This window comes from Hippopotamus amphibius, chromosome 1 (assembly GCF_030028045.1).
Source record: "Hippopotamus amphibius kiboko isolate mHipAmp2 chromosome 1, mHipAmp2.hap2, whole genome shotgun sequence".
In the NCBI taxonomy this organism is placed as follows: Eukaryota; Metazoa; Chordata; class Mammalia; order Artiodactyla; family Hippopotamidae; genus Hippopotamus; species Hippopotamus amphibius.
The window spans coordinates 219,902,370-220,046,548 of record NC_080186.1 but is presented as its reverse complement, the minus strand read 5'-3'; the positions used below and the strand labels follow the sequence as shown (position 1 = coordinate 220,046,548).

General features: G+C 43.3%; 1 protein-coding gene and 1 non-coding gene across 3 annotated transcripts; one reads left to right on the top strand and one right to left on the bottom strand.

The window, feature by feature from the left end:
• Window positions 1-46,752: 46,752 nt before the first annotated feature.
• Window positions 46,753-111,319, bottom strand: ZNF366 (zinc finger protein 366). 2 transcript variants are annotated; one of them, XM_057741320.1, is made up of 5 exons: window positions 111,246-111,319; window positions 66,713-68,058; window positions 63,337-63,528; window positions 53,770-53,944; window positions 46,753-50,729 (listed from the first exon to the last, which is right to left on the bottom strand). In XM_057741320.1, the coding sequence occupies exons 2-5, from the start codon at window positions 68,042-68,044 to the stop codon at window positions 50,206-50,208; spliced, it is 2,223 nt and encodes a 740-aa protein (XP_057597303.1). In that variant the 5' UTR covers window positions 68,045-68,058; window positions 111,246-111,319; the 3' UTR covers window positions 46,753-50,205. The 2 variants fall into 2 exon arrangements, with proteins under 2 accessions (XP_057597303.1, XP_057597313.1); XM_057741330.1 differs by lacking the exon at window positions 111,246-111,319 and adding an exon at window positions 87,848-87,905.
• Window positions 89,695-89,798, top strand: LOC130843535 (small nucleolar RNA U13). The gene has a single exon (XR_009051031.1). It is a non-coding gene; the product is annotated as a small nucleolar RNA U13 (small nucleolar RNA).
• Window positions 111,320-144,179: the final 32,860 nt, after the last annotated feature.

Below are 144,179 nucleotides of genomic sequence, written 5' to 3'. Positions count from 1 at the left end.
AGAAATGCAAATCAAAACTACAATGAGGTATCACCTCACGTTGGTGAGAATGGGCATCATCAGAAAATCTACAAACAGTAAATGCTGGAGAGGGTGTGGAAAAAAGGGAACGCTCTTGCACTGTTGGTGGGAATGTAAATTCATACAGCCACTGTGGAGAACAGTATGGAGGTTCCTTGCAAAACTAAAAATAGAGTTACTATATGACCCAGCAATCCCACTACTAGGCATATACCCAGAGAACACCATACTTCAAAAAGACACATGCACTGCAATGTTCATTGCAGCACTATTTACAATAGCCAGGACATGGAAGCAACCTAAATGCCCATCAACAGATGAATGGATAAAAAAGATGTTGTACATATATACAATGGAATATTACTCAGCTGTAAAAAGCAATGAAACTGGGACATTTGTAGAGACATGGATGGACCTAGAGACTGTCACACAGAGTGAAGTGAGTCAGAAAGAGAAAAACAAATATCGTATATTAACACATATATGCGGAATATAGAAAAATGGTACAAATTAACCGATTTGCAAGGCAGAAATAGAGACCCAGATGTAGAGAACAAACATATGGACACCAAGTGGGGAAAGCAGGGAGGGTTGGAGGGGAATGAATTGGGAGATTGGGATTGCCATATATACATTACTAATAAGAAAAAAAATATCAAATGGTACACTCTAAATATATGCAGTTTATTGTATGTTAACTGTATCTCAATAAAAGTTCTTTAAAAAAATACGTTTCTTGTTGAAAATGAGGCAAAATTTAACCTCTGGTTATTTCAACACTTCTACTTGTGTGAACACATGCAAGAGGTCATACTGACCATGCATATGAATAGAAGGAGGCATTGACACAGAGAGTTTGAAAAGAGGGTTAAAATATTTTCCTTATTATTTTTGAGTACAGACGCGCCAAAGATCCTGGAACTGCCATTGTTTCAAATAAATAACGAAGTCATTGTTAAAAGGTTTGATTTGGGAGAGCCGAGTCATGCCTCTGTATCTTGTCTTATCAAACTGCTCCCTATTCCTCACCCCATCATTAAAATTGGCCATAGCCTCCTTCACACTGATGGAGGTGAACCTTAGCAACACCGTCTCAAAGCTGGCTGTCTTCTATATTCTACTTCCTGGTGTTGCAGTAAAAGCTTTACTTATATATTTTAACTGGAAAAGAGTTAACAGATTTAGAATAATGTTGACAAATTGTTTAATAAAATACAGTTGATGATGTTAACAAGAACTGAAGGCAATTTTTCTAGTGATGACTCACATTGATGATATGGTAGGAGTTTGTAACCTGCGCTCTATTACAGAAAAAAAATTCAGTGGCACTGGTTAAAGATGGAAAGACAGACTTTCTTCAGGACCATCATGATAGGTGTAGGAATCACTACATCGGAGTGTGACAGTGGGGAAGGGAGACTGGGCTCATCTCTGAATACAGCCTGGGCAGGTGGGAATGCATAGCCAAAGAGCAGAGTGGGGGCCAGTGCATGGAAGATTACTAAGGGGGAACATCAGAGGTAAGGGATTTGGGGCTAAATCAAATCCTAAACCTAATAGGATTCTTTTTTTTTTAATTAATTAATTAATTAATTAATTATTTTTTGGGGGGTACACCAAGTTCAATCATCCGTTTTATACACATATCCCCGTATTCCCTCCCCCCCCCTCGAGTCCCCCCAATAGGATTCTTACTGAAGACAGGTTAGGGTGATCAGATATCACCTGAGAGACGGTGGAGGATGAAGAACCTGATTAGATGTTGAGGGTGATCAGATTTTAAGCGTGGAAAGTTCTAGGTAAACTGACTTGGCAGGGTTCTTTTTAAGCTGGATTTTACAGGGATGTGCATGGACGGGCCTAGGAGAAGGTTCAGGAGTCTGACTAAAGCTTGGTCAAGTAAAGAATCTTTGTCAGCAACCCAGACCTCCACAGGCTTTGGTGAGCCCCTGGACATGCAGAATGCAAGCTCACAAGGAGTTTTCCACCTACTGGGGGAGGAAGACAATAAACAAGTAAATATAGAGGATTATAGGTATTAAAAGAAACAAATAGGAAGTTTAGGAGGATTAGGAGAGGCCCTTTGGCAAGTCAGTCAGGGGCCGCGCCTTGAGCCGTGCAAAGCGCTGAGGCCTGGGGAGCCTGGTGAGGTCTCAGAGGGGTGGGAAAGCCGGCACTGCTGGAGTGCAGCGAGGACAACGCCCAGTGCCAAGGGGGCCCAGGGCGTGCAAAGGAGGGTCTGTTTTATTGCATGTACAGGGTAAGCCAGTGAGGGGTTTGAAACCAGGTTGAGATTGGGCCTGACTTGCATTTTAAAACAATTATTCTGCATTGTATGGAGAGAAGTGGTGGTCGTGGGACCAGAGGGAAGCAGGGACCCCAGTTAGGACGCAGTACAGCAGGCAGTGAAGGCTGACGCAGGCTCCTCTGAGGCTGGGGGCAGCTGGGCCTCAAGAAGAAAGATGGTGTCAATCTGAAGATGCATAAGTAAAGATATCTCATAGTTAAATAAAGGCTTTTTAAAATAGTGTTTTAATGTCAACATTGTCCTCGAGAAATGCACTGTTATGGAACAAATAATCCCCAATTTCCACATAAATGCATAGGACTGACATGTACTTTTCATTGAATCTTCACACCCTGCAGAAGAATCCTATACCAGCCATGAAGCATAGGAGCATGGAGACGGTGACTGATTCTCCTGCCAAACAAAGTGCTGTTCTCCGTGATTAGCAGAGGCTGAGTCATGCAGGCAACAAGCCTGTTTATGTACCGCTGTCTTAAAATAGGCTGGATGGCAGAGTGAGGGAAGAAGGAGGAAATCACGCTCCTAAGTTTTTCTTACTAATTTCCTCCTTGGGGCATCGGGTGCAGGCAAGGATCTATTATCAAAGATGTATCAGGTTATCCTGGGAGGATGTAGTGAACGAAGATTGTGTGCACATGTGTGTAACTCACTGCTCTAATTGCCCATGCATCACTATAACTGGCTATAAACAAAACAAGTTCATAGAAACTCCATTAGTGAAAAGGTTCAGAGAGAAATGACCTCATTTGGTGACATAAGTAAAAACTCCACCAAAGTATACTTCATGAGACATCTAAATTTCTTGGCAGGAAATATAACAGATTTGAAATAAATAACTTGGTAAAATCACTACACAGAAGCTACAGTCTACGAGGCAGAAATTGGGCCTGTTCTCTGGGTAAGAATTTACCTTACAAACCAGTATTCTATGATTTGAACCCAGTAAGGGAAAGGAAAACTCACTACCTCTGCTTCACCTCAGCCTTGAGGCCCATTTCCTGTCTCGAGGCAATCTGTGGCTGACTAGCGGGGTTGAGATGTTTGAGGTGAGGAAAAATTAGGAGACTTGGAGGGGCACTGCTACTTGAGGGCAGAACAAAAAACTGGGGTCAGCTCAGCTCTTAGTCTCCAAAGGCCAAAGCAGTCAAATAATTCATTCAATTTTTTTTTAAAAGAATGAACGACATTTTCATATAGAGTGAAGTAAGTCAGAAAGAGAAAAATATTGTATACTAAGGCATATATGCGGAATATAGAAAAATGGTACAGATCAACCAGTTTGCAAGGCAGAAATAGAGACACAGATGTAGAGAATAAACATATGGACACCAAAGGGGGAAAGAGAGGGGTGGGGGTGGGTGGGGGGTTAGGGTGGGATGAATTGGGAGACTGGGATTGCCATATATACATTACTAATGAGAAGAAAAATATCAAATGTACACTCTAAATATATGTAGTTTATTGTGTGTCAATTATATCTCAATAAATTTCTTAAAACAAAAAGAACGAACGACATTTTGTAAATGGGGATGAAAGGAAAATGCTATTATAAGATCATTTATTTTATAAGATTTTAAACATATCAATAAGCTCCAATCCAGGATATGGAAGATGCTCCCTCTCCCAAATTATTCAAAATTGGTTTAATTGTTGGAGAAATATTGGTAAAAATTTCAAACAATTCAGAAGCATAGAAGGAAAATATTCCCATCCTCACATCCTACAACTTTCTCCTTCCCCCAAAGCAATCGCTGTTACATGTGGTCTATATCCTTTCAGATTTTTTTCTAACCATATATAAACTTATATGTAATACACAACATTATACTAACACATAGCACAGAACACAGATTTTTTAAAAAACAGGGATTCTACTAGATATGTTCTTCTACAAATTGCTTTCTTTACTCTCTAGACACTGTAGATAGTCACCTCATATTAAAAAGTAAATGCATCATTATTTTACCAGAATCCTACTGGTGAACATTTAGAAAGTGAATTTCAAAGTTTTCTTCATGTGATGACAGGATTCTTTCAATGTAAGGGTAGAATATGCCTATGCTGTAGTAGGATTTTTACCCAAATGGTTTAAATCTAGTATGGATATGAACGGAGAACTATTTGAATTTACAGAAAACGGAGGCCCTGCGACATTGAGGAACTCGTCCAAGGTTGTAGGGCCCTGAGCCGTCTGCCTGCTTCTCAGCAGGGGTCTTCCCTTTCGAGCCAGTGAATGTCACTGTCCCCTAGGGACTGGAAGGGTGCTGAGAGGGGGAAGAAGCTGTTAGTGGAGAATATAATGCAAGGAAAGGAGGCAGGAAAGTGACACAACAGGCAAGGGAAGAAGGAAGAACAAAGGGAGTTGGTGACCTTGCTGCGGGCCCCTGAAGAGAAGAGGGAGGCCACAGGAGGGACTGAAAGACTGTGGAGATCCTCAGATTGTGAGAGATCCTGGAGTCATTTTTTTCAAAGGATATTTTGATGCCAAAATAAAAATTAGGGGAGAAGCCAGAAACTATTCACGTAGGAAGGACATTGTGAAACTTTGATTAATTTCTGGCAGATGACTCAAAGAGCATTGTCATGACTCAGATTGGAATAAAAAGCATGATGCAAGCTTTAGGAAGGGAGTGATTTTTCATGTAGTTATTTTGGGGGTTAAGCATGCCAATGGTGAAGGTTACAGAGATGATGTGTGTTGCTTCCAGGCAAAATTTCAAAGGAGATCCAACTTCGTCTGGGTCCCCATTTCCCCATTCTCAGCTATCTTCCACCATGTAGGCTGTCCCCCACTCTCTAACGCCCCAAGTTGCAGTGGGAGCTCCAGAATTTCTGCAGCAGAGGAACTTAGGGGCAGCAATTTGAGTAGAAGGAGGAGCTAGAGGCCTAATCTTGAAGTTGTAACTATAGAGCAAGCAAACCATTTTTTACTTAGGGTATGTTATACAGCAAGACAAATAAACTGCAAAGTTTCTAAAAGATGCTTTTATGCACACTCTTCATAATATTAGGAGAAAGTTAATTATTCACCACAAACTATGTTACTCTTATTTTCTATGGGGTGGCTTGGGAGAACGGAGGAAGGGAACCCCTCCCCAGGCCACACACGCATTGCTTTGTACTGCTGGCCACGTCCTGTGTTCTTTCTGCTTTCTTCTCATCAACACTTGCTCTGAGAATAGGTTAGGATGAGCTCATGTAAGGCCCTTCTGGATCACAGGTTCAACTCTCACAACGACTGGGCTATCTGTATTTTGTCAGGGAACAAAACCCAAGCCAAAGAATCAGTCTCTTTGGGGTACAACGTTAGTTGGTGGAGTGAGGATTCTGGAAGAGAAATTGCTCTTCTCAGGCTCCTGAAGTTTGTCTACCTCTCTGCTTCTGAGGCCGGGCCAAATGAGAGTCAGGGGATTTAGTTGATGCTTTTAGGTTGGGGAAAAATTACAAGGTCATTGGTCAAATAAAGGAAACACTGTATAGATCCTTGAGTACGTAAAGACATACAAATGAAGGTATTATTTTCATTGTGAATGATGCGCTATTTTAAACTCATTGAGCACTTTTCATGTGATCAAGCACAATAAGAAACTCTGGAGGATGGCTCCCCAAGGACGGAACATGAGGACCGTCCTCAGGAACTTCATAGGAGAATGCTAAAATGAAAGTGTCAGCCTGGTTGTTGAAGTGCCAGTGAATTTTGTTCCCTACTGCCTTTCCTAAGGGGAGGTACATCAGTCAGGGATCATTTGCAGGAAACAGAAACCACTCTAGATATTTTAATCGGAATGAAGTTTATTTCAAGGAATTTGGTGCTTAGAAAATTTTAGAAGGGCTGGGGGAGTAGATTTCAGGCCAGGCCTACAGAAATGACTGTCAGAAGAGAACCACTGAATGGGCCCCCGGGGGAGCTGCTACTTTGGCCACCATCCAGAGGTGAGGAGTCAAGAGGCCAACAGGAAGACACTAGAACCACTGATATCAAGATCCTACCACCAGAGCTGTGATCCAGAGAGGAGGAAATCTCCGCCATCAGTGATGCAACTACTTCCTAATGTCCATGAAGATAATGGTTGGACACTGGATCATGGATGCCGAAAAGTTCTGTCTCCATCTCCATGGCCTTGCATGCAGTGAGAAGATCCTTTGCCCCATCCCCCTGCTCCATTCTGTCTTCCAAATCTTGTTCAAGTGCCATCCATTGACAGAACCTAATTTGCCTCCAGAATGCTAACTGCAAGGGAATCTGAAAATGATTGTTTTCAGTTGTGCAGTACAAGAAAGCACACAAGACAGGAGTTTGGAATTGATGCTAAGGGCCAGTTCACTATGGGTTATAGGAGGGAGGACTGGGGGTAGGTGTTAGGGGGTGGTTCCCCCTTCCTGCAGGTCAAGAGAGAAGGGCTTCAGGGACACTACTCAGAAAGTGAGAAATGTGTCTTCTGCAATTCAGGAGGGAGGAGGAGGAAGCATTCTCACCCCTTCCTGGGGAATCTAAAAATGAGAGACACCCTGACCGCAGGAGCAAAGGTGATTTTAGTGCTGCACTGTATCTGGCCTATTCTCCCAGAGTTTGGGATTCAAAAGGAAGAAAGTAAAAGGAAGCATGAGGGTTTCCAATGGACATAATGGCCCACGCTTGAGAGGGAGCTGGTGTGGAACTGACTCATGTCTGTGCAAGTGGGTCGTCTGAAGGGGAGAAGAGGCTTCAGCAGGAAGAGGCTGGAAGTCAGCCCTGGAATTCTTAGGGGCTGAGAAAAGAGCTGTAAGCATGAAGCAGGAGAGTGGAGCAACCATATCAAGAAGGCCTCCCAAGAATTGAAAAATATTCTTCCTAAGAGAAGGAGTCATGTTTACACTCTACCAGGCCTGGGGAGTGTGCTGAGGCTCACACCAGCTTCAGAGAAGCACAAAAAGTTCTGCTTCCTTAAATCTCCTCGCTCCCCATATTCATAGGTCAGAAACTAGGTACAAGAAGGGAAGAAGGAGGAAAGGCAAGGTGATGAAAGTGAGTTCTACAGACTGAATTGTGCACCTCCCCAATTAATATACTGAAGCCTGAACCCCAAGTGTAGCTGAATTTGAGATAAGGTCTTTAAGGACGTAATTAAAGTTAAGTGAGGTCATAAGGGTGGAGCCCTGATCCAATAGGATTAGTGCCCTTATAAGAAGAGACATCAGAAAGATCTCTTGCTCCACCTGTGAGGACACAGTGAGAAGGTGATTGTCTGCAGGTCAGGGAACTGAATCGACCAGCACCTTGATCTTGGACTTTCCAGCCTCCAGACTATGAGACATATTTCTGTTTTTCAAACCACCAAGTCTGTGGTATTTTTGTTGTGGTAGCCTGAGCAGACTAACACAGTGAGAAGCCAACCAAACCTATTCTCTGTCTCATTATAACTCACAAGCTGAAGGGAAGGATGCACCAATTTGCTAATACAAGTCCTCGAGTCTTCTGGGTGACTTGACAGTTCATGGCAAATGCACAGATTGGTGTTCTGGTTTGCATACATCAGTCCCTATGGGCTTGGTTAATGTGAGTCTGCCCCTGAGGGAGAAGTCCATTCTCTGTGCCTGCCAAACATCAATCAAACAAGCCATGGATTGATAAGATTTCTAATTTTAAGACTGATACCTGATTGGGGTGGGATGAATTGGGAGATTGGGATTACCATATGTACATTACTAATAAGAAAAAAATATCAAATTGTACACTTTAAATATATGTAGTTTATTGTATGTCAAAAATATTTTATAATAACCTATAAGGGAAAAGAATATGAAAAAGAATAGAAATATATTACACATGTGTAAAAAAAGCCAAAAAACTGATACCTAAGTCCTAGTAAATTATCAAGGGAAATGTGTCTCTTGGCAACTAGCTGTTGGCAGCAGAACTATACTTCTGGAGACATGCATTATCAGATGCCTTTCCATTTCCAAAAGTACGAATGGCCTATATAAACATAGGCAGAATTCAAGTTTATGAGCCCTTGAAGGAATCCATCCAGATCACAGCATTTAAGTTGGAGCTGTTTAATGAATCACAACCTAATTTCCTCCACTGTTCATGGCTATTTTGTTGTTGCTGAAACTGTTTACAAGCAAAGAATCATACAACCTCTTACTTTAACATGTTAAAGCATATTTAATATATGATGGTATATGATGCCTCTGGCCTGCAGCACAGAGCCTAGTTATAATCTATGTGGAAGTAACAATTGTATAAATAGTCTGATAAGGAAATGTAATTTCATTCCAGGGACTGGAAGCCAAAGCAAGGAGATTATCTGTTAGCCATCTCCAGTCTGCTTTCTTCAGCCACTCTGGCCCTTTTCCCAAGCAGGATAAGTCTCATTACTGAGATAGCACAGCTTTAAAGCAGGACACTCGCATGATGTTTGAATGAAACGAGGACACATGGCGAACATTCTTGACCTTCTACCAGCACGAAACCAGAATAGATTAATGATCTCTTTGCAGGAAGAAGCCTAATCTGATAGGTAACAGACAACTCAGATTCTGATGAAAAATTTGACCCTGATAAAGGCAAAATATGTTGCCTCTTTTCACCACAAACAAGTCTTTAAAGTTTTTAATTTACTGAACAAAGTGAAACCATTCTTTGAGATCTAAAATCAGCATTTCAAATGTCTGTTTATTCAGTGTTGGATTTTGAAGATGTTGACTAACGTTGTCAAAATTTGGTAACCCAGTAAAGGAACTCAACTAAGTCTGTTTGTACTTTATGTTGCTCAGTGGCCAATCAAGGGCAAATGGCACCAAGGGACAATGTAATGTGTTTGGACCCTCTCTTCTATGTGATGTTAGAATTTTCCCAGAAATGAAAAATGCAAAGCAAAGTAGAGTGGGTTAATTGGTTCAAAAGTCAACAAAGCTAAAGATAAAAAACATAGCAAAGTTGAAATAAAAAATAATTCTCTAACTTACATACCACATAATTTACCCATTATAAGTGTTTAATTATTTATAACCAATTGGCAGTTGTATAACTATCATCACAACCAGTTTTAGAACTTTTCCACTGTTCCAGACAGTGTCTTATGCCCATTCGCAGTAAATCTCTACTCTACCCTCAGCTTCAGAGACTAATCTAATTTCTGTCTCTATAGATTTTATATAAATGGAATATAATACCTACTTTTGTGTACAGCTGGCTTCTTTCTGTTGGCATAAGGTTTGGCTTTTATAAACAATACTGTGATGAACATTCTGTGCAAGTCTTTGTGTAGATATTTGATTTTATTTCTCTTGGGTAGATACTTCAGAGTGGAATTGCTAAGTTGTATAGTAAGTTTATGTTTAACTTTTTAAGAAGCTACAAAACTATTTTCCAAAGTGGTTCTACCATTTTACATCCTCATCAGCAAAGCATGAAGATTTCTATTCCACACCTTCTGTAATACTTGTTATTGTCTGTCATGATTTTAGCCATTCTAATCAGTGTGCAAATACTTTGCATTTCCCTGATGAGTAATGACATGAACATCTTTTCATATGTTTATTAAAATCTCTATTTAAGGGGCTTCCCTGGTAGCACAGTGGTTAAGAATCTGCCTGCCAATGCAGGGGACATGGGTTCAATCCCTGCCCCAGAAAGATCCCACATGCCACATAGCAACTAAGCCAGTGTGCCACAACTACTGAGCCTGTGCTCTAGAGCCCATGAGCCACAACTACTGAGCCCACGTGCCACAACTACGGAAGCCTGCACGCCTAGAGCCCGTGCTCCACAACAAGAGAAGCCACTGCAGTGAGAAGCCCGTGCACTGCAACGAATAGCCCCACTCACCACAACTAGAGAAAGCCCGTGCACAGCAACAAAGACCCAATGCAGCCAATAAATGAAAATAAATTAATTTAAAAAATCTCTAAATCTTTTGCCCATTTTTTAATTGGGTTATCTTTTTATTATTGCGTTGTGTAGGTTCTTATAAATTTTGGACACAAATCATGGATCTTTTATTAGATACATGATTTGCAAATATTTTCTCCCAGTCGAGAGACTTGTTTTGGTTTTCTTAGTGGGGTCTTTTGAAGCACAAAAGGTTTAATTTTAATCAAGTCCAATTTATCAATATTTTTATCTTTTGGATGTTTTGGTGTGACAACCTTTTTTGTGGGGGCTGTTGTACCATAAACTGGTCCATGGGAACATATATTCTCCTCTGTCCCCTTTGCTATATCCCTAAAGCTGCCCAAAAGTATTCAGTTGAAGCAAAACAGAGATAGGAAAAAGTTTTCAGACAGGCACAATCTCTAACAGATTATTTTGAGAGAGGAGGAAACTGAGCTTGCAATGAATAAAGGTAGAAGATAACCTAAAACACGGTCTGAAAGTTACTATTAGAGAAAGGTTGCCGTACACCCAACATTAAATTAATGTGAACAAGAGGATGGAAGAGCAGGAAAGAGGAAATGGTCAAAAATTAACGCTATTGATTCTTTCCAGGGATTATAAAAGGAAAAGCAGAGACCTCGGGGTGGAGGTGGGGGCGCCCGGACTCTAGGAGAGCCATGGGAGGGACTGGTAATGTTTTCCTCTCTGTGATTCTCTTATCTCTCTTCCCACAACATGGATTGTGCAGGTGAGGATGGCATGAAAGAGAGGAGGAACACAGAGCACTCAGTCAGCAATGTGTACGGAAAATAGAGATGAGGGAGACTCGGAGTCAAAACACTCAAGCTCGTATCCCGGCTCTGTCCCCAGTTAGCTACATTGCCTCAGCCAGGACTCTTGATCTTCAAGTCTTTGTCTCTTCCCCTTTAAATGGAAAATTGTCATTCCACTTCCCAGGGAGTTGTGAGGGTCAGGTATATGCTGTTGGGTGGAGGGTGCTTGTGACGGGTCGCGCTGCACAGCAGGAACCCAGTCAACTCTACCACAAGGATCCAGAAAAGTTCTGGAGCAAATTACGTCTAGGTGTGGCGAGAGCGCACCAGCACCATGTCCCAGAAGCTAGACGCTGAAGCAACCATTCATAGAAAAAGTCCACATCCCCACTGGAAACCCTCCCGGACACCAAGCGAAGGCATCCCAAAGTCACCTGGTTCGGGGAGTGAACTATAGGAAAGGCTCTCTGGGAGAAAGAAAGCCCATCGTTTTTTGTTTTTATCTTAAGTTATTAGAGGTGTAGGAGATATTAGACCCTAACTGAAAGGTAAATGATAAAGGAGAACAAATGGGAGAGGGAGACAGGAAATCTTTGAAATCTAAACACTGTCATTAAAAAAGGAAAAATCAGGACGGATTTTTCTCACCAGTCAGATGAAGCGGTTGGCACAGATAACCTCAGAGACTATCAGTTGCTTATGATTCCACCACGAGGGAAAGCTTTTCATAGACGTAAGACTGTTCTTGCCAGAGGACAGTTTCCAGAAGAGATTTTAAGATAGCTGGTAAAATAGACAGTTGCTCAAAAACTTCCCTTAAGAAGGAAGGTATTTTGGATTGAAGTGAGAGGCAAAAATAAAGAATTCCTACCTTAAGATACATGCCAGTACTTAAAAACTGATGTGTGGAAAACACTGAGGACATATTTAATTCCGTAGATAGAATCTTCTTTATATGGGAATTGAGAAAAAGTCGCTATTTTGGAACGTGATGCTGAGAGTGGTAGCTTTCAGATTGCACTGTTAGACATGGTAAGTACATTTGGAAAGGCCTGGAGATTTGCAAATAGATTATGAGAATCAAAAAGGCAACTGAGAGACAGATTATTTAAAGTGCCTGGAACTACACCGGGGCTCGAAGAAATACTGTGACGCACATATGTCACAATTAAATAGGTTGTCATTGAAAGGAGATTCCAGCAATTTCCCCCTAGTTCTCTAGATCTGCAGCTCTGGTTGTCAGCACCCTGAAGCTTAGACCTGCCAGGCAGGTTTATCTGTGGCCTACAGCTGTGACTAAGTTTTAAAATATGTTCTTCAATACCTGGATATGATGTTCTATAAAGATGTAACTACTAAAATAACTTAGTCATCACACCTGTGCTGAATCTTTCCCATTCTTCTCTCTGTATCTTTTCTCCACCTGTCACTGCTCTGCTCTGGACCCTGAAAGGCTGCCCTGTTTGGTTTGCGTCAGCAGAGCCCTTTGCCCTCTAAATTCCTGCTGGGACCTGGCAAATACCTTACCTAGTGCTAGGTGTTAGGAAAGAAACCTGATTAAATTTCTCAATAATAGAGGTTTCGTTTGGTGTGTGAGTGTGTGTGTGTATGTGTGTTTAATTACATAGCAACATGTGCTGATTTTGAAAAATTTGGGTATATAAAACTGTATAGAGGAAAAATTAAGAGACACCTTTCTTTTTTGGATCAGAAGTTGATAATGGGACAAAAGACTAACTTACATAGTTTTATTTCATAATCATCTGAACTCTCCCTGTGGTCAGCCTTCAGAGTGTGATGCTCACAGAACTTGGTCACGTGCTCACAGCCAACACACAAGTGCACGCAGACTTTGAAGGACATTCTCTCCCTGAGGGTCGCAGTTTCTCCCTGTCTCTGTTCCCCTCGTCTTTTCAGTGAATAACTATTTGGTCATGACAATTTTGATGGCCATGATCTTAGAGAAGCTTAAAAAGGTTTAGGTAGGAAATCTTTCCCTTTCTGAACAATGCAAAGGTATTTTTGAATTAAAAAAATAATTTTTGTAACAAAATAGTACATTATTATCATAAAAACTTTAAGCAAGAGTAGTTAAAATCAAATGTAAAGGTGCCCTGTTCCCCTCCCAATCTTTACCCCCAAACTGCCCCAATTTTACACTTGGGGGTAACCAGTGCTTAAGCGTATTTTTTAAAAAAACTGAATAGAATGGTTCTCATCAAAAATAATAAATGCTGGACAGAGTGTGGAGAAAAGGGAACCCTCCTACACTGTTGGTGGGAATGTAAATTGGTGCAGCCAGTATGGAGAACAGTATGCCGGTTCCTTAAAAACTAAAAATAGATCTACCATATGATTCAGCAATCCCATTCCTGGGCATATATCTGGAAAAGACAAGAACTCTAATTCAAAAAGATTATGCACCCCAATGTTCACAGAAGCACTACTTACAATAGCAGACATGGAAGCAATCTAAGTGCCTATCAACAGACGATTGGCTTAAGAAGAGGTCATATATATATATATTTTATATATTATATATCATATCTATATAAAATGAAGTATTAGCCATAAAAATGAATGAAATATTTGCAGGCATATTTCCATGTCATTTACAGCAACATGGATAGACTTAGAGATTATCATACTAAATGAAGTAAGTCAAACAGAATGAAATGTGATATCACTTATATGTGGACTCTATCTAATAACACAAACGAATCTATATACAAGGCAGAAACAGACTCACAGACATAGAAAACAAACTGATAGTTACCAAAGGGGAAAGGGAGAGGGGGAGGGATAAACTAGGGGTGTGGGATTAACAGATACACACCACTATATATAAAGTAGATAAGCAACAAAGATTTACTGTATAGCACAGGGAATTATACTCAATAACCTGTAACAGCCTATAATGGAAAACAATCTGAAAAAATATATACACGACTGAATCACTTTGCTGTACACCTGAAACTAATACAACATTGCAAATCTCACACTTCAATTAAAAAAAGAACTGAATAAACAAAACAATTTTCATCAGATACTTTTAAGGTATGAAAAAAGATTTTGGAGAAAGAGAATCAACCCATATTTTGCCCATCTTAACTGGGCGGAAAAGGATGACACCAAAACAGATTCAAGGTGAGAAAGAGGCTTACAAAGCAGGCAGCAAAGAGGTAAGAGACAGGTAAAAACAAAAACAAATACAAAACAAAACAAAAAAAAAACAAAAATTTTCTGAGAGACAAGTGTACCCCTAGAGAGGAATTCAATTTTTGGGGGGGACATTAAGAAGAGATTCAATTTTAGCAAGTTTTAAGAATTGAAACTTCCAGAGAGAAGTAGAAATAGAGTGTGGTTCACACACCATGAGAAATGGCACACTCAGGAGGTTGCGGAGGGCTTCAGCGGGAAGGTGCCAGGGTCCCACAGGGATGCCAGTGAAACAAGGGAGAGAGCTGGCCATACTTGATTGCTGGATGCTTAATTTTGAGCCTTCAGGCACAACCCGTTTGGCGTAGAAGCAAGGGAATGGTGGGATGGACTGAAAACAGCTGGTAATAACAACATATTAAGGAGACAATAGAAAACTTGATGTGGGAAGAGGAACACTAATGACCCCAATGGTACATTGCTATTTTTTAACAGTTTAAGATGATGTTTATAATTAGAGTGTGGTTAAGAAAATAAAGACCAAGGATGTTTACCAAGTAGGGCACAGGTGAAAATCTTTCTGGTTTTGTTGATGGCTACAACTGTTTGCGGGGCCTATTACTGATTTGTAACCAGACTTCTTGGAATTTCTTTTTTTCTTTCAAAAATAGCCACTGTATTTTTGGAGATCATGTGTTGGGATTAGAGCCCTGAAGCCATTTTGCAACGAGAAAACATTTGAAAGTAAGATCCTGCACAGCTTTCATGGGACCAATTATGGGCCTGAGCCCATTTAGGAAAAAGAGAAAAATCCTCCTTAAGGGGAAGTGAGAAGAAAAATGAGGAACAAAACTGTAAGAAAGAGGTAGGCTAGAAATGTTTACGTTCAGTAACTTTGTGTTATCGGTTTCTGAGTGTGGTGTGAAAAAAATTAATAGACGATGATTGAGTAGGAAGTGGTAAAGTGGAGAGAAAAGAATGAATCCTCCAAAATAAGGTTAAGCTATTTTTGTTATTATTGTTGTTAGGCAGTTATTAGTTGCTGGACTTTTGGGGTTTTTTTTTTTTTTTTTACGTATAGGAATTATGAAATTACAAGAGTTGGTATAGGAAGACATAACACTTGTTTTGTTATTTATCTTTTTTAAACTTCCTTTGTAGCACTTTTCCTACTAGAGTATGTTGATCGTTGAAAACTGGCTTTAAAAAGTCAGCAAGCAATATCTCCCTTAATTATCCCATTGATGGAAGCCCAGCTGTGGAGCCTAAGATTTAGAAGAGGACTTTCGAGCAAGCATTTCTTCAAGTGGGCAGGCTGAAGCCCGTAAGTAGCAGAAAGTTTTTAATAGAAAGTGGTGTAAATAAAGTAGCAAAACTAGCTGTTTCCACCTCCAGTCCTCCTCTGTTTTACATATGCTTATTAGCTGCTTGCTAAAACCAAAAACCAAAAACCAAAAAACAAAACAAAAAACCCCAAAACACCTACTTGCATTTCGGTCGGTTGACTATCAAGAACCCCTGTCATGGTTAGAATTCCTTTGATTATAAGAAGTGGTGTTATTATATGCTAATGTGGGAAAAAGACATATGCCAACGCCCCTGGGAATCTGACCACCAGGCCATGGGGAAGGGGAGAATCAAGGCAGCTTTGAGCCTCGGCTACATTCTCTCCTCTCCTCTCCTGCTCACCCTTTCTTTTCCCTCCCCCTTTCCTTTCCCTTTCCCCGTCCCCCTTCTCTCCTCTCCTTTTCTTGGCAATTTTCTTCTTTCCTCTCTCTACTCAGTTGGTCCAAATGGCTTCTTCTGGTTACCTTCTCTCCCTCAGCCATTTGCACGTGCTGCATCTTCACCCTCACTGTTCACCGCCTCTTCTTAGCCTGGCTACATTCTGTCTGCACCTGGGGCAGGATGCAGCCTTCTCAGGTGCAGCCTTTTCCAAGGAGCTGTGCTCGGTTCCCCCAAGGCTGCGATCAATGTCCCACCTCTGAGCTTCCAGGTTCACTGGTGCTAATCATTCTACCTTACATCTTTCTACTCTGTACTATAACTGCCTGACCACTGGTGCCTTTCTCTCACTGCATTGAGCTCCCTGAAGGCAGGGACTGTCCCTTGCTCCCCTGGAGCTTTATGTAGAGCGTGGCAATACCTGTGAATGGCATGGTCTGGAGAGATTAGGTGCCCTCTGACCAGGAGCTCAATGAACACTTATCGAATGGGTGGCCGAGTGAACAAATGGATTTGTCGCTCACACTTCTGAATTGCACGTAAATGGTCTGTATTGTCACAGGATCTTTGTCTTCCTCACCACAGCATGCATCAGATTTACTTGGGACTGGAGTTGAAGTCCAGAATTTTATAGTGCAAATCAGTACACGTCTAGCACTAAGTGAAATTGTACCGAAACTGAACATAAAGGACCCTGACTCAAGACTTGGACTCCCTGACTGAAAATTCCAGCTGACAAAGAAGCAGCATACCTGCAGGAAGATGGTTCAAGATGAGTGGCTTTGTCCATATCCGTGAGACAAGGCCCACTTTGGATGTCAAAGGACTGAGCTGTTGGTTCTCCTCTTGAAAATTTCCATTCCCAACTGGAGAAATTCATGGTGTGTAAAGAAAATAATGGCTTGCTGTGCTCTAGAGCCCACAGGTCATAGCTATTGAGCCCATGTGCCACAGCTACTGAAGCCTGTGCGCCTAGAGCCTGTGCATGCCCCACAACAACAGAAGCCACCTCAATGAGAAGCCAGCGCACCATATCAAAGAGTAGCCCCCACTTGCCGCAACTAGAGAAAGCCTGCCCAGCAACAAAGACCCAATGCAGCAAATAAATAAATAAAATTAATTTAAAAATTTTAAAAAATTATAAAAAAAAGAGAAAAGAATGACTTGTGATTTATATTTTTGTGATCTTAAGAATATTTCCAGGAGGTCCCTTATGTGTTCATCCTCTCACCAGGTTCATAAACTTTTGTTTTGGGTCTTTAGCTAGATTGCAGAAATTGGTTTTAATGTTTCTGATTTGATTTCATCATAGTCTGTGAACACTGCAAATTGGCTGTGTCTATGATGTAAAAATAGTCTATTTTATAGTTACTGGTTCCTCCAAGAGTCCATTACTACCCACTTCAATCTGGGCTCAGGCTCACCTGTAAAAAGAGGGTAAAAAAAGTGAGTTGAACCCTAAAGTATTTCAAGGTCCAGTATAGGTAACCCTATTCAAGCTCTTTTCCATAAGCACTGGCTCTAACTGCTGAGTCACAGGTATCATATTCCCATTGGGGCTTATTGTGAATTCTTGGGACATCAACATCACGAAAAAAACATGTTCTGTTTCTAATTGGAGGCAGAAGGAGATAAAATACATTTCTTTAGTGAGAAAATGGGATTTTCCTCCCAAAGCTCATGGGGAAATTTTTGGCTTACATGATTTTCCTGCCACAGCTATGGAGGTAGTATAAGAAATCAATTTCTAGTTGTCAAACTCTGTACCAACCCAGCGATTAATTTCTCTTTTGACTAGGTTCAATGCCTTTGCCTGTAGTTATGTTTTTCTCTCAAGCACCCTTTACTCAAAATATATAAGTAACAGAAAAAAACTCCATGATAGCCTGAGGGGTATTCCTTACACGCGCGCACAAGAGGAGTTTCCAAAAAGCAAATGAGGTTCTGGGATGGGAAGTTCAGAGAGAAAATCAAGTTAATTTTTTTTCTTTTGGTGGGGGTGGGCAAGGAATAGTGACTTTATTCTGCAGATCTAGCAGGCGGTGGACTAGAGTCCTGAAGAACAATTTTGCCTGGGGTTGGATACTAGTTTCTTTTATAGAACAAAGACGGGGAGGTAAGGGGGTCAAGTAAAAAAGACAAGTTGTTGCAGAAAATCAAGTCAATCTTGATTAAAAATGGCACTTAAAACAGTGAGACTCTAACATCGATAACTGCATGGAATTTCACTTTTGCTATAAGAAGCCATGTGGCTTCTTATTATATATATACTACTAAATATTTTGTTTCTTTAAGTTCAGCTCTGACTTTTGATTCCTGGCACATTCTGAATTAGGCAGAAGCCGAAAGGAGGTAGCTTATAAGGAAATTATTTCCTTTTACAATATAAATAACCCAACTGGTCGTGTATTGGCTCATGGCCATACCCACTTGTAAAGGTCCGAGCCAAGATTTGCTCTTTCCTGGATTAAGATTTTTCCAGAACCATATTTAGGAGCAACTGTTTCTTTCCCTTATTAAGCCTTGAGCTATAGAAGGAAGAATGGAAAAGGAGGAAGCTTGTCTGTCAACAGGGTCACTAAGGCACTTGGTCAGCCACTCAGAGTTGAAAGGCCACAGGACACCTGGATCAGGCACTTCCTGCCTTACCTTGATGGTACAGGAGCCACACACTTGGACAATATTGAATGCGAACTGACCAACCTGCCTTTCACATTCCCCTGCAAATCACATATCAGGCATCAGGTGGTGCAAAAAAATAGCTTTGCTAGGCAAAAAATATCCGCCCCACTTTCCACTCTCTGATGCCTAAAATACCACCAGTAAATATCTTTGAATTGAAGAACTGAGTTCACAAGCCAGAGGTCTGGGATTGTGTCACTGTGTTACTGTGGCAAGGCACTTAACCTGTTTGAACCTCAGTTTCTCAGCTACAAAATCTGATAATGCCACCTTTCAGGTTGTTGTGAGGATTAAATGGGCTATTAAATGGGAAATTAGTTACTTTCAAACTTCAGTGCATATGAAAATGATCGTGGGTGTTTGTTAAAAATGTAGATTCTTAGACTTCCCTCAGAAGATAATGTGTATTAACTATTTTTTTAAACTAATTTTGTAAATATAAAGAGTTGTACAAATATAAGTAATCTCTCATCATCTTGGGCACTCCTGGAAGGCTTAACACTTCGCGTAGTAATCAGCCTGTTACACATTAGGAAAAGGAATGGGGTTGAAACTGACATTTATTGAATATCTAATATGGTCTAGGCCTATTAAATACTTTATATTATTTAATTGTATGAGGTGGGTATTAGTATTCCCACTTTGCAGATGAGGATATTGAGGCTGAGAGAAGTAGAGTCTTGTTCAGCATCAAACAACAGGGTCTGTGAACCTGCTTTACTTGCCTCCAAAGCCCAAACTCTTCCCCCTATACTAGTATTACATCACGGATAGGTATGGATCCTTTCTAAGTAACCATAAGCAGAGACCAGGCCTGTAGAAGAGGAAAGATATAAATATGAGGTCCTCCAAGTGTGGTTTCCAGGTCAGCAGCTTTAGCATCCTCCTGGGAACTTGTTAGAGATGTAAACTCCTGGGCCCTAGCCCAGGCTTCTGGATCAGAAACTCCGGAAGGGGGCCCCAGAAATCTGGGTTTTAACAGGCCCTTAGGAGATTCTGATGCACGCTCATATCTGACAACCTCTGTGGTAGACCCAAGGCACTAAGTGTGAGTGTGTGTCTGTGTGTGTCCATGTCATGGGGAAGACCCTGGGAGGGTGGCGAGGAAGGGTGGCCTAAGGTAGGAAGAGCCCTGAGAAGGGGGAAGGTAACTGAAACAGAGATGGGCCATCTTGCAACACTCCTCTTCACTCCCCAGCTTGCTCTGTTTGTCTCATTCTCTCTATGGGGCCCCAGGTAGGATGAGGTTGTATACCCCACAGCCCATGCCTAGGAATGAAGTGGTGTCAGGAGAGTATTCAGTAAATCAAAGGATCCGCTAAAATGTGATCTAATCATTCATTCACTTTATCTAAGTGACTAGAGATGGTGGGCAAGTTCAACAAGAAAATCTTCAACCAAGTACCAGAATTATCTCATAATGAATGGAAACAGAAAATGTGCATTTAAAACTGTTCCTCTTTTCTTTTTGCTTTTACCTCACCTCCCTTAACCCCCTACCCTGAAAACACTGTCTGGCCATCACTGGAACTATCTTGCTCCCTTTCAAATTAAATAAAGAAAAATTCCCCTCAAAAATTTTGTTGAAATTTAAAAAAAAGAGTGAATGGAAATTGATAACTACATGGCAGGAGGTTTAAAAGAGAATTAGAAAGTAAATATCCTTAAGAATGGAATGACTAAAATGCCATTTTTGAACTGCGTTAGGTCATGAGCGTGAATTAACCATAGGCAGGTAAGAGACTTTAGAAAATTACTAAGTGTGGCAGAAATGGATTCTTTAGATTAATTGCTTAACATTTTTAAAATGTGGTTTTTGAACAAGCAAGTATACTCACATGCTTCAAAATGTAAAAGATTCAAAAGGGCCCACAATGGAAAAGTCTCCCCTATCCCTATCCTTCAACCACCCAGCTCCTCTCACATTAGGCCACCAAGCTCATCATTTTATCAGAAATCTTTCTAGAGATACTTTACATATTTCCATATTTTTTCCTGAATTTCGAGATAATACACGGTCTTCTGCATTTGACTTTTAAAAGCCTAATAATATATCTTTCAAACCATTAGAAATATGATATTTTATATAAAAATAGGAGCCAGAATGATCAGTGTGCCTTCCAAAAGAGTATTCCCAGAATAAAAGAGTATTTCAATATAACTTGCTCTTCTGTGAAATAGGGCCGCATTCATAAACTTCCCTCTGTCCAACTTTGTTGTCTATCAGTGGCTTCCTGCTGTCAAAGAGAGACAGGGGAGGGGAGCCGATGTTTCCATTGAATACGCTTGGGCTGGGCGGCCTCATAAAAGGGGCTACGCTACCATGTGCCTTTGCACAGGGGGTTGGGGTATCAGGTACCTTTGCAGGTCCAGAAACACCCCTTTATTTCACCAGGAATTGTTCCAGCTCTGTAGGACTCTCAGAGAAAATTTGTAAGTGCACATTTTAAACAAGAGTCAAGTGGACTCCTGTTGGTGGATAAGTCCCTTCGCTTTTCTAGGTAAGTGTACATAGGAAACCAAATCACTACCTAGAGGGTACTTGGTAAAAACAGAGCTTGAGGCATTAGGCGGTGGTATTACTGGCTTTTGTCATCGAGCTACTCATAACTTCTGGTAGACAAACTCTCACTGTTATAACTATACTTTTGTTGTGAGTTATTACTTATGCTTGTCACGTGCCAAGCACTTCACTCCTGTTACCACACTCAATTCTCACACAGTGCTGTGAGGTCTCATCCGTGTATGTTACAGATGAAGAAACTGAGGCTACGAATGGTTAAACAGCTTGCCCAAGGTCACACAAAACTCCTAACTGGTCCTCTCCACTCTCTCTTTGTGATCTTTGGGCAAATCCTCCAATTAACAGATTCACTCTTCTCACAAGCTAAAGAAACTTGGGGTCACAGTTCTCTTCTTACATCCCAGTCCTAATGACACCCCCTGCTTTTCCAGCACCTGTTCACGCACGTATCCAGCATCGTTGGCTCCTCGGCTGCTAGATATGCAGGTGAGAAAGGGCTCCCACCTGGTGCCCTCGTCTAGGGGTGAAAGAGACTTATGAACTAATATTTACAATGCAGGGTGTTTTTACAGAGACAGTGTATCAAACTTTACCGGCGGGTACAGGAAATAATTATAATGGCTAACATTTATTGAGTGGCAGGAACTGCTCTAATTTATTTTATACTTATTTAATCATCTCAACAGTCCCCTGAGGGAGGGACTAGTATTACGCCATCTTATTGACGAGAAAACAGTCACAGAGAGGTTATGTAACTGGCCCCAATGGCACACAGTTATAATGTAAGCTAAGCATTTCCATCATGTGTTTTTTTCGTTCAAGTCAGAGGACAACATAGCCGAGTCTTGTGGCACCTTGCCATGACACTTAAGAGCTAACTGTGTTGTTACAGCTAATGTTTGATGATGTGGTAGCTAGAGTAGTGTCTGTGGAGAAAGAATCAAATATGAAGGTACCCAAAGAAACTGCTTTGATTTTTAACCATGTGGTCAGATCACCCTTGAGGGAGAGACTGGGGAGAGGAGACTCAATGCGGTATAGACATGTCATTTCAAAACTTATCGTGCATTCCATCCAGGGTGTGGTGTTCTTGTGCCTGGATTAACTTTTCACTCCCTGCACTGGCCACCCAGCCTTTCCACTGGGAAAAGCCCTATTTTGCAGTTGGCCAAAGACTGTACCTCGCAATCAGCCAGTTTGCTCTCCAGCGCGTGAGGTCCCAAGAGAAACTAGTGTGAGTGACTCAGCATGACCCATAACTGCCACTAGAAAAATAACCCAAACCAAGACTCACGGGCTCTGATTTCCTGGTGCCCAAAGAGCAGTATCATCTCACCGATCCTGGAGGAATCCCCTCCAGAGAGGGGATTTCACAGTTGCACCTAAATGTGCAAGAAGAACAAGAGAGCACATTGTACATGGGTGGGACCTGTGGGGAAGGAGGACTCGGGGCATTTCAGAAATGGGTTGGTCTGGAGTGGAGTGTGGACTGGGAAGCGAAGACAGAAAGGGTCTGTCCTCGGAGAAGTTTTGCAATCTATTCTCAGAGAGGGACCGAAGGTAGGAGCTGGGGAGGGGAGTCAGGAGAGCAGCAGCCTCTTTGGGCAGTTGCCACACTCTCACTTCCTCCTCTCAGACTGGCCCCTAATCCCAGCTGCTGTGGAGGGCCCCCAGCTGCTGCATCTGGACTCCTTGACCCTGTTCTTTCTTGACCGTTTAGGACCGGTCCAGAGGACACCTGAACTCAATGGAGTCAATCAGATGTGTCTCTGAGGAATTTGAAAGTTTGAACTGAGGAGCACAGATATCAGATTCCATGCGGCTGAGTGAGGGTAGTGGCCTGGAATTGTTGCTAACGTCTGTGACAGATCTGCCGTGGGTCCAGCCCACCCTCAAGCTGATTGTTCAGCTCCTGCTGGGATTTCCTGACTGATTGATTTGTTGATTGATTGATTTACTTATGTGTAAGTTAGCTAGGGTTGATTTCTGTGGGTTGGGATCAGAAGAGCCTTACCTAAGATGGTCAGAAAGCTGGCAAACACGTCCTCAGGCGTCAATGCTATCTGCCCAATTGTGACTGAAGGAAACCCATTTCTTCTAAGTAAGAGTGACAGGTTAATTAGCTGCAAATTAAGGCTCCAATGAAGTCTGAGACTACTGGAGAGTGGAAACCAAGAAAAGTGCACCACCCGCCTCTCTCAAATCATTTAAATTGTATCTCAGGGAACAAGATTAAGGTCCAACTGTGTTGACTCCAGCTAGGAGTGGCTGAGAAGGCTACCACTTGATGACAGCTAAGATTTCTAGAACATACTACTGGCTGCTAAGCCAGATTTGTTACATCTGAATAGCTACAGAAGATCTAGGACTCAGGAATGTGCATTTAAAACAAGCTCTCCTATTGTTTACTGTTGTATTTTAGATAGATTATATACCAGTTATTTTGGGTAATTCCAATTTTTAAAAAACATTTACTAATCATTGCCTTACTATCTTGGATTTTTGGGACTACGTAAACAAATGACCGCAAACTAGGTGGCATGAAATGACAGAAATGTATTCTCTCAGCATTCGGAAGGTTAGAAGTCCGAAATCCACGTATTGGCAGGTCCGTTCTCCCACTGAAGACTCTAGGGAAGAATTCTTCTTCTCTCCTCTAGCTGCTGGTGGTGGCCAGCAGTCCTGGACATCCTTCGCGTGCAGCTGCATCGCTCCAACCTCTGCCTCTGTTGTCACATGACCTTCTCCCTTGTGTGTCTGTATTCCTATTTCCCTCTTCTTAAAGAGACACCATTCAATGACACCCACTGTCATTGAGTATGAATATTCTTAACTTGATCACATCTGTAAAGACCATATTTCCAAATATGGTCACATTTGTAGGTACTGGGAGTTGGGACTTGAACGTATCTTCTCGGGGGATGCAGTTTAACCCACAACACTTCCTGTTGTATATTTATGTTGTTTCTAATTTTTTTCCAAATGATAATGCTACAGTGAACTTCTTTTGTATAAATCTTTGATGTCACCTTCTCTGATGATTTCTCTATGATAGATTACTAGAAGTGAGTGACGGGTCAAATGGAGTATCAATTAAAGTCCAATCGGGAAAACAAAAAACACTCAAGTTTTTCTAACATTGGGAAATTCATGCAAAAAAATTGATTACACAGGTTCTAGAAGTAGCCATGGAGCCATCAGGGGACGTGAGGTTACCCAGAGTTTAGGAGTGAAGCCACTCACCCTCTGTGAGCTTCTGATGGCATCTAGAACCAGGACAGGACTGTTGCGCAGGAGCTGGATCCCCAGCAGTGGCTTTTAGAGGTGCCACCCGAGGTGGAAAGAGAGGGGGGACCTCTCTACCCCCAGCTCCTCACTAGTGTGTCCACGACCAGGTGACCAGGGAGCCTGAAGCACGCAGTCCACAGGGATCAGCCCCCTGCAATTTGGAGAAGCCCAGGGGCAGGCGAGGAAGTAAGCTGAGGGCAAACTGATCAAGACTGGAACAGAGGTGTGGAATTTTAAGGGTTTGATACATGGCTAAATGCTTTCCAGGAAGTGGCTACCAATGTATATTCTCATAATAATAAATGAGGGCCTGTCTCCTAAAGCTTTTGCTAGTGTTGAGTATTTACATTTAATAAATAATATTTCTTCCTAGTTTCAAAGGCAATACATACTTGTAAGACATTTGTAAAGTAGACAAGCAAACAGAAAAATATAAAAATCCCCTCTAACCCTATCACTCAGTGACAACCACTGTTAACAAGTGCCTCGTACACACCAGTGAGAGCTCAATAACTATTCTAGAAGCTAGGTGGCACTGTGCATTAATTGCCCTATTACATGCAAAGTGAGCGTTGCCGCTCACGTGAATCCATTCTTGAAGATTTTTCTGAACGTTTGCATTCCTGAGTTGCTGAGGTTACATCACTGTTAAAATATGCAGTATGATGCAACCCAAAAAATCCAGCATGGAACCCCGCAGAGTCTGCCTTCTGATCCTCGGCTTAGTAATTCATCTTGCTGGATGCAAACATCCAGACCTTTCCTTCTCAGCTTCCTATCCCCAAGTCCAGCCCAGTGTGAGGCTCGTAGTAGGTATCCTATATATAAACATATGTGTGTGTGTTTAATGATGAGAGAACGAGTACACCAGTACTTTCTTTAAAATTAACCACATCGGCACAATCAGCCTTATACAAATTCAAAAGTAAGATAGGGAATAATTTTCTCACAGAATAACATATGACAATCACTGCCTCTGGGCCACGTTCTCAGAAATGGAGACATCTCCCAGGCTATGCAATACGCCGTAGATGCTAGAGTTTACTCTTCCTTGGCCGAGGCAGCTTCCCTAGGTCTAACCAGATTTCAAATCAAGCAATCTATGAACACATCCAGGATTCAGACCAAAGACAATGCAGCCTTAAGTAAACAAAAGCCTATAGGACCTGCAGAAAGAGAGGAAGCAGTTTGCTCACATTCCCTTACGGACAGTTGAGGTAGAGATAGCAGTTTTTCCCTGGCCTCCAGCCCTCGGCTCATAACATCAGAGGCTTAGGCAAATCAAAGGCAGAGACTGCCTTTCAGTTCTCATCACTGGACTCCGCTTTGTATTTTACTTCCCTACATTACTAAAGTGATGACAGAAAGGCCCCAAGGGTCCCACGGGCCACATAAAAGATAGGCATTTTGCAAATTTGTTGAGTCCTGGAAATAATCTCAACAGTTTCCCAAAAGAGACGGGCATAGTCCACCATGATGCTTGGTGTCACAGTAGACGAGCTTGTGAGTTAGGAAGGAAGGTGGGAGAGGGGTGCCATCTCATGTGTTAGGTCTAAGCCAGGTGTTTCAGGGGGACCATGGGGACACGGCTGGGCAAAGGGAACTCGCATCTAGGCACGGGGGGTTGCAGAAGTGTGGTTGCCCCAAAATAGGAGTAGGGGAGCGAGAGCCATTTGTGCCTCAGAGACCCTTGGCTCTTCTTGTCTGGGGTTGCCATGGGATGGAGTTCATTTTCCTGAAGTGGTCTAGGGCTAGCTGCTCCTCAAAAGTATTTTTTCCTTTTTTCCATTTTTAAGCCAAACTGTTCAATGGGAAGCCTTAGCAATCAATGCCTACGTTAAGAGGCCTCAACACAGACTGAAAGTTCTGGGACACATGCTAGCGGGCTTCCTCTGCTCCGTGCTCCCCTTCATGCCAGCATCACTGCAGCAGACTGACTCCCAGGGGAAGGGGCTCTAGCTCCTTTTCCTTGCTCTGCCTCACTCGAACATTGCCTCATTCCACCACCCCAAAGATTTTTAAGAACTGAGAAAATGTAAGAAGAGTTCCTTTTTATAAAATGAAGTCTTAAACTAGGCAATGCATTCCTTCCCCAAATATTTATTGAGCATGTACCCTATCTAAAACAAATTTGGACCCCAATATCCCATTTGGGAGAGTCACTATCAGCCCAATGTTGGGAAAACAGCTGTCGTTTTCCATATTTTTCCCTTTCCTTTGGCTTACACCCGGACACTGGCTCTTTACAGGTGTGTCTCCAACGTTGTGTGTGATTGTATGTGTGTGTGTGTGAGTGTGTGTGCGCATAGGGGACAGGACAGGCATCTGGCTATCAGTTCTCACCCGTCATCCTCGGCAGCACTGCACCCTTGCTGCTCACGGCTGCTCCTCGCGGGCCCCTGTTTCAGCAGATCTCTGCCTTCCTTAGACATCTCAGTATAAAGGCCCAGCTCTGCTCTGAAAGCCAGCAGAGTCATTTGGCATCTGGCCTCTGTAGGCATCACGCAGATCCTGCTGGTCAGACCCTGCCCATGAGGAAACTGAGCCCTACCTCTCTTCTAGTATCCTGGAAACAAACAACCCCAATAAGAAACATTCTTCTCTTTTATCTTCAAAACACAAAAGGCTTTCTCCATGCAAGGCAATTCCTAGGTCTTTGAGAGTCAGGCCCCTTGGGGGTTTTCTGGTTGTTTTCCTTCGGGGGTGTGTGTGTGTGTGTGTGTGTGTGTAGCATCACATATGAAACACGTAAAACCACTGTTCACTCCTTCTGGAAGGTTAGAATAAAGGGCTAACTGCCTAGCCTTTTTTAGTGGGGAGAAGGGGGTAAAATTTCCTTTGCTTCTTTCCAAATGTCTAGAGTAAGGAAGAAAAAAACAAAAGGAAAAGGCAACAATGAATATTACAAGACTCATCCTGTCATGTATTAATTCATTCCAGACTCAAAATTAGGTCACATCTGGATTCCAAAGCTGAAATAAATGTGAGCCCAAAGAAAACAGTGGAGCGGCGGGGATGGCGGAGGGGAACATTTCTGTCAAGAGAAACAGCATTCGCAAGGGGAGGAGGCAGGGCCTACCCAGCCTAAACGCTCAAAAACCTAGACTCCTAGATTCTGAAAAGTGGAAGGGATCATGGAGACACAACTTCCTGCCCCATTTAGAAATCAATTTCATGATATTCTTTGCAAGTGATGGCCTCGTCTCAGACACAGAGTAGGAAAGGGATTTCTTCTTTTGGAGGAGGTTTATTTCAACACCAAGTTCTTCCTTGTCTAAAATCAAAACATTCAAAATTTCACCCCTTAGCTTTCCTTTTGCTTTTTAGGAGTAATGTGGAAGCAGGCAGCACAGCTTGAATGTTAAAAGTCAGTTATCACACTAACCCACCAGGCTCCCTGAGCCCCCCAGTTTCCATAGCTGGAACTGCTTCCTCTTCACTGCAGGCCAGTCAGCGACCCAGAAAGAAGCAGCCTGGAATTTCAGCCTCTGTGCTTCCCATCAGTCAGTAAGATGGTTCATTCTACTTCACCAATATACCCTAGTAAAGATCTAATGACTTAATAAGAGCAATGTCTGCAATGTTTAAATATGCCAGAGTCACCAGTCTAAGTTCTTTGAGTGTGTGTTTGTACATGTGAGAGATTTAATCCTTACAACTACCCTATGAAGTAGGTAGTATTTTTACCCCCATTTTATCGGTGAGGGAATTGAGATCACACAGCTAGTTACTAGCAGAGCTGGGATTTAAACTCAGGCATTCTGGATCTAGAGTTCCTGGGCTTAATCACTAAACCAGTGGTTCTCAAGTTTGAACACACATTAGGATCACAGAGGGCCTGTTCAAACAGAGATTGCTGGGTGTTTCTAATTCAGTAGGCCTGGGGTGGGTGTGAGAATTTGCATTTCTAATTAGTGCCTGGGTGATGCTGATACCGCTAGCCTGAGAACCACATTTTGAGAACCACTAGTTGGCGCTATCTGACGTTTTCTTTTAATCTCCATTTTGATGCCTGCCTGGTACCCCAGGTCCTCAGGAACTGGACAGCTCCAAGTACAAGAATACAGCTGGGTCTCCTCCCTCTGCTGTCAGATGCCCCTGATACTACTTCCTTTCCTGGACCTCTGCCTGTTGTCATCTGCAAGATGTTCCTGTTTTCCATCCACCTTCCTGGGCTTTCAGATGCTAGAAACTTCCCCAATCATAGCCACTCTGTGGTAGGCTTATCTGGTCTGTGGATTCTACTCTGTCCTGTCCCACTACTGACTGAGCTGTGGCTGACAACTGTCACATAACCTTTAACTCTTCTCTGACCTCGAACGATTAACCTCGGTTCTGTGTTCTCAAGTGGCATGGTCTTCAGACCTCTTACTGTTCAGATGACCCTCCTCTGACCTTCCTCTAAGCCATCAATGCCCATCTTTGGCATGTGGAGCTCAGAATAGTGCCCCTATGGAACCTGACCAGAATTCACTGGAACTACCCCTTCCTTTCTCCCAGATGTTTATACTCTATTATACTGCCTGTGATTGCATTCATCAACCCTTTTGGCACATACAGACTTTGAGCCTAAGACTTCCAAATATTTTTCAAATAAACTGTTCTCAGACCCATCTTTCCCCCATTTTATGCTTATGTAATTTTTTCCCACCTTAACACAAAGCTTTACAGTTATTCTTGTTAACTTTCATCTGATTTGTTTTTATATTGTTCCAGACAATGAAATTTTTTCTTTCTGAAATCTCTGTTATTTTTTTATTATGAAAGAAATACTTGTTCATTACCAAAAAAAGCCATAAAACATAGATAAACGAAAAGAACATTAAAACTATTATTATGCCACCCACCCAGAGTTAATCATTATGAATACCTTGGTCTATCCTCCCAGACCCTTAATAAACATCTTTCAAAATTATCCATAGATAAATTTCTGTACATAAATGACCCATAGAGATCATTTTTAGACTCATTCTTATATCCAATATATTTAGTATTTCTTCTAGCTCTGAGTCAGTCACAAAGTGGCTTCTGAGTTTTTGTATAAGTTGTCAAAAAATATTGTATGAGATGGGCAAGAAGAGACTCCTTCAGCATAGCCCAAGATTCTGCCCTCCAGAAGGCTGTTGATTCATCATTCAGCATCTATTGGGTAGCAGCTTTCAACCAGTTAGAAATCCACGTTAGTACTCTTGACCCAGTTTTCCATCTTATTCTAATGGACTGCATGAGGGGATTCACCTAAGTTGTTATAATCACTATATAGCCTGCAGATGTGATCTAAGTCTTGTAATTCCCAAATAACCAGGCTTCACATTAAGTTGACTATTTGTAGATTCCAAACCCCAATATTGTACTATCCTACCTCCTCTCAGGCACCTTTTCCATTCCATTTCCAATTTTTAGGCACATTTTTCATTCTTTTTTTCATTCTTTTTTTTCCAAAAATTACTGGCAATAACTCTGCAGTTACTTTGGTTAATTCTCTCAGCCCCTTAGGATAGAATTCATTCAGGTCTGGAGACTGCAGTCTGTTACAGAGAGACGTCCTGTTCCCTTACTATCTCAGCTCCTATCGCGGACATCAATGACGTCTTAACCATGCTTATTCCACACGGTCAGGTGTGAAGATCTTTCATTTTTATTGAGAAGGTGGAAGCCAAATAAGAGTTGTGAAGAAGTTCTGTTTCCCTCCTGTCATCCACTGGCCTTACGACATCAGCCTCAGTACACAATCCTGGCCATTTGTGTTCTCATCATATCCAATGAAAGACCATATTGATGAGTTCAGATTTTCCATAAGTTTTGATCTATTTGTTTTCTTAGCTTCAGCCTTCCAGCTACAGTTTTTACTCTTTTACACCAATCTTTCTTTTTCCCCTTAGTAATGCACTGTTCTCTGATCGTGTGTGTGTGTGTGTGGTGTGTGTGTATGTGTGCATGGGGTATGTGTGTGTCCTTTTACAATCTGATTTCATTGAAGTGGCCCATTTGCTTCCTATATTCCTCTCTCTTTCCTTCACACCAAGATGATTTTTTAAATCATTTTTTTCAGATTTATTTTTTTATAGTGGTAAGCCACTTCCCCCTTTATAGGCTCTAGCTGTACCAACATATCTATCTCTTCTTTGAGTTTTTGAAATACCAGATAGATGCTTCATTCATGCCCTCTGCTTTCCTCTGGGCTATCACAAGGATGATATAGAGTATGATATTCAATAATGAGTGTATGGATGTTGTACTCAATATTGTTATTAGGTTAGTAGTAGCAGAAACAGACTATGGTTAAGTTAAACAATAATGGAATTTGTTGGAAGGGTTATCAGGAAGTTCAGAGACTAATGAGAAGATTTGGAACCAGGCTTTGAAACTGACAGAACCAGGATGGCTCCAGAAGTTCACTCAGCAGGAACTCTTCTCTCTTTGTGTCAATCCACTGAAAATTAAAAGTCTTAGGAGAGACAGTGTATCTGATTGGCCTAGCTAGGTCCGACAGCCATCCTTTGGCTAGGGGAAGGTAGGAAACCCTGACTGACATGACCCCAAAGACTGCATGCAATGGAGGGGAGGGAATAACTCCCCAGGGAATTGGGGTGCAATTACCTATAGTGGGGTGCATAGACTGCTGAAGAACAATGCATGTCCACTAGCCACCATCTCCCAAGGGTCACCTCACTTCCACTTTTCCAATAGGATCTAGCTTTTTTTCTCAAAATTAAGCATTGGTCAGCACTGATTTTATTTATCCATCTGGTTCAGAAAAACAGACGTTGTTAGCAAGGGGCGTTAGGAATTTATGAGATGCTCTGTTTCGAGCAGGGAGAGACTTCCCGCAGGTATCCGAATAGCAGAAGGAAGTCCTAGGAACACCAGTAATCTCTGTCAATTTTAATAATACCTCTGAGATTCTATTTACCTTGTGCTCCCACATCTTCTAGAAAAGAGGATCAGCAAACAAATGCATTTACCTCATAATAAAATACTAAATTACTCTAACAACCATAGTTTGGGCTTATTATATAGACATGGGGAAATCATAATTGTTTTTGTTTGTTTGTATGTTTAGTTAATTAATTGGCTGCATTGGGTCTTCATTGCTGCGCACGGGCTTTCTCTAGTTGCGGCGAGCAGGGGCTACTCTTTGTTGTAGTGCGCGGGCTTCTCATTGTGGTCACTTCTCTCATTGTGGAGCATGGGCTCCCGGCATGTGAGCTTCAGTAGTTGCGGCACTCGGGCTCAATAGTTGTGGCTCACGGGCTCTAGAGCACAGGCTCAGTAGTTGTGGCGCACGGACTTAGTTGCTCCGCAGCACATGGGATCTTCCCAGAGCTGGGATCGAACCCTCGTCCCCTGCATTGGCAGGCGGATTCTTAACCACTGTGACACCAGGGAAGTCCCAGGAAATCATAAATGTTGTTCCTGAGTCTTTCCCATTATTTCTTCCTGAAAATTTTAGTTGTCCCCTTAATAACATTAATAACCCTTTGCATATGGGTGCTGAGTGTGGACCTCCTGATACCCTGTTTCATCTTTCTTTCACTTCTGTACCCTTCATAATACTCGATGTTACATTTTCCTTCTTAGACTTTTTTCCCTCATCATTGTCTCAGGAATGTCACTTATTATTAACCTATTAGATGCATTCCTTCCGGGTTTTATAAGTGGCCCTCAGCTTCTGCTAAGAACTTATGCCAGTCATGTATGTAGCCATTCATTTCTCACTACTGTCTTCTTTTAAGGAGAGAATTTTCGATGAGAAGGAAAAAAAAATATCGTGATGCCTAGTTCTTCTCTGTTTCCTGTCTAGAATCCTATCTAGATATGCAAGTTTCTTCTCATTTTACCATTTGCTCCCATGTGGCAGGTGATTTACGGCAGGCTTTCCTTTTCCAACACCCTCCAAACAGATAACCCAGTTCTAAATTGACTAGGACGAGTTAGCTACAGTCGTCTCCTTATCCCTCACCATGGAAAAGCTCCACAAGACATCCTCACCTGGAAAACCATTGAACAAATAGATATTGGAGGAGTAAACAATTCTTAGAATCATTGATTCAGAGACAAAATCTTAGAAGATAATGAGAGTGGGTGGAAGAATGAGATTAAGGGAGTAACAGGGTAGAAGAACAGCAAAATTCCTTTTCTCATATCATCCTGGAGCTCTCCCCTGCCTAACAAATCAGAATGACAGTAGAACTGGGAGATTATCTTTTAAAACTTCATACTTCCAGGGACTGTGTTTGAAACTGAGGCAGGGCACACAAATAGTCTAAATATCATACGCAGGTGGCATCAACCGCAGAAAGGTTTGGGCTTTATAAGAGAAGTTGGTGACTTGAGAAACCACAGCAGCCAAGACACACTGAGAGCCCTATTAGGATTTTACGTTGGAACCTGTCATCAGGATGCCCTTTTAGTTTCAAGGACACACTAATCTGGAAATTTGAAACTTGCCCATGATTCAGTTTTCTTTCCTTTGAACTGTCTTTAATGAAGTCACAAGATCTGATAACGGCTAAACAACCAGGCACAGATGGAGCCAAGGCTCTGGCACTTACTAAGCAAAGTAGCTTTCTGGGGGTACTTAGATGTGACGGAAGCTGAGAGTGAAAGAACATTTGTCTAAAAGAGTGCTAAGCGTCAAATAGGGGAAATCAAGTTCACGGTCCAGGGATTCACAAACAACACAAGAAGAGAGGAGAAAAAGCAGGAATAAGGAAAGATCATTTTGTTGTGAGTGGAGCTGGGAGACTGGAGCTCTCTCTCTTTATATGACTGACCCTCTACGGCATGGGTAGGGCAGGCTGGGTTAAAGGTACTGGGCAGACTGAATAAGAACCACTGTTTTCAAAGAAAGAAATACCCTTCATTCTCTTAACCTGACAGCAAAGTAAAAATCAAGAGACTTTCTCCTAGAATGCCAGCCAGACAGCTGATCCCCTTATCAGTGGAAGTTGAAACATCAAAGGCATGGTTTGTCACATTGTGGACGCATACCAGCAGCTACCCCTGAACAGTGTAGGAGATCTGGGAATGCAAACGTTGTTGGGAGATGGGGCTAGGCAGCTTAATTGAAGCTAGATTGTATATTTATTTGGGGTCAGCTCTAAAGTTGATGGAAATGAGGGCTAATGGCTGTGGAGAGGCCGCAGTCCTCAAACTGCCTCTTGACACCACTTCCTTTCACAATTAAATCAGCTTACTCTGCTGCTGACTGAGGCATGTGACAGGTGCAGAGAACTGTGGAAAAGATGTTTGTGGGGTGCAGTGATGGTGATGGGACACACAAAGATACTGCCCGACCCCAATAATTTAACCAATGTTGGTAAGGGAATACAATTCAGATTTCCAGTCTATATTTCCATTTTCACTTGTGCAAATAGGGACACAATAAAAAAGATGGTGAAGGAAAAAGATATAATAAGAATGGGAGGACTTCCTAGGTGGTGCAGTGGTTAAGAATCCGCTTGCCAATGCAGGGGACACAGGTTCAATCCCTGCTCCAGGAAGATCCCACACGCCACAGAGCAACTAAGCCTGTGCGCCACAACTATTGAGCCTGTGTGCTGCAACTACTGAAGCCTGAGCGCCTAGAGCCCATGCTCCGCAATGAGAGAAGCCACCAAAATGAGGAGCTCGTGCACCAAAATGAAGAGTAGCCCTCATTTGCCCCAACTAGAGAAAGCCCGCGTGCAGCAACGAAGACCCAATGCAGCCAATACATAGATAAATAAATAATAAATTTTAAAAAATGGGATTATTTCACCCTATCAAGGAAAAGGGAGAGAAAACGTTAATGAGTAAGTCAAAAGGGGGTGTTGGGTAAATAATGAGCACATGTTCTCTGTGATGTCAGAGTACACATACTAAAAGCAGACAGACTGTAGCCACAGCCAGAGGGGACGTTGACCTGGCAGTAGAATTTCCTCCTCAGGAGGTCTTTAGAGCAAGCAGAAGAGATGCTCTTCTTCTAAAATGGCTTTTGGCTTAGTTGCAGCCCCTGCACCACATCTGCATCCTCATTGCCTCAGGAAGCTCACCCCAACCAAACACACCTCAAGCAAACATCTCAACCAAACACACCTCAACCAAACACCTCAACCAAACACCTCAACCAAACATCTCAACCAAACACACCTCAACCAAACACACCCCAACCAAACACACCCCAACCAAACACACCTCAAGCAAACACCTCAACCAAACACACCTCAACCAAACACTTCAACCAAACACCCCTCAACCAAACACCCCTCAACCAAACACCTCAACCAAACACACCTCAACCAAACACCCCTCAACCAAACACACCTCAACCAAACACACCTCAACCAAACACACCTCAACCAAACACACCTCAACCAAACACACCCCAACCAAACACACCTCAACCAAACACACCTCAACCAAACACACCTCAATCAAACACACCTCAACCAAACACACCTCAGCCAAACACACCTCAACCAAACACACCTCAACCAAACACCTCAACCAAACACACCTCAACCAAACACACCTCAACCAAACACACCTCAACCAAACACCTCAACCAAACACCCCTCAATCAAACACACCTCAACCAAACACACCTCAACCAAACACACCTCAACCAAACACAGCCCACACCAGTTACCAGTCTCTACCTGAATTCCTGACCTACAAGATAACAATTCTTATCGTGTGTTTAAGCTGCTAAGTTTGGGGGTGATTCATTACACACACAGAGAACCAAAACAGCAAACTGTGGGGCAGGAGGGAGGGAGCTGGGTCCAGGCAGAGGGAGCAGTTGAGCTGTGAGAGCCTCAGCCGCCCCTGTGAGAATTTCTGAAGCCTGCACGACCCTTTAGAGGCACATGTTTTCTTTTTTTTAAACTATAGCAATTATATTTTTTCACCTTGTTGGAGATTGTTCCATATCAGTACATAAATGGCTTCCTTATTCTTTTCCACAGCTATGTAGTATTCCACTGTGCGGAGGAAGGTGCTGTCATTTATTTAGGAAATCCCCTATTGGTAGGCATTTAGATTATTCTGATATTTCAAAACATGCTTCACAGTACATATGTACACAGTCCTTTTCATGCACAAGAGCAGGTCAAAACATAGAACAACACCCTAGAACTGGAATTGCTGATATGTAGGTTTCTCACTCACTGTCCAGTACTGATCTACAGGAGTTGTGACCTGGGAACTGCCGGGAGACCCCACTGTACCCATCACACAAGGGGTACTGCATGAGTAAGCTCAGAAGAAATGCCTGAAAACCTTACAGATGCATCGTACAAAGACATGAAAAGACAACTATCTCTACATGTCCGCTGCTGTGTCCTGCACAGACTTTCAGGTCAACACGAAGTTCTCAAACACCTTCTGTACGAGGACACTGTGAGAGAGCTGAAAGAAAGAAAAGCCTTCAGGAGCTGAAGATCAAGTCTACCTACTCATTGGGACCCAGAAGTGCTGAATCCAATCAGCTGGGTTTTCTCCCTCACTGAGAAAGCTCCAGTTACCAGGGGAGAGACTGCCCTGAGGTAACTGAGGATGGGAATACACTCTGTGGTCGTCTTTCCCTCCTTCTCACCTCCTCTCTCTCTCTCCCTCTCTCTCTCTCTCTCTCACACACACACACACTTTTTGATAAAGCAAAATTATACCATTACGCACGGAAAACACTAGCTGAATGATTTGGGTTTCCCATTATCTGCGTATAATTCTGTACTCTGAAGTGGGTGTTTTCATTTGTTCTGGTAAAATGCAAATATATATTTCTGTACATCTAGTATTTCAGTTGCTTTCAACTATTTTCACTATGACCAACGGTAATAAAAACATTTACTATGCAATCCACCCATCTATATATATCTAAAAAAAAGTATCACCAAAAGCATTTAGCCTTATTGTGCACAAAACTCTCAGATATTTTCTATTCTAATCTATTCCATTTTGTAAAAATGCTGGCCTCAACCCACTTGATTCCATGACTCACTCATGGGTCAAGCTCTGTAGTTTGAAAAACACGGCATACTATAGGCCTTGGGTAAAATTCAGGTGTTTGTCTTGTGTGATAAGAACCTTAAAAGCCTGTGCTGTCTGCTTGCTAAATTGTTCTTCCTTTAAAAGTTAAAAGTCATCCTTGTTAAATGTACTGAAAGCAACATAAATCTGACTTTCTCAGAAGTTGGCATTAATGTGCTGTAATTAGGTGCTGGTGCTGGGAATATCAGTAAGTGCACCTGGCTCTGTCATTCTGCTTGACTGTCTGTCACAGTTGGGGAGGTACTTTCCCTCTAGATGTCCTTTGATGCAGCTCAAATGAAGAGAATGCAAATGCTAGCCAGCCCAGGCCAAGAATCTGTCTCCCTGTAGCTGAATGGGCTCCATGGCAGAGAGAGGCATGTGTGTGTCTCTGTCACTCGCAAGAGTGATCTCTTGTAAGGGGAAGCCAGGGGAATGGAGAAAAATGCGAAGCAGGGCAAGGGGTGCAGGTGTGGGAGAATTCTGCCTAACCTTATGCTATCACCTCCAAAGCAGTATCAATGATGCCAACATTTGTGTTCAGGTCGGTTCAGGAGGATGGGGGAGAGAAACCGACATGGTTTGAAAGTTGCCTCTGTGTTGGGTCCTGTTCCAGGCACATCCCCATGTGGTCGCTGTAGTGAGTGTAATAGGAGTTAACCTGTATTGAGTGCTTATTTTGCTTTAGGCACCTATAAGCATTATCCCCTTTAAATCTCACAATTCTATGAGGCAGATGCTATGTGATTCCTAACTTTGCAGAGGAGAAAACGGAAGTTTAAAGAGGGAGAATCACTTCCTTCAGGTTACATCACTGGCGTAAGATGGAACCAGGACCAGAGCCCAGGTCTGTCCAAGCCCAGAGCCTGTGCTTCTCACCACTGATACACATCATCTCTATTCAGCAGATAGGAAACCAGCTAAGAAAAGTTAAGTAGTCTGCCCAAGATCGCATAGCTGACAGGTGGCACAGCCAGGATTCACATGGAGTCTGCCTTCATGCCACATTCTTTTACTAGAACCACTCAGCAGTGCTGAGTGCATCCCAAACCCACAGTGACCTGGAATACTCTAATGGGAAATGCGGTTCTTCCAGGAATACAAGCATGAATGATGCGGTTGGGCAAACCCGTCCCAGGGCTGCTATTGAGAAACGCGACTCCACTGTTGATCCTTCAAAAGATGGCTGGGGGGGGCGGAGGGGATGGGGGCAAGTCTCAGATACATCATCCTGTGTCCTCCGACAGTGCAGGCTCGTGGGCAGTTCTGAGCTCCCTCAGGGTCGAATCTAAAGTTGTGAGGGCTTTGAAAATTTAAGGCTTGACTTAAAATTCCTTCTTAAACCAGGCCTCTCATGAGAGGCCAAGGGAAATGTTATACTTCCTTGCTTAGATAAATAGAAGCAGATGCTGGAGGGCAGGAACCATGCCGCATGGTTCTTAGAATACTTAGCGCTCACGTCTTTCTTCACTGTTACCTTCTAAAGCCCCAGGAAAGGAATTTTTAATGCCAGGGAAGACATTGAAAACATGGGGGAAGGGAGAGGCGTCTAGACAGGCAACCTCTACCAATTCCACTGAAGGCACTTGAGTAACAGTGGTTAATATTAATCAAAGTTAATTTACATGAGTAGAATGCTAGAATCATCGCCTCAACAGGAACTTAATTATTCTGCTTGTAATTTGAGAACTTTCTGTACAACTGATGTATTGTGTTTATTAGGACATTCACATCAATGGCCTTTTAATGTAACAGGCTCCCCGAGGTTGTTGGAGATGGCGAATGTGTGATGCTCATTCTGGTGTCTCCAGAGCCTCCCAGCACGGTGCCTGTCACAGAACGGGCGCTCAGCAAACATTCATTGAATGAGTAAATGAAGCAGCTGATGCCCCTTTCTAAAATTTCAGATGGGAAGATAATGGCTGGCAATACTATGGACAGATGTTTAATTTGAAGAGTAAGGATCAAGGTTTTGATGAATGGGTACTGTTCCCTAGTTTTAGAGCCTAAGTGTAGACTTTGATCACGAAATGACTCATATGAGTACTAAACTAGCCATACATGTTCTTTCTCTCTAAACAAAGTCTCAGAGTTTTTATTTTGTTAATTTTTTAAAAAGTTTTTACCGTTTCAAACTGTAAGCTCGGGCAAGGGGATAGACAGCTCCCAGCGACTTCGATCCCGGTTGGATGCATGTACTACTGTTTCCACGGGTATGGCTGTCACCACCTTCCAGCCCCACCCAAATGGAAGGTGCAGCTCTGCCCACTATTCACAGACAAGTCCCAGCAAAGACTAACCCCAATCTTTTTGGTACAAGTTTCACAAGGGCCAACCCAAGGTATAGCCAGCTTGCTATAGTTATTAGCTCACCTGGCAATTCAGGGTCAAGGAAAAATAGGATCAGGGAACAAAAAAGAAAAGGGGCTAGTAAAACGGAGTAAAGCAACTGGGATAAAGACTTCTTCTCAAAACTCAAGCAGAGTCTTTGTCCTTAGAAGGATAGGCGGTACCAAAAAACACCAAGAAAACGGGAATAAACCCCACATAAATCACTGGAGCATCCACTTTCTGTTTACAAGGAAAAAGCTCCAGTCTGTCTTTTATTTTCTATTTTTATATTCATGAGAAAAAAAACAAGCAGATTATAAAATGAAGTATGGATCTCAGCATTAACAGCTGAACAGATAAAGGAATTTAAATGGTTTAATTAAAAAATTATGATCGCAATGAGATACCATTTCACACCCATTAGGTTGGCTCTTATCCAAAAAATGGAAAATTACAAGTGTTGGAGAGGAGGTGGAGAAATTGGAACCTTTGTGCATTGCTGATGGGAATGTAAAATGGTGCAGCCACTGCGGAAAACAGTTTGGCAGTTCTTCAAAAAGTTATACATAGAATGACCATATGACCCAGCAATTCCACTTTTAGGGATCTATCCAAATAATTTAAAGTAGGGACTCAAACAGATATTTCTACACTAATGTTCATAGCAGCATAGTTCACAACAGCTAAAAGCTGGAAACAACCCTACAGTTCACTATAAGACAGATGAATGGATAAAGAAAATGTTTATCATACAGTCAGTCTTCAAAGGGAATGAAATTTGGATATGTGCTACATATTTTGATATGATGAACCTTTCAAACATTGTTAAGCAAAATAAGACAGACACAAAGGACAAATATTGTGTGAGTCAAATTCGTAGAGCCAGACTCTAGAATACAGGTTACCAGGGGCGAAGGAGAGGGGCTAGTTATTGTTTAGTGGCCACAAAGTTTCTGTTTGGGATGATGAAAATAGTTTGGAAATGAATAGTGGTGAGGTTGTACAACATTACAAATGTACTTAGTACCACTAAATTGCACACTTAAAAATGGTTAAAATGGCCGTTTTTATGCTACATATCTCTTACCACAATAAAAAAGAATATATTGTAAAACCCGTGAATATATTAAGTATCTTCACAATACTGTACAAACGTTGCCACCAGCTGCTGCCGGAATAGGTGTTCCATGGCACAGAGTCGGGGAAATGGGATCTGCTGAAGTTCACTGGCTGCTCAGCTGGCCTAGAACAGTTTTCCTACACCAGGAACTGGGGGAAATGGGAGCTGCCCCTTGGCTTCTAAACCCACTGGGGTAGCTCTTGCACAGCACAGAGCTGTGGGGAAGGAGGGACTGTGCTCACAGCTGCCCCACTCAGCTCCTCCTTAGTGAGCAAAGGTTTGGGCGGAGGGAACTGACACCACTGCCTGGCCACCCACCCAGGATAGGTCTTCTGCACGGAGCTGGGGAGATGGGAATTGCCACTTGGCTGTCAAGCCCATGGCAGTAGTCTTCCCCAACATGGATCTGGGCAGGTGGGGTGGGTGCCGACATGCCTTCCACTGTTCCTACTGAGTTTCTGTAGATTTTATTGAATAAACATTTCTGAAACTGTAAGTTCTTTGGTCAGTCCCCAGAGATTTTGAATGGTTATCTTTGCTAATTTTTTTACCAGTTTAATAAATGTCTCTCTGGGAATGAGGTTTCACTGGGATCCTCGCACCACTATTCTGGGAGCCTCCTCCTTCTCCACAGAGTTTTAACCATAAAAGATGCGTATTTTGGAATAGCAGCATTTTGTACAGGTTCCCTTGAAGGGTATTCCTGGTAAGTTCACATGTCAATTTTATACCCTTCTTATATATAGTATTCCAAGGAGAAGCAGAGATCGTGGTCACATCCAACCTCAATTCTGTCTCAAAACCTGCTGGAGGTTGTGTAGTGGTGGCCAAGCCCTCGGCTCAGAGCTAACAGTCTGAATAAGGAGAAGCATTTGATTAGATAAACCTGAGATCAAAAGTGAAGTGTCCCCGCAGGAAGGTAAGAGGATTAGCATTATGGAGGCACACAGAGCTTTTGGAAAGACGAGCCCTTTGAAATCCACAAAATCACCTGTGTTCTTCAGAAAGGCACTCAGAGAGACTTCTGAGTGGATCAGACCCTGTCTGCAGCGCTGGCTTCACTGCCTCATCATATTTGATGAATGTTTATCGAATGTCCCCTGGGAGGGTGACATTGTCATTATCTGTTCCTAAGGCTCTGGATAGCCTTGTCTTGATTTTTTGCTTTTTCTTCCTGTAAAGATGTAGCTATTGCTAGGGATTTCATACTTCTTTTATTTTCGGTTGGTTTTTAAGGCGTAAGAAGAGGTAGTTGACTCAGTGCTCTATGTATACAGCCTTGCAGAACCACAGCTGAGGATATTAAATAATATTCTGACTTGGATAACCTGCCACTCCAAGTGAAGCTGTTTTCTTCACCAGACTTGCTACAGGTTGAAAGGGAAACTGCCCTTCAACAATGGCAAATGACACAGCCATCGTGTCTGCAAGTCCAGAATGACTGCTAGGTTTTACCTCACCTATTCCCTCATCTGACCCATGTTGAAGACCAGTTTCGTCATTACTACTTTCTAGAAGAAGAAACTAAATCATTTGCCAGCATGCTCAATGTGATGAACTGCTAAGATGAACAAAGTATCCTTGTAACCCCTTTAGATGTCTCTTAATGCAGCTCTCCATTTTCCTTCCAAAGGCCATTTGTTTACTAAGGTCTGCCCAGTGAAGAGCCTTGCAATGCATATTTCAAACATCAATTTAAAATGATTCTTCAGGTGTGATGCCAGAAAATTTAACAGCCTCCCCTTCACGTTGCCTCTGTGATCTTCAGCATGTCCTTCCAAGCAGCCTCCCCCTTTCCCCCTTCCTGCCCCAAAGCGTCCTGAATAGCAAGGATTTCTGGCTGGACTTATTGTTTGGGTCAAGTTCAGAGAGCGTTCTTGTGTTTCTTTCATCATCTAATAAAGATGGGGGCGGAGGTCAGGGGAAGCACGTCTTGGAGATGAAGGGCACATTGAGATCTTTGATTCAAGGACTGTGGCTTCATCACTTTCTCTTACATAGAAATTGTATTCATCTCACACTTCCTACTGCAAATCACTCTGGTACAACGTGACAAGGCAGCAGATACACAAGGACTTTTCCCACATCGCACTACAAACACAGACACCCTCTCCGGGGAACCTAAGAGAAACTTTTGGGCTTCCACTTCCCCTCCATTTGTTTGAAGGATCAAGAGAACACAGTTCCATTTTCAACAAAAATTAAAAAGGAAAATCATGAAAAGAGCCAACCTCCTTTTTTTTCTCTCTTAATATATTGTTGCATCCAGGGAAGAGGAAACAGTGAGCGCCACTGATACTGGGTCCCCAGAGACCCTATAAGGGTCACTCCCCAGCTCTCAAATGAGCTCCTCTTCCTCCATTTGCAGAGCAAGTTCATAATGGGACTGGAAGTTACTCTTGGCTCAGGTCTGCTGTACAAAAAATAAAATGCCTCGGTGCTTCAGGGAACCAGGCTGTGTTCGCACCTGGGTTTTTATAGGCAGGACAGTTTTTAGCTTTAAGGCTTTGGAGATTTGGAGTAAGGAGATTTGAAAAACCCTGAGCCATGTTCCTGCCAGCCTCTGTAGGCCTGTAAGGACTGTGTGTTCCTTAAGGGCAGGGACAGACTTCTGCCACATATTTTTGTTTTTTATTTCTTCATCAGGTGCTGTCTGTGGTGCCACGGATCAATTCACTTTGGGACTTCAAGTATGACAACATCTTGTTTATTCTGCAGTGTTGCAAAATAATGTGTGCACTGGATAAAATTTTCCAGATAACTGGACTGTCACCCTTTGAGAACTGAGTAGTTTAAAATGAAAATGGATTTGGAGTGCATTTAGTTAGTAAATATGGTAGAGATGATGAACTGTTCTTTGACCGTGCAAGTCCATTAGTATGAACGTGTATTATTTTACTGGCTGGATCAGAGATGTCCCCAGGGCCTGCGGAGATGAAAAGGACTCTTGAGCCTCACCTCATGCTCTTGGAGTTCTAGCTCCTTCCCTTGGTTTACTGAGGTCTACCTCTGTGCCCCTTCCTCTTCACTGCTGCCATTTCTCCCCAGGATCCATGTAAGAAGCTTCAAGGTCTTCATTCCTCTTTCCTTCTTCACAGAACAAAACTGAGAGAAACCAGATGGACTTACTTTTACATATATTACTTGGCAAATATGCTCTCTTGCCAATCGTGTAAAGAGCATGGGTTTTATGATAGCTATAAAAATCTAATTCATCCTTTCTGTCATTATGTGAGGAAACGGATTTACATCAAGTGGCATTTTATTTTGTACTTAGAAAAATATGTGTTTATCTTGCTATTAAAATTAAAATTTGCTTTCAGCAGAACAAGTCAATTGGACCTCGAAAACAGATTTGGAACCATCCCTTTCTAATTTCCTCTTTGCTACCTTTTTAATCCAGGCCAGTGTTATCGTCCACAGACTATTAAAACTGCCTCTTAATGGTCTCCCAGCATCATCCTGGCTTCCTTCAACCCACCCTTCACATGATAGTCAGAATGTGCTTTAGAAAATGTGAATCGCATTATTTCACCCCCTGCTCAGTGGCTTTCCCTGTCAGCTTCACCTTGCATCACCCTCCCTGCTGTGTTCTCCACACTGTCCTTCGTTCCTTGGCCATGTTCCCTTAAACCACAGACCTTTGCACATGCTGTCTGCTCTGCCTGAAATGCTCTTCCCCTTGTTTTCTCCACGGCTAGGTCCCTCCATCTTTCAGTTCTCAAATGTCACTCCCCGACCACTTTGATTAAAGTAGACATTTGCTATTATTGTCTGTCCAGAGTAGAGGTGTGCGGATAGATATATGGGAGTGAACACAAAGTATGAAAATCTTTGTATCGCATGCTGACACCCATCAGATAGCATCCACCCTGGATGAACATTAAATAGTGAGGCAGACAAGCGACCTTGCCAGTTGACTTCAGCACTCTGTCCACAGCCACTCCAGTGCTGTAACCAAGAGCATATGAATGAAGTGGCCACAGTGGCAGAGATGGAGGCTACCCATGAGCACAACAGCATGAATCGCGTTTACCAAGGCTGATCTATTGCCGAATATCCAACATACCAGCAACAAAGACTGATGCTGAGCTTCCAATATGGCACCATTGCTCAAGAAGACCAATTAGTCACTTGGTGAGAAGTTGACTATATTGAATCCCTTTTGACTTGAAGAGTCAGTAGTTCTTTGTCACAGGAATAGATGCATAGTACTTCGGATATGTTTGTCCTTTCTGCTGGTAGGACCTCAGCCAGCACTACTATGCAAGGGGTAGGGTTATGGAGTGTTTGTTCTATTGGCACAGAATCCTATATAATATCATGTCAAACCATAGCATTCACATTACAGCAAATGAGATGAGAGATGGGCCCATGACCAGAGGGCCTACTGGTCAAATCACATACACACCACCCAGAAGTGGCTAGCTCCCTAGAGATCTTCTACTCCACAAGGATGGGGTGTCATCCTCCAGTATATGCATGGAATCAGAGACTTTTATATGGTCCTGTGTCCTCAACAGGAAGAATGCCTAGGTCCAGGAACAAAGGGTGGAAGCAGGAGTGGCCCTACTTCCCCTTCACTCATAGTGACATGCTGAGGATTTAGTATTTCTCATCCCTGTGACTCTGGGCTCTGCAGGGTTAGAAGTTTTCCTCTTCAAAGAGGGTACACTTCCACCTGGGGCATAGCAAGAGGACCATTATATGAGAAGCCATGTCTGTCACCTGGGCACTTTTTATTCCTTGTCTCCAGGGACCATAAGATGAAGAAAGGAGTCACCATCTTGCCAGAGGCAAGTGACCTGATCATCAGGAGAGAGTAAAGCTATTGTTACACAGGGGGTCAGGGAGGAACACATGTGGAAGCCACCTGGGGTTCTTTTGGTAATTCCTTGCCCACCTGTGACTGTAAATGAACAGGTACAGTAACCCCATTCTGAGAAGGACATCTGTCTTAGTCCATTTGGGCTGTTATAACAAAATATCGCAGACTGAGTGGCTTACACAACAAACATTGATTTCTCACAGTTCTGGAGGTGGGGAAGTCCAAGATCAGGTGTGGGCAGCTCCTGTGTCTGGTGAGGACTCTCCTCCTGGTTTGCAGACGGCCGCCTTCTTGCTATGTCCTTACATTGGAGAGAGAGAGAAGACTCTGATCTTAGCACTAATCCCATCATGGGGGTTCCATCCTCACGAACGTATCTAAACCTAATTATCTCCTAAGAGTCCTACCTCCAAATACCATCTCACTAGGGGTTACGGTTTCAACATAGAAACTGGAGAGGGGGGTGTGAACAAAAACACCCGGTCTGCAGCAACATGATGACCAAGGCGCAGATCCTTTGGAGTTGAGGGTCTGGGACCTGGAGAGCCACTGGGCCTGACAGAGGTGGTATCTGATGGTGAGAGAGATCTCCCAATGGAGGAAGGAGAAAATGAACACCAGTGTTCTAGACTAATTGCAGCAGTGGGGCTGAAGTTTATCTGCTAATCTCCCTTTTCTTAGTTTTCCCTTAGGGAGAGAGGCCCACTGGAGTCCTGGAGGAGATGTCCTGTGAGTGTATGTGAAGAGGTGGATTGGAGTGATACAAGAGGTGGCCTGCAGCACAGAGACGAGTCACCCAGTCTCTCTTCAAAGAGGGTCTTGTGCTGAGCTCTGGGGAATGCAGTCAGCAGACGCCACCAGCCACCAGCTCCCCGACTCCCTCGGACTCTGTCCCTGCTGCAGAGTCACACCTTCCTGAGGTCATGCCCTTCCCTGGTGACTGCGCAAGGTGGGGGCACAAAGGCCTGGACGTCTCTGCCCAGTGTGGCACAGCTCTGATGGGCAGACCTTGCCCCAGAGCTGCCTGCCGTGTTGGGTGAGGCTCGGCCAGCCTGCGTTAGTCTGGCTTCTCTCTTTGCTCGATATCCTTTCCTCCCCCTTCTTTTCATTGGTGCTAATTCCTAATAAACACGTCATAGCCAAGTCTGTCTCAGTATCTACTTCCAGAGAACCCAACATGCTACAGGCTATATGCTTGGAGGGCAAAGGAGGAACTTGCTAACTAAGCGATTTGGAGCAAGTTATTTCACTCTCCTGACCCTCCATTTCCTCATCAGTAAAATGGAGACAACAACCTTTGCCTCTCAGGGTTGTGTGAGGCTTAACTGAGAACGAGTGTGTAAATCACTTGGCACAGTGCTTAGCATATAACGTTTAAAACGGAAGCTTCCTCAGAAACGGACAGCTTCCCATGCTGACAGCTTTGTGAGTGCTCTGTTGAAGAGGGAGTGCTGACTGTTCAGTTTTCTGGGCACTTCACTGATGGTAATAAGAATGGCTAAGTCTTACAAGGCATATGCTGTGAGCCAGGCAGGAGTGTCTTCATATATTATATTAACTCATTTAACCCACAAAACAATCTGGTGAGGAAGGTGCTGTTCCTGGTCCCACTTTACAGATGAGGAGAGTGAGGCACAGAGAGAGGTCCATAAACTGGTCTCAGGTCCCAAAGACTGGAAGTGGGAGAGCTGGGCTTTGAACCCAGGAACCTAGCACCAGAATCTGTGCTCTTGCCCACAAGAGCGTATATGGTACAAAGAACTTGATGCAGAATAAGGCAATCCTGCCTCTAACCTCCCACTTCTCCATGACACCCTTCCAGGACTAATTTTTCTGAATAGGAGAGAAGAGGATGAGGAAGATATCACCTGCCTGCTGATGGGCTGAGGTTCATTAATCTTTTTTGAAGCCTTGAGGGAGGGAGAATCCATCACCTGTGTCTCCCTGGGGCTGAGACCCCCACCAGCATGAACCTCTCTGGCAGAGTAAAGGCAGGAGTAAGACATTGACAATGGCAGCTTCCTTGCAAAATTTCAGATATTCGCAAATAATTAACTCAGTTTTTTCAACATGTCTTTATTTGCTTAAATTAACAAAATATAGATTACATGCTATTTTCGGGTAAACTGCTTTTTCACTGACGCAGAAAGCAATATTCACAACTTGGGTTGCTACACACTTCGAGTTTTAGTTTTAAATAGCAAGCCAGAATTCTGTACAAAATCAACATTTGGTGTAATATTGTCCAAACATGTGAAGGATTTTAAATGTTAGCTCGGTTACATTTTGTTCCAGCAAAGCAGACAAAGATCATAATTCAAAACACGATGTTAATATTTTATTAAATGTCTTCAGGGCTTAATAAATACAGTATGCACAGTGGGCTGTCTCATGCAACTACTCATATACAAATATACCAGTTACCCTCGTGGGGTCATGGAAGGTCAGCCTCAGTCTCATGGCCAGTGGGGAGTCAAATTTTTAAGAAGAGAGAATGAGCTGAAAGGCAACAAGAGGGTGTAATCGTAGGCCGGAATAAAAAGGATAAAAGAAAAATATGCCACTTGGCTGGGTCAGTGGGTTTGTTCAGAGACAGTGGTCAAAAGCCTGGAGAGCATTTGGTAGTGACCTATTTTCAGAGTGTCACAATGTGATGAATGTCATGCTACCCTGGCCGTGCAATTGCTGATGACCTTGGATGGCTTCGTCCCTTAATTCTCTGTGGATGGCCTCATGGCTTCTCTTTCAGGCTTGCATTCTGGTTAATTAGCTCTAGGCAAGGTTGGCCATCCCTTCCCTTAGCTCTGCACTTACGTATAGGGTGCCCATATAATTTATCACCCAGACTGGAACCCTTTTGAGAGTTAAAGTGACACTCTTAGTAACTACCTGGGGACAACAGGTATAAATCCGGGTTGTCCCTGGCAAACCAGGATGTTGGTCACATACAAAACTGAGGTTTTAGCCTTGGTTCTCAGAAGGTCAGTGCATATCAACCATGGGTTATATCTAATTAAGTCTCTCATGTCCAGAGTCAGGAACGAAAAACAGGCTTTAGAATACATTCCATAACATTTTTGATGACTTTTCCTAGACCCTTTGTTCTTCCTCCAAATGAAATTTTACTTGGAATGCTAACACATAAAACAGATGGAATTTGAGCCGCTCTGAGTGAAGTGGGGATGAGGGCTGAGAATTTCTCCTCCCCTAGCAGCTCTAAAAGGGCCTAAGAGGGAACTCTCGCTTCTCAATGCACAATGTGGAAACCACCATTCTAGACCATACTCTTTCCATCTCAACATTAACTTGTTCCTCAAACGCTCCCACGTGATTCGTTTTGGGCGGAAAAGTCTACAGCTTGCTATTCTAGATTTTCTAGTTCCTATTCCAGCTCGGCACACCCAGAACAAACTCGAGATCTGCAGCCTTTATAGCAGGTCCTCAACACTTGGCTGCTGAAAGAATGAATATGTAACAGGACCCTAGGAGTTGGAGGCCTCGCACACCACTCTGTCAGCCTCTGAGTGATGTTATCGGAGGCCCTGATGAACTATATTAATAATAATGAATGGAAGGCAAATTGCCCTTATGAAGATTTGGATGGGTTCTTGGCCTAGAGTTGTGCTGGTAACCGCAGAAACCCACAATATTCCCTTCACAATCCCCTTTGCAGGTGCTCTGACCTTGGGACATGGATGGTAGTAGGCAACCCAAGCAGCTTTGGCACGTTTTAGTGGTGGCGAGGCTGAAGGAAGCAGCCTTAAGCAAGGTGGCAGGAAGAACACATCAGCGATTGACAAAGCGCACGTGTGACTGATGAGAACTAGATGCAGCTGACGGGGAAGCACCTTGGCCAAGAGCAAAAGCGAGCATCCCACAGGCAGAGATGGGCCAGGTTATCTAAAGAAATGTGCTGGGAACTTTGGGAGGATAAAAAGCAAATAATAAACAGTACCTAGCTCTACAAATAAAGAGTTGAAACTACCAAGGGGCAGTTTTTACATAAACGTAGACACAGTACCAGAGGGTCACTGCTTATGGTCAGTCACACACAGGTGGCATCCTGTCAGCACTGCGGATGCCGGTGCCTACTGAGAGCCTACCTGCTGGGCTCAACCCACCCTTTAGAGTCACTGCCACTCACTAGGCTCACGATTCACGCATCTAGGAAGAAACAGTTAGTCACTATAGGCTGGCTATGTATTTTTAAACATATTAAGTGACCATAAACATCACAGGCATCATTTCTAGTACAAAAAGTGTGTGTTTCTATAGTGCGTGTGTGAGTGTATGTGCGTGTGTCCTCTCACAAGGCTCTTACAGAACAGGTGGGAGGCCTAAGTCAGCAGTATGATTTCAAGGTCTCCTGCTTTCCATCTTAATAAGTCTAAAGCCAGAAGCAGAAATATTTATGGAGTCCCTGGGAGGGGGTCTTGGGAGCCACTATTTTAGCCTAGTCAATCTTTCTCAACCCTGGCTGCACAGAAGAGTCATCTGGGGCTATTTGGAAGATAACCAATGCTAGAGCTCCACTCTAGACCAATTAAATCAGAACCTCAGGGGGTCAGGCCCCAGCACCGGTATTTTTTAAAAGGCTCCATGAGATGATTCTAACGTGCAGGCAGCATTGAGAATGCAGCCCAGAATCTCCTTTACTAGTGATTAGCTGATGGTTATTCTAATACTCTAAATAAGTTAGAGCTTAGATGTCAGGGAGAATTCCTTCCCCCCAACCCCCCAGCTCCAGCAATGAGGAGAAATCCACTGCTCACAGGGTGACAATTCTTCCTGCAGCTGCTTTATGGGCCATGAAGCCTCGGAGCAAGGTCTCCAGGAGGGACTCTGCTCAGGACACAGGGTTAACCTGCAGATGCTGAGCACTGTCGGGCCATCTGAAAATATGCTCCAAATGCCACATCTCATGAAGGCTGCAGAAGCCGAACAAAGCAGACCCAGGCAGGAATCTAAGTATTGCTGGTTTTTCCTTAGTCAAAATTATTCCTATTCTCTTGAAATGTTATCTTATATCTGCAGCAGCTACTTGAGAACATCCTCTTCAATAACTCACCCTCCTGTGTCATTTCCGGCATTTTTTGATTATTTAATAAAGCAATTTTTAAAAAATATACGACTACTAGTATCTTCATCTATCTGGAAAAATATTATAACTTTCAAACATTCAACTAAAGAGTCATTAATAAGGTAACATGTCAAGCACCATATTTTTGCAACTAGAAAAAATTTACCGTATTAGTCAATGGAAAATAGAATTTCTAAAAGCATCTCAGCATCGGCTTACAGTTAGAGGTCTAGAAGAATATGTACAATTTCTTATACTGGAGATCCATGACATAACATTGAAGAAGACCCTGCATGTGTGTTAAAACTCAAGGGCCCATGAATGCCCTGAGAATCATTTACATGACTGAGGACGCCCCTGCTCATTTAGTCTGAGCCATCTGTAAAGATTCATGCCCTTCTCCCGCCTCCAGCAAATGAGAGCTCATGCGGAAAGCTGTATTTGCACTGCCTAGTTCTCATTTTCCAAGCGTAATTTTTAAACCGTCCACTTAGATCCCTAAAAGCACTGCTTGTTTTTCCATTTTCCTCTCCAGTAATTCTCTGAAACTCTCATCTCTGTGCTTGAAGTACAAGTAATCAGAAAAGGAGGGGCCCCTCCGGGCGCTCTGCGGGGCCCGGAGGCCGGGACGCTCGTCTCTGCGGGCCAGCTCTCTCTCCTGGCCGCCCTCGGGCCCGGGGCTGTCCCGGCCCCTCGGCTGGCGGTCCCCTTGCGGCTCGCCCTCCTCCGCCCGCGCCTCCTCCCTGGCGCCCGGCTCGGGCTTGGCCGACAGGTCCTGGGGCGCGCAAAGCGGCGGGCTGCGGGCTCCGAGGCCCGGGCTGTCCCGCTCCACCTCGTAGCAGTTGTCGTCGTCCTCCTCCTCGTGGCAGGAGCTGCCCCTGGCGCTCTCCCCGTCCGACTGGAAGGCCGGCCCCTTGGCCCGGCGCTTCTGGGACAGATCGAAGGGCTCCTCCTGCTCCAGGCTCCTCAGGCCCCCCGCCGTCGGCGCCAGGGCAATTCTCCCTCTTCCAAAACCTGCCGGAGCAAAGGCACGTTCAGGCCCCGAGAAACGTTCAGGCCGCGGAAAGGGGTCGCTGGGTGGAAACCAGGGCCGGCTAGGATAGCTTTGCTTTTGCATTTTAAAAGCAGATAAATCCCCAGGAAGGCTGTGGAGACATGGGCCTTGTCACAGAGGGTGTCTACTTCGGTATGCCTCCTTTCGGGGGAATTTGGCAACATGCAAGAAAAGCTTTAAAAATCAGCACACCTTTGACTTAGCAATTACACTACTGGGAATTCAAACTATGAAAATAGTCTGGCGGATGCACAAAATGTATGTGTAAGGATGCTCATCACCACACTTTTAGTAGTGAAACTGTGAAAACAATTTATCAATTTAATGATAGAGGTTTGTTTCAATAAATAACGGTACCTCCATACAATGAAGGTATGTGTGTATGAAGTACTTCTATATGTAGAAGATGTAGAGATATTAATGATCATAAAAGGTATTCTCTATACACTTTAAGTAAATATATATATATCACACATGTAATTTATCACATATATTTATAGTGTAGATTCTACTTTATATATCAAAAAATGTCTGGAAGGATGTATGGCAAAATCTCAAAAATGATTAACTACGAGGTGATTTTTACATTTTTCTTTTCACTTCGAATATATTTCTTTTTATTTTAACAGCACATATTTTACCATAATAAGAAGAAATAAAACAATAATAAAGATATTTTCATCTTGAAAAAAAAAAGCAGTTATTCCATTTGGGTCCAAGGAGGCCACCCCATAACTGGGCCCCCTAATCACAGACAGAGTAGGGAGGGCACAGGAAGGTCCGCTGAGGGGCTCAAAAGCCCCTGTGTCCCACCACAAGTTTCCTTGCTGTTGGGCACAGTCATGTAAGAGGGTCTCACTTTTGGTTTCAGTCTGAAGGCCCTTGTAGGGATGGGCTTTTCAGCAGCCAACAGACAAACGTGGTAGGGCTCCACCTGATTGGCTCTTGGAGGTGTCTGCCCATGGTGAGCCAGCAGCCGGGCCCTGAGGACCCGGCAGGGAGGACTGAAGAGAGGGATAGGAGGGAGGGGGCTGGGGTGCAGCCAGACCCTGCTGCACAGGGAGAAGCAGGCTTCTGGGGTGGGGACGCACAAAGGAAGCCGAGGTCCGACGCTGCCGGCTTTATGGTGGTGTCAGCCGATGAAGCTGTCTGTAGCTTTAATCTTGTCGGGGGCCCAGGGAGGATCTTTTTAATCTGGGTCATGATTTTTGAGCCATTTCAAAAACTAGAGTGAAGAAATGCTAACATCTTTTGTAGATGAAAACATTAAAATTGTTGAAAGTCTGTTAAAAACTTTCAAAGCAACTCTGATATATAGCGATGCTCTTGATTCTTCCAGAAGAATGACAGTCTTTAGGTGCCTGTTAGGATTTGAGTATCCACATGGGGTAAGCCCTGGTGACCAAGTCAGGCTTTCAGATAGAGGACTGTCTCCTTATGACCTTTTATGTCTCTAGCCCTGGTGACTGAGCATACTTCACCTAATCTGGAAAAATCCAGGCCTAGTTCAGGCAAATAGAGATGCAAAGAATAATTCAGAAAAAGACCATTCTCGGGAGGTAAATGCTTTTGTTTTTTAACCAGAGTTTTTTCAGGGTTTTTGTACAAACTCCGGGCCTTGTTTTATGATGATCACAGTTTCCTGTCACCCAGGAGTCACCATAAACTCAGCGGGTTTTGAGAAATCTGAAAAGCTACAATTGAGAAACCTGAAAGCTACAATCATTTTGTTTCATGCTGAGTGCGCACGTGTGCATCCTTATGAATGTGGGTTCCTAGTTGACCCCCTTTTTCGTAAAGGGGTGGGAGAAGCAGCAGACATGAACAGCCCTCCTCCACACCCCCCCCCCCCCGGTGTTTCTACTTAGTGCAGTAAGCACTGGCTTGAGCCAGAAATTCTTGACTTAGAATCTCAGTTCTGCCTTCAGACTTGCTGTTTGACCTTGAGCGGTTTATGTAACACCTCTTGGCCTTGGTCTCCTCTTACATAAAATGAGAATAACACAGTCTACTTTGTGGAATACTGGGGAGGAACAATAGTATCTAAGTGCATTGCCCTGTGCTTGGATCATACGAGAATCAGAACATGTCAGCCAGTTAACATCATATTATAAGTTACATATATGTGTGTCTTCCTTTCCAAATACAGAACTCCCAGAGGGCGAATGAAGGTGCTCTCATTCCCCTCATATCTGCTATGGCATATAGCACACTGCATTGGACAGAGAGCATTTACTGCCCATTTATTGAAGGACAACCTACTGAACTCAGTACATCTGGAACATCAGCTCTTCACTGCTAAGGAAGGGACTGAGAAGATAAAGGAGGCAGAAGCTTTTCATCAGTTCAGTTGGCACTCAGTGGGAGAGATGGAAGCCCCTGCTCTGCCTATGGGCCAATCAGCCCGACCATGCAGGAGGCTTGTCCTTGCGAGTTTTTGATTATGAATAGGTAGGAAAGACCTAGCCTGCTACAGATGCACTTCTGCTGACAGCAGAACTTGCAGACCTGCCCCTTAATATCAGTGCAATAAAGAGGATACAATAAGGCTTTAGAGTCAGAAAGGTCTGTGTTCAAATTCTCGGTCTGCTACTTTTCAGTTGAGCAACTTAATATTTCAAAGCCTCCGTTTCCCCATCTGTAATATGGGGATAATAGAAATTCCTCGAGCCTGGAGTTACTATAAAGGTTCACAGAGACAAAGCACCTGCTGCTGGGTCTGGAACGAAGAACTAACAGTGGTTCCGACTGGCATCATTATGATCTTCTAATCTACTCCCTCTAATTCACTTTTACTTACTACCTTCAGATAATAGCGTTACGTTTGTCATAGTAACACTGCCAACCTGCTCCTGCTACTCTGCTGTGGTCTTGAAAGTTATACTCCCTTTTTTGACTGTGAGAATAACCCCCCAAAGGAAAGCTCCTTAAAGACAGGTTCGGCTCCCATCTGTTACTCCCTGGGCTCAGCCATCGGGGGCTTCCCGGAAGGGAGATTACCTTGAGAATGGAGGCCCCGCTCCATGACGCCATGCTTCACTTTCATGTGGCGGGTCAGGTTCCCCTTCAGGGTGAACTTGCTGGGGCAGTAGAGGCACTTGAAGGGTTTGCTGTCAGAGTGCAGGTGCATGTGGCCCATCAGGTTGTGCATCCGGTTGAATTCCTTCCCACACAGCTGTCGAGACAGAGACGAGCGAAACACAGATCAGTCACAGGCGATGACCCTGCCCAGGTCACCACACCCAGACCCGTGTGAGGATGGACTTTGTTTGGATCTTGGCATTTTAAAGATGCCTCCAAAGAAAGGGTCCCCGTGGAAGTCAGAGAGCAGCTGGATCGAGCCCAGGCTCAGTGGTGGAGCAGGTAGAGATGGATTCATGAGATTTTATTCCTGTGGCACAGGGATTCTTAAACTCAAGGTAAAAATGGCAAAGCTATTAAAGTTTCTTTTGAAAACAACTTTTTGAAAAGAAGAAAAGCTGCTCTGAAAAGCAATTGCTCAAAGTGTGCTTCCCTTTAATGAGAAGGATACGATGACTTGTTTAATATTTATGGAGCGTTTACAATATGGAAAGCACTGTCCCAAGTCTGCCATGGAATATATCATTTAACCCACAACAGTCCTATGAGATGGGTGCTGTTCTCATCACTGTTTTACAGATGGACAAACTGAGGGATTAAGATTAAAGACTGGCCAAGGGGACTTCCCTGGTGGCGCAGTAGTTAAGAATCCACCTGCCAATGCAGGGGTCATGGGTTTGAGCCCTGGTCCAGGAAGATCCCACATGCCGTGGAGCAACTAAGCCCGAGCTCCACAACTACTGAGCCTGTGCTCTAGAGCCCGTGAGCCACAACTATTGAGCCCATGTACTGCAACCACTGAAGCCCACGCACGTAGAGCCCGTGCTCCACAAGAAGAGAAGCCACTGCAATGAGAATCCCGCGTACTGAAACGAAGAGTAGACCCCGCTCGCCACAGCTAGAGAAAGCCCACGCGCAGCAAAGAAGACCCAATGCAGCCAATAAATACATAAATAAATTAACTAATTAATTAATTAAAAAAAAAGACTGGCCAAGGTGCACAGCTGGAGCTGGGATAATGAACTCAGGTCCTCGGACAGCAGAGGCCACATCGTCAATCACCACATCATACTGTGTCCCCCCAATATAACTTTTCTGTTAGACTATATCAGGCAATGCTTTTCTAATTTTTGAATTTGCTTACTATTGGGATGATATCAGAGTTAAAAGGAACAAAGAGGCATGTAAAGGAAGGAGTATGTCTTTTCTCTGGGTAGAGATTTGAAGTACTGAAAATACCATCCTAAAAAGCAAACATATTTTATGCACTTTTTTTTTTCATTTCTATTTCCATCAAATTGCAAATACATGATGGACCACAACAGTGGTCCTCCAGCTCCTTTGGGAAGAGCAGAACTGCCTTTTCAAAGGCAATGTGTGCAGATGCAGAAGATGTAAGGCAGATGCAGAAGATGTAAGACAGAAGCAGCTGTTCTGGGGTGCTTTCCTTACTTTTCTTATCCCCAAGCTTCAGCAGAGCAGAGTTTGGAAACTCCAGCCCTTCCCTGGATGTGCTATGAGGAATGTAAATAAGGATTTTGTGTCTGTACTGGGACCAGAGCATTAAGGGGGGAACATCCTCTTTCCCTTTTCCCTTCCCACCCTCAGAGGCCCATGTCATGAGGGCAGCGATATGGAGCAAGAGGTGTCCGGAGAGAGGACACAGGGTACAGAGTCCTCTCAAGCTGACACCAGTTTTCCTTTCTCACTGAGAGATGTTTTCAGGGCCAGTGTGGTTCTGGGTTGAGCTTTTATTAATGAAGACAGTGTTTTCTTCAGGTGGCTATGGAGGTGAGCGCTGAGCTGGCCTTGGAAGGATGGGTCCACCTAACAACTGTGACCTTGGGAGATTAGGCTAAAAGAATGCTGGGCAGTAAGAGGACGCCATCCTGGGATTGCAGATTTGTCACAGATAATGCACGCATGGATAATGGATGCGTTACTTTTAAATGATTCATATTTGGGGGTTTTAAGTGCTTTTTCCCTTTTTACTTCCTTACTGGCAAGAATGAATTCAGCATACTGGTGCCCCGTGCTCAGTATTCAGAGCACGCCACACCGCATTCATTTGGAAAAGGGGACCCAAGAGGGGGAAAGCTGAGAGAGCAGGTCTTATTTAGGAGAAAGGATGGATACTTGCTTTCTCTTTATTCTCAACAGGGACAATTTGTAAAGATACATCAGCCTGTGGCTCAGTTTTCTCATGTGTGAGAGTGCTGGTAGATTTCTCTTTATTAGCTTAGTTTATCCAGCTCTCCATCCTGGCTAAGAAAAAAAATTTATATCTAGAGATTCTACATTAGGTATTTCCAGTCATGGGTTAGAAAAGATATATCTCTCTTGGTTCATGGGATACTTCCTGATTATTTGGAGCAAAGTTGCTGAGTTGAACAGTCCTTCAATAGACTGCAGCATCTCTGAAGGCTCTGCCTGCCTTTTTGTTATAATCCCCGCCTAGCACCAGGCTTGACACATGATAGGTCCTTAGTAAGCCTTTGCTGGGTGAGTGAAGGGGCGAGGCACATTGCAGCAGAAGATGTGAAAACAGCAAAAGCCATGGATAGATGAGCACAAGACATGTAGGTGGAGAGGAGCTAGAGGCTGTAAGGTCAATGAAGCCATTGCACTAGTCTAAGCCTGGATGGGTCTCATGGTCCTATAGGTCAGACAGAGAGAACTGAAGGAAGAAATGGGTTCCCCGGAGGGTGACATTCCACCTTTAGTTATCATCTGTGGTTGCTGAGGTATTAGAAGCTGGATTGGTCTGAAAGGGTTTTATAAAGGAGAGGAAATTTTAGCCTAACCTTGAAGAATATGTGGAGTGCCTTTTGTCTTTGTTTTGACACAAGAATAAAGTCTCTTCGTTAAATATTTTCAGGCACGTCGATCAACCTTACGCGACAGACAAGGTGACTGTTACTGCGGTGGGGATGATCCACTGCTTGTTGCTGCTGCAGCTGCTGCGACTTCGGGGTTAGGGCAGATCCTGCGATTTACCCGCCCAGGGTTGCAGCCCCCTTCTCCCCATCACCCCCTCCACTCAACACACACGGCTGTGCACACATCATGAGGGCTACTGCTGGGAATTTTCCAGATCCTTCCTCAGCCTCAGACAAGCAGCCTTTTATGGTCATCATAGCTGAGTGTGAGTTTTCTGCTCTAATGCTTTTCTGGATCCATTCATGCAGTACTGAACTTCCTGGGACATTTTAGTGGTACATGGGGACATTAGGATGTTTTAATAAATGATATTGTCTCCTGAAGTCCAGGCCTATGGCCTCAGGGAATAAGATCCACCGTGGAACACGACTGGTCAGCTATATTATCTGATGTGTGATTGATAAACGAGACTAATTTTGTTGCTGTTGATAAAATTTAATTTTTATACCCCAGAGTTATCCTTCATGGTTTATGATAGTCTACTGGTAGCCAATGGAGAGCTTTCCCAGGCCTAAGCAATAATGTGTCAACCCTGGAAGATGTCTAGGGCACTAAAAGGTGTCCCAGGTAGTATTCAGAAATGTAAGAACTACCTTCCTCTTCTTTGCGGCCAACCCCAGTGTCAAGCACAGGACCACACACACAGTAACACTTAATGAATATCTAAGCATATGGTTAGGAAATAAACACCAAGTCAGGAAGAATATCACTTCCTCATGCAAGGATTCCACAAAGCAGCCATCACCAACTCTGTCTCTTGCCCCCACTAAAACTATACCTACTAGTTTGCAAACCAACATCCTCAGTGCCAGAAGGACAGAGACAATTAACGCAGGACCTGAAGCACTTGGACACCACTCACATCTCAGAGGTAGGCACCCTTGGCTGCTTCCTCTCAGCCTCTGACCCGGGCACAAAGCCCTCTGGTCCTTATCCGGAACACCTGGCCTCTTCATCCTTCTCAGAGGATTGTCCTCACATGACAATACATGAATATATGCAGATATTTTGTGTCCCTGAAATTTGGAGAGACCTCTCAGTCACCATTAGTGAAGAAGGGCCAGGGGAGGAGGATTGGGTCACTTAAAGATGGTGCCGTTGGGTGGGGTTGCGGTGTGAACTCTGAGCAGAATTCCCGTGGTAGAGGAGGGGAGTCAGACAGGAAGGAAGAGGAGTTGGGAGGGAGCATCCAAACTCTAGTTTCTTCTCCTGAGAAAAGCAGTCACCTACAAGGCCCCCTTTAATCATCAGACATACGGCTAATAGTTTGCCCAGGTCAAGACTTGCTGAATCACCTCCTGCCAAGGCCTGTGGAGATTAAAGTCAGGAGGGTGTTGGTACAGGAAGATGCTGGAGTGATGAGGAGTCAGATTTCATCTTGCAGGTGGTCCTCTCAACCAGTTCAGCCCTCTTGAACACTCAGTTGCTCTAATGAGCAGTATTAGTGTGCTTCTGACATCAGCGTTGCCACCTATACCCACTTTTATACCTACTTTTTAAGAGGGAGATGGATCTCAAAATGTAATGGAAAATTGGAACAAATGTTTTGAACTGTCGTTTAAAAATGGGCTGCCTGGATCATTAGGCTTTGAGACGGCAGAGCAGAGGCGCAATGGTGAGACCCCAGAGGGATACAGAACTTGCTCCGTTTTCTCTTCTGAAAAACATCGATAATAATCATAGTCTCCCATGAAGGTTTCTGATTCAGGTAAAGGGCTTGGCAAACAGTAAGAGCTCAATAAATATTAGCTCTTATTACTCTCACTATCAGGTACATTTTGCATTCCAGAAACGGTAAGTTCTTTGAGGATGAGGGTACTGTCTTTTTAAACCAAATTACGGGGAAGGAATATTAAGGAGGGACCAAGTGAAGAATCCTTTCAGTAAATACTTGCCAGGTTATTTGAGGCATAAGAGAAATGGAAGCAGGTGTGGCTGATGCAGCCCTGGGAAATGTGCATGGAAAGAGAAGGTTCATCCTAGATTGCAGGCTTTGGGGTGCCTGTTATCTGGTTCCCTGATCCTCCATCTGCCCATTAAACCACTGGCAGATGCCCTGTCCCCTTATCTTCACAGAAGCTCCTAATTCTGGGCGCCTGGCGCCCCTTCCCTCCCCAGTCCAGGCAATGTCCCGTGAGTCCCAGCGACAGTGCTGACAGCCAGAGACCAGAGAAGTCGCCCTCAGGGGTGGGCAGCCACTGAGCTGGGGCCAGAGGCCCACAAAGCCAAGAAGAGGCACACTGCTGAGACTGTGCTGCACCAGGAAGCCCGTGTTTCCCTCTTCTGAGAGGAAAGGTCAAAGAGCTGCAGCCTGCAGCCGTGGAGAATGGCCTCCACTGAACAGCCCTCCCCTTACAACCTTCTCTCTCTCTCTCTCTTTTAATAAGAAGGGTGTTCCTTTCCTCAAAGGGAGAGAGAGGGAGGGAGGGAGAGAGAGACTGTAAACTGTCCAAAAGGACCGTGAGAAAACAGGAAGCTTTGAAAAGTACAAGAGAAAGCAAGATGAAATCTATTTGCAGGCGGGCCCCTGGGGACACGCGAGGCATTGTTAAGCAGGCAGTTCGTACAGCTATATCCTTCCTTCTGCCGAGGAGGGCTTTGCTGCCAAAAGGCTGCTATCTGGTCACTGCCTTAACCCCCTCAATGCCAGCCTGAGAACCCTGATTCCAAGCACTGGGGCCCCACAAGTCCCCACCGGGTTTCTCCTCTGACGGAGCATCCAAGAACCGGAGGGGGAGATGGAGCCAATTTGGCGGAGGCTGTGGGGACCCTTTTCTGGGAGACCTCATCCTTCTCTATCGGTCCTTCCCTCGGCCTTCAGTCCTCTGCTTCGGGCCAGGCTGCAGATGACCTGGTGATTCATAACATAGGCAGCTCCCGGCTTCACCCATCTCAAAGGAGAATTTGTCCCGGAAATTCTGGATGACTGCTTTTCCTGGACAGGTTTCCCAAAGACGGCAGCTGGTTCTTTGCTATTATGGAGTATGGCCACTACAAGGATAGCATCCAAATCAACCCCTGCGTGCTCACGCAGAATCTGGGAAGCATATTTCTGAAACATGGCTTAAGTCTACAGACGCAGGTCTCTAGAGAAACTCCAGCTGGCTCCAAGAAGCAAGGAGTCCAGAAGTTGAGCCAATAGCAAAAGAACCCAGAAAGGCAGTAACTTTTTTATAAGAAAAAAAAAAGGAAAAAAAAACAGAAACAGAATGGAAATCTTTCCTCTCCTCGAATTTTCCATCCTATTGTTAATGCCTAATCATGCAGTAAACGAATGTTTCTGTTTGCTGTGGACAGCTGTTTCCACTGGTCCAGGGCCAGAGAGAACCAGTTCATGTGGCCACAACAGGAGGGATTTATGCTAGGAAGGATTTTTAGGGTGAGACTCCCAGGAAATTAGAAGCTGTTACTTAAAGACTCTCCCTTTTTTTTTTTTGCAAGGTTTGGTGTAAAGGAGGTGGAGCCAGCTATTGGAGTGCACCTGGAGCAAGGTCTGCCTCTTTTATGCAGCCATATCAATTGAGTGAAGGGAATAACCCTTCCCTGTTACCGCGATAAAGCTCGGGTTTAGTTGTATGGGCCCGCGTTCTCCAGCACCACTGTGCAGCCAGCCAGCCACTCCTCTCTTGGGGCTGTGAATTGCATGGCAATGAGCAAATAGCCCTCTGTTCCTCTCCCGACTCCCAGACCCCAACAACCCCCACCCAGGGCCAGATTTCCAAGAACCCAGCACAACATGAATAAGAATCAAAGTCCACAGGATGCCATCTGGAGATGGCTCATCCCACAGGGGGATCTGGAGCTAGTTTATAAACACACAGGGCCCCATTACATAATCGGTAAATTCAGACATGGTCTGAAATTCCTTTGAAATGAAGAAGGGTGATGGTATGAAGAGGACACCAAGCAGGTGGCAGTGTGCAGGGAGATGGGAACAAAGAGAAGAAGAACCTGGCAGTATGTTCTGGCACTCGCCAGGAGGCAGAGAGCTCTTGATTGAGGTGACCTAAACCTGTTCTTGCTTCAGAAATGTCTGAGAATGGAGAAGGGCCACCTACATTTGACAAACATATACTTTAACATCCAGTTCTTTTTGTTCAAATGATAGATACTTTCTTCTAGGCAGCCTCTGACTTCCTGTGGGCTCCTGAGAGAACCTGCCCACCAGGAAGAAGTGACCTTTGCTGATGACCAGTCCAATTCCTGTGCCAGGCCCACCTCCCACAGAACAATTAAACTGCATCATATCAGAGCTGGCATTTCATGCTACGAGCCCCTCTCTTATGGGATTTGATAGTGTGACCAGATATCCAGAGTCTCACCCACCCTCAAGGAGAGGTCAGACTGAGTTTCTGAACTGTATAGTTACCAGCAGACACCCTTTGAACCACGCGTGGTGCTCTATCATTGGGGTGAAGGGAGGCCTGGCATCACTGCGCCCATCATGTCCTATCCTGTCCCGTCTCTATGCAGTGGTACCAGAGAGTCCTCAGGGACCCCTTGGTCCAAGATTCTCCAGACCCCTCTGAGGCCCTTGAGGTAGAGAAACAGAACTGCCTCTGGGCCCCCGAATCACACACAGCCTGCAAGGCCTTTCCCCGTACTGGCTCTGCCCTACACACCCCTCCGTTTCAGAGATGTTTTCTGCCTGGTTTAACCACCACTGCTGGCCCTGAGTTGGTGAGGTGGAGGTGGGAGTTGGTTGGGCTGGTTGGATGTGGATTTTTAGGGGACTACAAACTATGCAATGGTGCCTGCATATTTGAACAACTTTCTGTGCCCTACCACCAGCTGATAAAAATACAGCTCATGCTCCAAGTCCAAGGGTAAACTCAACACAAGGAATGAAGAGGGGCAATGAGCCCCTGATGGAACCTCTACTGTATGAGACAGTAAACCCCCAGCAGGCGGGAACAGCTCTGTGAAAAGTGAAGGGTTCAAGGGACTCCGTGAGGCAGGAAGGAAATAAAAGGCGTGTCTAAAGGGAGACAGAAACGTTGGTCTGTGGAGTCCACAGGCTCATGCAGCTGGGCCTGGCTTCATCGGTGTGTGGCCTGTGCAGTCACACAGGGCCCTGAATTCAGAAGGGTCCCAGGTTTGGTGTAACGCTCTGCTTTCATCATCTTGAAATTCTGAATAACGTCTGAACAAGGGGGCCCCGTGTTCATTTTCCACCAGGCCTGTGGATTACGTACACCGTCCTGCACGCAGCTTCCTCCCACTTCAGCTCAGATCACTCACGATGGACATAAATTGATGTTCAAACCACTGGGAACGTGGAGGAAAGGAGGGGAAACACAAGTGGGTGGCAGGAAAAGGGCTGGAGGGAGACCCCTCCCTCCCCCACCTCCGGAGATGCCCACACAGGTCTAGGGAAGCAGGGAAGCTCTGGCTCCTGACCCCCCTCACCCCGTCCAGGAGTGGCCGGCACAGGAAAGAAGTCAGCTTCACAGGGGGTTCCTTCATGTGGGGGGACATGCTGTGGCGGGATTAAGGCAAGAACAGCCCCTGGAAGCAGGGAACCCGACTCCAGAGACAGGGATAGACGAAGCATATCACTTGGACCCCATCAGACATGCAGTAAGAGGGAAGGAAAATCCATTGCAGACGAAAGGCTCTAAGGATACCCGAACGTGGTGGTTCCCCTCTGCGTCCCCCTCAGCCCTCTCTTCGTGACCGCCGTGTCGCGTGTCGGCACCTTCCCTGAATTAAACTGCCCAAACCTGAGCAAGAGCCCTTCTCACCTTAGAAGGGAAGAAGGGAAAGAGTGTGGGGAGGGGGCCCAGGCTGGGAAGGCCGAGCATTTCCGCGTGATACCCGTCAGTGCCTCGCGCTTTACAAACCTCCCGCTCACACTATCTCGGCGCATGAAATAAAAACCCCACTGAGTTAACGTGACACTCAGATTGTAATGAATGTGTCCATCAAATTCAGGAATAAATGAGAAGCCCTTCAGCTGACCTCGCTCACAGGTGCTCCCCGGCCCAAGCAAGCATCTTTGAGGTCACCTGAGGGGCCAGCCTCGGGATCTCTTTCATCCCCTCCGGGAGACCTGCCCTCAAATTACACTGCTCAGTCCAAGTGTCAGGAGGGCAGGAGCGGGGGAGTGGGACGGGAAGGGGACAGGGCTGGAAGCGTCTCTGACTCCTCTCTGTGTTCTACTCATTGGCGTGTAAGGGGAAGAGGGCCACACCTGATGGCTGCTTTCTAGAACAGGCGCTCTCCACACCATCTTCATCCTTTAACGACTTCATTCCCCCAAAGGGCCTTCCACCCTCAGCCCTCCCTGTACTGGCTGCCTCCACGCCCTGCGCACGGATTCTACCGCGAGACAAACAGGGCAGCTCCTGGGGCTCCGCCGAGCCCAGCTGTGGTGGAGAGAGGCACCGCGCAGCAGACGGGCCTGGGCTTGGCCGCAGACCTACTCTGAGCCGCGGAGGCCCCTCTGATGAGACTGCATAGAAGGTTCCCTGGAGACTCTTCCTGCGCATTTGCACAGCCCTCTGAGCCCTCCCTCTCTGCGCCCCTTGCGGGCCCGTGGCTCACCTTGCACTTGAAGGGCTTCACGTCTGAGTGGACGATCATGTGTGCCTTGAGGGTCTGTTTCTGCACGAAGCTTTTGTAGCAGAGGTGGCACTGGTAGGCGCGGATGTTGGTGTGGATCAGCACGTGTCTCTTCATGTTGGCCAGCAGTGTGAACTCGCGCCCGCAGATGCCACACTTGTGCTCTTTCACGCCCTGGGAGGAGGCAAGATGCAAAAGCACTGTGGTCAGCAGGTAACAGACTCTCATCAGGACCGCTGTCTTTGCTTTTCTCTCTGCCACGTACATCCACAAAGAGTTTGGTGACAGATGTTGAGTTCCAGGTGTGGCAGTAGCCTTGTTAAAGTACTCTTTTCTTGAAAAGTGTTGATTACATAATCTTTTTCTTTTTTTTTTCTTCTAAAAACCATAAACTAGCCAGACGGTTAGAGGAAAAGAAAGCTATTATTTATGTTGTTCCTGCTGCTGCTGGGGTTAATTCTACGGCAACAGTTCTCAGGGATGAACAGGATTCTGGTAAGAGCACTGTGGAATGGTACGTGAAATGAGTCTCTAATCCGGCTTTTCATGGTAATGAAAAAACAAAACCTCCTAAACGCATAATATCATTTCCCAGATGAAAACCAAAGTTCTCTCGAGTTCTCATTAATGGACTTGAAAATCCAAGAACAACTCACATCCACACTTCAAAAAATTACAACTTGATCATCACCTCTGGAGATGGTCCCCTGGGTTCCCACAGGCCACAGTGGCCTCTGTGTGATTTGGCCACGGAGCCTCCTCCAAGCCGGCTTCTGTCTGACAGAGAAATGTGGCAGAGGATAGCTTTCTGAATTAGAAAACAGGAAAGAAGATTTTCTAGTTTCCTTGCTGTTTGTGCACAAGTGTTTGAATACTCAAGCATCGATGCCCTCAGCTGAAAGCACTTCTAGGGACTCACAGCGTGAGTAGAATATTACCTAATCCTAACTAATCAGTGCTTCCCTGAAACAGCCGTTGCAAGAAATCTTGACCCAGAATGACTTTTTGGAAGGAAAATGTACAGAACCATGGTATTAAAACTAAGGTTATTACAGGTTTAGAACAAGTCGATTAGCTAACAACTGTATCTTATAAAACGCATATGGCCTGGTATTCATAGAGACCTACGGCAGGAGGAGTTCCAAGGTTCTCTCTGTCTATATTTCCATTTCTTTAATTTAGGACATGGTAAGAAAGTACTATTCCCCAGTTTCGGTGAGCCCATGGCACTAAAGGGTGAGTTCGGGTCTCTGTCCAGCCGTTTACCAGCTGCATAACCTTAGACAAGTCCCGCAGCCTTTCCTGGTGAGGGCTTCCTCCTCTCAAGGTGAAGTGCTGGGTCATGAGAACCCGGGGGCTCTTTCTGACTGGACTACTGTCTAGTCTAGATGATTGCAGATAAGTATGGATTTATGCTAATGAAGAGACCTAAATTTTAATGTCCTCCTAAGAAAATGAATTTTTTAAATGTGTTGCATATTCAAGTAGTGACTTTAAAATCATTAAATTAATAAAAACTATTTTCTTGATGGGTTTTAAAATTTACTTCAGTAACTTTCTTCTCCAGATCGTCCCTATACTTGGTTATGATCTAGTTAGTATCTACTTATCACTGTTTTTGGAATACTCTAAAGAGAATTCTGTGAACAAAGTAAAATTCACATGTGGGCTGGCCTAAAACTCAAGTAAATGGGAGGCTGCACACAGCTTTAGGAACAAAGGAAGCTGCTGTCTTCAATAGGATCAGTGAAATCACAGAGAGTGGGCCTGCAGAGCTGCTGGGTGAAGGGAAGGAACAGGTCGTCTTGACAGTAGTATTCAAGAGCCCAGGTGCTAGAGACAGAGATTCAGGGTGACTTCCCCATGCCTTGGTGTCTTCGTCTGCAAATATAGAGTAATGATACCCACAGGTAGCTCTTAAAGAGTTGCTGAAGAGGATTAAATGGGAAGTACAGTACTTGGCACACAGCAATTGATCAATAAATACTACCTTTTACTGTCTGCTGACTCCTTTTATTAAAATGCATTTTGCTTCCTAATTCAAACAAGACCTATTTCAGATACCAGTCTGTTTTCTCCATTTTGAGTTCATTTTCTACTATCTTACAGAATTTTTATATGTCCTAAAACGCATCTCTGATTCCTTTTCCGCACATGTCGGAGTCCCTGAGATCAGCGCACGGCCCCCCTGGCGGCTGACTCTCAGTTCAGGCTCTTCGTGGATGGCTCCTGTGCCAGGCAGGCACCTCCTCTCTGGATGGCTCTAAGGTGCCTTTTGCAGAGCAGCTGTTTGTGCAGAGCCCACAAGGCAGCCACGCATTTTGTCCGTGTTTGGTCCTAATCTATCAAATGAAACCCACAATGCCAGAGCAGAAATATTATCTTGGCTGGGCAGAGTCCTCCACTGACCTTTCAGAATGAAAGAATGTTTTAGAAACTCTGGCTTGCTAGAAGTTTCTCCTGCCAAGAAAACCACTTGAGGTCAAGGGTGTGAGCGTAGAGGTCAGTGGAGCAAACTTCCCCTCTCGGAAGCTCAAAGCAGACCCAAGTTAGCTTAGCTGGGTAAGATTTCAGGAATGCACTGGGGCCTTGTTTTAGTTCATCCTGAATGACTCCAGGGCTTTGGCTGCAAACTAGGCTGAATTTAGACATGTGGGCCTATATTTCTCCTTGAAGATCTGAGGCTGGGGAAGATAAAACCAAACCCAACAGAGAAGAATGCTCTCTCATGCCTGCTGTAATACAAACCACAGAGCACTGCAACCAACTAGGCAGAAGCTCAATGGGGGAGGCACAGACCCTGCTGGACCCAGGCCAGGCTCTGCTCCCCCCAGAGCCACCTGCAGATGAAGCAATGGAGCGAGAAAATAAACCAAAAGGTAGTCACAGCTTTAGCAGAAAAAGACCAAGAGAATTTTCTAGAGTTTTCTAGAAGGCTCTGATCCGTGTATCCCAGGCACAAAGTTGGTCTTGGGTAGATAGGGACTCACGGTCGTGCCCTAGATGAAGTTTGCAGAAATAAAATTTTAGGGATTCTGGGAGGCTAAGAAGCAACAGCACAAGGACCAGCTGCTTCCTTCACCCTTCCTCACCTGCCTCTCCAAACGGCATTGTTTCTTTCTAGGCCCACCTGAGACTCTGGAAGTCTAGATGGGAAAGGGCTTGATGGCTGTCTCCTCATTCTCCCCCCTGTCAAGGTAAGGAAGAACATCTGGGCTCAGGGAAGGGAAGCCTCCTTCCCCGGGGTTCCCGGGGACAGCGGTGGGGCAGCGCAGGTCTCCCGGTCTTCCTCCCCAGGGCTCGCTCCTCTCCCCTAAGGCCCGGCCGGCCCCACCCCCGGCTGAGGTCCCCGCAGTACCTTGTGGGTGAGGGAGTGCTGCTTGAGGTGATGGGGCTGCACGAACTCCATGCCACACTCGGAGCAGATGTAGGGCCGGATGTCCTTGTGCTTCATCATGTGGTTCTGCAGCTGGCTCGGGTACTGGAAGGTCTTGTCGCACTCGGCGCAGTTGTACTGGATGGGGCCCCGGTGCGTGGTGAGGTGCCTCTTCAGCTGGGCCAGCGTGGGGAAGTCGAGGCCGCACTCCACGCAGATGTTCTCCCGCCCGCTGGCGTGCTTGGCCTCGTGGGCCTTGAGCTCGCTGGGGTAGGCGAAGCCCCGGCCGCACACGCGGCAGTTGTGGGGCTTCACCTCGCTGTGCTGCATCATGTGGCGCTTCAGGTGGCTGGTCTGGGTGAAGGCCTTGTGGCACACCTGGCACTTGTGGGGCCGCGTGCCCTGGTGGGTCAGCATGTGGGTGTGCAGGTGGCTGAGCTGCTTGAAGAGCTTCCCGCAGCGGCTGCAGGCGTGCGGCTTGATGCCACTGTGGCCCAGGATGTGGGTCACCAGGTTGTACTTGGAGGTGTAGGACTTCTCGCAGGTGGGGCACTGCCAGCGCTTCTGCGCGCCGCCCACGTCCACGTAGTAGCTGTCGTCGATCTGAACGTTCACGTCCACCCTCTCCACCTTCTGCTTGGCCTCCTCGCTCTCCTGCGGCTCGGCTTTGCGGGGCAGCCGCGGCTCGGGGGGCCGCTTGGGCAGGAAGGTGTGCCGGCTGAACGGGAAGGGTGAGGTCGAGGGCACGAAGAAGGGGAACACGAGCCCCGGGGGCACTTTGGGGTAGTAGGGGTAGGGCGCGGGCAGGAACGGAGGGGGCGTGGGCGGGGGCCACAGGGCGCTGGGCTTCACGGGCTCCTGCTTCACGACCTTGCCCCCCAGGTGCTCCAGGCTGCGGTAGAACTGGAAGCCCACGTTGCACAGGTCGATCATCCGCGAGTCGTACTTGGGGCGCGGCGGCGGCGGGAAGAGCAGGGGGAGTTCCGCGCGCCCCGGGTTCTTGCTCTCCTCCGCGTGCAGGGCAAGAGCGGCTTCTTCCGAGGGCTGGTTATAGGGCATCTTGGTGGGCATGCTCTTCCGTTTGCGAGACCCTCCTCCTTCAAAGACCCCCGGGAAGCCGTCTAGGTCTCCCGGAGGCGGCTCATAGCGGAACTGGGAAAACGGCCCCCGGAGAGCTTCCGGGAAGGGGTGTCTTGGGGGAGCTTTCCCTCGGGAAACCACTGGCGGCGGGCCGTGGGGGAAGGAGGGGGCCCTCTTCACACCCAAACTAAAATGCACATCCTCGTCTTTGACCATCTTCATTTCTTTCTGCATCCTTGGCAATTTTCCTTTAAAGAGAAAGTAAAAATTTTTTTTTTTAATCCCTTTTTCCATTAAGAGTTTTGGCTAGATTTATGAAGAGTAATGTTTGTTTAATACCGACCCCCATTTATCCTAAGGCTGTTTAAAATGTCATTTTTTCCCCCTTGCAAACCCAGTTACTAATGTGGAATGCACTGGCCTCCTGGAGTGGACCCTAGGGCTCCAGCGAATATCCACAGTCACAAAACCATAGCTGGGGTTGGGGTGAGGGGTGCGGTATGAGAACTGACTGGATTGGGAAGAAACCCGAGAACTCAGCAGGCCATTGTCCCCATCTGAGATGAGGGTACCAAGGCCCAGAGAGATGAAGTGACATGCTTGAGTCCCACAGCTGCTCAGTGCAGGAGTCAGAACTGGGACACATTCTTCTGCCACTTTTCAGCCTGAGATGGAATTGCATCTGCCAAATAGTGTCTTAAATGTCTTTTAGGGTCATTTCTGCTCTAAGAATCAAATCAATCAAATTGATCTCCACTGCCTCTCCCTGTCTAGGGGCCTTTGCTGCTGGAGGATGGAGATATTGAAGGCCACACAGGAGAAGGGACTTTACTGCTTAACTCAGATCTCAGACTTTCTGAGTACCCACCCCCAGCAAGATGTGCTGCTGGGGTATATCGAGAAGACGAGATCAGTGTGATTAAGAAAAGCACATAATCCAATGTCACGGAGTCATCCTGCCAATTTATGCATTCTAATCTTCTACCTGACAACTTCGGGGGAAAAAGTACAAGACTGTGAGTCTCTAATCCTGCACTTGTGTCTCTTCCTTCACACAGGTGTCAAAATAAAGCTTGGCCTTTGGTGTTGGTGACTCCCGTGGTGCCTGTCATTTCCCTGCTGAGCCAGTTACTGTGTCCTGGTATGTCTGGGTATGTCTGGGAGAGCCTGTGGTGCCAGAATCTAAACCAGGGGCCATGCTTCCTTTCACACATCTCCTTGTCAATTTTCTGTCCTCTTCACTTAGATACAGGAAAGAGCCAAGTGGCTGACTTCACATTTCCAGTAAAGGCCCTTTCTACCTAGATCCTCTGAGCTTGAAAGGGACTGGTCCCCTTTGCTCAGCAGAGGCTCCCACAGAACAAATCAGCCTGGTCCGGTGTCACTTCTGGCCTCAAGGCACTGAAGACAGGGCTGTTGTAGGTTCTGGACTAACTCTGGGCTCCGGCCCCTGGGAATGACTGCATGCTAAGCTGTGCAGGGTGGGGGTTCCAGGGGTGAGAGGATCAGTGATTTTCTGTAGTCCCTGATGAGGCAAAAGCAATTTTCATAAGTACCTGGATGTTCCCAAATCACATGCGTGTCTTTATGAAAGGTTTGAGAACCACAGCACAATTAAAACAAAAATGTGTTTGTTTGTTTGTTGTGTTCAATTACCAATTCATACACAGAAATCCAATTGAAGAAAAAAATGTGCCCTTATTGTATAAATATTTGGACATTCTTTAAAAACTGTTATGTGAAAGTGTTAGAGAACTAAAGCATAATGTCTATTAGTCTTCAGTATGCGTTTCTGTGAGTGGGAAGATAGCCCTGACTTGTCTTCTTTCCATGGGTTTGGGGCTTAGTAATTAAGAGGGGGTTTGATTGTCACAAAAAGGGAGGTCCAGCCCTGTGTCCCATCCTTTTTTTGCTTCTTCATAAGATTCTTACTGAAATGCTAGGTCTTCTACCACTGCTGCCTCAAGGACCACACACTTGTAGGAAATGATGAAAGCAGTACGAGAATGCAATGTCTAGCTTTGTGAGTCCAGGAGGGGTGTGGGGATGCCATCAAAATGAGAGGAGTGGTACAGCTGCTATGAAGGGACCAGGACGAAGATGGAGAGGGCAGAGGCTCTTGGATGGTTTCCTAGATCATCTCTTGCCTCGTAATTCATCAGGTCCTGAGCCCTGGATACACAGCTAAAGAGGGAGTGGCCCTGATCCACAAATTTGTTGCATCTGTAAAAATAACTGGCTTTCAGACAAAGCTAATATGTCCTATTGAAATAGAGGGGAAAAAATGGAAGCTCCTTTCTCTGGAATTTCATCTTGGCCACAGTTGGTTGTGTAGGAGATCTTATTTGCAAAAAGGCTGCTCAAACTGGAAAGAACTCTTCCAGGCTGCAGTGACTATGGCAATCCACAGCAGAGCCCATCTGAATGCAAACAGGTTCTGCTTTTTTCTGATCTGGTTAAAAATGGCAATAATTCCTACTTCATATCAGGGAGCTCGATTGGAGAACTGGTAAAATAGACATATATCAGCACATGGGCCAGAATGTATTGAGTTTTTTGTGTATTTCATTGTTAAAAAGCTATTTGAAGGTGTATGGCTAGGGACTTCCTTGGTGGTGCAGTGGTTAAGAATCCGCCTGCCAATGCAGGGGACACAGGTTTGATCCCTCATTCGGGAAGATCCTACATGCCAAGGAGAAGCTAAGCCCATGTGCCACAACTACTGAGGTCTGCATGCCTAGAAACCCGTCCTCCACAACAAGAGAAGCCACCACAATGAGGAGCCCATGTACCACAATGAAGAGTAGCCCCTGCTTACCACAACTAAGAGAAAGCCCGCATGTAGCAACAAAGACCCAACGCAGCCATAAATAAAAATTAATTGATTAATTTAAATAAATAAATAAATAAATAAATAATAAAAAGGGTCTTCCTTTAAAAAAAAAAGCACATGGCTAATGGTGTCTGGTACCTTTATGCCATATGCTGTATCATAAGGTAAAGTTACTTACTTAGAAAGGAATGTTATCACTGATGTTCAAACCGAAGGTATTTTGGTTTGTACACATTATTATTGTCTTTGTTTCATATTTTGTTTTTAGTTGTGACATAGTCTACTAACTGACTCATTTCAATATATGAAGAGTGATACTTCTAATCTAATGCTAAGTTCAAAAGCATATTTATTTTCAATGTTTGCATTTTTTATTTTATCACCATTGACCTAGTAAAGCGAAGAAACATTGTTGAACAGAGATGATGTGATTTTTAACATAAATGGCAGAATTCTGTCTCCTAAATCCAGCGATTTTACATATGTACATTTTAATTTCCTCCCTATTTTAATATGGTAAATTTTTCCCCCAGCTTCTGACTTGTGCATGTACACATCCCACCTCTAAAACAGTAGTCTGCCTGCTCTAGAATAAAATCAGTAACTCAGGAGTTTTCAAAAAGCATTGAGATCCATCCATGGACATTCTCCCAGACCTGTGAAACAGCAGCCCCTTTCCGCATAAAGATCTTAGAGAGCAATGCCAGTCCCTACAGAGGTCGAGGAGAACTAGATGTGATTCCTCCTGACCTTCTTGAGGCAGAAGTCAGCTGTAGCTGCTGCTAGTGATTAACATCCCTGTCTTTTGAGTCCAGGGTGGCAAGGAGAGCCCTGGGGAGGGGTAAAGAATTACATCCCAAGTACAAATCCATGTCAGAGATGGGGCGTGTCAAAGGGAAGAACAGGGAAAGGATGTCTTCCTTAAGAGGTCATTTGTCAGTCAACTTAAAACTCTGAATGGCCTCTGCAAAAATATGAACAGACTCCTAGAAAACCTGAATGTGTGCCACCCACACGCTTCCCTCTGTTTCTAAAAATAGCTCCACAGGCATCCACGACAGATGTGAGATTCCCATTCAGGAAGCAAGAGAGACTTGGGGGCAGCGCAGGGGGCGAGGGAACCACAGGCCCTCCCCTGGCCAGTCATCTGTGGCTGCTCCCAGAAAACCAGCAGGTTAGAAGACAGTTCCCCACCAGTGCATGCTGAACTAATGTGCAAAAATAAAGAACTGAAATTGTCAAAGCAGACAGCTATGGGAGAGTGCAAAGAGCATTGGTTTGGAGACTGAGGATCTGGGTTTGAACACTGGCTTTGTGTTAGCAGCTGTGGGAAAATGAGCGAGTTAATTTGGAGGTTTGATTTTCTCATCCATGAAATAGGGGTTGGGACATCCCCATGGGGTTGTTGGAGACTTAAAATAGAATGTGTATGTGAAAGCTTATTAACACTAGACAGTGTGGTATGTACTCTCGAATGGTAAGAAAGAATAGACAGAGGGTTGGGGTGGTGATCTGTGGATTGAAGCCGACTGACATCATCTCTGTTTTTCACGCTGAAGCTCTTGGTCAATAGTGACTGTCATCTGGGCCTTCTCAAAACCAAGGCTTTATCCATTTACCCTGAGTTGATCTTGTCCCAGCAGTGGATATGAACCACACTCAAAACGGCCAATGGGTAAGGCCAGGATGAGTGTATTTATTCAGTGTGGAGATCAACCTTCTCGTGTAAGAATACTCCTCCATTCCTTCTCTATGGTTCTTTCCTATTATGGACATATCTTTGAGCCTATATTAATAACAGATGACTTTGGTTACAAAAGTGATTGGGGATTGAGTGGGGACAAGGGGACCAGGTGGTCTCAGGAGCTATTTTAGCCAGTCTTTGGGAAGCTAAGGAACTGTCCCTAGTCTAATATCAGAGGTCACCTTCCCAGAGACAAGAGGACCTGTTTGTCAAACCCAAAGTTTCCACACTGGGACAGCACTGGGTCAACACTGGCAAACCAGCTCTTGCAATTCTTGCTGGACTGTGAGGGTAGGAACTGGGTCTGTTTGATTCACTGCTCAGTGTGCTGTCCCCAACATGATGCCTGGCACAAAGTAGAGGCTCCATAAACTGCTGTGGGATGAGAGAAGGAATGAATGGTTCTTGTTTTTAAAGTCTCTATATGGAACTTTAAATGTTTAATTTTATCTTACATTATCTAGACTGCAGGTGACTTTTGGGAGACATCCCTAATCAGACCATGAGCACACTCATAAATTCTCAGGTAGTTACTGTGGGAAGAACCCAATTTATACACCTTGTGTGTGTTCTTGCTTGGCTCATTGCCCAAGGATACCACTCTCTGAATTGACCCTCAGGTTTAGGGTAAGCCCTAAATCCTGGCTATGGTGCAAGATGCTAGGGTACAAGATTCTGCAACTCAGTCAGAAAACAGATGCCTGATAAGTCCAAAAGGCAGCAGTTAGAAAGACCCCTGGATTGAAACTGTGAAACATAAAACCAAGAGTGGGTGGTTACCCAAACTATTCCACCCCAAGAAAATGTTTGGGGAGTTGGTAGCCGTCTACCCTTTGTACTAATGTGGGGGTGGAGAGGGAGAGGCCTTAGAATAATCATGCATTTTCATTGCAATAGTCAGAGAATGTTCTAAGGTTCCTGGCTTTCTTCCATGTATACTCAATCACCAAACCCAATAGGCTGTTAGTCAGGAAGCAAGTGGTTTGAGGACGAAAATATTGGGTTGATCTGTGTTAGAGGAAAATGGGACTCAGGATGTCTTCTCTAACAGGTATTATCCATGAGTTATGAGGAAATGAGGAATGAATGGATTTTAAAAACAAAAACAAAATCTCCTCTTTGAACCATAAAGACCAATTAGAAATGCAAGGCTTAACCAAGGTGAAACTACATTTAGTTTGGGGAAAAAAAATTCTTCTAATAATGCCCTTTAATTGGGAATTCACCTACTGCACCAAAATGTAAATATTCCCCAGATAAAATTACTGGTATTTTGTGGTTCTCATTGGAATCGAAGGTCAATCCAGTAAATGCTGTTAGAAGAGTCACTGTGAGTCAGCATCCCAGGGGCAGATCTATTTATCCCCAGTCTACAACACTGATTTCTAGTCATTCTGAAATTCATGAAAGACTATATTCTCTCACATTCTTTATTCCTTGAAGGTTTCCAGTGTTTCACTGGGAAACAATACATTTTACTACTGGAGACACTGGCTTCCCTTTTAGTTTGAGTTGCACTTTACTTATGTGGTCAGCTCTGGGACTCTGCCCTCAGCAAAGATGGAAGCAGGGAGGAGGTGCAAGTGGAGGAGAAGTTTAAGAATAAGAAGCAGTGCTGAGAGCAGTGAAGAGTGGGGAGTTGTGGGAGGACAACAGGAAGGCAGGATGGGAAATGTATGAACTGACTGCCAACCTCTCTCTGTTCGTAAAAGGGATCTATCTAGTTATACGGCGCCTCCAAAGTGGAACTTTATTGGATCACCTGATTCTTTCTGAATTTGTGTTAACAGAAAGAGACTTTGAGTCTTAGAATTAAACATTGTAATGATTCAACATAATTGTCTTAATATATATGTAGTTGTATTGCTGAGTTCTTCTTCTGCAGGTGTTTGGCGAGTAATGATTCAGTCTTGCATTCCTGATATTGGCAGGAGTAGAAGGGTCTCTGTGTGCATCTGGCAGGTAGAGCAATATCTTCTAAAGATATAAGTGGTCTGCCTTGTCACTCCCTGAGTTACAGGTGGGGCCAAGAAGAGGGAACCAGATACCTGGTAGCCAGATCCCAGGGCCCTTCAGGATGCCCCTGTGACCCTTGTTTACTTCATAAGCCTGAATTCCTTGCATTCTGTTATCAAAAGTAATCTGTCAGCCCATGGCATGAGCTGAGTTTCCTAGCTTGGTCAGAAAATATTAATTGGTGATGAGACCTGGTCACATGTGAAATAGTCAATTGAACCTACATAATTTATTTTTTAAGTTCCTAATACCACCAAGACATAACAAAAAGTCAAGTTTAGTTTTCCATTGTTTAAATTGTCCATAATGTGCATGCATACATACCATCCACATATAGATACAGATATATTTTGTAAAGAGCCCTTACTAAAACAACAAGAAATTCAGGTACTAACTTGCATAGGTTAAATGGACGTGGATTTCCTTTAGGAAAGTGTTTGATGCCTAGGTCTAGTTTCTGAAAAGCAGGAGTGAATATAATTACTTGAGCCCTGGGACAGCTGCTAGCATGTTGGGGTTATCACTGCCCTCGTGACCCATTTAAAGGAAGGAAATGAATTGGAGACATGACTTAGCAGTTCTGTCTCCCAGCTCTCAGAGCTAATATACCTCTTGAGGATGGAGCTCCAACTGGAATGTTAGAATTTTTCTCCTAATTTCTTTGGAGTAATATCCTTAGAATATATCTCAATTTTGTTGTTGTTTTATGTTCACAGATCAAAGAAAACTTGATATACCCACTCTTAGCTAAGCAAATAAACACACGCAAGTTCAAAAGCTTCATTTTGTCTGTCTCTGAGAATGACTGCATATTTGGTCTGGTGGGCCTTAGACTTGGTAGATAACACCAGAAAATGTGACCTCTGGCAAGCAAAAGTAGTAAGAATCAACACATAATAGATGATATTAGCCATCTGTGGAAGAAGCCTATTTTAAAATGTCACTCAAGACAATATTTTTGTGGGGAGGGGAGTAAAAGACTGTTTTGTATCATGATTGTGGTAGTGGTTACACAACTCAACTAGAACTCAAAAAATGAATTTTACTGTATCTAAATTCAAAATAAGTTAAAAAAACAAAAGAAACGTACAACAAATGCTACTCTGTACATTATAAAAGGAGTAATTGAGGATATTTGGGAAATGTACAACAACCGTTAAGGTGACCAGACTCCACCCTCTAATCAATTCATATCTTTGGAATGCATCCAATAATATGCATATAATATGTAAAGAGGGGTACTGGGTTTTAAGAATTTGATGATCTAAATTCCTGCTCTGTCCAAAGGGGAGACTTTATATATGGCAGATACCAGCTTTAATTTTTAATTTTTGTGTGTGTGTATTCTATTCAGCAAGAACATTGTGAGGCAGAGATTGTGCATTAAAATATCCTTCTAACCTTTGGCCCTGCTTACATGTTCAGCAAACAGTCTTCTCTAATTCCTCCAATGTTCTTTGAAATGTAGTCTGCTATTAGTGGATAAGATCATTCTGGTGACTAGAAAATATATTCCTACCCCTCATCAATTAATAGGTTGATATTGACATTTAGGTCCATAGATCACTCTTATGAATGAATCATTTACCCTGAGACTGATTAACTGAGTGCTCTTACAAAATGGAGCTCCTGAATCTCCAAACCTGCTGACCAAATCCTGAGTCATGGCAGCCCCACCAGGAGCTGCTACCCCATGAAGTCGAGGTGGAAAGAACCTCATCTACTGGAGGCATTATGGAGACTTAGAGGTGAAAACTTCCTTTCCACTAGAGCTGGAAGAAAATTCCTCACTTCTCTGAAGTCTACCACATTTGTTTGATGTCCCACTCATGGACTGGGTCCTGTGCTGCTAGTCAGCTTTCTTTGTGGGTGGATAGGTTATATGTCTAACAGAATCTGGTAGAAAGTCAGAAACTTGCCTGTTACCTTATATATTATTGGGATCCAATGATTACTTGGGAATTTGACAAATGCCATGCACTAACTTGCTCTTGCTCTGTGATCCCACACAGAATTTTGCTGTTACATGAAAGAAGGAATAACTGCTTTACTTGGCCTGTCCCAATTCATCCAGAGCCAACTTCACAGCAATAAACCACCAAGAGCATCTCCAGGAAGGAAGAGGGTTTAGTGAAGTTGTAGCAATGGCTAGGATTGTGCTTTCCAGAAAACATGGCCCCCTCTGCTTTATCCTGTCTCAGAATCTTTGGCCTGTATGTATCATATTCCTTTGACCTGGAAGATGGAATGTCCTGAAATAATATGAATGAATGCGGGAGGGCTCTGGAAATGCCCAAGCAGACAGTGATCAAATGCCACTGAGTCTCAGGGGGAATGTGTCACCACAGAGTACAACATGCCCACATTCTTGCAGACAATATCCCAGGAGGGCAGGCCACCATCATTTCTCTCACTTACTCAACAACTGCAAGTGCTCTGTGATCTCCAGGCAAATGCTCATTAGCTTTGTGGAAATGCCCGTCCTAATGGGCAGATGGATCTGTGACCTCACCCTTTCTTTTTATTTTTATGTGGGTAGGATTCCTGCTCTTCTTCTGCCTTCTGATGAATAATCACTCTTCTTCATTTTTTCCCTTATACTTTTTAGTTCAAGATCTTCTCATTGACCTGCTTCATGTTGATTTTTCTACTGATTCTGCTCGCTAAAATCATTCTTGGAAAATATACATACTTATAAAATATATAGACATCTCCTCATGTATTTGTACCCGTAGACTCTCTTTGGAGAGAAATACAGGAATCTTGGAATGTTAGTTGCCCCTGGGGAGAAAGACTGTATGGCGCCGGGGAGGAAGGCGTGGGACTGTAGTAGCCAGGTTGCCCACTTTAGCAGGGACCAGTCCCATCAGAGGCTGTAGGAAGGTGCCGCTCAGTTGTGCGGCTCCCTGGGCAGAGAGGAGACTTTTAGCTGTATACCCTTTCAACGTACACGTTTGTATACTGTGACTGACTTAGCTATTCAAATACTTACATTTAAAATATAAAACTGCACATTGTCTTTCAAACAGCAAACATTCAGACAAAATTAGTCTTGAAATCCCCTTCCTTTTGAACAGTTCTCTTGAAGAGTTTCTTTGGACTCTCCATTTTTCTGCCCAACATCTTTTGATGCCCCTGGCAGAGTTTGTCCTGGCTTATCCTTGGGGCACGCAGCTTTATGACCCAGGCTTATATCATCAAAGAAATAACTATAAGCAACCACAAAGACCACATTAAAAAAGTCAGGTGTGTATAAGTCACAAATAAACTACATTCAACCTTGAAAGTTCAGGTAAAGATGAGTCTGACTTGGAAACTCACAGTAATTACAGAATCACATTGCAAATATGACTAATCCAGTTTCTCCATTCTACCCAGCCCTGAGTTTTTTCTTGGCTCTTTCCCCAATGCGGAGAAGGAACACTAAGATGCTAAGGCTGAGATTATTGGATTTGGGCAATGTCAGGTCCTCCCACACGGGCCTCAAGGTAGTTAACTTTAAAAACGACTTTCAGGCTAAAGTAAAATCCTATTTATGCCACTGCAGAGTCATAAAATGTCAAAGCACAAAGCATGCTCCAGCCCTCAGGTGAAATTAGTCCCTCCTCCCTCTCAGCCCCTGCATCTCTACCCGCACGATTGACGTCGCTTCCTCCCGGAGTATGGCAACAGTCTGCCCCCGCACCGCGGTGTGAGCCCCTTGAGATTGGGACTAATTCCCAAACTTTTCTGGGTCTTTGCTGGCTCGTACAATGACTAGTACTAACATTTTTAAGTGATACATTTTCAAATTGCAATAATTTTCTCGTCTTAAAATGATTTGATTCTGTTTTTATATGTAATAATACATAATGTAATATACTCTAGGATTTGTTATTGCTTCAGCATGTCTGATTCTGAGATTTTTCTTTATCGATTTCTCCTTTCTGATAAATTCTCTCTCATTCACCCCAAATGTGAACTTTCTACCTGGAAAAAAGGACCAAGAAGTCAGTTTGCCAACACCTTCCAGCTCGACTGTTCATTCTTGGGTGGTTTTTACAAAATCTTGTTCATTTTTCCTGGACATGACTGTTAGCTTCTCACCTTCTTCCCATTTCCATACCTAGGACTCTAGTTCAAGCGTCCACCACATCACTCCAGGATTACTTTCAAAAGTTTCCATTCACTCTTCCAGATCTTCCTTCTCCTTCCTTCCAAATCCACTGAATACAAATGTCAATTCCATCTTCTGAAAATTCATCACTTTTTTTGTTTGGCCACACTGCATGCTTATGGGATCTTAGTTCCTTGACCAGGGATCGAACCAAAGCCCCCTGCAGAAGAATCGGGGAGTCCTAACCACTGGACTGCCAGGGAATTCCCTGAAAATTCATCACTTTTTCCAAGATCTATTCAGGATCCTACAATGATAGTGTGTAGAGATGCTGCACATCATGTGTAGAGATTGCTAATTGCCACTGCAACATCCATTTCCCCCTTCTTCCTTGAGAAACAAAACCCTGATTTTGCTTGTGGTGACAATGTGCCCGGCAAAAACATCCCTTCCCAGACATCCTTTCAGTTAGGGTGCCTTGTGCCACAATTCTGGCCAATGAGATGTAAGCAGAAGGCTGTTAGGAATTTCCGAGAAAGCTTTTGCATTCCTAATGCAGAAACCACCCGCTTTATCCTTTCCTGTCTTTTGTTTCTGCCTGAAATGTGGATGTGAGGCTGGAGGTTGAGCAGTCATATTGGAACCGTGAAGCAATAAGGTTAATGTCATTGCCTTGCACGAAGTATGGCAGAGGGGAAGAGGGAAAGTGTCATTGTGGAACTCCTGGACCCACCTGGAGCTGGTCTTCTTGCTTTTTGAGAAAATGAATCCTTTACTTGGCTTAAGAAAATGTATTCAGAATTCTGTGGCTTGTAACTAAACACATTCCCCATCTGATACACAGAGCAAATCAAATGTAAATATCTCTCCCTGACCTTCAAAGTCCTTTATGAGTAGATCCAGCTCAATTCCCCTTTTCTCTAAAATTTTCTCAACCCCAGTGAGACCAGGCCTTCACCATTCCCTACATGGGGCAAAATAATTCCTACCTCTTTGTCCTTGCTTAGACTGGTTGGTCATCCAGGAATATTCTTTCTATTGAACCACCTCTTCTTCCAGACTGAACTTAAATTCAGCTTCTTCCTGGAAACTTTTTTCCCTACTCTTATGCCCAATTATCTTGCCCACGAAGATAAATCCTATCGCATCATCTCATGGAGGCCTGGGTTAAACACAGTGTTTTTCCTTGTATTAAACTCTGATTATTTCATGGTTAGGTTCTGTTTTTCCAATCAGCACATAGGCTGCCTTCAGCCTGAGATTCATACTCTTCTATCTCCCATTGTACCTTGCATGGCACCAATTGCCATGGAGGTACCCAATACAGTACAGAGTTGTTGCCTGGCTGGGATTCTCCTACTATCCATTGCTGTATCTGCTTTTTAAAACAAATTTGTCTGTGGCTTTAAGAGCACATATGACTTTAAGTTGTATTTCCATCTGGTGAAATTAATATTAGCACTGGTTGCAGTTAAGAATCAGTATGGGGGGGGCTTCCCTGGTGGTGCAGTGGTTGGGAGTTTGTCTGCCAATGCAGGGGACATGGGTTCGATCCCTGGCCTGAGAGGATCCCACATGCCATGGAGCAACTACGCCGTGCACCACAACTACTGAGCCTGTGTTCTAGAGCCTGCGAGCCACAACTACTGAGCCCACACACCACACCTACTGAAACCTGTGCGCCTAGAGCCCGTGCTCTGCAACAAGAGAAGCCACCACGATAAGAAGCCTGCACACTGCAATGAAGAGTAGCTCCTGCTCTCCACAACTACAGAAAGCCCACACGCAGCAATGAAGATCCAATGCGGCCCATAAATAAAACATAATAAAATTTAAAAAAGAATCAGTATGAATTACTTTGCTACGTGGAGACATTTGCAGCAGTAAACATTATCGCTGTGGATTCTTTACTGTCGTGAGCATTATGCTGGATTCGCACATTGTTGATAGCACATTTATCGATATTGGAGATGAACCTCCAACCCCTTAAATCTGGGTTTTCGGCACCAAGAGGATGTAAGATCAAGACTCTTCAGCTCCCATTTCTCCCTGTCTCAGAAGTAGCTACAAAGGCCAATTAAAAAGCTTGACATGGGTGAGAAGACACACGTTTACTTCAGGCTCCTGCTCTGAGCTGGAGCCAGGTGGCTGCCGTGGACAGAACCTGTCCGAAAGTCTCCTTGGAGGGCAGAGTTCCTCTGCTGAAGGCAAAAGAAGAAAAGAGAGAAGAGGGGAAAACGCCACGGTGGATTAAACCTCTGAGGGTTTAATTACTCTTCTATGAAATTGAAATAATCACAAGACACATCTTGGACAGTTTTGTGTCCTTCCTTAGGCACCCCAACTGTGAAAATCAAAAAGGACGTGAGTGTGGTGAGGAGGTGTCCAAATTCAGAAATGAAGGTTGTGGGAACTCCTCTATTTTCCTCGTTAATCTTTCTCCCATGACATATCACTGCATTCATATCCTCACTCTTCCTCTCTGTTTCAAAAACACACACACATACATGTACTCATACTTACAAGTGTTGCTGTATTCTGTGTGTGTGTATATATAATAACAAAACGGGGGTACAGCCACTATGGAGATTCCCTAAGAAATTAAAAATAGAACTACCATACAATTCAGCAATTCCACTGCTGTGTACGTATCCAAAGAAAATAAAGCTGTTATCTCACAGGGGTCTCTCTACTCCCATGTTCACTGCAGCATTACTCACCATAGCCAAGGTATAAAAACAACCTAAGTCAATCTAACGCTGTGTAATCTAAAGTTACAAATCTCCCCATCTTCCAGCTCTCTCTTTCACAGCCCCAGCTTCATTTTCCTGGCAGGTCGGTTAGAAAATATTTTAGCCAATCACTTATTCATTCTCTATCTTGCCCCCCTGGACCAGAAGCTTCATGGGGCCAGGTCCCTTGCCTATGCTCCTGTTTTACTCACCTAGAAGAGTGCCTGACACATAGTGGAGCAACACGTTAGGATTATTTGGGAAGTCTGAAACAGGTAACAGCCCCCCTACACACACTTCAAAAAATGCAATGCCTAGACCCCTCCCCGGGCCTATAGTACATCAGGATCTCTGGGGGTGGGGCCCCAGGTAAGGCATTGGTGCTTTTTAAGAGCTCTGTAGGTGATTCTCATGGCCATTCAAGGTTAAGAACTACTTTAGGGGGGCGCTCGATACAGAGCCTATACAGTAAGGGAAGCATGAGTGAGCATGGGGGTGGGGATCAAGGAGCAAATCTGATGAAAGAATCCCTGTGACTTGCGATCACCCCTGCCTTTCCATCTCCCAGGCGCCTAGTGATGGGGTACGGGGGTGAGGAGAAGATTCTTCTCTATGCCAAGGCTGAGCTGATGACGCATAGCCCACAGCAGTGGCCATTTTGGGGTCCAGGTAATCCACAAAGGAAAGCATCCTGGAGAGGTCAGGCTGTCCCTGGGGAGAGGGTGACCATCACGGTACACTATTTGCACACATACAAGTCCTGGACTGGAGACCCTTCCCGACCCCTTTTCCTCCTCCCAGGCCTCCGCTGCACCCCAAGGCCCTGCCTAGCGACCCTGCAAGAAGCTGGGCAGGAGATTTGCACCCACCCCCAACCCCCCACCACAGGGATGGCTCTTCTTGGCGCTTTTAACCTGCAAAGGTTGACAATGAGGAAGATGTAGAAGATTTTCTCCCTGCATGACTATGATACTTCTGAAGGTTGAGCTGCGGGATTTTTTTTTTTTTTTTTTTCACTTCTCTCTTGGAAATCACCTCCACATGCTGATTGGACTGTAGGATAAGACTTCTTCTTTACACTGAGAAAACATTTCCCATATATTTAGGAGACAAGTGGGACTGCTATTTTTTCAGCTTCCTTAATGGCTTTCAATGCTATTTGTCATGGTTGATTTTCTTTTGAAAAAATTATTTTTTAATTTTCTAACAATAAACAACTAGATGTAAAATCTTCCCTTGTACTTTGATTGATGGTTCACACCTTTTGGAATATCTAGCTCATAATTTTAGAAGGAAGCAGCTGGTACTCTTGACATTTAATTCCAACAAAATGCCTCATTCAATTCCCCCTCTCCCAGATAGGGTACACAGACTATTGGAAAATAGTCAATGATGCTGATTCAAATGTCCACATTCAGTGTGGAGGAAAGGTAGAACATGCTTTTAATAGCCTGAAAGCTAAGCTAATGGCATTGAAGTGGCTGATCTTAAGAAAACATGATTGTGGCAAGAAAGGCTGACTATTTTAGCTGCTGTTGATACCTGCATGGGGGACTTTTGAAACCAGGGTAAACACACAGGTTTTTGTTCCTGGGCCTGGGTGAGTGTTTTACGCAAGGGGCTTTGCTGTAAATCAGTGGTTTAAGTGTTAATAATGATAGCTGTTGTTAATTGAGGACTCACTGTATGCAAGGCTTTTACGTGGATTATCTTGTTCAATTACTACTATTATTATCCCTATTTTATACATAAGGAATTTGATGCATAATAAGTATAAATAATTTGTCTAAGGTCACATAGGCTGGAAGCAGTAGCTTGCAGCCAGGGGTTGGCACACTTTTACTATAAAGGGCCAGAGAGTAAGTATTTTTGGCTTTGTGAAGCCTACAGACTCCATTGCAACTACTCAATCCTGCCGCTATAACGAAAGCAGCCATAGCCGCCATGTGACCAAATGGGAGTGGCTGTGTTCCAACTTTATGGGAGATAGGTATGTAAGTGGAAGCGAGAGAGACCTATATCTCAATAAAACTGGAAGAAAAGACAAAAATAAATAAATTTTAAAATTATTAAATTGAATTTTAAAGGCTACTGTATTGTATATTTGAAAAAAAATAGAAAAAAACCTTTAAAACAAAAGCCGGTTGTGGGCTGGATTTGGCCCTGGGGCGGTATGTTGCTAACTCCTGCTTTTAGCCATGACACTAAGCTCTATTTAGAGGCCTGTTGCTGGACTCTTTTGCTTCAATAATCCTCTTTCAAGATCTTTTACATTTACACATGAGCCATTGAGCCTACTTATGCAACGACCTACTGAGCAAATAATTGTGATTTTTTAACGAGTCATATTCTTTAATGCCAGCAACACTCTAAATGTTATTATAGAAAAGAGCTTCTGGATGAATGGGATCATAAACCAACAAGGACCCTTCGGAGGAAAGCCTCCATGTGCATCTTAGCTCTCAGGAGCTTGTAAGCTGGCGTGCTGGGAGAGGAGCTGGGTTTTGCAATGACTGCTCTGTGCCGGGCCCTGTGCAGAGGCTCTTCACACTCTCCATGTCCTCAGAGTGTCTATATACCACTCCTTCCATACAGGCTTCAAGGAGGCCCTCAAAAACACACAATGCCAACAAGATAAAAGAACTCAAGAAGATGGAGTACTGTATCATTTAATCCCCACATCAATCCTGCAAGACCAGGCACCACTGTTCCATTTTACAGATGAGAAATAGAAGCTCAGAAGGCAAGATACTTGCCTGAGGTCAGAGAGCAAGTAAGTGGCTGAGTATTTCACCCCAGACGTGCCCAGTTTCTTTTCCCGTACACCTTCCGATTGGCTACAATGCCCCTTTGTAGTAGACGGCACACCTTACCTTACTTCATAACTCAATCACTGAGTGAGTTTGGAAAGTCAGTTCAATTTGAAATTCTGCTTGCTTCTACTCTGCAAAACTAAGGATAGGAAATCTTGGTGTATCCTACTCACCTGACATAGTTGCTAAGAGAGTCAAGCAAAGTAGAGTATATGAAGATCCTTGCAAAGCATGAAACTCTGCCAAGGCACCATGGTGGCATGTGTCAGAGAACTGGTCAGAGTTGTGGTGAGGCAGCAACTTTCACCTCCTCGCCACACTGCTGGCCACTGAAAGGGTTCCCCTGCCCCCAGGGGACCCTGGGCCACTGAATCATTCAGATTGCCCAAGTGTGGGGAAGAATTGGCCCCCTAAAATCCCCTGAAATCAGTCCAAAGCTTCGGAACTTGGAAAAGGTTACAAAATAGTCATCCAATTTCTATCCACCTAACTGACTCTTATAAAGGCACGCGTCTTCACTATCCCTCCCCACACCCACCTTCCTCCCAAGGGACCTTCCTCCTACTTCTATTCCTCTAGTTTCAAAAGGGGCTCTTTCTCTTCAGGATACGTGTAAATCCAACCCTTTCTCCCAGCTTTAACCCCTGTCCAGTTGTTTCAACGACGTGGTAAGGAACACGGTGTGAAACGGCTTTCATGGGTCTTTGCCTCAAACCTGTGATCTTTCAAAACTCTTGGCTAAAAGTTAGAAACTGGAAAAATGGAATAGCTTGATTATATTAGGAAAAAAATTTCTGTATGTCAAAAATCACACAACATTCAAAAGGAAACAGCAAACTGGAAAAATATTTGCAACACAGGACACAGAACTAGTATTATTCGATATCTAAGATCTACAAATCAATCACAAAAGTGACTACTTAAAGTGGAAAACTGGGCAAAAGCCACCAAAGGCAATGCACAAGACCAATTCTAAAGACAAATTAAAAAAAACTTTTTGGCTAGTTTCAAGTAACACCAGACATCCAATTCTTATGGAATCATCAATAATGGAAATGTTTAGACAAAACATACAGGATTATATCTGGCATATTTAAATTGTGTGTGTGCATGTACGTGCACTCACACGGTGTAGGTAATCTGTCTACATCAACGCACACTCACCTGAGACAATTTGAATGACTGGAGAGAATGACATTGGAGATGAGGATTGGACGGAATGTCAGATTTAAAACTTAGGAAAACCACATATACAAACATAGCCAAGATTGCAACTCTGAGAATTTCAACAAAGGGAGAAAGAAGCAGATGTGCTTAGGGAGGAAGCAGCCTCATAAACTCTTGTTTTGCAACAGTGTCTGGAATGAAGTATACAAGGCCTGAGGCTCCAGCTAAGGCAAAATCATACCAGAGAAAAACCCATTCATGAAACTAACTCATCCTAATGCAAATGACATTTCATGAGTAGAGACTGAAACTAGTGTAAAGGACACTTTCTAAATCAATGTAAAAGTGTGCAGAAATAGCTGGATCTAAATTGAATAAGAATTGTGTGGCAAATTGATGAAGTGGTGAGGAAAAGCCAATTAAGATACTGATGGGCCTGTTCAGAGGATCTGAATGCTACAGGACTGAATCTAGAAGATTCTGGGTAAAGGATATTTCCTTGGAAGGGTTAGCAAAAGAAAGAGTTCTTTTAAGTGATTTTCCATAGCCTATTTTCTGTCCTTTGGAGCTTTTTGACTTTGAGTGGTTGGTAATGATTTGTTTTGATGATCTCAGTGGCTGTCTTGTGTTCTCTCTCTCTCTCCATTACCACCAACAGGCTGACTCCCCTCACCCCTTCCAACAACAGGCTGATTCTGTTAGATCATTAACCTTCTCTGTTTTTCTTATAAAAAGAGTACATTTGATAACATCATTTAATAGGGCACTGGAGAAATGGCCCCTTCCAAGTGTTCATTTGTCTGGTTGAAGAATTGGTGAGGCTGACTTAAGACAGAACTAAGCACCCTTCTACTGAGGGTCTCACCTGTAAGGGGTAGTTTATGTGGGTCCATTTAATGATAACAAAAATAAAAACAAATCCAATCTAGAGTTTAGGAAATTGCCTGTAATTTTGAAAACCTTTGAGTTTCTGCTATTCTGTAGGGATTGATGGGAAAGTCAATGAGTGAAGAATGTCCCTGCCTTATAATTTGTTAGGTAGAATCAAGCAAGCTGCAGTGGAAGAGTGACCCCTTGGTATATTTTATTCTAGAAGAAACAAGCCCTGGGCCAATTCACATTTTCTGAACTTTATGTGAAGAGTGTGTGGGATCTTCAAAGAAGGAGTGAGCACCATATGTGGACACCTCAAAACTGACAGGTGACTCAGCTCTCTTGGTGCTATCTAGGGTGCTGGCAAATGACAGGCATAATACAGAGCCCACACAGTGTCGTGGTTAGCAGAAGAACTGGAAGAAAGTCATGAAAGCCGTTGAGATAAGCTGGCTATTGATCAAGCTGGATTAAAAGACAAAATAAGTTGGTAACAGAATTAGATTAAGGTAAGAAACTCCACACAATTTATTTTTAATGACCTTTAAATAATATAAATTTATTACTGTTTTAAAATTTAATACTGTAATGTTTAAAGAAGAAAATGAAAATAATCAATAATACCAGCACCAAGAGTAACTGTGTTAATATTTTGGTTTGTTTCTTTCAAGTCTTTTACTATGCATGAATACATTTTCTTTTATAACATTGATTATTTACTATATATCTCTATGCAAGATACAATTAAGTCTGCAGTAGACAACTTTGTACATAAATCTTGGTTGAGTGTCTATCATTTCCTTAGATTAGATTCTCTAGAAATAGAATTACCAAGTTAAAAGATATGAATTTTCAGGTCTTAACACATATCGTTAAATTGATTTCTGGGAAGGTCAGCCTAATTTAAATTGTCCATTTCTTTAAACGTATCTTTTTACCTTCTATGGAGCCTTTCATTTTCCTCTTGAAATTAAATAAGCTCCTAAACTTGACTCAACATTGTAATAGGAATAAAAAACAAATCCAGGTTTACTGAGAGAATTATTTTGTGATTTTGTGGAAACATACTGAGATAATTCTCAACTTTCTGAAACACTTTCATACCCATTATTACATTTAGTCCCCACAAAAAAATCCCATGAAGTGAATAGAATTAATTATAGAATGTTTTAAGCATGGGAGAGGGTTTCAGGCGTTATCTTGTTCAGATTTTATTAATGTTTCCATCTGACAGAGGCTCAGGGAGGATATGAGAGTTTTAAAGTTCTAGAGCCTAAGTTTTGGAATCTCAGTTCATATATTACATTCCCAATGGATGACCTTGATTCTATGCCGGTCCCTGTAAGGCTTATATTACTCTCAATTTCCTCCTCCCCCTGCACTCCTTTATCAGTGTATTGGGAACTACACCATTCAATCTCTCCTTGTTTCAGGGATATGCAAATAATTGGAAATCTAGACTGAGACTCATAAGCAGGGACAGAGCAATCTTGAAACAAGTACTTTATCTTTGATGTGGATGATGACCTAGAAAAGTGTCCCCAAGAGTTTGCAGATGAAAATGAGCTAATGGACTTGAGAGAGTCAGGTCTGAACTTGGCATGAGCTTGATAAACCAAAGTGGTCAAAGGAAACTTAGTGAGAACAAGTTTAGAACTCCAGGCTCAGCATATTTTAGTACCAGACTGTTCTGACCATGAGGACTACAGAGTACTAGAGCATGCAGAGACTCAGGGGGAATCGTTTCCACTAGCAAGTCTCACCTGCTCACGTGATTTAGGTAGCATAGGCGAGTTCTGTCAACAGACAGGAAGAATCCTCAAGAAGAACTCTCAAGGCTCCTTCCTCCTGAAAGATCTGGACATTCTTTGCAGCTTATCATCTGTCTAAAGTACTGTGGATGACAATATATTGCATAGGAGTTAAAACAGCACTTTGCTGATGTTTGATGGTCAACCAATGGTCCATCATGGACTCTGGTCACTTGCCTCGCTTTCCCCCAGGGGTCAAATTTATTTTATTTAAAAACATCTCCGTAGCATTTCCATCTATTTTGCGTGTGTGTGATTTTAAATTTGGAGAAACCACTTATTAAAATGCCTGACATTTAAGAAAATCTGGCACTGTACTGCCACCACTGAAGCCAAGTATCACATGTGTAGAAAGTAGCACGGTTCAGCAGGCTGAGTGTGCCAGATTTTCCTTAAAATTAACATTCATGCCATATGTTGGTACCCGAAAATCAATACTACTTTGGCTGATGAAAATGCAAAAGGAAAACATTCTCAGACTGAGTCGTGTTCTCTTCCTTTGTAGATACTGTTTTATGTAGACATTAGCAATGATCTTCTTTGGGAGTGAAAATGAGTGCCTGCTCTGTAATTCTTGGTGAGAGGTCAAACACCCAAAGGCATGGAAGCCAGAAGATCCAGCTTGTAAGGCAAGGGAACCTGAAGGTATTGGCCCTGAGAGTTAGTCCTGTGTTCTCAGTTTACTATTCAGCTCCAGACAATGCCTTAGCAGAAACTTGGAGGTAGACTCCAGACTCATCCACCATCATGATATTCAAGAGGGCAAGGTGGAGAGGAGGGGGCCAGAAATCTTTCACGGAAGTTAGAGAGGGCACCGCACCAGTAAGTTAGACAATGCTCTGGCAACCCAGGGCAACAAGTGACCTATACTCACAATTCCCTTGTGGGTCCCAGCTGCTGGGCCTTGTGACCTGTGCAGTCACGCTTTCTCTGAGTAGCTCTTCTGCCTCTACCTACCTCTGCAGCGTATGGCCTCCATGATGCCAACAAGAAGTAAATCTTTATGCGTATGTTTTGAGCATCTGCACTGTTCTGGGTTTACAGTGTGCTTTGTCTATGTGTTTATATCACTATGCTCCCTGGGTCCCTCTACGCCTTGGGCAGAGTCTGGGGCTCTCCCTGACACACAGAGGGCACAGCCTTTTGCTTATAAATATTGATCCAAAACCTGTACCAAGGGACTACCCTGGTGGCACCGTGGTTAAGAATCCGCCTGCCAATGCAGGGGACACGGGTTTGATCCCTGGTCTGGGAAGATCCCACGTGCCATGGAGCAACTAAGCTCATGCACCACAACTACTGAGCCTGTGCTCGAGAGCCCACGAGCCACAACTACTGAGTCCACGTGCCGTAACTAGTGAAGCCTGTGCACCTAGAGCCCATGCTCTGCAACAAGAGAAGCCACCACAATAAGAAGCCCATGCACCGCAACAAAGACCCAACATAGCCAATAAATAAATAAATTAATTAATTAATTAATTAGAAAACAAAACAAAAAAACCTGTACCAAAGGGAAGGACAAGCAGGCAGGGTCACATTACCACTAAAACCACCAGACATATTTAAGCTATGATGGAAATTTTGCACCTGGGGCTTTGTTCTGTTATAGTATTAAATAAGAATGGTGTGTTCTCACCAAAAATTGAAGCAAGCTTTTACATCTGTGCCGTAAAGGATACACAGTACTTAAGGGGCACATTTGAAAATCCTACCAGTAGTAGACCCTAAGAAAGTCTGCATATCTATCTTTAAAAAAGACTTTTTGTTATGGAAAAATTCAAACTATAAAAGTAGAGAGGATCCTTTTGTAGTTCATGAGTGTGATGACTGGGTGTTCACGCAGTTGTGTGACATGCGCCTCTCTCAAACCTTGTTACGACACTGGCACGTTACCCGTCTGATGTGAAAAAAATAAAAAAATAAATAAAGTAGGGTGAATAGTATGATGAATTCCAATGTCTCACACTAACTTTCAATTATGACCAAGCTTATTCCATCTATACCCACTCATTCCCCTACCTCCCAACTGGGGTGATTTTGAAGTAGATCCATGACATCTTATTATTCCATCTATACCTATTTTAGGCTGTCTCTCTTCATCATAAGCACTCTTTTCTTAAAACATAGCTATAATACTATATACAATACCTAAAAAAACAATAGTTTCCCTAATCATTAAATACCCAATCGGTATTCAAATTTCTCCAGAAAATCCAACTTTTTTGCCTTGTGATGAAAAATATTCTTGGAATTGTGTCAGTTTACTAGTAAACTAGCCAATTTTCCACCTTTCAAATATCACAGGAGAGTTTGGAAGGTTGAAAGGAAAGATCTCTTTGGGAGCTCTGATCATGGAGATAAAGAGAAGGAAAAACTGAAAAAAAAAACAAAAGAGAGAGAGGAGGAGGAAAAACTATTTGGACTTCCTTAACCCACAGTCAATGATTATTAAGACTGAAAAGGTTGTTACACATTATCCAGCGTCACCACACTTCCTTCTTGTAAACTGAGGCACAGAGGAGTAAACTGACTTCCTCAAATTCACACAACTAATTAACAACAAAGTATTCAATTTTAAAAGTTAGGAGGCTCAGGACTCGCCTGGTGGCACAGTGGTTAAAAATCTACCTGCCAATGCAGGGGACGTGAGTTCAAGCCCTGGTCCGGGAAGATTCCACTTGCCGCGGAGCGACTAAGCCTGTGCGCCACAACTACTGAGCCTGTGCTCTAGAGCCTGTGAGCCATAACTACTGAGCCCATGTGCCACAACTACTGAAGCCTGTGCACCTAGAGCCCGTGCTCCGCAAGAAGAGAAGCCACTGCAATGAGAAGCCAGCGCATCACAACGAGGAGTAGCCCCCGCTCCCTGCAACTGGAGAAAGCCCACGCAGCAAGGAAGACCCAATGCAGCCAAAAATAAAATTGATTAATTAATTACTTTTAAAAAATTTAAGAGGCTCTATTTAAGATACTACTTATTTTGTTTTTAAAGTTGTTTTAGAAGGACCTCTACTTCCAGGGCTTTGTGTGTGGATTTGAGGCCTGTGCGGCTGCTTTGGGGGTTTAGAGCTGTGGGGTCCAGCTCAGCGCTTGTCAGCTGCATGTGGCTCTTGAGCACATGAAATACGACTAATCTGATTTGAGACATGCTATACAAGTAAAATATATATTGGATTTCAAAAATTCAGTGAAGAAAAGGTAAAATATCTCATTAATTATTATTCTGTTGATTAATGTTGAAATAACATTTTTGAGTTATTGGGTTAAATAAAATAGATTGTTCAAGTAAAGTTCATCTGTTTCTTTTTACTTTTTGAATACAGCTACTAGAAAATATAAAATTACGTTTGTGGCTTACATTCTATTATGTTTCTATTGGACAATGATGGTTTAGAGATTGTGTTTTCGATGCAGGCAGGATTCCATCAATTCACTACGCAACCAGGCCCTGCGGCTGAAGAAGGCTTGGGGAGGTCATCTATCCCCTCGGCTTCTTACTGCTAAGGCTGGAAGCTAACTAAACCATCCTACAATAAGTCTTATTTTTAAATATTTGTAGAAAAATAAATCTTCGAACTTCCCATGGTTTTGTCTAGTATAAGTAGGTAAGTTCTACAAGTAGGAGAGTCTACATCTACTTGTACAAGTATTTTAAACAAAGCACTAGGAATTATTCTTGAACTCTCCCTCCATGAATCTTCATGGCAATCTAAAAGCAAGTTCTACCTTCTAAATACCTCTCAGATCTCTACATCCATCCTCACTGTGACCTCCACAACCAACTGCCTGGACCAAACACCCACGATCTCACCTGAGCTGCGGCGTTTGTCTCATAATTGGTCTTCCACACCACTCTTACTCCACTCTTGTAATCCATTCTCCATGAAGCAGTGCAGTGGCTTCTCAACGAGCGCATATGACCATGTCATTCCCCTCCCCGATGGCCTCCAGTAGCTTCCCGTTTACTTCAGGATAAAATTCAAAATCTGAGCATGGACTTCAAGCTCAGCATGGTCTGATCCATTTCTTCAGCTGCATCTTGTGCGTGTTCCCCAAGCTCTCTGCAATTTACTCCTACTGGCCTTCTCTCAGTTCCTCATCCATACCGGGCCCCCTCCCTTCAGAACTTCTGTACGTGCCATTCCCGTTGCCCAGAAACGCTTCTCCTCCCTCCACCCACCTTCGTCTGATCGATACATACTTATTTAGATCCAGCTCAAAGCATCACTTCCTCCGCACTTCCTGACCAGGGCAGGTATACTAATTTCAACACTCAGCACAGATCAGAGTGGTCGTTTTCGTTTATTTGTGTGATTATTCACTTAATGTCTAACTCCCTTTGTAGAGCGTTTGCTCCATAATGGCAGTGAGCCCGTTAGTTCACGTTCACTATCGTATCCCAGCACAGTGCCTGGCACATGAGAGGTCCTCAACTACCGGGAAGGACAAAGGAAGAAAGGCAAGGTGGTTGTACCCACAAGAATCCTCTCTCTTCTTCTTTACTACTCTTGAATGGAAAGGGAACACCCCTCATCACCATTTCTTCGCAACTCATTGACTTCCGGACAGACCACCTGAGTACCCCGGTTATGGATTAGCAAAGTCTACGGGCTCTCCTTTCAGTGTCTCTCCATAACCCAACTACTTCCCACCACCGCCACTGCCTCTACCATGGTCCAAGCCACAGGTTTCTTCCAGGAACTTTGACCTTTGCTCTGAAATAGATGGAGGGACTTCCCTGGTGGTCCAGTGGTTGGAACTTTGCCTTCCAATGTGGGGGGTGTGGGTTCCATCCCTGGTCGGGGAGCTGGGATGCTACATGCCTCACGGCCAACAACAACAAAAAAAAACAAAAAAAGCCAAGACATGGAACAGAAGCAACACTGTAACAAATTCAGTGAAGACTGTAAAAAAATGAGGAAAAAAAAGTGTGAAATAGATGGAAAATTACCTTCTAATAGCCTCTTCACTCTTCTCCTTACTTCCACACGTGGCTCCTTGTAGCCTACTCAACACAATAGTCAAACTGATTATAGTAAAATGTCAGTCAGATCTTTTCACGCCCCTGCCTAAAACTCTCCAACAATCTTCTATTTTAGAGTAAAGCCCCAGTCCACCCTGTGGCCTGCGAGGCTCTCCATGATGTTGTTACCCCACCGACCTCATACCCCACCACACTCTCCTCTGCTTACTCCACTCCAACCCCCATGACCTCTGGTTGTTTCTCACACACACGAGGCATTCTCCCATCTCAGGGCCTTTGCACCTGCTGCCCTTTCTGCCTGGACAGCTCTTTCTCCAGATCCCTATACGATTCTCTCTTTGCCTCCTTCAAGTTTATGTTCAATATCACCTTTTCAATGAGGCCATCCTAACCCTGCCCTGCTCCTCACCCCCACCGCCACACTCCCTATTCTTTCTTCTTCCCTGTTTTATTTTTCTTCCTATCTTCTAACATATTATGTAACTTATTTATTTTTTCCATTGTCCACTTCCCTCCACTTAGAATGCAGTCTCCCTGAGGACAGGGATGTTTGTCTTTTGTTTCTTGTTATATCCTTAGTGCCTAAAACTGTCTGCCAGGAGATTTTTGCCAGATAAATGTCTGCTGAATGAAAGACTACGGCTCAGCCCATGTACCTGAGACACAGGGGGGCTTGCAACCAGCCATCCAGCGTGACCATGCAGAACTGACCTGTGCTGTCAGCAGGGCCAGCTTGGCTCCACCTTGGAGCTAGTTCAGGAGACTTGGAGGCTCCCTAAGCCCAGGTCAGCTGCCCGCTGTCCTAGCTCAGTTCTGGTAACTGTCTGTGAGGCCAAGGAAGCAATCTGGTTCCAGAGAGCATCTCAATGGCTCCTCCCAACATTCTCCCCTCCCCCACCCCCGCCATACCCACTACAGACAAATATACCACACAACCCTCTTCCTTTCCAAGGACACAACTCAGGCTATTTCTAAAACGGAGATTCTGATCCAAAACAGTAGCCAACACATAGTGCATCTCCATGTGCACAGGAAAAGACAGGAGACCTCTGAGCAATTTCCTGGCCCTATATTTTTCCATTCCAGTAAATGAGGCCTTCTTCAGCTCGGGAATCTCTCTCTGAACCAAGCCAATGCCTTAATGGTGCATTCCATTTATTACTGCCTGAGCTTGTTTCTTTGTTCTTTTATTTTCCGTTTTAAGTGATCGACCGCTGGATCCCTTCTGTCATAAAAATTTTGACAACCAGCTCTCCCGGGTGTTGACTACTAGTTAAGGTAATCCTAATAGAGAGTTTCTATCCTAAATAGGCATTTTATTTAATAATACATAATACTTAAATTGCACTATCTGCCTTCAAAGAGTTTTGCAAACTTTACACTCCATTAAGCTGACCAGCATTTGAGTTCATGCTTTATGGCTGAGAACTCAGCAAGGTTAAACAATCTGCCTAAGGCTACAACCAGCTGTGCTTTGGACAAAGTACTTTGTCTTTTTTAATAGATAAGGAAAAGATAACCAATAAAAAATGTAGCTTTTTAGCAACTGTCATGATCAGTAAATTAGTCTCGAGGTCTTTCCGTGTGTTTTTTAAGGCCATGTTTGGGGTTCTTTCTCGGCTGTACTAGCTCCTCCTTGTCTCCAGATACTATTTCATGTTCCTCTTCTTCTTTCTTCCCCACCCCTTGCCCCTCCTCCTCTTCCACGCCTTTATTCTCTCTTGGGTCTGGGATATTCTAGCTGCCGGGAGGAACCCACCACATCCCCAACCTGACAGTTACCCTTATTCCTGTCCCTCTGGGACCTACTTTCACATGATAAGCATATTGTTGTTAATAGATTAGGAAGGCTTGGAGTCAAGTTCCTATGGATGGAGAAAACCAAAGAAGAAGTTGTATAGTATCTTCCTGGCTTATTAGTTTTAGTGGTGAGAAATTTAAAACATTTTAAATGCAAACAAATATGGGTATGTTATGGAGCAGAATGCAAACACTAGCACAGGTTAAAGTCTGAAAATCTACCTATGGCAGATCACTTAGGATTTCTTTTCCAGAGTTTTCTCTCCCACTAACAGTACTCGGGTTAGAAAAGTCTAAGAAGAACTGCTATAACATGGCACTTCCTCTGAGCTCCATGGAGGAGAAATATCGGGATTGATTTCCTAAGGGCTGGTAGGATCAGTCTTGTTATTTTATTGTTCCTTTGAGCCAGGAATGTTTTTTTCTGGGCACTGCCTTGAAGGTAATGGAGGGAAGTTGGGGCATACTTTCCTCTGGATCTTGAACATCCACCAGGTAGCAGCCTTCCCAAACTAAGGGCAGAGTGGCCTCTTTCTCATTATTCAACCAACAAAGAAATAAGTAAGGAAACCTACTGTACCTGAGACTATGATTAAAAAAGAAAAATCTGGCATGTGTTGAAAGATAAAATGTCTATTACATATTGATTTCACACTGAATGTGTTGAAGAACTTTAAAGAGAATGGAAATATGTGGAATAAAGGCTAAGCCACAATTACTTGGACTTGGCTTTAACCTGTCCACACTGAGATGCACGTACCCTCAAGCCCCAAGTATACTTAAGCTCATCACAGCATGTGGAGATAAGGTACAGCACCATGTATGTAACATGCTTATCGAACGCACTCGTTATAGAAGAGCAAAGAGCTCAGGACAATCAGAATCCCAGCTCCTCTACCTACTAACATTCCTAAGTCTCCCTTTTCTTAGCTAAAATAACAGGATAATAACACTTTATTTATCAAATATTCCCAGCTCTTCTTCTGAGCACATAGTCAAATTGTACTACCCTAGTCACTTTACATGTAGGCATGGCCATGTGACTTGCTTTGGACAACAAAATGTGAGCACAAGTGACATATGTCATTTCCTGGTGGAATCTTTGAGAATTAGTCCATGATTCCCATGATTTTCTTTCCCTTTACCATAGCAACCTGAAATATTTCCCATATAGCTGTTCTATCAGCCCAGGTCATAAAGTTAAGATGACCTGGGTCAAAGCCATTATTGATTCACTAATGGATATGTAAGGGAAGGGAGATATAACTCCTTATTTTCTTTCTTTTTTCTTTATTTTTTTAAGCCATGGGGATTTAGGGTTTGCTTGTCACTGAAGCATTACCTAGTCTGTCCTGACTAATACACTACTTCATGGATCTGGGAAACGATTAAAATGAGATACCTAATAGTAACATGCATGGCACATAGCAAGTGCTAAATAAATGCTAGTTCTTTCCTCCCTTACTCAATTTCTCTGCTTTGTGATCCTTCCCAACCCTTCCTTATCCGCCCTGAGCTATGCTGCTCTTCAGATGGTTGTTTTCAACTTGAGAAAAATGAAAATAAACTTTGTTTTAAAGCTTCTTAAAGTATTCCCTCATATGCTTTAAGAAAACGAGAGCCCCTGAGTGGAGCAGAGTTGGGAATTCCCTTGATGGGAAGAGAACCTCCTCTCTGAAATTTGTAAAAGAGAAAGGTGCTAAATGTCTTATCAAGGAAATCAGCCAGAAAGTAAAACCAATGAACTCCAAAAATTTCCAACCACAGAGAATGCTCCACCCCACAGCAACATGCTGCTATCGCAGAGCTGGGATCAGGGCACAGGCCTTTCATGGGGATCCGGTTCTGACTCTCCTTTAATAGGCTATCTGTCCCGGCGTGAGGTTGAGTCCTTGATCTACTTGGTAGCTGCTTTTCTGACAGTTCAGGAAGAATGATGAAGATGGTCAGAGCTCAAACTTTTAGCTTTTTCCTCACTGGCTTCTTAAGAGGCCTCTGGCTTCCTCCACCCTGTCCAGGCTATAGCTTCATGGGTCTGAGAGGGAAAGCCAATGGGCCACTGCTGTTGCTTTGGCCAAATCCCTTAGACTTAATCATTAACAACTTATTGAACTAGGCCATCAATCTAATACTTTTTAGGGTGTTTAACTCCACGTTGGAGTGAAAAATTTCCTACCTAAATTTACTCTAGAAAGCCATGTCTTTGAGACCTATTCAAAAGGTAAATCATAACTGAGCAATTTGGAAGGCATTCTTTAGGGCTGTGGTTCTAAACTGTTAAAATTTTTGAGAATAAGAGAAGGAAAGAGGAAGGGAATATATATGAGACAGAGCTTAATAAGACCACCACCTTTGCAGTCACTTCCAGAAATTAGAGGCAAGCAGGACAGCTCTATTTCAGAACCTCCAGGGAGAGAAGAGACATGCAGAAAAATAGGAACGGTGACAAAGGAAAACATTCATTCAGAAGATTTGTATTAAGCATCTGTGGAAGGGTAGCTACTGTGCTGGGAATGGATGGACGATGGTGAGAAAACTCATGGTCCTGACTTTCTCAAGGGGAGCAGACGCTATTGCTATTTTGTGTGGGTTCACTGCAGAACTTTAACATCCCTCCTCACCCCCAACCACTAGAAGCCAATAGTGCCCCCTGGTCATTGTGATAACCTCCCTGTTTCCAAATGCCTCTAGGGGAGACTGTACAGTCCCCAGTTGAGAACTACTGAACTTGAGTATGATAGTTGCTGACGGTGCTACATTAGAGAGCTCTCAAAGGGGCATAAAGGACCCCGGTGAGAGCAGAAGGAGCCAAAGAGAAGCTCACCCCGAGATGGCACTCGCTGTCTACATCTTGCCCTGATCTACAGATCTGAAGGCCTACAGGAGGCAGGACTAGGTTTGAGGTGCTGATAGTTCTGAAGAGACACTGAATTGAAGGTCAGGGAATGAATAGAATTATTTGAAGAAAGAGGAAGGAGCTACATGGGGTGTGGATTGGTTAGAAAGAACCCTTAGACATCCTTTGATAGCAAACTAGTTGGCTAGCAGATTAACAGAGGACCCTGAGAGCTGGCCCACAGCCCCATGGAAGGAGCTTAGAGGGCTAAAGGCACATCATGTGGGAACGGATGCTGCAAGGCACCTCGGGGGTCTGGCACATACTTTTGGAAGGAAGTTAGGCAGCCCAGGGTTTGAATCCTAGGTCTTTCACCTACCAACTGTGAGCAATTACTTAATCTCTGAGCCTCAGATTCCTCATATTGAAACAAAGAAAAAAAGAAAACCATCTCACGGGGTTAATTATGAGATTTCATAAATTAAGATATACAAAGCACTTGACTAAGAAAAAAGCACTTAGTAAATAATAACTATACTAGTACTTTTGGCTTCTAACAACACTGGTAAAGAGATTCTCATGGTTATAAAGAGGAAGGAGGAAGACCTGAAACAACATTAGGGCTAGAGATCTAGAAAAATAATAAGACAAATCAATAATGCTAATTCCAAGTTCCTAGTTTTTTACTCCAGGGCTTTTCATCTGGTCCTTTTGAGGGAGAATCTCAGCAATTGCTGCAGCCCTGAAAAACGGGCCTCATAGAGCTGTGCTATACTGTGCACTAGCCAAAACATTGGGATGGGGTGGGGACATTCTGGGTCAAACCTCACGGACAGGGGTACACTGGACAGCACGCAGAGCAGTGCAACCTGCTGGTGAGGAGACGTCAAACCACACCTTACTGAGATGGCTGACAGAACCCTGCGTGTTAAGAGGGAGGTGTGTTGGAGATCTGGGGACTTGATAGCTTCTACTTGAATACTTCAAAGAGCCGGTACTTAGAAGGGCTGGATTTGTTCTGTGTGATCCCAGTGAGTAGAAACAGGGTCAATGGATGGAGGTGACAGGGAAGCATATTCATCTCCATTCAGTATAACCATTAATTTACTGGAAACTTCTGGAAAGCTGAAACTGGGTTTTATTCACTCTAGTGTCCACAGCACCAGCACAGAGCCTTGCCCACATGGGACAGCCAAGGATGAGCAGCGGCTAGGATTATTACTGCCTGGTCTTAGGAAAAGCAGCCAGTTTAGAGAAGCTGGTTATCTCTTCATCGGCCCATCTGCCTGAGACTTTGTTAGAAACAACTATGTCAGCCAGAAGTGACACTCAGGATGGCATTTTTTTTAAGTCTAGCAATGGGTTTTTAAAGTTTAACAATGGATTCTTTTCTCCTACCCTCAACACCTCACTTTGCAAATGCTGAAAAAAGGAAAAACAAAAAAGTGTCTATCCGGCTCAAAGGTTGTTCAGGAATAAAGCTAAATAACTATCCATGGGATGATCTGAAAGTGAAATTTTCAGCTAGATAAACATTGAGCCTGCTACGAAAGGTCATCCTAACTTCCTTTGACCCTCTCATAACTGTGATCCTCAGCATTTTGGTTTGTGGCAAGAAAGCATTGCTTCTCTCCTTCTATCTAGATGGTCTACTGGTCTTGTTTCCTCTTATAGTTTTTAAGGAGGATTAAAGCCTATATTTGACATCAGCTCCAAGCCCAGACTCTTCCTGCCTGATCCACTGAATGCATATTTTGATAAATCTAACACATAAAGGTGATAGATTTGTAAAGGCTACTGGACCAGAAGATATAGAAACACCATCATCTCTCTAGCTTGAGCTCACTGAAGCAAATACTCCCAAACGCAGCATCGGCATAAAAGCTGCTGTCCTAACTGCCTGCCTGTGACTAAAGAAATGTAGATGAGGAATGACATATCTAGAAATGCCCTTGCTTCCTACTCCACATTTTCACTTATTCATTAATTCATCCTATAAATGTCTATCATAAAGTTCCAACGATGTGACAAAAATAGTGGCAAGTGGTGCCTAACATAACAACAACCACACTTGCTGAGTGTTTCCTGTGTGGCAAGAATGTGTTAAGGCACCATGTGCATTAACTCATGTGACTGTCACAGAAACCTACGAGGTAGGCTCTATGCTTTTCCCCATTTTTCCAATAAGGAAACTAGTGCACAAATAGGCTAAGCAGATTGCCTAAAGTCACTCAGGTAAGAAAGGAAGGAACCAGGAATCTTTAGGGAGATAGTTGTTAGACAATGGAAGAAACTAAAGAACAATGATGACTACTTCCAGACACTTTCTAGACTTCTATCAAATATAGATATAGGTAGCAGTTTAAGAGTGTAAAAGCTCACTGCCACCAGAAGACCTAGATTATTCAAAGTACCTATCTATAATTTATTAGTGAACACCAGCTTTGGTTTACGGACAGTGGTTCCCAGGTTTTTCAGCATGATTCCCTTTGTAAATTCCATAGATAAATAAATAAATAAATAAATAAATAAGCCCATTTTGCAAATCCCCAGCAAGTTTGAAAAAATACAAAATAACCAAAAGCTATTTTTAATTCAGGAACATTTTAAATTAATTTACATTTTATTAATTACCACTATATAATGAGATTTGAAAGCAGAGGTACACATACTTTCAAAACATTATTTAGGGACTTCCTAGGTGGCGCAGTGGTTAAGAATCCACCTGCCAATGCAGGGGACACGGGTTTGATCCCTGCTCCAGGAAGATCCCACATGCCACTGAGCAACTAAGCCCGTGCGCCACAACTATTGAGCCCGTGTGCCACAACTACTAAAGCCCACGCGCCTAGAGCCTGTGCTCTGCCACAAGAGAAGGCACGGCAATGAGGAGCCCGCACACCACAATGAAGAGTAGCCCCTGCTCGCAGCAACTAGAGAAAGTCCATGTGCAGCAGTGAAGACCCAACACAGGCAATAAATAAATAAATAAAAATAAATTTATAAAAAAAAAACAAACGAATGTTATTTAGTCAGTATGCAAACAGTAGGCACTTGACATCCAAATACAGACCTCTTGACTCCTTGCAGTAACTCCACAGGCCCCTGAAATTCACAGAGCTGTATGACTTCTGCCAAGTTGTCTATCTTCTCTGAGCCTCAGTTTACTCATCTCTAAAGTAGGGGTAATAAGAGCTTTATAGTGAGACCAACAAGAATTTGGAGGGGTCTTATCTGAGACAGGACAAAAATGGTTAAATACAGTCTCTGACAAATATGGTTCCAATGTAGTTAAGGAGAACAGACACACATGAAAGATTTAGTAGGCAGGGCAATCCACTAAGCTGAACTATGCCTTCTGGAATCTAGTCCTAGAATGTGATCTGATAAATATATAAGGCAGTAAGTGTATGCAGAGGGTTCGCTATCACCTTACATACAGAGGGGAAATTCAATCCACTTAAAAGCCATCAAATATTTTTCATTGTTTTTGCTGGAGGGCTGCTATCTGTGGCTGAGACACTTGAAGTTACAGGGATGCACAGGTTGGCTGGGTTTAGATACATCCCTTTCTGTGCTGTACTGAGACTGACTCTGGAAACAAGGGAATATGCACATCGTGGTGATGGAAGATTTTTGGTCTGGTTTGGTTTGGTTTGAAGCTGCAGCTCATATTTATTAAATGACTACCATGGGGAGGAAGTTATACAATGGCCCTAATATTAATATTTAATAATATTTTGATCCAAATGTAATTTAAGGAACATTTTTCATGCAAACTGAAACTTGCTGCTTAACTGGTTCAACCCCCAGCATAATGTCACAATTTGCAATTTTACAGCCTGCATTCATCACATTTTCAGGATATAACTGACTCCAGGGGATAGAATTTTGGAAGTAGTTTCCATCAATGATACTAGCTTGGGGGCAGCAGAAATTACTCCAGTCTCTCCCTTTGTGTTGTTGGGTTGGGGAAAAAAAAGCCTTTGAATCACCCCAGGACCCCTAGTTCACAGTGCTAATGAGTACACAGCTTGATGACTTAGATGCCTCTCTTCCCCTCTCCCCTAGGAAAGCTCCAGGACCCATGAGCAGGGAGAGTTCAGATTAATAATTAAAAGGGCTAACGCTTATTGAATATTACTATGAGGTAGGCACTGTGCTAAGCAGTTACATGAATTACCACTCTTAATCCTCACAACAAACCCTAAGAGGATGGTGCTATTTTGTACCTGTCGTGCAGGTGAAGGAATGAAACTTCCCCTGATCACACCACTGATCAAGTGGGGACTTGATGTCAAGCAGCTTCCCCCAGGACATGAGTTGTAACCACTCCTCTACACTGCCTTGCCACTCCGCTTGCACACCTGGCTTTCAGGGCTACTTTCTCACCCTCGTTGAAAACCATATTTTACATGTTGCCAAGAGAATGGGGACCCCATAAATTGAGAGGCAACTGAAAAAGGAACAAAGCCTTTTGTTGCAGCTTTATATGTGGCATTTGGTGACATGCTGGCAGGGAAAGGACAAGAGGAATGTAGATGGATGTGAAATGATCACCCTTAAAGAAATTATCAAAGCATGGAACTTAAAATCAGAAGCATTTTCGTTATATACATGTACTGTACTTAATTGAGCCCATCCCTTATTGATGGAAAAGTATGCTATACTTAATCTGTTTTTTTCTTATCTTGCATTGTAGGTATGTCTTTTTACATCTTATAAGTATATTTGTAAGATAATTTCCAAGAGGAGTCACTTTTACATTTTGATAGACACTCACAAATTGCTCTTTATAGTAAGGTTTTACTAATTCACTGTTCCGCCATCGATGTATGGCAGTACTCCACGTCCCCGGAAACAAATGTGCTAACAAACGTTTCATCTTTTGTTTCATCAGGTAGGTCAGAAATGGTATGTCATAGTCTTAATTTGCATTCATTTATTATGAAGTAGATTGAGTATCTTTTATTTTTTACATGTTAAGAACCAACTATATTTCATTTTATGTGAAATGTGTTTCATGTCATTTGCCCATTTTCCGGTCATGTTAAGTTCTTTGTGATACATGTTTAAAATGTTTCCCCCAGTTTTTTGTTTGCCCTTTTGAGCTTGCTTATTGAGTCTGGGCCTTGTAGAAGCTTTTTAATTCTAATGTATAATAAATGTTAAGTCTTCTAGATAAAACTAGAAAGACTTTTCCTAGCCTGAGATTCAGAAAAATAAATTTGCCATTTTCCTATTATTTTTATGTTTTTATTTTTAACACTTTAAATCTTTGATCTATCTGGTATTTTAACTTAAGAAATAAGGAAAAGATATGTTTTTTTTTTTTTTTTCCCCAAATAGCTACCTAGGTGTCCCAACGCCATGAATCACATAATCCAACTTTCCCCTCTGATATTCAGTGGTATTTCTGTCATATACTAAATTTCCATATGCTTTTAGATTCATTGACTTGCCTTCTATTCATGTGTCAACAAGCATACTCAAGCCTTTATCTCTGACTCCAAGTTTAGCCTTCTCTCCTGCATTACTTACATTCTGAAAACAGTACACAATAAGTGAATGGAATGCTTTATGAGTTTCTTGTAATAACACTTAAGTCCTCTCTCACCTTCTCCCCCACTGCCACTAGCTGACAAAATTCAAGCGCTTTTTTATCATCACTAAGAAAAATATAATTATGATAGTAAATCTGTTTGAAATACAGGGGACTAAAAATCAGGTGCTATACTCTTGAGTCAAATAAACAATTTGGGGCTATCCAGTTTCCTTCCATAAGAGCCAATGATTTTGTATAGTCTGTGTGTGTGTGTGTGTGTTTTATACACATGTGTGTGAGGCACACGTGCCAGGTACTGAAGAGATAATACTTTATTAAGTAAACCAGCTCCCCCTCCCAAAATATCCATATTGGTTGAAAAGCAAATAAATTTGGCACTTTCTGTCCTAATCCTTCATAGGATTTGCTCACAGCTGCATGTCCTTCCTAACTACAGGTACTGAATATGTGATGGTGAAATTCCTCTCCTAGGAGGCTGAGAAAGCGCACGAGGAGCCAGTGCAAAGTGCGGGATGCCTGAGCACTTCAAAGTTGTGAACACACACCAGAATGATGTACTATTGAGCTGCACCTTCTTGTCTAAAAACTAGGCTCTCCACTCCTTCTGCAACATCCTCATTAAGACTCGTGGCCCAGGCTACAGCCGGGAGATAGGAAGTCTCCATCCCTGGGGAGCCAGAGACAGGGATTGTGCTGATGGGACTGGGGTGCAGGAGAGCTGTGGATGATGTTGGAGGAGAGGCCGACTTGCTTGCTGCATTACATACTGCATATCTCCTGAGTGTCAAGAAAGATGGTGCTTTCCCACATCTTTTTTGGGGGGAAGGGCGGGGGAGGGGCAGCACTGCATGAGAGTGCGGAGTCCTAACCACTGAACCGCCAGAGAATTCCCCCCAACTCTCTTAAAAAACCCAGTGGGAGGCAGGATTCTGGATATACCTAGGAGTAACCTTGTAGAACTTTTTGCATGTTCTCACCCTAAGAGATCAAGTTCTAGTAGTTCAGGAACCCCACCTTGGTGGATTAAGTATGGTGTTCCTTAGCACCTTAAAAGTTTTCAATATATACATTTTTCAGGATCACGTTGAAAGATTCCACTTTGTCCATTTTTTTTTTAACTGAAAAATCTATTCAGGGTGGAGGGGAAGGGAGGGAGCTCCACTATGCTGTGGGGAAGAAAACTGCCTGATTTAGAAAAACAGCAAGAGACAAGTAGTGGCTTTTGTGGTGGGTGTTCCATAAACCAGCATTGAAAACACGAAGTTCTTTCTCTCCCTGCACTTCCCGTGGGAGGCCAGAGGGCCTTGATTAAGGGGGAGAAGCCACCATCTCCATCCAGGCAGAGGCGTTCTGTCCAGGCCCAAACAAACCAGAGGCTATTCCAGTCCTCTCCCTCACTCTCTTCCGGCCCTGCTTCCTTTCCCCACCCCTCCAACAATAGCCCCCTCTTGATTTCTGTTCTAAGTGAGAACGGTGAGTCCCCAGTGCAAAGGAAGCGCTAAGGATTTTTTCGAACTGGGAAGAGTGAGGGGTGTGTGCTGGCATCTGCTCCTTGGCAGGTAGTAGCGTTTCTTGTCCTCATTCTCCAACATTCGAAGGAAGAAGCTGGTCGAGTACCTCTTCTCCCCGCAAGGGCTCTGAGATACTCTGTCTCATACTGTTGCTTTTAAATATTTTTTCAAACTGCTGAAACAGCTGGACACCTTTTTGGAATGATGTTCCCAAAACTTGTCACTGCCCCTGCTGGGTGTTCCTTACCCTGAGCCAGCAGCCTGAGGCCCCTCCCCAGATTCATTAGAGCTTGGGGAAGACCTAGGAATCTGCCCCAGGGGATTCTGATGTTCGGTTCTCAGAACATATTTGAAAAACAATACCCCAGACCTTTACTCTCTGAGATTATTAGGATCCCTTGGTATGGCGTTAACTTGCTAGGTGAGACCACAAAACTCATGCCTACTGTTGCTCAGAGCTGAATAGACTTGAGGCTTATCCAGTAACACCATTATCTAAGAGGGAGTTACGTTGTCTTGGACACGTTCAAAGTTTAAAAAGGGGCTTTGCAGAACAGGGACCTACATTCTGAAATCGATCTGTGTATTCAACAGGTCAAAACGCTAAGGCAGTGCTGCACAAACTTGAATGTGCTCCTAAATCACATGGAGATCATGTTAAAATGCTGATTCTGACTCAGTGGGTCTGGGGTGCAGCCTGAGATTCTGCTTCTCTAACAAACTCCAGGTGATGCCATGCTGTGGATTCGTGGACTACATCTGAGGAACACTGCCTTAAGGGATACTTAATTAAAAAAAAAAATTATTAGCTGCTTACCCCTTAATGAGAAACCTAAAAACAAGCAACATCAATTCAGTACCCTTGAGTAAATCCCTTGCTTTTTCTAATATCTGTTAAACAAGGTAGTTGCCTTTCCTCTTCTCCAAAATGGGGAGAATGAAGCACCTACGTCTGAGAATGGAAGGGTTAAGTGAAATAATGTAGGCGAAGTTCTTGGCAGGGGCCCCAAACTTAGTGATGACTCTTCCGTAAATGTTGCAAGGTGGTGGTGGTGCTCCTGTAGTTATCTCATTCTCCCATTAATACCAGTGGCCGTCGCAGAATGAGGTCAAAGTGGGGCCATAGCAGATCACAGCAAAATAGGAGGAGGGGTCAGAATTCCTTTGTGTGGCCCTGGTGTTTGGCACTAAAGAGATAGGTTTTCTCAACATGAACAGAGAGAGGTTTTTCAGTTCCTGCTGTGAGTAATGGAAACCTAAGACCCCAAAGTTGTTGTGATATTTATACTTATATTCACCACTCTACATTTGCCAAATAAGCGCAGAACTGCCTCAGTCCAGTATTGGTTCATTCTGGCTGTCTCCAATGCCTAATTATATAAAGGAAAAGGGATATCACATTTCCCTCCCTGAATTTACTCCTTCGTGTTTGTGTAAACTCAGCCCAAGTGGCATCCCTTTAACTTGGATTTACAGCCCTGTCTATAAAAAAACAGAGAGCTCTGAGCACTTCCTACAAGGTTAAATCCTGGCTCACAACTCTTTTAGTCAAGGAAAAACAAATGACCATCCTCTTTCTCTCGCCAAAAACAATGTGCTAACCCATCATCTGCCCAGAAAACAAATGGAAAATAAAATGCAACCAAAGTCTTTTCTGTGTATCTGATAAACGTTTATCTCCCACAAGCAAGTGGGTGGGTTTCTTGACAAGATGACACATTAATATACATGTAGCAGCCCCATGCATGTAATGGTGGAACAAGCCGTAATTTCCGTCAATTCAGGTGGGAATAAACGTCAAGCTGGCAGTTTGACACTGTCCAGAACCCCAGAAAGTCTGACTAATTTTTAACTTATGAACTCCTGTATTTAGCATATACAAAGATAGCATATTTCACTCTACAGCCTACTTATTTATTATCATCTATTCCACAAATATTTATTGTGCATCTATTATATGCCACGCGCTATTCTAGGCCCTAGGCGTACAGCAGTGAACGAACAAAGGCCCTGTCCTCATGGCGCTTCCTTGCTAGTGAACTGATGTATTATACATAACTTCTGATGAAGACACGTTCTTATTCTTTTATCTAATGTCATTGTTTTATCTAAATGTATTTGACATTTAAATGGTTAAAAAGAACAGCCATCATTAGGCTAGGTGTTTCTGAGCGTGCACATCAAAATATTTGCTGTCTCTCTGTTTCTGTCAGGTGGAGACCTGTGTCCACTGCTGCTCTACTTATTAGCCATATAAACATGTCAGAAAAAGAATTCAAGAGATTTGGGTAGAAATGACCTCAGGGAGATCAGAACTTTTTCTCTAAGTTACAGATTTTTCTCATGATTAAAGCAGATTTAACATGACTTGTGGGTGCTGGTTTTTCAAACACCATTGTCAGTCTTCTGCCTTTCCATGTCAGTGTTAACTTAGGGACAAGGATTCAACTTCTAAAACTGGCTCAGCACAACACACCCTGTAAAAAGGTAAAAACAAAACCGAAAAACTTATGAGACTGAATCTACAAATACTTTTTAAGTGAATAGAAAAAAAAACCCTGTGTTTTCTTTATTAAAGAAAGAATGCATGCTCACTGTAAGATAAAAATTATAAATGCATAATCCAAAGAGTGCTAGTCATACAGAATTACAATATTTATAATTCTAAGTAATTGCTCTTTTATGATATACATGTTGCTATAGGACAGTGATCAGTCTCACCAGATTGGTTGCATATTCCTTATTCCATAATACTAGCAGCTTCTAGAATAACAATTGATATGTTCGAAACTAATTTCTAGAGAAAACATCAAATCCTGAACAGGGATTATGCTTAAAAGTATGGCTCTTAAAACATACATTTTAATTTAATGTCAACGCAATCCTGAAGAAGACAGAGCAAGACAGTGACCATCTGCTTTAGAGAATCACAGGACATCAACATAAGAATCTCACAGATCATCTAGTGCAGTGGGTGGTGGAGAAGAGTGTAAACAAGCCCCAGGTGAATTCCAATACACACACACACACACACACACAGACACACAGACACACACACACACACCCCACCTTGAGAGTCACTGATTTGGTCCGACCTCATCATTTTTCAGAGAAAACTGAGGTCTAAGCAACTGAAGAAACCTATCAGGTCACACATACAGGGGGCGGCAGAGGTTGGACAAAACAGAGTAGAAGTGTTCTGACTCCCAAGCTGGTCTTCGTTCTCCTGTTCTAAGCCATTTTAGAAGACAACTTTTGCACATTAGGGTGGAAAAACCCAGCTTCAATTTGCTCTCTGAGGGTTAAGTTGTCCAAACAAGTCTCTACTGTATCAGAGCCTTTTCTTCTAACAAAGGAACCTCAAAGGTTTGGGTTATTGGTGGTAGAATTTTGGTTGTTGTTGTAGCTGTGTGTTCTGCTTTTGGAAAATGGAGAGGGAATTTTAACTAACATCTAAGTTAAAGTATCATTATTACTTAACAGACTAATCAGCACGTAGGTTTTAAAGTTTACAGTGAGAGAAAGATAGCAGTTGGATGACACACACGCATACACACACCCACACCCTGTGGTGATACTGGCATTCTGTTTATTGGTGATAAACTAAATGGGTTGCTGTTAAAATATTTGAGAGGGATCTCTGAGTGTGCTAGCCTTCACGGTGGGGAGAACATGTCACTTCAAGTCCTTTTCTCTCTGGCTGAGTCACTACCACGATGGTCTCCAAAAAAAAAAAAAAAGTCTCCAGCCCTCCACTGCCAGGGAAAAGGTCACCAATAGCACAGAGCTCGAGAGCTTGGGGAAGTGGGTGAAAGGGAGAATGAAACGTCTACAACATCATGTAGTCTCTTCAAACATTCATCTAAATTGAAGACTTTTATCCCAAGACAAACTCTCCCCTACTCTCCCCTCTACTGAACACAGCTGGCATTTTAATGAGGCTAAATCTGGTGTTTCTGCCATTAGTGGAGATGAACAGCAAAACATTAAACTCTGCTTTCCTCTGTTTTACAAGAATTGAGCTTCACTCAGTGGTGCCCGACTCCAAAGCTATGAGGGATGATTTTTGTTCGGACAGACCCTTGGTATAGTATTGATCAAGGATAATGACACAAATTACAGGGAATATAGGCTACCCTCTACATTCAAAAGAGACAGTACCGTTAAGTATTAATATAAAACTTTAAAAATTACAACTGACGTTGATTGACTTCTACTACTTGCCATGCTTTGTGTTAGTTGTGTTACGTAAATAATCTTATTTAATCCTCACAACAACTCTATTACATAGATGCAATTTTACATTAGGGGAAACTGAGGCTTAGAGAGATTAGTTACCTGGCCGAAGTAAGTGTCACACAGTAAGCAACGAAACTGGAATTCAAACTCAGATTTGGATAACAATAAAACCTGTGCTTTTGATGTTCTGCTTGCTCTCATCTGATTCGCACGCCAGCACACAGACGTACAGGACACATCCTAACATAATTTAACACTTATATGGCAAATTTATAATATAGTTGTATGTATAGTTTGGGCACAAATTAATTACTGCCACCTTCTGTGTGTCAAATTATGGCTCATTCCAAGCTGGAGTTCCCCTAATGACATCACAGAAGAGCCTCTGATGACCCCAAAGAAGAATCACACACTGGAAGTTTCCACAAATGCCAACTCACTCCTTGGAGTTGAGTGAAGACAGATTGGCAGCAACTAGGCTAAACCAGTCAATGGCTTTTTTCTTTAGGGAGCTGAATTTTTTCCCCCAGTATCCAGCAAATATTCTCATGGCAATGACTTAACAATTCTGAATTGGAAACACTGAATACATATTTTTTCTTTTAAAGAAAAGAACCTATCCTTAACTCCTTAATCTTGGGCCACAGGTTTGAGGCTGCTTTCTGAGCCATTGGCATACCCACCTTTTGCCTTACTTGTCTTTGGTCAGTGTGACTCTGCTGTCATTTTTTTTTATATTGTGTTGCACCTGATGCTTTTATTCAATAACCCAAATGAGAGAGTGTTCTCTGATGTTGTTCTAATTGGGCATAAAAGTAAATACATTATCATGGAAAAATGAAACTGAAAGAAGCAAGAAAAATTGCAGCCCTGAGTTTTCTACTGGGGTCACATTTGCAGATAAGACGCCAAAAAAAAAAAAAAAAAAAACCCAAGCCGATCAGTCCCGGCTATCTTTTGACCTGAAGATCTATGAACTGGGGTGGCTGGAGTAGGTGGTAGGGGAGCTGGAAACCACTTTCAACTGTTATGAGCATAATTTTGCCTCCTCAAGCAGGCAAACGCTAATCACATCTCTTTGCCGTTGCTCATTTTATAGTGCTCCTATGGAAAGTCTCTTGAAAAAAAAGAAGAAAAAAGAAGTCTGACTAATGGAACAAAACTCATATAACAGTCCAATTCTATCATATTTTCTTACTCTTATAAGATGATCGCTTGGTTTTGAATAGATTAATTACTGGATTGTGGTTAATGCATAGTCTGGCCAAATTAATTTATAAATGAGAGAACAGCTATTTTTATCCCACTCTTCACTTCCCAGATGACTTCAATCAGTAAATTTCATCGAAATGAACATAAGAAAAAACCTCTGCCTGTCCTTTGTCTTTCATCCATTCAACACCTCTCTGAGCTGATTGATTAATATTAGTAAATACACACGGTCTTTCAGAGTGACCTTGCTGGCCTGTTTTTGACAACATGACCTTGGCTCCCTTGTGGCTTGCCGTGGTGAGTTCTTGGTAACATTATACTTTCTGACAAATTTAATTGAAGTAAGTTAGGTTTTAAAAACCAGTTGTGTGTATAATCTTGACTAGTTTGCTGTATTCTATTTGATGCTTTGAAAACCAGGCGCTGGGTAAATATTTTTCAACATTTAGCTTGGTTTTTCAATCCTACTGACACAAGCGATCAATCTCAATCTTCCTATCCTAGTGGTACATTGTTTTCCAAAACTAAAGCTACATGCCCCCAAATCTTTGCCTTTCCTTTCTTTTGTGTGGCAGATGACATCTTTCATTGACAGTGGATAATAAATTTACATTCAACCCACATGTGGGACCTGAACACATAAGCACCCCCCCCCATGAAGTACAATGCAAAGTGATATTCCCTTCTTTTTTTCCCCCTACCTCAGCGATGCAGAATAACAGTCATAAATTAACAGTCCTCTTTGGGGAGGATGCTGCATGAAAAGAACAAAAGAAGGCACCTCAATCTGGACAACAGGTAACAGAATCCCCAGAGCAAACCACAATTCTTAGCAGACACCCTGATAAGGTTCCCAATACACAGCACTGAGGAAGAGTGAATTCTCCAGTGAGATACATCACATACTCCAGTGACTCCTGGTTTAACCCGGCCACCTTATCTGGGCCAAAATTCAGATTGAACACAATGTCCTCCTTAGCCCAGTGCAAATCTATGTCCAGTTCTGCCAGCCTCAGCTCTGCGAAACATCAGTATTCTCTTAAAAAGAAAAACATATAAGCTTAAATTCTGGGCCATCCTTCAGTCGTACCCTTTGAGTAAGGATTACACCCAGTAAGGCATTTTCTGTTGAAGATGCCCACAGCAATATCCATTCCAGGGACAGTGAAAGGGAAGCAGAAACGATTGCATGGGTAACTTACCAGCTCCTGAGTCTGAATGGCTGCAGCAGCCCCCGTGCTTTACCTGATCCCTTGCCTCTCTGTCTCTCTCCCTCTCTCTCTCCCTCTTTGTCTTGTGTACAGATTGCAGGGAACTTAAAGAACTCGCAGGGACAGTGTTTCAAATGACTTAAGAAAGAGAACAGGAACAATACTTCGTTCTCTTTTTCTCAGATGAGTACCTTCGGGAAGAAGGAAGGAAGGGAGGGGAGAGGGAGGAAGTCAACAACCCTTTGCTTTCCTGAAAAAAAATAAGGAAACAGAAGATAGACATCTCATTTTCTCTTAAACAAAATGTTGGAAGGGGCAAAAAAAAAAAAAAAAATCTTTGAAAAAAGGAATTCCTCAAATATGCTCTCTGCCCTGGAAGCTTTAAAGAGATGAAAAGCCTTACTGGCCTGGCCTGTCCAAACAAATGGTGTTCCAGAAAGCCAGGCTCTCCTGAGCTTGCAGCCTCTGGTATCTAGTTTGCAGAACTGACACAGCCAAAGGGGAACAAATCATGTCTTGCCCACTCTGAGCAAGGGAAAGTTTGGTCTGTCGTGCTAACTGAGGCAACCCTGCAGCCTGTGAGGCCAGGCAGCCGCAGGTCAGCCGGAATGTGTGCCTCTTCCCAGCCTCTTTGCAACACCAGCATCGCTGCAGTTCTGCAGCCTGACTCTAGAGCCTTCCAGTTCTTTCTGGATCAAATAACAGATTTGTGCACTGGTCACAGAGCTTCACGCAATCAACTAAGACAAGCTTCCATCTCTGCTGATGGATGAAAAAGAAAAAAAACAAAAAAGGAAAAAAAAAAAACACTTGCCACACTGCTGCTGGACATAGTTATGTCAGAACTGATGTTTCCCTTGCCCTATCCTTTCCATTCTTAATGTTTCTTGGATTTCGTCACCTCTGGAAAAACTGGAAGGTGGTTTCTAATTTGTTTTCAAAATATTGCATAGGTCTTAGGTAAGTCAGCCACAGTTTTTGAAAAGGGATAGGGAAGCTGAATACAAGGAGTTAGAAAATGGTGGGATCATGCTTTACCATGTTGGGGTGCTAGGAGTTCGGTGGGCAAGCGTGAGCTCTGCTTAGGGTTTATTTCACTTAGGAATAAGCGTGGTTTAAAATTCTCTGATTTGTGTTGTGTATCTTATGCCCTTCATTCATCTGGTTAAGACCATTTTTTACCACGAACAGGAAACCAGCAGTTATGCAGATCTTTGTGGCAGCAAAAGAAAAAGCAGCTTTAAGTGCTTCCTTATTTCAAGCAATTGTGAAAAAATGGGGTGGAGAGTCATACCTGGGCACAAGGGGCAAGTGAAATGAATTCAGAGAAACAATGATTCTGATTCAGTCTCTCTGTAAGACTTTTACTGGATTCAATGGACTATAAGATCCATTTACGTATCCAGTTTCCTTTTCCCAGTAATTGTCGATCAATTTATCTCTCTATCTGAATCTCTGTGTGTGTGTGAGTGCGTGTATCATAAAGAATATAATGTTATTCAGTAAGTGTGTAACAGCCAGGACAGTCTTATTCTTTGCATCCCCGTGGCACCAATACTGGCACAACACACGGCACTGGATTTCTGCCATGGGTGAGCCAACCCCATCTACAGAACCAAGGCCCAGAGAAGAATCTGTACTCTTTGCCCAAAGTCACACACATCAGTGGCTGAAACCAAAATGCTCATCTCTGTCCTGATTCAGCTCTGGCGCTCTTTGCGCTCTGCTGGCCTCCCTCTACATCCTGCCTTTGTAGGAATGGGAAGGACCATGAAAATGAAAATCTGAGAAAGCAAGAGAAGAGCATAAGAGAGTGGCGTGGGGAGGGACAGGAATTGATTCCTGTAGAGCAGTAGCGGCATCGGGGGCAAACCTTTGAGTAATTGTGAGGTTTAAGAAGCCCTCTGCTGAAGTGTACAATAAAAAGTGGGGGTAGGTGGGAGGGAGGTGAGGGTGAGTGAGGAGAGAGAGGGAAAGGCTGGGCTGGGTTTCTGAGGCACCAGGCAGTGGAGGCAAAGAGGGGATTTGTAGCACAAAGACACTCAGGCTGCAAATGTCTCTGATCACCTGGAGAAGCAAGGACAGCACCATGCAGCCCTTCCCAGGTTCCTATTCCTCTCGCGGCCTCAGGGCAGGGCCGGGGCTGGGCCCCAGGAGCTCAGTGAGAATCCAGAGGATTTCCCTTTCAAGTCTGCAGAATGTGGGGACGGTCACGTTGAGGCGGGTTGTTTTCTCCAAGCCGGCTGACCCGCCCAAAGTCAGCCTGGCTGGGGACGTGTGCCATCCGAGCTGGCCGGCTTTGATGTCATGGAGCTGCGTCCAGTCGGGCGCTAGGGACATCACCTCAGGAAAAGCGGGAAGGCGGTTTCCAGTGTTTTCGAAATCCTGTGAAGCAGCGTGGGTCCTAGGTAAGTCAGCCACGGTTTTTCCAAAGGGGTTCTCAGCCCTGCCAGTGCCAAGCTGTTCCATTCACACAGCTCATCGTAACCCTCCTGTGAGAATCCTAGAACCGGCTTCTCCCTCTTTCCCTGCTCTGCCCATCACAACAAGATGATCCCCTAATACTTGTAAAATCACCCCCTGGGTGTGGAGACGCTGAAATTCTTAAGTCCCTCCCATCAGGTTTCTCATCAGGAGGGATTTCTCATCAGGGCGCTCAGGCTGGTGGCGCTTCCTCTCCAGCATCTCATGATTTGTTCAGATTCTGATGGGAAGTGCAGGGAATGGACGTCTGTGCTGCAGACAGCTGAGGAAAGGCTTGTAGAAGTGGGCTAAGGCCAGGCCTCGGACTCAGCAGGGGAGCTCCACGTTGCATTGGATATTATAGAGACCATTTGATTAGAGAGAGTGGGCTACAAGATCAGGGGACAAGGAGGAACACCAAGGTTAAAATTCAGTGAGACAAAAGCAGTGACCTAAGACTCAGAACCAGCACTGCAGAAACATGAGCTCTATTCAAAATGGCTTCCAACTTCTGAAGCATCCTAAGTGGTACTTCTCCAGCTTCTGATTATCCCGAGCTCTAGGGCTATCTGTTCATCCCAGGACTAATTTGACCCCTGGCCATGGAGGGTGGGGAAGTGAAGAATGAATTGAAATATAACATATGTTCAGAACAGTGCACAAAAAAGTAAGTGTACACATCAGTGAACTTTTATAAAATGAACACATCTGAATAACAGAAACCTAATAAGAGACCCCCTGTCACCCTCTAGCCTTCTACTCTGACCCGTGAGGTCAGAGCTCTCAAGGGTCACATTGTCCTAAATTCTCAAACCTGACATAGATGCATATTACCTGGCTTACATAACAAATGGCATCAAATTGTACTTTCTGTTTTGTGTTATGTTTGTAAGACTCGCCCCTACAGTTGAGTGTAGTTGTGGCTCAGTCACTGTCACTGCTGGAGAATATTTCATTCTGTGACTGTACCACAATTTATATATCCACTCTACTGAAGATGACATTTAGGTTGTTTCTATTTCAGGGCCATTACCAAACAGGCTGCCAGGAATATTCCTGTTCCTGCCAGATGTCTTTTTAAAGCCTGGTGCAGGACTCCCTTCTCTCCAGGAAGATTGTCCACGCCAGTGATTCACAACCTTTTGTTTGGTTTCTTTGCACCCACTTCCTCTCATGTGGGACACATGGCACAGATAATTTTTTCTTTAATTCAAATGGATTCGGTTTGAGGACACAGTGATGCCTTTGGAGATACTGGCAGAGTTCCTGAGTAGCTTCGGAATGGATTGGGAGCCACGGTTCTCACTTCCTGCTACAACCTGGAGATGCTAGTTCCTGCTGCTCTGAGTCACGCTCCATGGACTCACCATCTCCTAGATTCCGTGGCAACTGGATCTCCCCCCTCGTGTAGGCTTCTCACGCATTAGACTAACGTGTAGAAGAAAAGGCCAAGACCCGGGCCTGAAACTGCTTTGAAACTTCCTTTGTTTCTTTGACTTATTCTCTTTGTCTTGCCAAGCTCTAATATCCTCCAAGTCCCAACTCCCAAAATGTGAGAACATTCATTTCTTTCTTTCTTTTTAGGTTTTTTTTTTTTTTTTTTACCATGAAAAGATGATATGAAGGATTATAAACAAGTTACTAAAGAAAGTCTGTTTATGCATCTAGTTTCTTCATTTGACAAGTGGGGATAATGACACAACACCTATTTTTCATAGTCTTAGGCGTAAAGAAGAAGAGGAGCTAAAATCTTTCATACACTTACCACGTGCCAGGCACTGTTCTAAATACTCTGCATGTCACAACTTCCTTCATCACAACAGCCCTATGAAGTAGATGCTTTCATTGCCCTTTACCGCCTCCTCTTTTTTAATAGACAAGGAAACTGAAGCATGGAGACATTACACTACTAGCCAGTATCACACAATTAGTAAGATTTCAAGCCCAGGGAATTCTGGCTCAGAGCCCTGTTTCAACCACGAAGCTAACTTGCCCTGCCCTCTAAACAAACACCGCCTGTCACATAGTAAAAACCGGTCCCTAGAACTGGAGAACATGTTGCATAATATAAAAGGCATACATGTACGGCACAGAGGCGTATCTTGCAACTATTTAGTGAGCATGTCTACGGACCAGAAGGCCCCGTGCTAGGTATGGGTAATGCACTGATGAATTTTACTTCCTGGCAGAGGAGAGACACTTTCAATTAAACAAATCATGCTTGCATATCTAAACAATTACAGTTGCAGTCAGTGCTCTGAAAAGGAAATCTAAGACTTAGGAGAGCTTGTAGTCAGGTACCAAATCTGAACAAAAGGTCAGGGAAAGTCTTCCTAAGAAAACGAAATGTAAACTGAGACCTGAAGAATGAGTAGCCACGTGCCACGCAGAGACGGGGAGGCAGCAGCTCCTGCAAGGGCAGCCACATCTGCGTCAAGCGCAGATTCTGAACTTGATCCTAAGATGGATGGGAAATCATAAAGACTTTACACAAGAAAAGGACATGATCAGATGTGCATTTCAGAAAGCCTATGTTGGTCACTGTGCAAAGAGCGGCTTGTGGAGGGGCAAGAGTGGAAGCAGGTGAAGAGTGTTGTAAAGTCTAGTCTGAATTTGGTTGCGACAAGCAGGGTCGTCAGGAGCTGCACGTGGACGTGTTAGTGCCTAGAGAGGTCATGGGTGGTAAAGTGTGCGAGCCACCCTGATACACTGTGTGACAAGAGTTTATTGGGAAGTGAATATAGGCAGTGCTTGGCACACGAACAGCTGGCTTATGAAAGATTCTCACTTTTGAATGGAAACACCTTCTACCATGCCCCCACCCCATCCCCAGAGCCTCCAAAGCTGAGCACCTACCTACTTTGCTCCACCCCAGCCTCCTGATCTGCTTGCCTTGCTGTCACTGTCCTCATGTGTATCCCTGTGCCTGCATTTCTTAATATTCACCCAACAAAGTTCTCTCGCCCCTAGCACATACCCAAGGCTGCTACTGAAAAGCTGGTGACATTCTCAAGGCTGGTCCAGGAAGGATGAGTCTGAGGGATGGAGGAGATCTCAGTGTTTGAACTACTAGGGTTGGGGAAAATGTATTCTAGGCAGTCCATGTTAGGACCCGGCCTGAAATACTCTAAGGAAAGTCTGGTAGACATGGTAGATGGGTAGTATTATGATTTAGTTACAGCACTAAATCTGAAGAACTGGCCTGTGGACTTAATCACCATGGAACACATGGTTTCTACAGGAAAATGCATTCTGAGCTCCAAATATCTGATATAAACAAATGAATACTTTTAAATTGGGGAATGGTAGTAGTTGTATTAAAAAGCACCTGTGGGTTTCTTGTCAGGCCAGAGGTGAGCAAGCATCTTCCTCCAGTACTCACTTCCATTATTCAGTGGGCTCATTTTTCCACAGTCTTCCTCCAGAGTGGTCGTAAAGGCCTTTTTCTTCTACTTACAGGCTCTCTCCAAGCACCCTAAGATCCTATGTGTCAGTGGCACACAAGAGACAAGAAATAACTCCATTTTCTGACATTACATTAAGTATGATTAGAGTTCCCCTCCTTGATAAAGTTGGCTAACAGTTATACATCATTATTTTTCATGACTCCCACACCCTTCCTTAGGTTGTACCAGACCCAGGACTTTCACAGCCCCAAGAAAATAGCACTGAGTCTTGATCCCTGTTGGCTGAATCATGGTTCCCTCAGAGGTGGCTGGCTGTGCTCATGCCTCTGCACCCCCAGTGCCTCACAGGAACATCCACCCAATCTTCCAAGACCATGTTGACCAGACCTCTACAGTTCCCCTTGTCATCTCTACAGCCCTCCATAGATGAGACCCAAGGTTGCTGCAACCTGGCTTCTTTCCTAATTTTCTGGGACCCAGCTCACACTAGGGGTCAGGCTTCCCCCTTCTTCAACCCCATTCCCACACCTTTGAGCCTCCTTGGACCTAGACCAGGGGTAAACTCAAATATTGAATGAACCAAGCAGGTGCATTTAACCGGTGCCCCATGTGCAGTACAATAGGGTATGGTGGGGATCAGAGCAGATCAAAGAGCCCATGTCCCAGTTAAAGTGGTTCGTGACCAGGTGAGAATATAAGCCTAATGTGACCAGATCACCTTATTTTTTAAAAATAAGCTGAGAGTCTGATTTTTTGACGTGGAATTTCTTGATTTTAAAATTTTAGAATTGAAAACAGACTATTTTTAAAAGATAGTAAGAAGTTATTACGAATCTTTTGGGGTGTGACAATGGTGTGGTTGCTGGCTTTTTAAATATATAGTGAAGTATTCACAAATGAAATGTGACTTGTTTAAGCTTCTACATGAAAAAGTAAAATTTAAATGTGAAGGGAGCCTAAATTTGATGTTTTTAAATGCGCCTACAAGTTCTTTGATATTCTTCTCTTTGAAAGACGGAGTCTAATTCTAATCACTTAGACAGTGATTTGTTCCTAAAAGGAGACTAAGGCAGAAGTGATGGGGAGTGACTTGGGAGACCAGGTCACAAAAGGCACTAAGGTTTTCTTTTCCCTCGCTCTCAGATTGCCTGCTCTGGGGGAGATTGACTGCCATGTCATGAGGACCTTTAAGTAAGCAGAGGAAAGAGCAACATGGACAGAGCCTGAGGCCTCCTGCCATGCCCTGTGAGTACACCATCTCCCAGGGCAATGGATCATCCAGGCCAGTAAAGCCTTCAGATGAATGAAGCCCCTGCCACATTCCGAAAGCAACCACATGACGGGTCCTGAGCGAAACCACCCAGCTAAGCTGTCTGTAAACTCCTGACCCATAGAAACTGTGAGATAATACACATTTATTTTTTTAAGCCACTAGGCTTTGGTGTAATTTGTTGTACCCTGAAAGTTAATTAATACATTAGCACCAGGAAGGCTATTAGTTCACCACTTTTGGCCTTGACTTTTCAAACCAAAAAGTCCCAGGTGGGAATATTTGCTGGTGGCAATCACAGTTTGACTCTGAAACTCAACAAGACTGTTAACTGCTACACCCACCTCCACCCACCACCAAACAAAGGGAGTCAGCTTTAAAGGATCACATGCTTATTCTACTCTACATGGAATTCCTGAGAAGAGAATGTCCTAGTGACCCCTGGTACCCATATAATGGTCTGTAAGTCTTCAGTTCATCATCTATACCATCAATTTTTTTTCTTTATTTCTCTCCCACATTTGTCAGTGAGTGATACTATCTGGGCAAGTTTTCTTTTTAGGTGTCTTTTCTTGATAAATTTCAAATTGTCAGGGGTTAGAAGATCAGCAGCTAATTTGTTTTATGTAGTGGCAAAATCTCTGCTTAATGCTGTGAGTGTTTGATGAGTACCAGTTAATGCTTTGAAAGCTAGATATTGGAGAGATTTTATTTTCTTTAAAAGAAAAATAAATTGATGGAAACCCTTTGACAAAAAGTAATCTTACTTAGAAACTAATACAAAAAACAGAATATAAGTTTGGTGGGAACCCAGCCTTTGCTGGTTCCTTCCTGTATCTGCAGTGTCTGGAAGTCACGGGCACGTGGAAGCTGCTCAACAGACATTTGTTAAATGAATCAATGAGTGAATGAATGAATGAGACCAAAGAAGAGACTCCATTGGAGGAGGTGGGTGGAGTTCCATCCGTTAAGTTTTCTCCTCCCTTCCCTCATCCGCTCTCAAATGTCACATCGCTGAGGCACTTTTGAGGCAGGCTGACTCCTTGAGGAACACAGTTTTAAATGCAAGGACTGGGAAGAACCCCTAGAGACTAAACATGAGCTAACCTGGCCCCCTGTCCTTCCACTTACTGGCCACAAGGCCTGGCAGTGGTTTTCACTGCTCTTCTTTGGTCCTGATTTCTTCTTCTGCAAAATGAGATAGAAGCTTCCAGCCTAATTCCAGCAGTGTCATGAGTCTGTCCAGGTTTCCCCTTCTTTTAACATTCACCCCAAAGGAGGCAAGTCACCACTTGTGAGGCACTTTGAAGCTGACGAACCAGAGGCCTCAGAGCGATGTGACCAGAGATGCACAGCTTGGCAGATGACCTGATCTGACTGATGTTCAAAGCCGCTGTCGGTGAATAGAAGGCGGCCTGCACAAAGGAGCCAGCCAAAAATGATGAGGGAGGTGAAGAGAAAAAAAAAAAAAAAGAAAGAAAGAAAAAACATATGGGCAGGGCTTGGGATCACATGGGCTTCCTCTGGTCTCACATCCCCCCTCTCCTCCTCCACCCAGTCCTCAAACAACCCCCTTCTGTCTCCTCCAAAAGAAAAGTTTAAAGCTTTCTTTTGGAAAAAGAGCAGTTTGCTTAGACCGCCGCTGTTTACCTTTGGTAGGACAGCCATTGGTGGTGAGTTCAAACACAGGAAAAGGCCTCTTGGTTACAGGAAGAGCTGCAGACAGGTCTGAAAGACTTGCCACGATGCTGCGGAGATGCAACTTCCCCGCCATGCACAGCCCCAGGACCGACACTGGGTCCTTGCCTCCAAGTCAGGCAACCAACCTTCAGCTATTCCTTGGACTTCGTGTACTCCTCCCTTCCCTCTGGGATATCGATCCTAAAGCACAAAGATGGTGAGGGATGGCTGGTAGGACTGGGAAACGGGAACAAAAAGAGAAACAGAGACTTATATCACAAACAAAAACATCATGACTTTATTTCCAGTCTAGTATGGAAAATACAACTATAACAAGCAGTAAACCTTGGGTCTACATTTGGGGGTCTTATTTGTCTTCAGTCATTAAAGTCATCCTTCATGAACTAAAGAGGCCACATTTGTCAAAACAGGGCCACAATTCCACCCCACAAAACTGATTTCTCTACAGCTACCTCCAGAAATGTGTAATTTATTTGTGAAAGGGAAGGGAAAGAATCTACCTTCATATTTTCAAAGCACTTGCTCATGAGACCTACCCACCCAGAGAAGGGTTGGACTAAATTGTGAGAGAAAGGAAGAAAATCACGCTAAGGGAACAAATGCTGTAAAATAATCAAAATCTTCTGGGTCTTTCCCATTTCCCCCAAATTTCTTTCCTCTAATTCCACTTCAAAAATTCCCCTGGCTCCAAGAAGCTCTAGGATTTCTGGTCAGACCATTCTCAAGTTTACCATGAGGATCTCACTTCTCTTTCCCCGATTTTAGAGTCATTTGGGTCAAAATCTTTTGTCTTCCAGAGAGCCTGCAGCATCCTCCTCTCTCCAGGAGACCTTATCCAACCAAAATGGAAATGAAGGGCTGCTAACCTCCGTTCCAGCCACCAACCTCCATCCTACCTGGCACTCATTGTCAATGAGCTTCTCATGTATAGGATGTGCTGTAGAGAAAAGCAGCAATTTCTCCTCCCCTGAAAATATCCCCCCTGGACTCCAAGTCTACTAAACTTTAGCTGCAGTATTTTACTTGGTGTGGAATGAGTCTGTAACAAAACTCTTTAGGTTCTTTCAAGATTTTTCTCCTTAACTTTGGATTTTAGCAGTTTGATTCTGATATGCCTGGGCATGTGTGTGTGTATTTTTAAATATATTCTGTGAGGGGTTTGCTCTCCTTCCTAAGTCTGTAAATTAGACTCTTTCTCCAAATTTGTAAATTTTTTATCTATTCTTTTGTGTGTGTGTGTGTTTAAAATAGTCTTTGCTGCACCATCTTTTTTCTCTTCTCCCTCAGTGACTCCAATTGCACATATATTAGACCTTTTGATACTGTCCTCAGGTCCCTGGGGATCTGCTCATTTTTTTTTTTAATCTCTCTTCTGTCTGTTCTTCATATTGCACTATTTCTATTGAACTATTTTAAAGTTCACTGATTCTTTTTCTGTTCTCTCTATTTTACTGTTAAGCCCAACCAGAAAATTTTGGGGGGATACTGCAATTTTCATTTCTAGAATTTTCATTTGTTTTTTTTTTTTAATAGTTTTTTAAGAATCACTTTCTGATCTATCACCACACTCATCTGTGAAACATCTATATGAAGAATGAGGATACTTTACTTAGTCCAATTTTACATCTAGAGAAATCAAAGAATTGAGAGGTTAAGCAGATTTATCAAGATTGGAGAGGTAGTGATAAATAGAGCCAGGGTATATAACATATAATATATATTATATAGTATATATAGTACATACATAGTATATATAGTATAATATATATTATATAGTATATATAATATATAGTGGAGGGTGATGGAGAGAAGAAAAGGACAGGAAGAGATTAAGAATGAGGGGGAGGTTGCAATTTCAAATGAGATGGTTAGGGAAGGCTTCATTGAGAAGGTTAGGATGGAGGAAACATCTGAAAGAGGCAAGGTAAGGGAGAAAGGCTTCCATTCAGTGGGAAGAGCAAGTGCTCTTAATAAGTATAGGATATTTTGTCAATATGTTACATATGGATCTTTGGATCTTCCATTACATTCTTATGAGTTGGTGGGGCACAAGTGTACCATACTGAATTTCAAAGGCCAGAAGTAGTCATAACTTCAAATTGTCTTATGAACTATTTCATTTCATACCAGATTGGGTTCTTTTAAAGTATTTGATGCATGCTACATAGTAATTTTGGTTCTATAGAATATATTACATCCTTGGCATGTGTAAAGTGCTTTATAGGAACTAACAAATTGATAAGCATGAAGTAGAAATAGAAGACTATGAAAAATTTCCTTTCCTCTGATGAATATGTAAATTGTAACTTTTATTCCCTATAATTGATGACTAGGAAATTCAGACCAACTCTCCCACTAAGGAAACCTAAAAAACTGTATAAAATATAACAAAAATTTTCTTAAAAGCAAAGAAAATGTTAACAAAGTAGTGAGGAGCTTAAAAGCTAAAATCTGGAAGAAAAGAACCCAAAGAACAAGACTGATATTCAAATCTGATTTTTCTCTAAGAGCATTTGCCAGTCCTAAAGAAACAACTGCAAAACTGAGCTGTACTTTTGACAAATTTCTGGGGCCAGGGAGCAAAAGTCAAGACCTGCAACTTACCAGAGGTAGAAATTCTAATAAACTACCTCTGCTTTAAACTGAGGACCCAAAGAGTTGCAGCTTCAGGCAAGGTGAATCATGAGTAAACCAATCCTTGCACAGAATTTCCATCTGGCTTTATGTTATCTGGGTCGTCCATGGAACCTCAAGCCTTGAATTTGGTTTGAGATGGATCCAGACTGGTAGGACCTCAGGTGTGTGGCAGAGGCAAATGAAAATCCTCTTTGGAAGAAGATGCTATAATGCTAAGCCTCAAATTATTCTTACAAATAATTTTTGAAGTACAATGTCCAACACACTGTTAAAAATCACCAGTCATACAGGGAAACAAAACACATTGAGCAAGAAGCAGCAGAAACAACAGAAAAATAAAATAGGCTCATAAGCACTGGAGTTAACATCTGTTGAAATCATTAGCCACAAACTATAAAACCACCTTGCTAAGTTTGAAGAGAAGAGCGGAAAGAAAGACTCTTGTTTGAAGAAGATTTTATGGTTGAGGAAGAGAGAGAGCCAAAGGTAATAACTTTTTAAGATATAATAACTGAGAATATTCAGAATTGATGAAAGACATCAATCCATAGACTCAAGAAGTCTTACTGTTTCTACACAGTGTATACACTCAGCACTCCCAGAAACATCATGGTAAAACCATAGCAAGCCGAAGAAATGGAACTGTATATATACCATATGTTAAAAGCAGCCATAGGGAAAAGTATAGTACCTTCAAAGACGTAAAGTTAAATTGACAGCTGACTTCTGAAAATCAATAATGGAAGTCACAAGATGGTAAAAAGTTATCATTAACTTGCAGAAAGGAAACAATTGCCTGCTTAGAATTCTAGTCCTTAGAGAAAGAGAGAGAGAGAGAGAGAGAGAGAGGGAGGGAGAGGGAGCTCAATAATAAAGATGAATGAAGACTTTCTTAAATGAGAGAGTTTGGGAAATTCTAAAAGATGTATGCCAGAATAAAGTAAAATGATCCACATGGAAATTTGGGGACACAGGAAAATATGAAGAGCAAAAAAACCCCAAAGTATCTATGGAATTTAAAAATTATATAGAATTTTAAATTTTGACAACAATAGCAAATGAGTTGGGATGTGGGTAAATGGTGTTAAAGTGTTCTTATGTTTCTGAATTGTATAGGCCAATGATAAAGACCGATATTTATACTAGATTTAGATAAGTTAACAATGCAAGGTTAAAAATAAAATAATAAATATTTAAAAAAATAGTTTCTAAGCTTTTAACACTGAAAGAAGAGATAACCAGTGTACATCTTCCAACATAGTAAATGAGAAAAAACAGTAATAAACAAATCTTAGTCAATCCAAAAGAAGTCAGAAAACAAAAGACAAAGAATCATAGAAGAGGATGGACATAGTGAAATCATGAAATAAGATGACAGATTAAGACTCAAATATATCAATAATCACATTAAATGAAAATGGGCTGGCATTACTATTGCTTAACAAGCACACGTCAGAGGCCTTGAGGAATATTAGACAGAGGGTGGGGGGCCTGAATTCCAGTGCTGGTTTAGTTAATAGCTAGCCATGGAATTCTGAGCAGTTCTCTGGACTTCAGTTCCCCCAGGAAATGAATAATGAATAATGAGTGAGCTTCATTCAGCCCTTACATACGTAGAGACTGCTCTCATGACCTCTTTTCATAGGTCCTAGGTCTTAAGACAGCCTCTTGTTGCTAAGGGCTTGCTACATTCCTAGAAGGAAGGGACGCCCTCTGCTGAGATAAAATTGAATTCTCTTAAGACGTTGTCAGTTACTGGGCAAGAAGATATCTGAGAAGGCATATGGAAATGGTATATTTAGAGGTGGAGAGGCCTTAGGTAAAGGTAGCATAAACACCCTTTAAAGGACTGTTCATACTCTTGCCAGAATCTCCAAATTAAGTTAGCAAATGAAAGATGCAACTCATTGGTCCCCAAAGAAGGCTGGGCAGAACTTCCAAAGGTACTCATATTCACCCTCCTCCGTAAGAAATTTAGATTCATCAACATTTAAAATATCTAATGACACTGGTGCTCTCACTTGGTCCATATGTAAGATGGTCACAGGTCACAAACAGAGCTGGAGTTATCCTGAAGGAAAACTGGGAATTCCACAGTGGGAAGGGGTTCACCCTTGTACCATCATTCCTTTATTGTCTTTTGGTGTATTGTAACACAATACAGCTTGTAAGTTGCCAGCTAATAATTTGAATAATTGGATTAAAAATATCCCTGCCAAAAAATTACAAATTGAATAGAATATTAATAATACAAGCTTAAGCAAAGAAAAAGAAAACGGCAGAGCTGACATTTTTCCTACTCCATCTATATTACAAAGTAAAAACAAAATAATCTAATCAGATCTGCAAAAAAGCCTGCTGAAGATACTAAAATACTATCAAGAAAGCTTTTTGAAAGATAGATTTATACCCTACGTCATTAATGAAAACCTCAACTAACATTAGCTGATGTTCACTCATGATCGAATAGGGCCATTGTAATTATCAGGAAACCTTAAAGTGTGATTTGTTCCATTTTTTCCCATCCTTTAAAAATTTCTTTTACATTTGTTTTATAATGAACTAATATGATTGCTTGTGTGTATAACTAGTAAACAGACAAACAGACATTTTGCAGATGTATGCTCAAATGATGGGGTAGGGGTAGGGAGTGGGCCCTACACAAAGAAATCTGGAGACCCCAGAATGAATCCTAGGGCTACCTGGGAAGAGTGGCCACAGGTCCTTCAACCAGAAGGGTTGAGCACTGTGGTGTTGTGGCTCTCAAGTCAGACAGAGACTCTAGTTCCAGTCTGTGCCGCTCTAGGCAAGTGGAACATGTCTAGCCATGGCTGCAGGGTCAGGCAGAGTTATTTCAGTCCCAGTTCCCTGGCGGAGGTGCTGTCCCAGCACCCTGCTTAACTCAGAAAACCTGGTCCACCATGGTGCCTACAGTTCACGTGGCCCCATTTCCCAAGGAACTTTGACAGAACCTACTTTCCACATGCCCCGTGACTTCAACTTTCCAAACATTTGCTATTTTTAATTTTTAAAAGAGATTTTTCCTTTAGTTTCTGAGTATGAGTGATATTGTGATTTGTAATAAGAAATATGTGTATTTGGTCTTCCTTCACTGTTTCTGGCACAGAGCTCCTAAAACCCTTGTGATTTCTGAAATGGTGTGAGAGAAAAGATGTCTTTTGTTACGTTCATGAGTTGACTTTTGGAGGCACCTAAGGCTGAGGGCTGGTTGCCAGTAAAGCCAACCTGGTGATTAGAGGGCTAGAACTTCCAGTCCCACCCCCAATCCCACCCCCACCCCCAGGGAGGGGAGACACTGGAGGTTGAATCAATAGCCAATGGCCAATGACTTAAACAATCATACCTAGGTAATCGAGCCTCCGTGAAAAACCAGAAGACCAGAGTTTGGAGAGCTTCTGTGTTGAGGAACACATGGAGATTTCCGGGAAGCTCCTCGACCTTTTCCTATACCTTTGCCCTTTGTGTCTCTTCCATCTGGCTGTTCCTGATTTAGATCCTTTGATAGTAAACCAGTAATCTAGTAAGTAAATTGGTTTCCTGAGTTCTGTGAGTCACTCTAGCAAATCAATGGAACCTGAGTAGGGGGTTGTGGGAACCTCTGAGCCTTAGCAGTTTGGTCAGAAGCACAGGTGACAACTTGGACTTTCATTTGGTGTCTGACGTGAGTTGGAGGGTGGGCAGTCTTGTGGGACTGAGCCCTCAACTGGTGGGATCTGACACTATCTTCAGGTACGAAATTGCTTGGTGCTGTGTGGAAACCACCCTCGATTCCCCCTCCACATGAAAATTGGGTCCTGAATGTTTTGGTGTGACATATTTTTTAATGTTTTGTATTCCATTTATATCACCATTCCTATGCATTAAAGTAGGGAGAAATATTCATGTGATTATTTTTGCTATCTCGACTCAAAATCTTTGAAAACTGATTTGGAAGGTCAACAAGCTGAAGCCCAGACAGGGTAGCTGAGCTTCACAGGTGCCTCAGCAAGGTGTTATTAAAGTCAGGTCTCTTGATTAGGATACAGTGCTCTCTCCCTTTCACCACATTGAGCTATGGGATTTTATTTGCTTTGTCTATTTATGTAAATGCGTTTATTAAGCTTCAGTAGCCTGGGGATACAAATAAAATAGCAGCTCTATTGTGTTTCAAACTAAATCAGCTCAGCTGGGATAGCAGAATGTGTAAGGACCGCTGTGAGACACGTGCCCTCTCCCTGAATTGTCCAAGAATGTCAGGGGTTGTTTAGTCCAAAATAGCCATTCTTCCTGTCATGGTCCTGGTTCTCTTTCCAACAGATGTCTCACTCCAGATTCCTTCAAGCCATGCAGCATCCGATCACTTAGCTGGTGAGTGGCTCAGCCTGAACAGTGTGACACAATTCTGGCCTATTAGGCAAGAGCAAGAGGGGGAGGTGGGAAGAGAGGGCACATCTGGAGAAGACTTCCTCACTCCTAATATGAGAGATAAGACAGGTAACCACCCCTCCCCTTTTGTTTCCTCTGGGCATTAAAAATGTCTGGATGTGACTCTGGGGACTTCCACAGATATATACTCCCCTTGAGCTGAGCCAGATCAGAGTGAAGTGGAAAAGTGAGAAGTACCAGGTACTAACGATGCCGCTAAGCTACTGTGTTAACAAGCCCAGAGCTTCCCAGCCCCGGATTGTTTTCTCATTATTATTTACACCACTTTGAATTGAGGTTGCTGTTACTCAAACACTGAAGCATCCTAACTGACAATCCCTGTATTCAAATGGCTCCAGCCTTGAGAACAGGATCAAAGACCAACATTGCCCAATAGAAATACAATACAAGCCACAAATATGGGCCACGTATGTCATTGAACATTTTTTAGTGGCCACATGAGGATGAAATTAATTTCAATAATGTATTTTTTTTAACTTTTTATTTTTTTAATTTTTTACAATAAACTGCATGTATTTAGAGTGTACAATTTGGTCTCCCAATCTCCCAATTCATTGCCCCCCAACCCTCCCAGCTTTCCCCACATGGTGTCCATATGTTTGTTCTCTACATCTGTGTCTCTGTTTCTGCCTTGCAAACCGGTTGATCTGTACCATTTTTCTATAGTCCACATATATGTGTTAATATACAATATTTGTTTTTCTCTTTCTGACTCACTTCACTCTGTATGACAGTCTCTAGGTCCATCCATGTCTCTACAAATGTCCCAGTTTCATTGCTTTTTACAGCTGAGTAATATTCCATTGTATGTATGTACATCTTCTTTATCCATTCATCTGTTGATGGACATTTAGGTTGCTTCCATGTCCTGGCTATTGGAAATAGTGCTGCAATGAACATTGGAGTGCATGTGTCATTTTGAATTATGGTGTTCTCTGGGTATATGCCCAGTTGCGGGATTGCTGGGTCATAGGGTAGTTCTATTTTAGTTTTGCAAGGACGCTCCATACTATTTTCCATAGTGGCTGTATCAATTTACATTCCCACCAGCAATGCAAGAGCATTCCTTTTTCTCCACACCCTCTCCAGCATTTACTGTTTGTAGTTTCCGATGATGCCCATTCTTACCGGTGTGAGGTGATACCTCATTGTAGTTTTGATTTGCATTTCTCTAATAATTAGTGATGTTGAGCAGCTTTTCATGTGCCTCTTGCCCATCCGTATGTCTTCTTTGGAGAAATGCCTGTTTAGGTCTTCTGCCCATTTTTTGATTGGGTTGTTTTTTTGATATTGAGCTGGATAAACTGTTTATATATTTTGGAGATTAATCCTTTGATGATTCGTTTGCAAATATTTTTTCCCATTCTGAGGGTTGTCTTTTCATTCTGCTTATAGTTTCCTTTGCTGTGCAGAAGCTTTGAAGTTTCATTAGGTCCCACTTATTTATTTTTGTTTTTATTTTCATTATTCCAGGGGGTGGATCAAAAAAGATCTTGCTGTTATTTACGTCGAAGAGTGTTCTTCCTATGTTTTCCTCTAGGAGTTTTATAGTGTCTGGCCTTACATTTAGGTCTTTTATCCATTTTGAGTTTATTTTTGTTTATGGTGTTAGGAAGTGTTCTAATTTCATCCTTTTACATGTAGCTGTCCAATTTTCCCAGCACCACTTATTGAAGAGGTTGCCTTTTCTCCATTGTCTATGCTTGCCTCCTCTGTCATAGATTAGTTGACCGTAGTTTATCTCTGGGCTTTCTATCCTGTTCCATTGATCTATATTTCTGTTTTTGTGCTAGTACCATACTGTCTAGATCACTGTAGCCTTGTAGTATAGCCTGAAGTCGGGAAGCCTGATTCCACCAACTCCGTCTTTCCTTCTCAAGATTGCTTTGGCTATTCGGGGTCTTTTGCGTTTCCATACAAATTGTAAAATTTCTTGTTCTAGTTCTGTGAAAAATGCCATTGGTAATTTGATCGGGATTGCATTGAATCTGTAAATTGCCTGGGTAGTATAGTCATTTTCACAATGTTGATTCTTCCAATCCGAGAACGTGGTATGTCCCTCCATCTGTTTGTGTCGTCTTTGATTTCTTTCATGAGTGTCTTATAGTTTTCTGCCAGTCTTGGAGAGGCTCCTGGAGAGGCAGGGGGCATGGCTGCGGCTGACCCTGGGGACAAAGACACTGGCAGCAGCCCTTCTCGGGAGCTACTTCTGCCGCGTGGACGCCGGTGCCGGGCGGGGCCAATAATGTATTTTTAACCTGATGTATATAAAAATTTATCATTTCTACATGTAGTCAACATAAAAATTATTGAGATATCTTACAATCTTTTTTTTGTATTGTCTTCAAAATCCAGTTTGCATTTTACATTTACAGCACATATCTTTATTCAGACTACCCACATTTCAAGAGTTCAAAAGCCATCATAATGGAAAAGAATATAAAAAAGAATGTATATATGTATAAGTGAATTACTCCTCTGTACAGTGGAAATTAACACAACATTGTAAACCAACTATATTTCAATAGAATACATAAAAAAAAAAAAAAAAAAGCCATGTGTGACTAGTGGCTGCTGATGTAGGTTCTCCAGCAGGCTGCGCTGGGCACAGGGTTGCCCCCCTCACTGGGGCATTCAGGTTTGGAAATGGGCTGAGTGGAGCCCCCTGCTGGGGCTCCCAAGATAAGTGTTTTGGTCTAGTCCCTTATACCTGGGAAGTTGGGGATGTGTTCTAGCTTCAACCACGTGCCGACCTGGACCAGGTGTCTTCACAGGGACATGCAGGCCTATTACGCAGCCCAGGTCACCAGCCAGACCCTCCTCCTTCCCTGTGAGTTTCCCCGAGAGAGCCCTTGATGTCTTTTCCTGCTGGTGCATACTTCAGTCAGTATCACCCTGGACTTCAAAACAGAAGAGATCTTCTATCTCTCTTCCTAGAAAGTTTCTTCATCCCTCTCCCTACAATTTTTTTTTTAACTCTTTATGGGCCACCTCTTCATAACAAGCACCACTGGGATGGGCAGACACTTTTTTTAGGCCATAAATGTCATTTTACCTCCCAGGGCTTTACGTGCCAATTCATCTTATGTTTGGATAATTGAGAGGGGACACTGAAGTCCCAGGCAGGCAAAGAAATCAGTGGCTGCTTTTAAAAGGAAGCATTTCTGGCTCAAGTTGCATCTAAGCCGCTAACAAAACAAAACTGAAAAAACAAACAAACAAAAAAGCCCTTCATGTTTTCTTTCAGTTAGAGATTTGGAAGTGAAGATAAATAGACATAGTAAGTGCCTGATGAAGTGTAACTTTATTATTTTTCTATTAGCTGAAGAGCTATTGCTGGTTGCTTCCAGGAAAGTCATCCCTGTAGCTGCAGACACTGCATCAACATCTACCTTAAATAAGGGGTGTCATGTGGCAGTGACAGAAGTAACAGCAGGAAAAGATGGAGGACATGCTGGAGGAGGGAACAAATGCTACATCTCTTTCTCTGTGAGATGCTTAGAACGGCCATTTGGACTGAAAGCTGCAGGGGTTTTCTTGAACCATTCCTAGGTCAGAGTGAGGGGGAAGTCTAGAGAGGGGTGTAGGGTTTTCTATGCATTAGTGCTGGTTAGGTTGGGGGGTGGGGTGGGGAGGGTTCACAGGATTATTCTGAACCATAAAATTGAGTTTTAACCTTGTTTGTACACATGGCAGCCCATACAATTATAGCAGATAAAAAACACCAGATATTGACCATCTGTAATTATTGACATTGGCTTTTAACTGCAGCTACATAACAAGTTCTGTTTTCTATGTGGAATGTGTGAAATAATGATGTACTATGATGATGTTTCTCAAATTTTCCTCTTTTTAGGATCACCTGGAGAGCTTTTAAAAGCCCCCGTGCCCAGGCTGTGCCCCAGACGAATTAACCCAGAATCTCTGAGGAAGGACCTGGCATCAGCATTTTCTAAAACTCCCTTACATGATCGCTATGTGCAGCCAGGTGTGAGAACAAGTAAATTATGAAATTCTTGGTGTCCTTTTTAACAAAGACTTTAAAATATTAATATCTAAATAGGTTTAATAAAAAAATATCCACGTGTTGGTGCTATTGAGTGCTCAACAATTCTTCCCACTTCTTGTTTTCCAATAGAGTCCCCATCGTGTTCAGCCTCCTCTGAGTGGCCATGTGCTTCAAAGAGTACATCATAATTGGTCTCTCCTTTGTGGCAGGGGTGGAAGGATTGGGGGTTACATGTTGGGAATGGGGATGACACCATTCAGGGTACTTGCTGAGGCCTGACCTTTGGAAAAACCAAGTAATACCCCTGTAGCAGAAGCAGAGGAGAAGGTTGGGAGAAGGAAGTGTTACACTGTTCATTGTGGATGGAAAGATGCCAGTAGGGTTCTTTCCATTCTAATGATATTATGCACAAGAACCAGTTGCCAGGTTGTGTACAGAGTTCTGAGAAGAACAAGTGCTCCCAGAGAGTGGCTCTGTGGGCTCTATTAGCTTTATCCTTCCTGTCCCTCTCTGGTGTCTGTGATGCCTGGTAACATTCCTTGAGCTGGAGAGCTGTTTTGAACTCCTGCCACTCAGCGTGACTTTGGATGCTGGGTGAACCAATTATCAGGCAATGAAAATGTGCCCAGAGACCCAATGCAGCCAAATAAATTAATTAATGAGTGAAAAAGAAAAAGACTATCTGGTATCAGTGGAACAACAGGCATATAGATCAATGGAGAGTCGAGACCTAGGCTCACACATAGATGGTAAAGAGATTTTTTTTTTAAAGGTGCCACAGCAGTTTGATGAGGAAAAGATAATCTTTTCAACAAACGTTGATGAAACAGTTGGATATCTCTCGGCAAAAGACAAACTTCAACCCTTACCTCACACGACACACAAAAATTAACTCAAAATGGATCATAGGTTTCAATATAATAGCTAAACCTATAAAACTAAGCGAAAACACAAGAGAAATCCTTTGCAACCTTGGAGTAAGTAAAGATTTCTTAGGACACAAAAAACACAAACCATGAGGGGAAAATTTATCAAATTGGACATCATCAAAATTAAAACTTTGTGTTCTTTGGAAAATACCATTAAGAAAATGAAAAGACGAGACACGGACTGGGAAAAAATATTCATGATACATATATCTAATGAAGTACCAGCATGTATAGAGAACTCTTACAATTTAATAATGAGACAAGTAATCAATTAAACATAGACAGATTTGGGCATTCACTTCATAAAAGACATACGAGTGGCAAAAAAACACATGAAAAGATGCTCAGCGTCGCTGATCATCAGGGAAATGCCACAATGAGATACAATTACAAAACCTCTTAGAATAGCTAAAATGAAGAAGAGGAGGATTGGTACGGATACGGAGCAATTAAAACTCTGACATCTTGCTGGTGGATGCATTTTATTCTATGTAAATTATATCTCAATAAAGTTTTTTTAAAAAAGAGTTAAGTCAATAAAGTTTCAAAACTGTAGCAAATGATCTACAAGAAAAGCAAAAAGAAAGAATTACAAAGGAGTAATGAAGTAGCCGCGAATAAAGAGGCACTGTGCTCATTCTTTGCTGTATGTTTCTTCATATGACCTTAACAAAGAGCCTATGAGGTAGGTATCATCATTATCTCAATTTTAGAGTTGGGCAAACTGAAACTTATAGAGCTTTGGTGGTGAGGTCTGGGCAGGCTGACAACAATATCTAAACGCTTAAGCATTAAGCAGAAGAAGCTAAAATTGCCACTTCGCCAGGCTTCCTTAAGGCTGGTCATAAAATTGGAATATCATAATGCCCAAGAAAATATGCTAAATTTACTTTAAGCCAAACTCCAATTTTATAAACAGCACTGGAGGTAGTCAGATCTTCATGGAAGAAAATTGATTTGAAAGGCTTATGCTCTAGTTCTGGCTCCACAACATGCCAGCCTATCACCATAAGGAAAACCCTTGGTTTCCTCAAGAGTGAAATGGAGATCTAATCCTTGCCTTCATCTCCTCAAAAGTCTACTGTGAGGATGAAATAAGCATCACATTCGACGGTGCTTTATAAACTATACAGCCTGACACAGTTGCAAAATCATCTGAATAAGACAGAAAGTCAGGACTTCCCTGGCAGTCCAGTGGTTAAGACTTCACCTTCCAATGCAGGGGGTGCAGGTTCAATCCCTGGTCAGGGAGCTAAGATTCCACATGCCTCGCGGCCAAAAAATCAAAACATAAAACAGAAGCAATAGTGTAAGAAATCCAGTAAAGAATTTTTTTAACAATGGTCCACATCAAAAAAAAAAAAGAGAGAGAGAGAGAAAGTCATGGTGGAGGTGACCTATGACTTATGGTTTCCTTATTTGGGTTATTTAAGTTTAAAGGACCTGCATGTGTATATATACTTTCATACATTGCATGACTGAACCAACTAACTAGTTCAATTATTCTTACTGCGTGACCAGTGCCGGACTATGGTAATAACCAGAAGATGCCTCAATTCTTGCCTTCAATCACTGACAATCTAGCCAAAGAAAAAAAAAAGAACTAGACAACACTGCAGATGGTTGAATTTCTTAATCCAAACCAGTAAGCCCACACCTCCTTGCTTATTGTGCCAACTTTATCTTTCAGTGCCTAGTGCCACCTCTCCCATGAAACCTTTTATATCTGTTCTAGGATGGATTCTCTAATAGGACCTCATGTAACACCCATCTATTTTCACTCCCGTTGAATTTCATTTAGTTGTTAATGCAACATCTTCCTACATGTTGATTATATACAAAATATGCTCTAATCACTTCATTTCTGTGGCTCTAATTTCTCTCAAATTAGTAACCTCTTCAAGAAAGGGTTCATCTTGTCCTTTTGTATTTGCCACACCACTAGCACAGCACCAGGAATAAAATGAATTAAAACTAAAGTAAATGTGGTGAAAGAAGAGGGCAGAGATGTGGTTTGACAAGACCACATGGAACAGTGGCTTCAGAGTGTAGGTTACAGTTCTGGCTTTGGCTCTATAGCTGCTGGGTATCCTCTTCACTTTTCTTCATTTGTAAAAGAGAATAAAATATCTCCTTGGAGATGTATGGTCAGGATCAAATAAATTAACATCCATAAATTGCCTAGCACTCAGCAGGCACTGAGATATATTTATTTTCTTCGCCTTCCTAACGGAAAGCAACATGTTTCATATTCTGATAGAAATTTAATCCTTAGGTCATACTGCAGTATTGAGTCCAGAATCAACTTGAGTCTCTTTGGCTTGGATTTTGAGTATTCATAGAGAAATCCCCATTTACATCCATTCCCTAGTTCCAAACAAAACCCCATCTCCATGTAAATTGTTTAGAAGGTGAGAAATATTTATTCTAACTAATTCTTCATATTTGAAGGTAGTACAAAACATGCTCCCATCATTATCGGAGTCTGGGTGCAAATATAGGGAGAATCTGGGCTTGGTTAATCAAAAGATTGCCCCTTTGAGGACAAGGGTTAGTGGATGCTACAAGGAACCAAGCAGAAATGGGGTTAAGTGGATTCCACAAAAATTCAAATATAACCCAATGCTCTTCCCTAGTACAATTCTATTTCTGGCTCTGCCAGACTCTGCTCTATAAATCTCTGATTTGCCTCATCTACTCCACCTCTCCGGATTTGGCTGTCATGTCCCTGTCTGTCTTGAGGTAAGAGTAAAGAACATTTTCTCCACCAAGAGCATCCAGCATTTATATAGACATCTGTGGGAGCCAAAGAAAACCAGCCTTGAACTGTCTCCATTTCACCAAATCTTGAAAAATAAAATGGGGTGTCAAGTTACACCTGACAAGAGCTACTATGATCCAGCCTCCAGCTGTGTGTGTGTATCATAAAGAATATAATGTTATTCAGTAAGTGTGTAACAGCCAGGACAGTCTTATTCTTTGCATCCCCGTGGCACCAATACTGGCACAATACACGGCACTGGATTTCTGCCATGGGTGAGCCAACCCCATCTACAGAACCAAGGCCCAGAGAAGAATCTGTACTCTTTGCCCAAAGTCACACACATCAGTGGCTGAAACCAAAATGCTCATCTCTGTCCTGATTCAGCTCTGGCGCTCTTTGCGCTCTGCTGGCCTTCCTCTACATCCTGCCTTTGTAGGAATGGGAAGGACCATGAAAATGAAAATCTGAGAAAGCAAGAGAAGAGCATAAGAGAGTGGCGTGGGGAGGGACAGGAATTGATTCCTGTAGAGCAGTAGCAGCATCGGGGGCAAACCTTTGAGTAATTGTGAGGTTTAAGAAGCCCTCTGCTGAGGTGTACAATAAAAAGTGGGGGTAGGTGGGAGGGAGGTGAGGGTGAGTGAGGAGAGAGAGGGAAAGGCTGGGCTGGGTTTCTGAGGCACCAGGCAGTGGAGGCAAAGAGGGGATTTGTAGCACAAAGACACTCAGGCTGCAAATGTCTCTGATCACCTGGAGAAGCAAGGACAGCACCATGCAGCCCTTCCCAGGTTCCTATTCCTCTTGCGGCCTCAGGGCAGGGCCGGGGCTGGGCCCCAGGAGCTCAGTGAGAATCCAGAGGATTTCCCTTTCAAGTCTGCAGAATGTGGGGACGGTCACGTTGAGGCGGGTTGTTTTCTCCAAGCCGGCTGACCCGCCCAAAGTCAGCCTGGCTGGGGACGTGTGCCATCCGAGCTGGCCGGCTTTGATGTCATGGAGCTGCATCCAGTCGGGTGCTGGGGACATCACCTCAGGAAAAGCGGGAAGGCGATTTCCAGTGTTTTCGAAATCCTGTGAAGCAGCGTGGGTCCTAGGTAAGTCAGCCACGGTTTTTCCAAAGGGGTTCTCAGCCCTGCCAGTGCCAAGCTGTTCCATTCACACAGCTCATCGTAACCCTCCTGTGAGAATCCTAGAACCGGCTTCTCCCTCTTTCCCTGCTCTGCCCATCACAAGAAGATGATCCCCTAATACTTGTAAAATCACCCCCTGGGTGTGGAGACGCTGAAATTCCTAAGTCCCTCCTGTCAGGTTCCACAGGAGGGATTTCTCATCAGGGCGCTCAGGCTGGTGGCGCTTCCTCTCCAGCATCTCATGATTTGTTCAGATTCTGACGGGAAGTGCAGGGAATGGACGTCTGTGCTGCAGACAGCTGAGGAACGTCTTGTGTAGAAGTGGGCTAAGGCCAGGCCTCGGACCCAGCAGGGGAGCTCCACGTTGTGTGTGATTTACAGTTCAAATATGAGTCAGAAATCTGAGAGCCCTTGAGGTGAGGTGGGATAAGGAGGAGAAGGACTATGGTTTATAATTAATGGGGTAGAAATAGTACCAGTAGGACTCTGAATGTGCACCCCGAAATCCGAAACTCGTTCAAAATGGCTTCCCGCCACCTGAGGCATCTTTATTTCTATTTCCCACTGCAGGGCCAATTATTCAGACTAGCAAGGCTGTCCATTCAATCCAGCACTCATTTACCACCAGACTACTGTTGGTTTTTGTTTGTTTAATTTTTTAAGTGTAGTATTTATAAATAAAAATACACAAATCATGAGTAGTCAGCTTTATACCCAGCCAGGTCCAGAGACAGAACATGGTCAGCTCCGAGAAGCCTCTTCAAGTCCCTCTCCGCAACTGCTTCCTCAGGGATGGCCGTGACCCCGACTGACTTCTGACCTTGAGGATTCCTTTTGCCTGTTTCTGAACTTACTGTCATACTCTTCATTCTCTTCTATGTCATTTTTGTTACTCAACCTTACGTTTGTGAGATCCGACCATGTTGTGTGTCGTTGTAGTTTGTTGACTCTTGCAACAGTTGTTGTAAAGGTATGTGGTTGCTTAAATGTGCAGGCTGTGTATGTCCAGTCTCCGGAAGAGGACGTTTGGCTTAGTCTGGTTTCCCACGACATGCAGAGTGCTGCCATGAGCACTCCACACAGGCCAGATCGTATTTTCAAAGCTTGATGCAAAGCTGCCTATTGTAGCTCTGACCCTCTCTACCAGGAAGATGGTTTGCTTGCAAGATTCACATTTTTGGAGTTTATGATACCCTATTTTTATTTCATTAAGGCACCCACTTCCTCCCAAAATGGTGTATTGCATAGACTTTTTAAAATAAAAATTAACCCGGTCTAAGGACACGGCAACGTCATCAGCGTTTACTCACTTCTGTGTGCCCACTGCACCTTGTCCTGCACAGAGCAAGTGATTACAACATTTGTTCAATTGCATTGAATTGTTTGAGAACAATCCCTACACACACCAGCAGCAGTTCTCCCCTCTCTTCTTCTTCTTCTCTAAATAAAATAGCACTGCTCCCTTAACAAATCTCTACAGCAATTATACTCTCTTCTTGGCTCTGATATCCCCAGGGTAAAATATTTTTGGAAAACTCTATACCCATTCACACATTTTTAAGCTGGCATCTAAAAATTTTATCATCAGTTTAAATAAATGCAAAGAGACCTTCCACCATGTTTTAAATCAATACTTTAATTCTTTTTAAACTTTAAAACTACAAGCTTAGCTCATACAATTTATAGAAAATGGTCCACATGTTACATAATTGGCAAAGCTGTCCTCATTGAAAATTAATTAGCAAAGTCAGACTTAATTTCATTCAGATATGGCTTTCTGGTTTTTTATTTTTATCATTTCAAATAAATATGTTAATACACATCCCTTGGCAAAAATTACATCTAAACTTTAATCCTAAACTACATGTGTGGAGGGATGGAGGGAGGGTTGGAGGAAGGGATGGAGGCATGGGAGGAGGCTTGGAAACTCACCATTACCTTTTCCCCTGAATGAAACAAAGTGCCACACCTTCAATATTTCCTCCCAATGCTTCCTTTGCTCTGCTTTCATGTGACTCTCTCAGAAGGGATGCATTCCTGGATTGTTTGTTTGTTTGGTGCTCAGAAGCCTTTTATACTCCAGGGTAACAGTTCTCCACAGTAAGATCAAGGGTGGAGGAGAAGTCTGTTTTTCCACCTTTTAAAGTGCGAGAAGGGAAAGAGGAAAGCTGCGCTCTGAACCACGTTGCCTCATGTTTTCTTCCTATAACCATATAGAGGAGAAAGTGGTGTTTTAAAGATGTTGGGTCACTTTACTCTTTCTTGTTATTAGGCCAAGTTGTGATCCCTATTTCCAGCTTTATCTATGATGTAAAAGACCCATGGGACTCCAGAAACTGGACAAAGGATAGGTTTTCCAATCTCTTAAGAAAATGAACTGTGAGAGAGTTCCTGATGGGATATTTGCTTTCTGTGTCCAGGTGTTTTCTACATAGTATTAAAATCAGCACCATCATCAGTTCTTAATTATACAACAATATTTATTTTGTTCATTACCTGAGGTCAATTTTTAATTCAGGTTGACTTTCTCCTGAAATTTAGCACAACAAACACCTTGGCTCATTTGCCCCCCACAGCTCAAATAGTTTGAGCTCATGGAATGCAAACTAATTTTAAAATAAGCAAAGGACTCCAAAGGCAAGACTTTGCTGCTAGTAATAATAATAATAATAACAATAATAATAATAAGACATTAAGAGCCGAGTGATACTACTCTGACATCTGGCACCCCCTATTCTCCACAGCAGCTGAAAATCTGAAAGTATTCCCAAAGGTCTCTGGGAGTGAGCACTCTGGGAAGATTCCAACCTTGAAGGTTACAGAAGACATAAGACAATCAGTTCCTCCCCCAGACAACAGAGCACACCCAGGAGAGCAGGACCTCTGAAGATTATAAAAGTCAGCCATGGAAATGTCAAAACTCTGAAGTCCAGGAGAATTCAGTGGGAGAAAAACAGAAGTAGCATAAAAAAGTGATGAAAAATGAGAAGCAAGTGGCAAAAAAGAGAAGCCAGAGCAAAGCTAGAAATGTTGATGATTCAGGAATAAAGAGGGTCCCCAAAAGTGAGAAAAAGAATTTAGGGAAACCCAGAAGACAACCTTCGAAAATAGCAGCAGCCCAAACAGCCAAGCAGACTGGAAACCTTCAGTGTTGGCCTCCCTGCCCTGGACACCTTGGACCTCTGATGGCCTGTACGTGGTACTCAATGAGGGTCCTTGTTCCATTTCTGTCTTTTGAGCTTCAAGGAACAAAGATCCACTCCTGACCCCAGGAAAAAAAAAAGTTACTGAAAGAATCCATTTGCATCACAACACAATTTAGAACTGGAAGGCTATGAGGAAACCAGATGGCTATTCCCTCCTCTTCCTGGATCAGAGAATCCCCAGAGACCCTGCTTCTCTCTGTATACAGGCTCCTTCACTTTCCCTCAGTTAACTTTTTATCTGCTTCCTCATGGTTACTGCTTCCTCATAGCTGGGCTTACTTACAGACCTGCATGGAGTCTTCAGCCCCAAATTTTATGCCACTCAGTTCGCCAGAGGTCAGCCTGCCAAGTCTCTGTCTGTTCCCATATCTGTCTGTACCAGGAGTCTTATTATTATAATTACATAATTTAATTAATTCATAGGTAAACTCAAAGCATGTAAATAGAAAAAAAGGACCGTTTCTACAAAAACTAATTTGAATGCTTTGAAAAGACTCATAAAGTTGAATCACACACACGGAAGCCTCGTTATCACATTAGATGTGATAAAGACAGCTCTAAAAGATTGAGGAGAAATACCCAAAAAATCTAGAAGTATTTTATATTTGGCTTACTTGAAAATTGTCTTTAGGTTGTTGATTCACTTGAAAGAAACCCAAATTGGAAATGGTAGATGATTCACTATGGGTGGGATTTATTTCAGAAAGACTGTATAGAACTCCAATCAGCCAATCCATAATCAAAGCAAAGGTCTTAGCCTAACAAGAAAAGATGGCAAATGAATTTACATTTATGGGTATTTGTATGAATTCATGTGTGTACCTACTAATTTACAGGCATATATACCCATAAAATAAAAAATTTTAGGTGGTTTAATTATTCTCCACCGTAACTGCCAACAATCACTGCAGTCGGATTGGGTAGGAACATTTCTGCTGCAATGTTCATCCTTCCTGCTGCTCTCCACTCAGTGACTTGCTTAGCACCACGTATGAAATAGGCATTAATGAATCCTTGTTCCTTAACTACCTCAGAGGAGGTAAACAGGCCAGACAGTGGTCACATAAGCCCTGCTCCTAAATTATCTTGAGGAGGCCCAATACTCCTCAAGCACTGAGCCCATCATAAGTAACAGTGAACTCAACCCAGCGCCCTGTTTGTTCCAAGAAATAAAATAACATGGTCTCTTGCTTTGAATTAATTGTTAAAGGATGTAGCATACTTTTAAAGAGTACCCTACAGAGCAAGGAAACTGCCCTAAATACTATTCTACCCCTGGAGGTGGGGTATGCAGGACAGTGGAGGAATGCAAAATAATATGTGATCTCCGTCCTCCCAGCAACTGTGATAGGTAAGGATAGTAAGCTCTGGAGTCTGAAGCTCCTTGGCATTAACTTGCGGAAGGCCTTGGCAACTACTGTCCTTATTCTAAGTCTCAGTTTCCTCTTCTGTAAAATAGGTTGTTTGTAAGAACTAAATGAGGTAATGGATAAATGGCAAGATAAAGTTTTCTCGTCCCTTTATCTTCTCCATTTGTTACCAAGCCAGGGCTGTTGCCAGATTTGCAGCTTGCCGAACACTGAGAAGCTGAGGTTTACAGACAGAAAAGGGTTTACTCACAAGGTAGCCAAGCAAGAAGACGAGAGAACAGGTCTCAGAAGGCGAGAGGGCTGGGGTATTTATGGGATAAGCAGGGTGGTCTTAGGCGTGGGGAAAGGTGATTGGAGGTGGGGAAAAAGTGCAGTCATTGGTGTTCTGTGCGGGCACATCTGGGTTACGAGCTCTGCATATTCAAAATGGAGGCGCGTAGCACGACTTGAGGGTGGAGTTTTCCAGCCCTCTGACGTCAAAGGGCCATTCACTGGACACCTGTATAGGCCCGGCTTCAGGGTGGGTGGTCCCAACCACCCTAGCCAGCTCGCACTGGGCAGGAGGTGACTCCAAATTCCTGTAAAATAACTGGGCTCTGTGAAGCTGGGAGGGGATGCAGTGAAAGAGAGGAAAACAGAAAGGAAAACAAAATAACTTAAGTGAGCTTAATCAGTGAAGGCAGGCTACAAGCAGAGGGGTTTTTAACAAGCTGAGCCCCTATCTGTCGCACTGCAAGACAAGCTCAAGAATTCCTGTTAGCCATCAGTTTCTGTTCCTCGAGAGGGCACGGTTTCAGTTTCACCTTTTCTTCTTCTACCCAGCCATCCACCATGGGGCAGGGGGAAGGTGGTAAACCTGGTAAAGAGAAGAACAGGCACTCGAAGAAGGCCTGGAGTCATTTGCAGAACAGTTAACTATAAGAATAAAGAAACTCGGTGTGGGTGATGACTTAGAGGGGTGGGATAGGGAGGGTGGGAAGGAGTCATGGAGGGAGTGGATATGGGGAGATATGTATAAATATGGCTGATTCACTTTGTTGTACAGCAAAAACTGGCACAACAGTGGAAAGCAATTCTATTCCAATAAAGAGCTTAACAAAAAAAAAGAATAAAGAGGTATATCATCATGTTTGCCACACTCGGAAGAACATAAAGGGCCTAAAACCTCCTCAGCATCTCCCTGTAAGGCATGCAGCAGGTGCACCTAACAATCATTCATTCATTCAGTGAGCACCATCCATGTGTCAGGCACTGTTCCAGGCACAGCGGTGAACAGGACAACTCCTCTCTCTCAGGGAGCTTACATGACATCCCAGTTGAAGAAAGGACAGAGACTAAAGGTTACCTGTGACGCCTCTGTACAATGCCATAGGAAGCATGCAATAAACACCAGCTATCTTAATTACTGTTATTATCAGCCCTAATTTAGGATTATTAAAATATGTCCTTTGAATTCATGCCATATATAGCTGTTTCCTAGCCTAATGCTGGGCCCATCTTGCGCTAGCTTTCTCAGAAGACAACTTCAGGACCCCTGTACCCATCAGAGCACCAGACTCCGTGCATTTTATCATCTTTACCACCCCCCCCCCCCCAGCTTCCTACCTGTTTTCAAGAATCACAACCTATTCCCCAGTTCTCCAGAGGTTAGGGATGGAAGCTGGGGAAGTCAGAGCTATAATGCTCTATTAAAGTATGAATTATTGATGCTTCACCTCCCAAGCTATTATGGAAGTGAAAGACAGCCACCCTTTTCAAGGGTCCTGCTCAATGCAAATCTGTGAACACAAAGAAGCACTCCTAAGGGACTGCCTTGGAGTGGGGGCAACTAATCTGCTGAGGGTCTCATTCCTGCCTGGCACTTTTCCATCGTGTGGTCCTACCGGGGCTTGCCTTGCCACTTGATTTTTTTTTAATTAATTAATTAATTTATTCATTTATTTATTTTATTGGCTGTGTTGGGTCTTTTTTTGCTGTGCCCGGGCAAAAGCGCAGGCTCAATAGCTGTGGCGCACGGGGATTAGTTGCTCCGTGACATGTAGGATCTTCCAGGAGCAGGGATCGAACCCGTGTCCCCTGCATTGGCAGGCGGATTCTTAACCACTGCACCACCTAGGAAGCCCCTGCCACTTGATTTTAAATAGGAATCCATCACACTCTGATTCCCCCCTTACTGTGATTTATGCTTTAAAAATATCTTCTAACATGTAATTCGGTTATTTATTAAGTGTGTTCTTTATTTTCTTTTTCCTCCATTAGAATGCAAATTCTTATGAGGGCAAAGATGCTAGGTTTGTTCATTGGAACCATGCCTGGCCCATATTAGGCACCCAGCAAATATTTGTGTAATGAATGAATGAAAACTTCAGAGGAAAAAGCTGTCTTTCTATCTAGCCTGGAAGGACCTTGTGGCCCTTAGAGAGGGCTCCAAAAGGCAAAATCAACCAGAACTTGAACAACTGACTGAGACTCTATTTTTCTCGCAAACTGGAAAGCAAAGGGTGGGGTGGAAGGGGTGGGTGTCCCCCAGCCCCCCTCCCCTTCTCCCTTGCAAAAGAGGCCAAGGCAGAGAAGGGAGGGCAAGGTCCCACCCGCTCTCTGGAATAATGGCTGTGTTACCTGCTTATCTCGCTCCCATTCTTTGGATAGCCCTATTTCTGAATTTCATATTGTGTGCCTGTTCTTTCCACATCATGGCTACTGTGAATAATTACACTGAAGGGTGAAGGCACCTTTTTTTCCCCCTGCAGCATGACTAAGCAGTGAGTGGGATTCGGTAGACAGGAAACACAAGTATATTGAAACTGGGATTTGAAAGCTGCCCCCTCATGTGCAGGATCTCGTTCTTAAGAGGATGGATTAATGGCATTTTTCACAGAACTAGAGCAAGAAATCTTACGATTTGTATGGAAATGCAAAAGACCCCGAATAGCCAAAGCAATCTTGAGAAGGAAAAATGGAGTTGGTGGAATCAGGCTTCCTGACTTCAAACTATACTACAAGGCCATAGTGATCAAGACAGTATGGTACTGGCACAAAAATAGAAAGGAAGATCAATGGAATAGAATAGAGAACTCAGAAGTAAGCCCAAACACATATGGGCACCTTATCTTTGACAAAGGAGGCACGAGTATACAATGGACAAAAGACAGCCTCTTCAATAAGTGGTGCTGGGAAAATTGGACAGCAACATGTAAAAGAATGAAATTAGAACACTTCCTAACACCATACACAAAAATAAACTCCAAATGGATTAAAGACCTACATGTAAGGCCAGACACGATAAAACTGCTAGAGGAAAACATAGGCAGAACACTCTTTGACATACATCAAAGCAACATGCTTTTTGACCCACCTCCTAGAATCATGGAAATAAAATCAAGAATAAACGAATGGGACCTCATGAAACTTAAAAGCTTTTGCACAGCAAAAGAAACCATAAACAAGACTAAAAGGCAACCCTCAGAATGGGAAAAAATAATTGCCTATGAAACAACGGACAAAGGATTAACCTCCAAAATATACAAGAGGACGGATTGCAGAGAAGAGGTGGGTGGGGCTGCGCGCGGGGCTGCGCGCAGGGCTGCGGTGCCAGGCCT

Bases quoted from the DNA above. Each gene is read 5' to 3' on its own strand.
- ZNF366 (XM_057741320.1), bottom strand. From the start codon at position 68,044: ATGCAGAAAGAAATGAAGATGGTCAAAGACGAGGATGTGCATTTTAGT. The intron at 53,945-63,336 runs GTGAGCCACGGG...CTGTCTCGACAG, and splicing joins TGAAGCCCTTCAAGTGCAAG to CTGTGTGGGAAGGAATTCAA. The intron at 50,730-53,769 runs GTAATCTCCCTT...TTGCTCCGGCAG, and splicing joins GCGGGGCCTCCATTCTCAAG to GTTTTGGAAGAGGGAGAATT.